We start from the raw sequence: 144,179 nt of genomic DNA, 5'->3' as shown, positions 1-144,179 counted from the left end.
AATGATGCTTTGTGAGTAATTAACCTAAATGTTAAGTGAAGGAAAGCTGTACTCAAGTAATTAATCTTGTTAAGTCATCTTAATCAATGTTGCACCTTACTTATTGTTTACACCAGAATTTGAAAGAAGAGTCGCTGGGACTTGAAAGCTCCCGAGATCATGTCATCAAGGAATCAGTTGCGTGTACATTGGAACTAGCTGATTCGGATGCAGCGCTGGAATCGGCTTTCTTCAGATAGCGCCAGCAGGCAACGACAGAGGCTACGATCGGCGCTGGGACGAAACATGCCGGACTCTACAAAAAGGGAAAGATTAGAGTCCAAGTTATCTTAAATTAGGAATGTTTTCTCTAGGGTCAAAAATTATAATGAGTCGTGCTTGGACAGGATTCATGTTTAGACTCCGGGTATAAATATCAAACCCCGGCTATTGTAAAAAACAACGAATCAATCAAATACAAGTCAATTACTTTTTTCGGCTCTGGCCACCCCTTAGGAGTAGGAGTAGAGTAGATCTCGGTGAGTTCTTCAGCAAGTACAGCTGCATCGATTCGGGCGACCTCCATTGCTTGTTGTAAGTACCGTCATGGCTTATACATCTGTTCGTACGACTGCATCGATCCGGTCGACCTCCACTGCGACTCTGGTATAAGTTAGTTATCGATTCTTGTCTAGTTCAAGTATGGTTGCATCGATCCGGTCGACCCCCACTGCATGAACTAGATCAAGGCAAGTTATTGGCTCTACCTTAGAATAACAGTCTTTGGTAGATTCATTAAGTTACCGATATTTGAAAGGTCCAAATATGGCTAGAGGGAGGGGTGAATAGCCTATTTAAAAATCTACAAATCAACTAGAGCAATTTGATTAGTATGACAAATGGTGTAATGCAAACTTGCTCTAGCTCTACAAGGGTTGCAAGCCATCTATCCAACAATTCTAGTTGCAATGATTACTTAGGCACACAAACTTGCTATGTAATTACTCACTAAGTGCTCTCAATCTTGCTACTCTAAAGAGCTCAACTAGATGAATGTACATAATAAAGCAAGCTCTCAATTCTAATTACACTAAAGAGCTTGTATCAACTAGTTTGCAAGAATGTAAATAAGTGAGTAGGGTGATTATACCGACATGTAGGGGATGAACCAATCACAAGATGAATATATAGCCAATCACCAGGAGAATGCCAAAGACAAGAGACAATTGGTTTTCTCCTGAGGTTCACGTGCTTGCCAACACGCTACGTTCCCGTTGTGTCGACCAACACTTGGTGGTTCGGCGGCTAAGAGGTGTTTCACAAACCTCGTCCACACGATAGGACACCGCAAGAACCGACCCACAAGTGAGGTAACTCAATGACACAAGCAATTTACTAGAGTTACCTTTCGACGCTCCGTCGGGGAAGGTACAACTCCCCTCACAATCACCGGAGACGGCCACGAACAATCACTAACTCGTGCCGATCCTCCACCACTGCACCGAGCCGTCTAGGTGGTGGCAACCACCAAGAGTAACAAGCGAAATCCGCAGCGCAACACGAATACCAAGCGCCTCTAGATGCAATCACTCAAGCAATGCACTTGGATTCTCTTCCAATCTCACAAAGATGATGAATCAATGATGGAGATGAGTGGGAGGACTTTTGGCTAAGCTCACAAGGTTGCTATGTCAATGAAAATGTGCAAGAGTTGGAGCTACAACCGGCCATGGGGCTTAAATAGAAGCCCCCATGGAATAGAGCTGTTATATCCCTTCACTAGGCAAAACGCGCTCTGACCGGACGCTCCGGTCATACTGACCGGACCCTGGACTCAGCGTCCAGTCCACTGATTTAGGCCACGTGTCACTAGCTTCAAATGCTGTTCGTCAGATTTCAATGGCTATGAAGCTGACCGGACGCTTCGGCAAAACTGACCGGACGCTGAAGCCCCAGCGTTCGGTCGTTTCCAGTAAGCTCCCCGAGGCGTATTTCTTTGATCGGACGCATCCAGTCCACCTTGATCGAACACAGACCAGCGTCCGGTGCAATACCCTAGGTACTGTGCAGATCTGTCTGTTCGACCAGACGTAGCCTTTTAGCATCCGGTCGCTGAGTGACCCAGCGTCCGGTTAGTAGACCGACGCCAGCATCATTTCGACCAACTCCATTTCAACTCTAACTTCTTCACCCTTGCTCAAATGTGCCAACCACCAAGTGTATCACCTTGTGCACAAGTGTTAGCATATTTTCACAAATGTTTTCAAGGGTGTTAGCACTCCACTAGATCCTAAATGCATATGCAATGAATTAGAACATCTAGTGGCACTTTGATAACCGCATTTCGATACGAGTTTCACTCCCCTTAATAGTATGGCTATCTATCCTAAATATGATCACACTCACTAAGTGTCTTGATCACTAAAACAAAATGGCTCCTACATTTTATACCTTTGCCTTGAGCCTTTTGTTTTTCTCTTTCTTCTTTTCCAAGTTTAAGCATTTGACCATCACCATGCCATCACCATTGTCATGATCATTGCCATTGCTTCATCACTTGGAGTAGTGCTACCTATCTCATAATCATCTTGATAAACTAGGTTAGCACTTAGGGTTTCATCAATTAACCAAAACCAAACTAGAGCTTTCAATCTCCCCCTTTTTGGTAATTGATGACAACCCTTATACAAAGATATGAATTAAAGTTCAATTGAATCCATGTTGCTTGCCCAAGCATATTTACCATGTGTAAAGGATATGGGCAAGTTTCATGAACTCCATATGATAGCAATTGCTCCCCCTACATATGTGCTAAGAGTTTGGATTGAAGCTTGCACATATGCTTAGATAGGAGATATAGGAGTCAATTTCTACCAAATGATGCTAAGGTATAAGAGATGGATCTTTGAAGCGTGATACCAATCGGAGTGTACCAATATACCATCCTTAGCACCATTAGTAACTAGACATATACAAGAACTAGAATACCCTGTGAGATCAACATTACATGCAAAGGTCTAGTTTCCATAGAATGAACATAAGTCTAGTTACTTAGCCTATGCATGCTAGTTTTTCATTTCAACATTCAAACCTACAACTAGCATACACCACACAAGCATGGATATTTGAAATTAGAACTTATGCCATGCAAGCAAACATATGTAATGCTCATTCAAATGCACCATACAAGTTTATGAGCTTGCTCCCCCTATTTGTATGCTCAAAATTTTAATTGATCCCCTTCTTTTGTCATATATTATCTCTCCCCCTTTGTTTCACTATCTTTGTACATTATTTCTCCCCCTTTGTCATTAATGACCACAAAGGCTTAAAGTATAGATAGGGTAGGATTATTAATGTCAACAATTTGCACAAAAGGTGGCCTCAAATTATAGATATGTTGGGGTGAAACCATGTGAAATGAGGATCATTTTCCCAATTTGGTTCAATCTAGATTGCTTGCAAAAGATATTTAACTCGGTTTGATCCAAGGACAAGCTTCTTCACACCTCCAAATAAGGGTTATCTTGTACCATGTTGAGTTAAACACTTATAGCTCATTTTCTAAATCAAACACTAGGTTTCCAAGCCCACAAACATGTCATATGCTACTAATCATGTCCTTAGCAAGGATGTATGCCATGCCAATCAACTTTTACCTTGGATTGCTCGAAGGAGAGGCATGTCATATAATGGGGGTGCATCAACACATATTGGAGAAGTCAAGTATGTTCAATTCATTCCTTAGCTTGCAAAACCTCTTCTCATCAAGTGGCTTGGTGAATATGTCGCAAGTTGATCTTCGGTGCCCACACTCTCTATGCAAATGTCCCCTTTTTATTGGTGATCTCTTATGAAATGATGGTGGACATCAATATGCTTTGTTCTTGAGTGTTGAACCGGGTTGTTGGTGAGCTTTACGGCACTTTCATTGTCACATAGCAATGGCACTTGCTTGAACTTGATTCCAAAGTCACTCAAAGTAGCCTTCATCCAAAGTAATTGAGCACAACAACTACCAGCCAAAATGTACTCCGCTTCGGCAGTTGAAAGTGCTACACTATTTTGCTTCTTTGATGACCAAGATACAAGTGATCTTCCCAATAGTTGACATGTGCCTGATGTGCTTTTTCTCTCAACTTTGCATCCCGCATAATCGGAATCTGAATATCCAATCAACTCAAATCTTGCTCCTTTGGGATACCATAATCCAACATGTTGTGTATGCTTCAAGTACCTCAATATTCTCTTAGTTGCCTTCAAATGACTTTCTCTTGGTGAGGCTTGAAATCTAGCACACATGCATACACTAAACATTACATCCGGTCTTGATGCAGTCACATAGAGTAGGCTTCCAATCATAGACCGATACATTTTTTGATCCACCATGTTGCCATTAGCATCACTATCTAAGCTTCCACTTGTCCACATTGGTGTGCTAATAGCTTTACTCTCATCCATTTCAAACTTCTTGAGCATGTCCTTGATATACTTGCCTTGACTCACAAATGTGCCATTCTTCATTTGCTTGATTTGAAGACCAAGGAAGTAACTAAGCTCTCCAATCATGGACATCTCAAACTCACTTGCCATCTTCTTACCAAACTCCTCACAAAATTCTTGATTTGTTGATCCAAAGATGATATCATCAACATAGATTTGCATTACAAACAAGTCATTTCCAAGCCTCTTGGTGAAGAGAGTGGTGTCAACCTTTCCCATCTTGAATCCCTTAGAGAGTATGAAATCCCTCAATCTCTCATACCATGCTCTAGGTGCTTGCTTCAATCCATACAAAGCCTTTCTCAACTTGTAGACATGATTGGGTTTCTTCTCATCTTCAAAACCGGGAGGTTGCTCAACATACACAAGCTCATTGATGTACCCATTTAGAAATGCACTTTTCACATCCATTTGGTACAACTTGATGTTGTGGGCACAAGCATAAGCTAGCAAGATCCTAATTGCTTCCAATCTTGCAACCGGGGCATATGTTTCTCCAAAGTGAAGACCTTCAACTTGAGTGTAACCTTGAGCCACTAATCTTGCTTTGTTCCTTATTACTATCCCATCTTGATCTTGCTTGTTCCGAAAGACCCACTTAGTTCCAATCACATTATGATTCTTAGGCCTCTCAACTAAATCCCATACTTGGTTTCTTGTAAAGTTGTTTAGCTCTTCATGCATAGTATTGATCCAATCAACATCCCTCAAAGCTTCATCTATCTTCTTAGGTTCAATGGATGACACAAATGAGAAGTGCTCACAAAATGAAGCCAATCTTGATCTTGTTTGCACACCTCTTGAAATATCCCCAATGATAGTGTCCAATGGATGATCTCTTGCAACATTGGTTGGTTGAAGCACTTGCACTTGATTGCTAGCATTTGATTGATCACTAGGTTGAGATGATGAACTAGCCATTTGTTGATCTTGCACATTGCCATCACTAGTGCTTGCTTGGATTTGATCATGAGAACCACTAGCTTGCATATTTGAGTTAGAGAGCACTTGATTCTTGTCATCTTCAATATCAATCACCTCTCTAGGCCTTAACTCACCAATGTCCATGTTCTTCATTGCATTGACCAATTGAGTGCCTCTTACATCATCTAGATTCTCATCTTCCTCTTGGGAACCATTTGTTTCATCAAATTCCACATCATGAACCTCCTCAAGAGTACCACTAGCCAAATTCCAAACTCTATAAGCCTTGCTAGTAGTGGAGTAACCAAGCAAGAAACCTTCATCACATTTCTTTTCAAATTTGCTTAATCTAGTGCCTTTCTTCAATATATAGCATTTACAACCAAAAACCCGAAAGTATGCTATGTTGGGCTTTCTTCCATTCAATAGCTCATAAGATGTCTTCTCCATCATGGGATGACAATAGAGTTGGTTGCTATAGTAGCAAGCCGTGTTGATTGCTTCGGCCCAAAATGAATGACTCACATTGTACTCACTCAACATTGATCTTGCCATATCAATCAAGGTTCTATTCTTTCTTTCAACTAGCCCATTTGATTGAGGAGTATACTTGGCCGAGAATTGATGTCTAATTCCAAATTCATCACATAACTCATCAATTCTAGTGTTCTTGAATTCACTACCATTGTCACTTCTAACTTTCTTGATGGTTGTTTCAAACTCATTGTGAATGCCCTTGACAAATGATTTGAATATTGTAAACACATCACTCTTGTCACCAAGAAAGAACACCCATGTGTATCTAGTGAAATCATCCACAATCACAAATCCATATTTGTTTCCACCAATGCTAGTGTATGTGGTTGGTCCAAACAAGTCCATATGCATCAACTCAAATGCCTTGGATGTGCTCATCATGCTCTTCTTGGGATGTGTATTACCAACTTGTTTTCCGGCTTGACATGCACTACATAGCTTATCCTTTTCAAATGTGACATCTTTCAAGCCTCTAACTAAATCATGCTTAATCAACTTGTTCAATTGTTTCATTCCAACATGACCAAGCCTTCTATGCCATAACCAATCCATGCTAGACTTAGTGATCAAACATGTTGACAATTGAGCTTCTCTAGCATTGAAATCAACTAAGTATAGATTCTCATATCTAAATCTTTTGAATATCAAGTTAGAGCCATCTACACTTATGATCTCTACATCATCCACTCCAAATATACACTTGAAACCAAGATCACACAATTGAGCTATCGACAATAAGTTGAAGTTCAAGCTCTCTACTAGTAGCACATTGGAAATGCTCAAGTCATTGGATATTGCAATCTTACCAAGCCCTTTGACCTTGCCTTTGCCATTGTCACCAAATGTGATACTATCAATCCCATTGCTCTTGCTTTCATTGATTGAATTGAACATTCTTGAATCACCGGTCATGTGTTGTGTGCACCCACTATCAAGCACCCAATGCCTTCCTCCGGCTTTATAATTTACCTACAAAAGAAGATCAATTCTTTTCAGGTACCCAAACTTGCTTGGGTCCTTGTAGGTTAGTCACCAAGGTCTTTGGTACCCAAATAGCCTTCTTCTTTGGGCCCACAATTGGTGTACCAATGAACTTAGCCTTCATACCATTGGCACCCTTATAAAGCATGTAACAAGAATCAAATTTGATTGATACATTAGGTAGCTTGTTCTTGTTAGTCTTGCAACTTTGCTCTATATGGCCAACTTTCTTGCATCTATTGCAAAACCGACCATTGCCCTTCACAAAGCTAGCTTTGGGAGTGACAAAGGCCGCCTTGCCTTTCTTGGGGGTATAGCCTAATCCCTCTTTGTTGAGAGAAAACCTTTGGCTAGCCAAGCACTTTAGCAAGCGGGCATCTCCACCATAGGCATTGCCTAAGGCACGAGTGAGCTCATTCACCTCCTTCTTGAGGGTTTCATTTTCCACCATTAGTGATGTATCATTCATAGGTGGAGTGGTAATGGTTTTGCTACAAGAAGTGTTAGTAGGAGCAACAATAATGGGTTCATGAAAAGATTCATCAATAAAATCACATGTTAGTCCCACATCATATGTTACTATCACTTGCTCCTTCTTGGCCTCCTCCTTCTTGACTTGCTCCATGAGAGAGGAGTGAGCTTTTTCAAGCTTAGAGTTAGTTTTGCCAAGCTTCTCATGGGCTTCCATTAGCCTCTCATGAGTGGCATTTAGCTCATCAAAGGATTGCTCAAGAGATTTTAATTTCTTGCACAAATCTTTGCACTCTTTCTCTTCATCTCATTGCAAGCATGCACTTGCTCACACATGTCCAAGAGCTCCTCCTTGGTGTACTCCTCATCATCATCATCACTCCTACAAGCATCACTTTCACATTCATCATCATCACTCACATCATATTTTACCTTGGTAGGTTTTGCCATGAGGCACGTCGATGGAGTGTCGAAGATGGAGGGCTTGTTGTTGATGGCGATGCTTGCTAGTGCTCTCTTGATAGATTTCTTGTCATCATCACTAGAGCTATCACTATCCGAAGAGCCATCGCTATCCCATGTGACCACATAGCCTCCACTCTTCTTCTTTTGGAAGGTCATTCTCTTCTCCTTCTTCTCCTTCTTTTCTTTCTTATCCTCCTTGTGCTTCTTCTTCTCATCCTCATCATTGTCACTATTGTATGGACAATTTGCTACTACATGATCGGGGCTTTTGCAATTGTAGCATCTTCTCACATACTCTTTCTTCTTGGTGTGATCTCTTCTCTTTCTTGCACCATAGCCCTTCTTCTTCATGAATTTTCCCATCTTGCGCACAAAGAGAGCCATAGCTTCATCATCAATATCACTAAGATCATCATCATCACTTGATTCTTTCTTGGACTTGCCCTTGTTCTTTGATGATGATGAGCTAGCCTTGAATGCTATGCTTTTCTTCTTCTTGTCTTCTTCTTCCTTCTTGTCATCCTTGTCATCCCCCTCCCTTTCCACACTGTATGTCTCTTGTGTCATGACATCACCTAGTACTTGGTTGGGGGTAATATCCTTCAATCCTCCTCTTATGATGAGCAATCTCAACATCTCAAATCTTGGAGGTAGGCACATTAAGAACCAATGAGAGACATCATCATCCTTGATCTTTTCTCCCAAAGCCTTCAAGTCATTGACAATTACTTGCAATCGATGGAACATCTTCGGAATGCTCTCATCTTCCTTCATCTTGAAGCTTGTCAACTTGTCCTTGAGGATGTACAACTTGGCACTCTTCACCGCCGGTGTGCCCTCATATGTTTCCTCCAATCTCTTCCACACCTCATTAGCTCTTTCACAATCCTTGATTTGCTCAAACACCTTGGAATCAATGGCATTGTATATGGTGTTGAGAGCCATTGTATTGCATTGCTTGTTGATCTTATCATGGTTAGTTGGATCATCGGGATCAATGATAGCATAGTCATTTTTGGTCACTTCCCATACTTGATCATTGATTGAACCAAGATACATCCTCATCTTTCTCTTCTAATAATCATAGCATGTGCCATCAAAGAATGGTGGTTTGCCCCCCACATGGTTGAACACAACTTGAGCCATAATTTGACACTGAGGTTGTTAAGCCTTCAATCAAACGGTGACCATGGCTCCGATACTACTTGAAAGGTCCTAATATGGCTAGAGGGGGGGTGAATAGCCTATTTAAAAATCTACAAATCAACTAGAGCAATGTGATTAGTATGACAAATGGCGTAATGCAAACTTGCTCTAGCTCTACAAGGGTTGCAAGCCACCTATCCAACAATTCTAGTTGCAATGATTACTTAGGCACACAAACTTGCTATGTAATTACTCACTAAGCGCTCTCAATCTTGCTACTCTAAAGAGCTCAACTAGATGAATGTAAATAATAAAGCAAGCTTTCAATTCTAATTACACTAAAGAGCTTGTATCAACTAGTTTGCAAGAATGTAAATAAGTGAGTAGGGTGATTATACCGACGTGTAGGGGATGAACCAATCACAAGATGAATATATAGCCAATCACCGGGAGAATGCCAAAGACAAGAGACAATAGGTTTTCTCCCGAGGTTCACGTGCTTGCCAACACGCTACGTCCCCGTTGTGTCGACCAACACTTGGTGGTTCGACGGCTAAGAGGTGTTTCACAAACCTCATCCACACGATAGGACACCGCAAGAACCAACCCACAAGTGAGGTAACTCAATGACACGAGCAATTTACTAAAGTTACCTTTCGGTGCTCCGCTGGGGAAGGTACAACTCCCCTCACAATCACCGGAGACGGCCACGAACAATCACCAACTCGTGCCAATCCTCCACCGCTGCACCGAGCCATCTAGGTGGTGGCTACCACCAATAGTAACAAGCAAAATCCGCTGTGCAACACAAATACCAAGTGCCTCTAGATGCAATCACTCAAGCAATGCACTTGGATTCTCTCCCAATCTCACAAAGATGATGAATCAATGATGGAGATGAGTGGGAGGACTTTTGGCTAAGCTCACAAGGTTGCTATGTCAATGAAAATGTGCAAGAGTTGGAGCTACAACCGACCATGGGGCTTAAATAGAAGCCCCCATGGAATAGAGCCGTTATACCCCTTCACTGGGCAAAACGCGCTCTGATCGGACGCTCCAGTCATACTGACCGGACCCGGGACTTAGCGTCCGGTCCACTGATTTATGCCACGTGTCCCTAGCTTCAAATGTTGTTCGTCAGATTTCAACGGCTACGAAGCTGACTGGATGCTCCGACAAAACTGACCGGACACTGAAGCCCCAGCGTTCGGTCGTTTCCAGTAAGCTCCCCGAGGCATATTTCTTTGACCGGACGCGTCTGGTCCACCTTGACCGGACACAGACCAACGTCCGGTGCAATACCCTAGGTACTGTGCAGATCTATCAGTTTGACCAGATGCAACCTTTCAGTGTCCGGTCGCTGAGTGACCCAGTGTCTGGTCAGTAGACCGACGCCAGCATCATTTCGACCAACTCCATTTCAACTCTAACTTCTTCACCCTTGCTCAAATGTGCCAACCACCAAGTGTATCACCTTGTGCACAAGTGTTAGCATATTTTCACAAATGTTTTCAAGGGTGTTAGCACTCCACTAGATCCTAAATGCATATGCAATGAATTAGAACATCTAGTGGCACTTTGATAACCGCATTTCGATACGAGTTTCACTCCCCTTAATAGTACGACTATCTATCCTAAATGTGATCACACTCACTAAGTGTCTTGATCACTAAAACAAAATAGCTCCTACATTTTATACCTTTGCCTTGAGCCTTTTGTTTTTCTCTTTCTTCTTTTCTAAGTTTAAGCATTTGACCATCACCATGCCATCACCATTGTCATGATCTTTGCCATTGCTTCATCACTTGGAGTAGTGCTACCTATCTCATAATCATCTTGATAAACTAGGTTAACACTTAGGGTTTCATCAGTTAACCAAAACCAAACTAGAGCTTTCAATATTGCTTATTGCCTTCATTGTTTATCTAATTATAGCAATATCACTCTACCCGATTGAGATTGATTTGGATCATCCTTATATCTTATTTAACCCATCGTTTGCTAATCTAGAACTGACCTAATCTACACCCTAAATGATGTGTTATGTTTTTATCAGCTGTTTTATATCAATCTTAATCGTGCATAGCGTGCGGTTAAGACATGTTGCGTCTCGAGTAGATCTATTGGCTAGTGAAAACCGTTCCATGGCCCGTTATCTTGGCCTGTGTGATTCTGCCTCACACCCCACTATTAGCACCGTAGAGTGGGGATCGTTATTTAGTAGATCTATTCCTGATAAGGCATGACCCTAACTGTGCGCTATGCCTGAATTGGCTGTTTTAGTCGATATCAAATGCTTTCACAAACAGTTCGCATCACGAGACCATTGAAGTAAAGATAGGTTGAAAGATGTGTTAGCCCCATGATCTTATTATTGTATTACGGCCTGCATGATTCTGCCTCATGCCCCACTAATATTAGTAATGAGTTAGGGTCGTCGAGTCTATTGTTGTTTCTACAGCCTGCATGATTTTGCCTCATGCCCCACTGGTTATGGTGATAGATGAGATCTAACATGTCCATTAGGCTTATCTTTATTAAATGGTTAAATGGTGTTGAGTTGTTTCTTTATATAAAAGGGGTTCGATTACTTATAATCATTGGCTTAGTATAAACCGATCATTGTCAGCATCTTATTGCCATTGATTAATATTTGCTCAAATAAGGATATCTATCTTGTATGATAACCGATTCCTCTTATACAACCCAATGAGCTTTAATCGATTTATTCTTATGAATATGCTGGAATCGACTATTTAGTTGATCTCCTCTCATATCGGCTCTTATAGCCGCACATTTGGGACTGTCTGGCAACACCGGCAAGTTCCACCCTTAATTACTGATGAACTTTCTCTCCTTGTCAATTACAGGGTCAAATTGACTGGCACATCTCGGGAGGATTGCACAGGATCAACCATCCGTGCGATGAAGCTAGGCGGATCTGCTCCATCGAGCGGACCCTTCCGGCTTGCTGCATGTGTCCTCGGCACGGTACAAAAATTCTATGTTGACACATGTTTCTGGCACGCTCGGTGGGACCCCACAATCGTCATGATGGCTCACAACAACGATGACATCCTTATGGTGCATTATGAAGATCTACCTGATAGAGACAAAGATGTCATCGGCAAAGCTACAGGAATTTCAGAAGAAGTGTTTGTTGTCCTACACCAAAACACGTGACAACATAATTGTTTAGAAATTTCCACTACCAAGAGTTCTACTACACGGATACATAGATACAGTCGAAGCTAAAGACAGGTGTTTCTTTACGGAAGTCATAGACAAATCTGTTCATGATGGCATATCAAGCCATAATGAAGCCTTCGTGGACGCATTTCACAATGCCATGAAAGAGGCGATTCATGGGATTCCAGTTGGTCAGGTTGGATCGACTTGTTACAACATTCTAGATCTGTCAACCTAAGGGACTAATCAAGTCGGTACCAGCCATCAAGAAGCAGCACCAGCTGGTAATGGTGATGTCCAGACAGTTCAGGGTTCATCTGAACAAACTCAAGGAACTACTGCAAATCAGACATAGTATAATCCTGGACCGTTAGTACAGCATGTGCAACAGCCGGTGGGGCAAAGTTAGAACCATGTGATCAATTTTGGCACATCAGGCCACATACCGTCGTCGGCTCAGAAAATAGCACCATCAATTCAAAGGATCCGTAGAGATATAGATCTTTATATCTATAATCAGAGACTTCAAGCAGCAAGTCAGCAGAGGACTCAACAGATCGAGATTCCACAAGGGTATCACTATGGCATAGATTATAACACCCTTCACATGATGCCAAATCTAGAATATCAGGGCACACGGGATTTCAATCCACAGATGGGTCAACAAGTACAAAGAAATCAAAATCCGCAAGCTGACGAGTTGCTGCTGAAGGTGACCAAGATGATGAAGAATCAGTTCGGCCTGAAGCCAAAAGGGCTAACCTTTTCGTACAAACGCCCATATCTAGAATGGTATGATTTGGTCGCTCTTCCCATAAATTATAGGCTCCCAGAATTCGCTAAGTTCACTGGCCAAGACAGTATAAGCACGATAGAACATGTCAGTCGGTATCTTACACAATTGGGCGAAGCATCAGTTGAGGATGCCCATCGAGTTTGTTTCTTCTCTCTGTCCTTATCAGGGCCAGCCTTCACTTGGTTTTCGTCATTGCTAGTCAATTCCATTACCAATTAGGCTGGCCTGGAGAAGAAGTTTCATACATATTTTTACACTAGGACTGGAGAAAAGAAGATTACCGATCTGACAACTATGAGACAGAAGATTAATGAATCGGCCACTGAATTTCTTTAGGGGTTCTGAGAAACTAGGAACTTGTGCTTCTCCTTAAACTTGGCTAAGGATTAATTAGATGCTTTAGCTGTTCAAGGAATGCTGCCGATGTGGAAAGAAAAGCTACTAGGACAAGAATTTGACAACTTGGGTCAATTGGCTCAATGAGTAGCAGCGCTCAATAGCCAATTCTAGAGTATACATAGAGATACCCGATTCTAGAAGAGTACCACAGTAGCCGAAGCTTATGATCCATACTCAGTCGATGATGACTATGAGGATGAAGAAGAAGAGGTTGCTGCAGCTGAGTGGAATTGGGGCAAGAAGATAGTAATGGTGCCAAATCCTTGGGGAAGAGGAATTGAAGAGAGCTATGACTTTGATGTCACCAAATCAGACAAGCTCTTTGATTTCTTACTTGAGAAAGGGCAGATCAAGTTGCCCGATGGTCATGTCATGTTGCCCCATGATCAGTTGAAGAACAAGAAGTTCTGCAAGTTTCATAATGCTACTTCTCATTCCACTAATGAATACAGAATCTTCAGGCAGCATATATAGAGAGCTATTCAGCAGGGGAGGCTCAAAAATTATACGCCTCGGAAAATGAAAGTTGATGATAATACTTTCCCAGGAGATCAAAACATAGTTGATGCTGGGCTATTCAAAGGAAAAACTAAGGTCCTAACATCAACCAAATCAAAAGAAGCTGGAACAGTCGATCCCAAGATGCAAATATCAGCTGACGAGTACAGAGAGATTAGAAGACGTCGTGCCGAGCAAAAGAGCCGATATGAGCAGGGGAAGACATAAAAAATAGAGACAACAAAGCCGCGGGTCACATCTTAGATTCTGTTGAATAAATGGCAGCGACAGAAGGAAAAGGATTATCAGCATTGGTTGAAAGATCAAGCGTACCAGCATCAACTCGAAGAAGAGAGGTATGAAAGGAAACAAGACGAATTACATTGGAATTGTCCTTTCTTCAGACATTGCTGGAATGAAGGTTTGAAGTTGCCTACCAAACATGACTGTCCAAAATGCAGCAATCAATATCGAGAGTATAGGTAGTCTCAAACCAACTGCTGGTCTATCCGTACTCAAGATGCATGTCATCATAATAGCATGGATCGGCGCCTAAAAAATAAAAGTGTTCATGATCAGCTTGGAAAAAGAGTTGTTGATCAAGACTGGGCTGATCATGAAGAGGAAGGCAACGAAAGAAAGTATGCTTGGCAGGCAAGAAGGCCAATGGTGTCCAGGAGGATTAACAAGAAGCCAGAAGAGAAGGGTGCAATGCCTAAGGAATAAAGAGATGGAACAGGCTCAGGCATCCGGTAAAACTCAAGTGTGGCGTACCAAGCAAATCGCCGATAGGAAGCAACCATCAGCTAATATCCAAATAGCTTTCCTGTTACCATTAGAATTCAGAGTCAATGGTGAAAGCCAACAGCCGATCCAAGTTGTCGGCTTTAAAATTTTGTATTAATGGATAATCCAATAGATGGTACAGATGGCAAACTAGGACATGGCTTCACGTCGGCCGATGAATTAGAAGAAGTAGATATTGGTCCTGGAGATAGACCTAGGCCGACGTACATAAGTGCTAAGTTGAATTCGGAGTATAAGCGGGAATTAATTGATTTATTAAAAGAATTTAAAGACTGCTTTGCTTGGGAATACTATGAGATGCCTGGTTTAGACCGGTCAATTGTCAAACATCGGTTGCCAATCAAACCTGGATATCGGCCGTTTAAACAAGCTCTGAGGAGATTCAACCTGAACGTGCTTGATGATATCAAAAAGGAGACTGAAAGGTTACTGGAAGCAAAATTTATCCGACCGTGCCGATATGCAGAGTGGATATCGAATGTTGTCCCTGTATATAAGAAGAATGAAAAATTGAGGGTTTGCATTGATTTCAGGGATCTAAACAAAGCCACACCTATGGGTGGTTATCCAATGGCGATAGCTGATATGTTAGTAGATGCAGCAGCCGGGCACAAGGTTATTAGCTTCATGGACGATAATGCAGGATACAATCAAATTTTCATGGCTAAGGAAGACATAGCGAAGACCGCTTTCAGGTGCCCCAGCGCAATCGGTCTATTCGAGTGGGTTGTGATGACCTTTGGTCTAAAGAATGCCGATGCAACTTATCAAAGGGCGATGAATTATATTTTCCATAAGTTGATCAGCAGGATTGTTGAGATCTACATCGATGATGTGATGATAAAATCCAAAGGGTACAAAGAACACCTGGCTGACTTGCGTGAGACTCTGGAATGCATGAGGAAGCATGGTTTGAAAATGAATCCTAATAAGTGTGCTTTTGGAGTATCAGCCGAATAATTTTTAGGATTCATGGTCCACAAGAGAGGGATCGAAGTTGGTCAGAAAAGTGTGAAGGCAATTGATGAAGCAGATCCCCTGACTACCAAAACAGAGTTGCAGTCTCTACTTGGTAAGATGAATTTCATTAGAAGGTTCATTTCAAATTTGTCGGAAAGGATCCTGCCGCTTTCTCCTTTGTTGAAGTTGAAAAATGATCAAGAATTCAAGTGGGGTGACACACAACAAAGGGCGTTTGAAGAGATAAAAGAATATATAAAGTGTCCACCTGTGCTGGTCCCTCCTCAGCAAGGTAAGACATTTAAGCTGTACATATCGGCTGATGACAAGACAATTGGATTAGCCCTGATGCAAGAATTTGAAGGAAAAGAGAGTTGTTTTCTATCTGAGTAGAAGACTACTGGACCTAGAAATGAGATATTCTCCCACCGAAAAATTATGCTTGTGTTTATATTTCTCTTGCACTAAATTGCGACACTACTTATTATCGGTCGAGTGTACAGTTATTTCCAAGGCTGATGTGGTTAAGCACATGCTATCGATGCCAATACTGAATGGAAGAGTTGGAAAGTGGATTCTTGCTTTATCAGAATTCGACTTGAAGTACGAATCGGCTAAAGCAGTCAAAGGACAAGTAATGGCCGATTTTATCACCCAGCATCACAAGCCAAGCATTAGTTATGTAGAGCCGATGCCTTGGACGCTGTTCTTTGATGGGTCATCATGCAAGCAGGGTGGTGGCATCGGTATTGTTATTATTTCGCCTCGGGGGGTAAGTTTTGAGTTTTCTCTTCTAACTGAGCCAATGGTTACTAACAATCAAGTGGGGTACGAAGCTATTCTCAAGGGACTTCAACTTCTTCATGAAGTAAAGGCCAAAGCAATTGAAGTATTTGGAGATTCACAGTTAATTATTAATCAATTGATCGGCCTATATGAGTGCAAAGAAGAGACGTTGAAAGGATACTATGATGAGTGCCAAAAGTTACTCAAGGGATTTCTTCATATCTCTTTCCAATATATTCCAAGAGCACAAAACCAAGAAGCTAACCGTCTAGCTCAAAGTGCATCAGGGTATCGAGTGTTTCAAGAAGTCTTGAGTAGTGGAACCTCAAGTGATGATTGGAGAGTTGAAATAGCCGATTACCTTAGAGATCCATCTCAGAAAGTTACCAGAAAGCTAAGGTATAAATCGACTAAATATGTTTTGTTAGATGACCAGTTATATTATAAAACAGTCGATGGGGTGTTGCTCAAATGCTTAAACCAAGAAGAAGCTAAGGTGTTGATGGGTGAGGTACATGAAGGGATATGTGGAGCTCATCAATCGGCTTATAAGATGAAATGGATTATCCACAGAGCTAGATATTTTTGGCCAACAACATTGGAAGATTATTTTGAATATTACAAGGGGTGCTAGGACTGTCAACATTTTGGTAATGTCTAGAGATCGCCTGCATCGGCCATGAATCCAATAATCAAGCCATGGCCATTTCGAAGTTGGGGAATTGATTTAATTGGCTAGATTTTTCCGCCTTCAAGCAAAGGAAATAAGTTCATATTAGTAGCAACAGATTACTTCACAAATGGGTTGAGGCAATTCCTTTGAAGACTGTAATCTCAAAGAACATGATTGATTTTGTCAGGGAACACATTGTGTATCATTTTGGGATTCCTCAAACCATAACTACAGATCAAGGGACAATGTTCACATCAGAAGAGTTCGAGGATTTTGCTACCAATATGGGAATCAAGCTATTAAATTCCTCTCCTTACTATGCTCAGGCTAATGGCCAGGCAGAGGCATCCAACCAGATCATGATTAAGCTGATCAAGAAATAGATTGAGGAATAGCCAAGGAAGTGGCATTCGACGCTAAATGAGGCGCTATGGGCATATAGGATGGCCTGCCATGGATCAATTAAAACATCGCCCTACGAACTTGTGTATGGCCATAATGCAATTCTTCCTTAGGAAGTTCGGACTAGATCAAGGTGTGTCACACTGCAGAATGATTTGTCAGCCAAAGTCTACAAGAATCTTATGATAGGCAATTTGGAGGACTTGAGTTGCCTTTGGCTGCGCGCTCTTGAAAGTATCGAAGCCAATAAACTGAGGGTTGCGAAATATTATAATAAAAAGGTCAAGTTTAAGCAATTCTCTGAAGGAGACTTGGTCAGGAAAGCGAAATTGCCGATCGGGTCAAAGGACAGTGAATTCGGTAAATGGTCACCTAACTGGGAAGGACCTTATCGGATCAAACGTTGTGCGCCTAGTAATGCTTATATCTTGGAAACACTAAAAGGAGAGGAAGAATTTGGCCAAGCAATCAACGGAAATATTTAAAGAAATATTATCCTAGCGTTTGGATCAATACTTAATAAACGATCTGTTCAGTCAATAGCTTTAATAGCCGATATTGGAAAGATATCGTCTCCAGTGCAAAAAATGAACCCAAAGGAGTAAAAGCCGATACGATGTGTATCGCCTATAGAAGCAAAGCAAACATGAATAAAGTGAAGGGTATGAAGCACGAAACAAAGGGAAATCACTCAAGGCAAGGAAGTTGTTTGCTAAACGTCACCTATTACAAGCTATGGGCCGGAAAACACTTTGCCTACTATATCATTGGCCAGGGTATTAAAAGCTACAGAGTTGGCGGTGCTCATAAAATCCTCAACCAAGCGCTCATACTCCCTAGGGTGCGTTGTGTCCAGAAAACCATGGGGAAGAAGCCGAAGATTTTGGCCCGAACGGGCTTGTCCAGCAGCCAACGCCATGGCAGCACCATGATGAATGCCATGAAGGGCAACCTCCCTAACACGATTTGGGATGTCATGTAAGCAAACCAGCGCCCCTGACATTGACAAATCCCGCCGCATGATCCGCGATTGATCGAAGACTCTCCAACTGAGCAGTTAGATCTAAAATATTCAAGGAAAGAGTGATCAGAAATCTTGAGGGCAAAATCAAGGAAAAAATAGAGAAATAATGGCAGACATCTCACCCATGATTCTAGCTTCAGCCCTGGCCAACCTTTCTCTCACCAGACCGACCTCGGGGGGTGATCGGTCTTCAATCATGGCCAAAGCTAATTCCGCTAGGGAAAGGCAGTTGGCTAGATGCTGGTTGGTCCGATCGATGGAGGCTAGCAGATCGTCATTACCGATCTATCGCCTCAAGTGACGAGGAAACTGGCGGTGAATTGGTGCAGAAGATGACCCCAAGGGCTAGGCGGAGTCAGCCCTTTGATTGAGAGCGATGGGAGTACCCCAAGATGCATCCTCTTGACGACGAAGATGTTGGCGTGATGATGTAGATCCATTGAGGGCTTCTTCAGCAGACCTCTTATTGTTCTCCATGACCTCAAACCTACGGAAAGGCAGGAAATATACTGAAGATGAAGGAGTATTGAGACGAAGAGGGTTGTTTTTTTTATCCACAACCGTAGCCCGTATATATAGCCCGGGAAAGCGAGAAGATAGATTTCGATGGAAGTGTGGAATTGAAATCAGAAATAGAAATGGATTAACGCTCTGGAAATTCACAGGACGGATGACGAAGAGATAACAGACTCGAATTTTTTGCTTCCCCATATTACAAAGTATCGTGGGATGGATACATTGACTAGAGATTAACCCGCCAAGACTTCTTTAGATTGAAGGGAGTCCGAATCTCCATAAGGCCGAAACTCATTGTGAACCAAGTTACATTGGCCCATCGATAAAATTGTACCAGAGAAGAAGAAAGGTCGCTCGCCTAACATATGCCTAGTAGATTTCTTGGTAAATTGAGAAACTATGGGAAAGAAGCCTAAGGCTTTCCCGGTGGGTGTTTGGAGGAGCAACAAAGGGAAGATGTCCATACATTCTAGCCCTCACAAACACTAGAACAGCTTTGTGAGCATGGAGAGAAGACTCAGACGATATCACAAGAGTTCTCCTAACCTCAATGGCTGGTCTTCTTGCTCAACGAGGCGCTAGAATAAGTGACACAATCAGCCTATGCACAAGAATTTTTCTAGCCACTTGAGATCTTCATAAGATAGACGATGGAGGGTCCAGCGGAGTTGGGAGCACTCGAGGAGGCAGATAGAAGAGAAATATGGCTGAATTGTCGAGTTGCTCTCGCCAGGGTTGGATAGACATTTTATAGCCGGCCTGGAAGGATGAGTCAAAGTGCTCGTGAAGCAGTGATGCTCTCGTAAAAGTTTTGAGGCATGGGCTCATGAGCTGGTATAGATGGCGATAGACAGTAGACCCTAGATCAAGATTCTTGTCCCATGATTGCGGACCTATCGGGGACACAGACGTGATCATTTTGGAATAAAATTTCTTTTATCCCAAAATTGGGGGGCGTGTGTTTACACCAGAATTTGGAAGAAGAGTCGTAGGGACTTGAAAGCTCCCAAGATCATGTCATTAAGGAATCAGTTGCATGCAGATCGGAACCAACTGATTTAGATGCAGCACTGGAATCGGCTTTCTTCAGATAGCGCCAGTAGGCAACGACAGAGGCTACGATCGGCGCTGGGACGAGACATGCCGGACTCTACAAAAAGGGAAAGATTAGAGTCCAAGTTATCTTAAATTAGGAATGTTTTCTCTAGTATCAAAAATTGTAATGAGTCATGCTTGGACAGGATTCATGTTTAGACTCCGAGTATAAATATCAAACCCCGGCTATTGTAAAAAACAACGAATCAATCAAATACAAGTTAATTACTTTTTTTGGCTCTGGCCACCCCTTAGGAGTAGGAGTAGAGTAGATCTCGGTGAGTTCTTCAGCAAGTACGGTTGTATCGATCCGGTCGACCTCCACTGCTTGTTGTAAGTACCGTCATGGCTTATACATCTGTTCATATGGCTGCATCGATCCGGTCGACCTCCACTGCGACTCTGGTATAAGTTAGTTATCGATTCTTGTCTAGTTCAAGTATGGTTGCATCGATCCGGTCGACCCCCACTGCATGAACTAGATCAAGGTCAAGTTATCGGCTCTACCTTAGAATGACAGTCTTTGGTAGATTCATTAAGTTACCGATATTGCTTATTGCCTTCATTATTTATCTAATTACAGCAATATCACTCTGCCCGATTGAGATTGATTTGGATCAGCCTTATATCTTATTTAACCCATCATTTACTAATCTAGAACTGACCTAATCTACACCCTAAACGATGAGTTATGTTTTTATCGGCTGTTTTATATCAATCTTAATCGTGCATAGCGTGCGGTTAAGGCATGCTGTGTCTCGAGTAGATCTATTGGCTAGTGAAAACCGTTCTATGGCCCGTTATCATGGCCTATGTGATTCTGCCTCACACCCCACTATTAGCACCGTAGAGTGGGGATCATTATTTAGTAGATCTATTCCTGATAAGGCATGACCCTAACTGTGCGTTATGCCTGAATCAGTTGTTTTAGCCGATATCGAATGCTTTCACAAACATTTCACATCACGAGACCATTGAAGTAAAGATAGGTTGAAAGATGTATTAGCCCCATGATCTTATTATTGTATTATGGCCTGCATGATTCTGCCTCATGCCCCACTGATATTATTAATGAGTTAGGGTCATCGAGTCTATTGTTGTTTCTATGGCCTGCATGATTCTGCCACATGCCCCACTGGTTATGGTGATAGATGAGATCTAACATGTCCATTAGGCTTATCTTTATTAAATGGTTAAATGGTGTTGAGTTGTTTCTTTATATAAAAGGGGTTCGGTTACTTGTAATCATTGGCTCAGTATAAACCGATCATTGTCAGGATCTTATTGCCATTGATTAATATTTGCTCAAATAATGATATCTATATTGTATGATAACCGATTCCTCTTATACAACCCAATGAGCTTTAATCGATTTATTCTTATGAATATGCTGGAATTGACTATTTAGTCGATCTCCTCTCATATCGGCTCTCATAGCCGCACAATCAGGACTGTCTAGCAACATCGGCAAGTTCCGCCCTTAATTACTGATGAACTTTCTCTCCTTGTCAATTATAGGGTCAAATTGATTGGCACGTCTCGGGAGGATTGTGCAGGATCGACCATCCCTGCACTGAAGCTAGGTGGATCTGCTCCATCGAGCAGACCCTTCCAGCTTGCTGTGTGTGTCCTTGGCATGGGACGAAAATTCTGTGTCGACACTTATGTTGTGTTAGCACATCATCATTCTAAAGCATGCATATTTACTTTCATTTAGTGAACGAGAGTGGTGATCCTAGTGTTGAGCAAAGCCCAGAGGAGGGTTTTCACTCTGTGGAGGTTGGGTCTGAGGGCTATGGTATTTCTAGAGTAACTAACAACCCCGACACCATAGGAAAGCCCTAGAGCATACAACCACTTCCTTGTGTTTTACAAATATTATTCACTTAAGTCTTATGCTTGGTGCATTGAGTACTATATCAGTTGATTGAAAACCAATTGCTGCATTACCTGCCTTGATATTCTAATACCATTCCTTGTACCCTTTTAGTCACATAAGTTCGTTATGCTTAGCCTTGCTTAGTGATAAGGGTTGAGTGGTGATTTCATCATCCACAATGGTTCCTTACTTAGGAAATGTCCTAAGAGTTTAATAATGAATAATGTTTAACCGGAGACCGGACGAGACATGGGTTGTGTGTCTAGTGGTTAAGCCGATAGGTTTACCTGGTCATGCTTGTTCTGTTTGTGTCGATTGAGGACCGTACCGTTGTAGACCTGTTGTAAGTTGAGACCTTGTAGTACTGGCCACATACTCTGGTAAGCCTAATACCTTGGCTATTCCACTATGTGAAAGGCCAACCACGCACTGGGAGTGGAGAGATGGCGAGAGTAGCGTGTACACATCCTATGAATCCGCTAGGAGTGGTGCAGGGAGGTGGAGTACTATGCTCTCGGGTAGCGTCAACCCATTCATGTTTTGGGGGACCCGAGTGAGGGTTGATATATGTAGGTTCAGGACCGGTCCTAGACCTGCATATATCATGTGGTAAGGAAACCCCAGCTGGGCCAAATCGATTCGAATCGTCGTTGCTTCGCGGAGAAGAAGACTCAATTCTCTGCTCTACATCGTAGTTAATAGCTAAAACTTTAGTGAATTGGTTATGAGATGTGATGATTAAAGAAGTGATTGATTTAGATTAGATGCAAATGAGAGACTTATAATTATTCAACTTGAGCTAAAACATTGAAAGTAAGGATCAATTATTAGTAACCTTTTCTGCAAAAGTTAATCTTGATTCTTGCTACAAACTTACCTTGATTCCTCGTAAGCCTGCATATCCTTGGAGTCTTTCCCTTTTGTCGGTTAAGTCTTGTTGAGTACCTTTATACTCAGGGTTTTTTAAACCCTTGTTGCAGGTGAGCCTCATGAGCAGTTAGGCTTTTGCACCTGCTGCATGACGTTGCTGGAGGAGGAGTCCTAGCAGTAGAGCAGTTGTTGTGCACCCTTGGGCAGGGTGAACTTCTTTTGATTGTAGTATAAGTGGTACCTGTTTTGCTCCCCCACTGCCTGGATGGCTAAAACTTATAGTTTGTAATAACTAAATAAATGGCTTGTAAAACTTATGGTTTGTAAGACTTCCGCTACTTACTTTGATGTAATATATTTGTATATTTGTACAACTATTGTAATACTGCAATGCTTCCTGTGATGTATCCTGCTCGAAAAGGTAAACATGGATGATTCGGGGTTCCCTGAGGACACCCAACAGACTACCGAGTTGTTTGGCTCCCATGTGTAGCAGTCAGAAGTCTGAAGCACAATGATAGGCACATGTGGGCCATATAACTTGGGCGGTTCTGCCACATGTTGTCATTGTTATGGACGTTGTTAATGTTGTTGTTGTAGTGGTTGGATGTGGTCTATTGATATTTTTATGCTCATCTGCAAGCGCATAGAATATCGATGTAGCACTTTACCCTGAAGTATTCCAATTTCGTATTTATATCATCGGGGAAAATAGATGTATGGCTAAGAGATGATTGATCGGTATGATTTCTAATGACTAAGTTACAAACAATCTTTCAACTCTAGATAGGGGTCATGATAATAAACAAAGATAGTGTGATACAAGAGACAAGAAGAACGCTATAAGATAAACATTATAATGACTAAGTTACAAACAATCTTTTGACTCTAGATAGGGGTGATGATAATAAACAAAGGTAGTGTGATACAAGAGACATGAAGAAAGCTATAAGATAAATGCAAAGCTAATGGGAGGACAAGGAGTGTAACACCGCGTCCAAGATCTCCTTATATAGCCAGCTCCGCATGTGGAATGGGCCTACATATGTGTAACACCTCTCTTACACTTCCGTCCTCACTTTGTGTAAATGGGTTAACCTAGAGGTGATACATTTGGAACGATAAAGATTATAAGCTAGCCCTCACCCTCCTAAACTTCCAAGATGGTATCCCACCACCAACATCTCCTCATGTGCGGTGTGCCACATAGGCCAACAACATAACAACTATAGGCTTCTAACGAGCTGGGGTGTTACAACGAGTGAGTACAAGAACCCTGAGTTAATTCTACTATGAAGCACAACTCTAGTTAAGACTATAGCAATATAACTAAGCCAAGGAATAGCAAGTAGGAATGGATAACACTTCGGGGTACGGTCCAAACACCAACAAAAATGGATGAGAAGGGTTGATAGAGATATACTACAATTGAAACCTATGCTTTAAGAACTAGCCTGAACATGTGGAATACATAGGACGGATAGGATTGTCACCACCTGCCAACTACCACAATCTATTTGTGGGTTCCGTTGGTATTTCTTAACGCATACAGAAGTAATCCGCAAGCGCATGGAATTACCGTTGTAGCATTTCATCTAGAAGTTTCAGGGTATCGTATTTCCATAAGAAACAGAGGTGTAAGAGTCTCTTAAGCTAGTTCACCTAATGATAACAAGAAGAAAGATAGTTTGGGTAGCAAGGTTTTCTAAGGATATAGATCCTAAGTTAAGATAGCTTTGCCACTATAGACTTGCTTCGGGCACCGGAGCGCACCTGGTCTGCCAGGCGATACCAGCCTATAGCTCTACGTCGTACCCAGACATGGGGGATTATGGGGGGCGGACATAGCTATCACCACCTGCCGCCTACCCCTCAACCGTGGAGTACGAGGCAAATGAAGGTAGCCTCTAGCCTAGACACCACATGTTGGGGACCAATACTAGGGTACCCGAAGAGGAGGAACTAATGGTCATCAACATTGATTCATCCGAGTAGTCAAGAGCGCAACTACAGCTCCAATCGACCCCTAGGTGCATAGGCTCCACCTCGCCCGACCTCTAGGTCGGGGGCCCTGCCTCACCCGACCTCTAGGTTAGGGGCTCTGCCTTGCTCAGCCTCTAGGTCGGGGGCTCCAGTCTCGCTCGACCCCTCAGGCATGGCTCCTGACAGAAGCCCGTACCACCACCAACCACTACGTGCTAGAAAGTACAACCCAAGGTCAATCTTCTGGCATCGTGCAGGGAGCGGGCACATCTCAACATGACCCATGCTCGCGACATGTCACTCTAGGGAACTCACATCACCAACAGTGACAGGACACATGGTTACTATGCTGCCTACTCAATGTATGGCCGCTAACTAGCACGCTGGTTCACCACGTCGCCCTGCCGAGATGGAATGGGACATCATGACCTGCTGACAACGCCGAGGCATGGCATCAGCGGTGAACAGGCGCCCAGGCGTGGAGCCATCCCTATCACCATCTGTAGTGTCAGCGGGACCCACATAAAGGAGAAGAAAGGCCCACGCGATCCTAGGAAGCCTTCCTCTCCTTGGCGCTTCTCCCTCTTTCTCTCTGTGTAACCTGCTCTTCCCCTTCAGTCTATAAAAGAGGAAGCAGGATGCCCTAGGAGGGGGGACGGTCGGTTCACCACTCTACATGGCTGTAGACATCAAAACACATGCCCTAACACTCCTTAGGAGCACACACACATCAGAGACTTGGGACCTGTCCCTCTCTCGCTCGTTGGTAACCCCTACTACAAACTTTCAGTGCTAGTGAACATAAGCAGTAGCGAACGAATTGGATGTAGGGACTTTTCTGCCCGAACCTAGTATAAACCTCATGTCCTCTAAGCACACCATCCGAGCCAGATGTGTAATACTAGAAATTTACTAGTTGATAACTCAAAACACTGACAGTTGGTGTGCCAGGTAGGGGCTTTTTGCGCATCTGGATGTCCACGTCAGGCCTCGGATGGCTAGTCACAGCATCAGCTGGGTCCTGGGCACACATGTGCACTTCGGGAACCTAGACTTCATCATCACGATGGAGGGAGAGTTGGTGCAGGTTCCCGTCATCGTCCAACCTCTCCACTTCGCCAGCCTCGATGCGATCGCAGAGGCGCTTGAAGAGCTACAGCTACATGCACCGGAGGCCCGTGCCCCCGAGAGTGACTAGCTCCTCGGCTTCGATTATGGGAGGCTAGAGCACCAGCTCGGCACCTTCCTAGGACCCCGACTATCCTAGGAGGACCTATGCCACCTCACCTTCTCATTCGCCAATGTTGTGACACAGCTTGCTAGAGGAGAGCTGCTCTCCCCAGAATACCTCATCCGAAGTGCCCCAACAGCGCTCACGTCTGGTCTCCGCAACGCCATAGAGATCGTTGGCCACCTTGTCGCGCAATGCATGCCTCCATCCCCCGCGAATGACGAGTTCATGGGGATGACCGAATATGTCACAGAATCTTTCCACGACCTCCTCACAGGAGAATCGGGGTCGCCCTCTGACTCTGACTCCAGTAGGGATAGCCATCACCCTTCTCATGAATGTTTCATGGCAGGTACCCCTGAGGGATACATTGAAAGCATCCATGAGGGAGAGGCTACCCCAATGAATGACCTCAATAACGAGGTTGAGGGGGATGCAGGGGCCCCACCTTGCCTATAGGTAGAGCAGCTGAAGGCCCGACACCAAGAGATCGAGGAAGCATGACTCTAGCTCGAGCAGGAATGTGCGAAGCTCGAGAGAGAGATCGGGCCCACGACGTGAACTGGAGGATCATCAAGGACGATGAAGCCCTCCCACACTTCACCCAAGCAAGCTAGAACATCGCTGCTACGGTGGCCTAGCTTCGGGGGCTTCCAAGGCCCGCGACACCCGAGGATCGTCAGGGCCAATCGCGAGATTCACATGTTACTCGAGCATGCGGTGGTGCAGCAGGCCGAGAGATCGCTATCCCGATGATGTGAGCTCGACGCCAGCTAGCACACTCCCTCAGAGTGACCCGATAAGGACATGTTAGTCCACCAGACGCAGCAAGGCGGTAGGCCGCGTACCACAATCCTAGTGCATGAGCATCTCGGCCTCCACCATGACGCGCGTGATACCCTCGACGCTCATAGGCGTACCCACGGTGATGCAAGGGAGGAGGCTAGCCGTGGCTACCACCCTCATCATGGCGGACGCTACGACAATGGTGAGGACTGAAGCCCAAGCCCTAACTTGCTGGGACCTCAGGCCTTTGGCTGACACATCCTCAACACCATCTTCCCACCGCGGTACCGACCACCGACCAACATCTCGAAATACTCTAGGGAAATGAACCCTGGACTGTGGCTCGGGGATTATTGGCTTGCTTGCCAAGCCGGTGGAGCGGATAGTGACGATTTCATTATCCGCAACCTTCCATTGTTCCTGGCTGATTCAGCGCAAACGTGGTTGGAATACCTTCCGCCCAACCGAATCCAAAGTTGGGCGGACCTAAAAGAGATCTTTGTGGGAAACTTCCAGGGCACATACGCATGTTCTAGGGAACCCATAGGATCTCAAAAACTACCGACAGAAGTCTAGGGGAAACTCTTCGTGGGTACATCCGGTGATTCTCATGGTAGTGCAATGAGCTGCCCAACGTCGCTCGACACCGCTGTCATAGGAGCTTTCTTGTCTAAAACCACCTATGAGTCCCTAGTTCACAAGCTAGGATGCAAGGGCCCATGAACCACCAAGGAGCTCCTTGACATCGCCACCAGCCATGCCTCGGGCGAGGAGGCGAACGGGGCAATTTTTGAGCACCTCAAAGGCAAGGCAAAGCGGGACGAGGATGCCGGCGAAGGCGCCTCCAACCGTCCCAACAAGAAGAAGAACAAGCAGTGACATGAGGGCTCGCTCATGGCCACCGCCGACCGCAAGGGGGGTCGAAAGCCAACTAAGGGTACCCCAGACCACTTCGAGAAGCTGCTCGAAGGGCCATGTCCAAACCATGTGAAAGTGCATCTAGCCCTTTAGTGGGTTCTGGATGATTGAATGACAATGTGATTAAAGGTCTAACCAATTTGCTAAGTGTGGACAGGTAATAGGTTATCTCACAGGTACTTAATGAAAGCCAAAATAATGTGTTGTTGTATAAACAATCTAGTTCAAGCACAAGACAACAATGCAAATGGAATTCATGCAAAGGCTTATTTATTGTGGGATTTCCATGTACTATGTGAAAGCAAGCCCTGTAAAAATTAGTTGATGAGACATGAGGGATTGCATATGGAATGGTCTTATATTTGAAGCTTGCTAAATTAAAATGAAAAAGATAACAATACAAATGAATGGATGATTCAACACAAGATGTGACTTGATGGCTTGAGATGGTGAAGATAGCAAGGAAAGGCTTCGAGGTACTAAGCAAGGGTGAAGGGCAAGCGATGGCTTGGCGGCCAAAGAACCTAGCTAGGGTGAAGAAGAAAGTACTTGCATTTAGTTGAGGTACTAATCAAGCTATGATGGTCATATTGATGTGGAGGATCAAATCTATATTGGACAAAGTGTTGGAAGTGACTTGATGCATTTGGAGTTACTCATATTTGATGAATGGAATCAAGTCACATGCTCAAGATGGCTATGCTCAAGTGAAAAAGATCAAAGTTAACATGTTGGCACCCTCACTTGATGAAGATTGGAATACACGGCTTCGGTTGAAAGAGATCAACTCAAAAGGTTTAAATTTGTTATACTCTTTAAATTTGAGTTAATAGGAATGCGGTACTATTAAGAGGGATGCATCATGTTGATAGATAATGTTTCATTAGTGCTCAAGCCAACCCATGTGAGTTTTGAGTGTTTGAGAGACAAAAGAGCTAACCCATTTTTGCTGGTCTGGCAATACCGGACGTGTCTGGTATTTGCCCAGCAATGGAAACGTTGTTGTTCTCTGGTTGGTTCGTCGGGAGTTTCAGCAATGGTCGGGAGTTTTCGACGTCTCGCGCTTAACTGACTTGGAGGGTTCACTATCCCGGTCATACCGGACATGTCCGGTATTCATACCTAGTATGGACGGCCAGAGGCCAACGGCTATTTTTCAAATACCTTGAGGGTCGGGAGTTCCGACGTGAGTTGGGAGTTCCAACGGTCGGGAGTTCCGGCATGTGTCAGGAGTTCCAACACCTCACATACTTTAACTCAGTTACTGTAGTTTTCAAATGTGCTTGAGGGTCGGGAGTTCCGACGCCTCACAACGTCACTGTAACTCAGTTACCGTTGGCGCAGTGTAAGTCATACCGGACATGTCCGGTATGGCAATGGCTATAAAACGGCTAGTTTTCCAAGGGGGCTATAAATACCCCCAAGCCTCCACCTTTGGAGGCTGCTAATTCTACTGATTGCAATACACATTTTTGAGCCTTGCCAACTCTCCCAAACCTTCTCTTAGTGAGTGTGTGATCCAAATCGCAAAATCCATTTGTGGGTTAAGAGAGAATTTGAAAAAGAGAGCAAGCCAGCACTTGAGCACTTGTGCACATTGTCTATTTCATGATTTGCATTAGTTACTCTTGGACTCTTCAGTCCTAGACGGCTAGGCGTCGTCGGAGAGCACCCGAGAGATTATGGTGTGCCTCGGAAAGTTTGTAATGGTCGATTGCGCCTCCTCGGAATCAACTAGTGGAAGGAGGAAAAGGAGTTGGAAAAGACTCCAACTAGAGTGACCTTCGTGGTACCCTCTAGGGCTGACCTTCGCTGGGTCACCCGCAGCCCCCTCAACGGAGAGTAGGATTCGAACGAGTCCGAACTTCGGTAAAACAAATATCGTGTCTCAATTCGCATTTCATTTGATATTTGTGTTGCTCTAGCTCTTGTGTAGGTTCTCTGTGTATCTTGTCATCTCTATTAGGTACCTATAGTTTGGTTGGTAGATAGAAATCGAAAGGAGCAAGTTTGGGGCTGTTCCACTGAAACCGTGTATACCGGACACGTCCGGTATCCATACCAGACACGTCCGGTATTGGTTCCTATGCCAGGGTGTTCTTCAGAACACATGTGTACCAGACATGTCCGGTATTGGTTCCTGTGCCAGGGTGTTCTTCAGAACACATGTGTACTAGACACGTCCGGTATTGGTTCCTATGCCAGGGTGTTCTTCAGAACACATGTGTACCGGACACGTCCGGTATACCTACCGAACACGTCCGATATTAGAGCTCAGTGCTGAATTTATTTGATCTCTGTTCTAACTTTGTGTTGCAAGGTTGTAGCTTCTAGATATATTCTTTATACCTTGTTTACTCTGTGGCTAACTTGTGAGGGGTGGTATTACTCTTAATTTGGAGTTTCCATTTTGGAAACTCTCTGTACTAATCGTTTCCGTATTTAAAGGTGTTAATTTTTAGAAACACCTATTCACCCCCCTCTAGGCGGCATCCTAGGTCCTTTCAATTGGTATCAGAGCGAGGTTCTCACCTAAAACTTCACCGCCGTGAGAAAAGGATGTTGACGCCTATCGAGTTGGAGCCGGAGCTTCTCCAAAATGATGGTTCAAACTTTCTACCTTGGTCAATTCATGTACTCAATGCTTTTAGGGATATTAGTCCTCTTGTTGAGCATATTGTGGATGCAAGCATACCTCTTCCTATAGTTGATTGGAGCAACTATAAAAATTTGTCAAAAGAGGAAGAGATATGCGTGCAACTCAATGCTTAAGCTATTAATGTCATGTTGAGTACATTGAGTGTAGAGGTTCAAGATGAGGCAATCTTCAATGGACAACCACCTCCAGAGAGTGCTCATCTCATTTGGACTAGGCTTGTTGAGTTATATGGAAAATCCAAATGTGATGATGCACTTGAGATCGAGTCAATGGAAAATTTGTCCATTGTGTCTTCATACAGCGAAGAAGCCTCACAAGACCTCAAGAGCGCCGAGCCAGAGGAAGAAGTGCAAGCAGCGCATAACCTGCTGTCTGCCTACACATAACGGACATGTCCGATATGGCCGTGGTAGCAGGACAGCAGGCTGTCTGTGATGATGAGGCTCAAGCCCAGTGGTGACCAAGTGATGAGTCAACCTTAGTATCTCATGATACTCATCACTTGTGTCTCTTGGCCAAGAAAAGCAAGAAGAAGAGTAACAAGAAAGATCAAGAAAAGGAGAAAGCACAAGTAGATGATCAAGATGAGAGTGATGTTGAAGTTGAAGACAACTACAACCTTAATCATCTCAACCACAAAGACAAGTTCATCATCATGAAGATAGTTGAAAAGAATGATGAGCTTGAAGAAGAGATTGAGAAGCAAGAGCAATCACTTCAAAAGCAAGAATTGTTTCTCATCTCCAAGATGAAAGAACTAAAGGCTCTAAGTGAAAGGTATGAAAATTTGTCAATTGAGCATGCCTTAGTTACTAACTCCTCTTCTAGTGTTTCACAACTAGAGAAGGAAAACTTTGAGCTCAAGGCAAGGCTAGATGAACTATCAAGCAAGTATGATGTGCTACAAGCAAACTATGTTCGTCTCAAGTGCTCACATGAGGAAGTAGTAGAATCAAGCATTATGCTTGAGGTGGCTCATGAGGTTGTGATCACATCGGTAAAATTTTCTCAACCTCTCACACATTCACTCACTAGTACACCATCTCAATCAAATATTTCTTGTACTAATGAGTGTGCTCCTCAAGCAAGCCAATCTTCGATTGAGCTAAATCTCATAGAAAACATAGAGCTCAAAGAAGAGGTGGATAGATTAAAGAAAGATGTGATTTGGTTGAAGGGTAAGGAGAAAGCACAACCTTCTCATGATAACCGTGATAACATGGTGAAGAAGCTTGAGAAGGGTTCAAACCTTACTTCCTCCAAAGCCCAACAAAAGAACCACATTTCAAGCAAGGCCAACACAACCAAGAGCAAGAAACATGGAAAAAGGATGTGCTATGGTTGTGGCTTATATGGACATGAGTGGGCAATGTGTCCACATAAGAGTTGGGCCGACAAGTGTGAAGCGGCCAAACAAAAGGCCTCAAGCAAGTTGGCCAACCAAAAGAAAAGTGATGTACAAAGCGCTTGTCTCATGAGCAAGAAATTGGGGCATCCTACCAAGAAATGCCCAATGTACAAAGAGGCAAGAAAGGAAGCCCAAGTTGCAACAAGAAGATGCTATGGATGCAATGAGATGGGCCACAAGGTTGATAGATGTCCATACAAGCAAAGCAAGCATAGAGCAAACAAAGGCCGCATATGCTATGCTTGTAGAAGAAAGGGGCATCTAAGCTATGAATGCCCAAATGGTAACGCTCCTAAGCCAAACACATTTGTTTATAATGATATGCTTAGGAAGACCACAAATGGAGTTAGCACTAGCAAGGTGATGTGTTCACCACAAACTAGTGCTAAAGCCATTTGGGTGCCTAAGCAATTGTTGACTAACTCAAAAGGACCCAATAAGAGTTGCGTACCAAAGTGTGCTTAGGTTAATGATGTAGGTACTTGGTGATGAGATGATGGCCTCGGGGTGGTTGAGCAAGTAAATTGAAAATATTCACTCAATCTATCAACTAATTCTTATCATAATCTCTTATATGGTTGACCCAAAGATAATTTAATGAATATATCATTTACTTCATCTTCACCATTGGTAACAAGTACCTAAACCCTATAGGATAGCCACTTTGTTTGTTTTGTACTCAATGACTCACAAATAGGCATATCTGTGAAAAATTGAAATTGGCTAATTAGTTTTACTTGATAATTATCATGTTTGTCATATGGTGCTTTTAATAGCCCTCTAGTAGAGCAATTCATTTGTTGAGATGCAGGTATACAATAAATAATAGAGCTAAACGAAGAATCACAAGCAGCGGATTATTTGTTTCTGTCTTGCACCTACCGGACGTGTCCGGTATTGCAGGAACCAGAACACTAATTGGATTGCAACTAAGTCTTTGATCCATATATTTTCATATATCCTTAATTTACTCAAAAGCTTGTGGTTTATCAAATCTTAATGGATTGTGAGCATCTCTTGAACTCAAATTTAAATATGGCAAATTATTTGGTTGTGATTCAAAATAGAAAATTGACGCCCAAATTCTTAATAGAATGAAGTGCTAGATAAAAGTCATTCAAATTACTTAAAGCACTTATTTAGGGGGAGCTCAGTTTCTATTTTGCACCTTGTGGACTAACAAATTTATCTCGCATTCTTTGTAGTCCTTTGGATGAAAAATTGATTTCGTATCTAGCATGATTATTTGGCAATTAAGGTCAACATAAAGATTATCATGCTATGTATCTTCTTAGTGGTATTCTTGTGGGGTCAAGGCAAAGGTATGTATTTACATATATGCATTGTAAGTGCATCTAAGGCCCTTTATATGTTAGAATGTGCATTTGTGTGACATAGGAGAGATGTTTTTCAAAACCCATAACTAGCATGTGTAGGTGGTGTGAATTTGAAAAACTATTTGAATCTTGGTCTTTGTGACCTAGCCTTGTCATGTGATAATTATAGTTCACCTTGATTGTTTGATTGGCTAATTACACATGACATGGCTTTCTTAAGTCCACAATCTACTATGTCTCACAATATCTCTCTCAAGTAATCAAAATCTATATATGCCAAATATTTGAAAAAGAGAAGTGATACTCATGGCATTTGGATAAGAAAAGTAATTACACCATATTTGGATCAAGGACATATATGTTTTTGGATCAAGAAATGATAGAGAAGGGGATTGGAATTAAGTGAATGAAATTTGGAACAAAAACAGCCAGCCCATAAATACCAGGACATGTCCGGTATGCACGGTATGAGCGAGGTTATAAAACAGCCGGTTCCCCTTCGGCCCTGGTCCTCTATCTCTCTTTTCTCTCCTCCAAGCCGATGCAGCCACCGCTGTTCCACCAAATTGGTGATCGAGTGATTCCACCGAGAAAAAGAAGAGATGGAGATTGGATCGGAGGAGATTTGCATCAAGATCGAAGGCTCCGGGACTTGGTTTTCCAATCGCATCTTCATTCACTCTCTCAAGGTACCCTAATCCCGGACCTCTTCTGATCTAAGCGGTTAGGGCATGTTTTTTGAAATCCCTTTGGTAGAGATGCTACATTACCTGTCTAGAAGCAATGCCCAAAGTTTGGATTGAATTGAAGATGAGATTGAGCGTGAGCCCCTGGTTAGGGTTGCTGTGTACATATACTGGACGTGTCTGGTATGAGCTAGCAGTGCAGGTTCAACTGCAGCCTCAACTCAATACTCATTGATTATTATCCTTTTATGTATGATTGTTTGTCTAAATTAATTTTGCAAACCTTGACCATGGTTGGGATAAGTGATTGCGAGATTTTGGATAAATAATTGTATATATATGGATGATGATATAAGAAATATTGTTTGGGCATGTATCTAAGATTCTTTGCAAATCTTTTTGGATACAGGGCAGCAACCATGAGTGGAAGATAGGAGCCCAGATCCAAGCATAGGCATGATCCAGCACTAGAGAAATACAAGAAGGCAAGGCAGGACATGCATCCTAGATACAGTCAGCAGGAGCAGAGCAGCAGCAGGGGACTCTCTAGAGCTACTAGGGGTGCTCCACAATACAGAGAGGGAGACAACAGTTCTTCCTCTGACATAGATATAGAGGAGTATAGAGTGGAGCCCAGTACCAGAAAGAGGAAGAGCACTGACAGAGGTTCAGATGGTGGGAACTCAGATGATGAGCACTGAGATTGAGGAGGAGCAGGCAGTACCTCCAGCTTAGCACCAGCTAGGCCAGGGTATGCACTATGGATTACTTGAGACACATCCACCTAGTGTACCCTCTTATGTGTCTAGAGTTGACTATCGAGGGAAAGGCATGACCAGAAGAGCTAGAGATGAGAGGAGAATTGATCCAAGGGGCTTGCCTAGGATTCAGTTTGATCATCGATTTCAGACAGCCTTTCATGTAGACTTCTACACTAGTGTGATCCTCACCAGGAACACAGTGATTGTCAGGTCTCAGTGGATTGACTGGTAGTATGTCAGAGAGTTGCAGAAGGCCTCCATTGATCACGCTATTGCCATTTGCCAGCATACAGGGGTTTATGAGATTATGGAGTTCCAGTATTACTGGAACACAGAGGTGGTAGCTCAATTCTATGCCACCCTGTATGTTGAGGAGGATGAGAGGTGCATGCACTGGATGCTTGAGAGCCAGTGGTAAAGTGTGGATTATGATGCTTTCGCCGCCCTGCTTGGTTTTTCATAGGAGGATCTTCAGAGAGACAAGATCCATATAGAGCAGGTACTCCCTCTAGAGCAGCTGACCTACATGTACCCACCAGGGGGTGAGAGAGGAGCAGTGGGGAAGGTTCTAGGTCTTCACCCTACTTATAGATACCTAGACAGGATGTTCAGGAAGACCATTGATTACAAGGGTGGAGACAAGGGAAACATTGTAGATTATTCTAGGAACCTGCTCCATAGGATGGCACCTGATGCATGACCTTTCAGCGTCTTTGACTTCATATGGTGCGAGATCAGGAGCAGTTGGCGAGAGGCCCCTCAAGGGCTGTAGTTTTGCTCCCTACATTACGCACATGATTGAGCGGGTCATAGGGCATACCTTTGAGTTTGACAAGGTACATAAGGCCCTGAAGATTGTTGCAGACTTGCATGAGATTAGGGTACTTCTAGCAGGTCTAGGAGGAGTAGCAGCAGCACCAGAGGCAGATGCACCTGCAGGTGGTGCAGTAGCAGGAGGAGCTTCCCCTCTACCACATGCTCCTTCATGTTGCCGCAGTCCTCCTTCTCCTATTCATAAGATATTCAGTGCTATCTTTGGGATGTGCAAGGACATCCAGACCTGTCAGCAGAAGGAGAGGGAGGCTAGGAGGAAGGACACTTGGATTTTGAAGTAGTTTGCTTCTAGACTTGAGCTTGATCCTCCTAGGTCTCCACTATCAAATGAGGGAGCCAGTGAGCCTGAGACTGAGGAGCAGCAGTAGGCCAGGTACGACATAGAGCTTGTTGAGTTTCTTCAGCGACAGGAGCAGTAGCAGCAGCAGGCACCACCACTATAGGCTCAGGTGCCTACTCACTCTTAGCCACATCCCAGTGCTACAGACGAGTATGCTTCTGACTGGTGGACTGACCTCATAGGTGGTTTTAGCTACTATGGGTCTGGTGGCTTTGACTCATCTGGTGCGGGTGGTTCTCGTCCAGCCAGTGCTCCACGCTCAAATGATGAGGATGTTGGAGGAGATGAAGATGATGGTGAGTGATCATAGCTTTTAGAGACAACTTGCAGCCTATTTTGTGCCCAGTATGTCATTGTTGGACCTTTGTGGTGATAGATGACAAAGGGGGAGAGTGACTGATTAAAGCTTTAGGATATTTGTTTCATTTGCTTATCTTTGTATCTGAAGATATGTACTATAGGCCGTAGTTTTTGAGCTTCATTGATGTATCTTGAGTTTGAGATAGATTGTATCATCTGAGAGATGAGACTTACTTTTGCTTTATCTATGTATCTCTTGAGACATGATCTTTATTTATATATTAGTGGCTTGTGGACTTGAGAAAATGTGTATTGAGTGTTATGTGTGACATACATGTGTTTTATTTATTTTCATAAGGACTATGCATGCTAGAATGAAAATATTTGATGTGATGCCTTTATATTTATTTTTGTGTGATATATCTTGTCATATGCATCACGGTTTTACTTTGTTACACACACATGCACCCCACGGATGCAATGATTTAGGGGGAGTCTCCTATATGTTTTAGTATGTGCAATTGACATTTGAGGTCATTTTATGAATTCTAATCACAAGCACATATTAAGGGGGAGCCTCTCATAAATCATTGAACCCAAAAGTTTAAATGTTTATTTTCTTTTGTAAGCTTTAATCAAGTTGTCATCAATCACCAAAAAGGGAGAGATTGAAAGTGCATCTAGCCCTTTAGTGGGTTTTGGATGATTGAATGACAACGTGATTAAAGGTCTAACCCATTTGCTAAGTGTGGACAGGTAATAGGTTATCTCACAGGTACTTAATGAAAGCCAAAATGATGTGTTGTTGTATAAACAATCTAGTTCAAGCACAAGACAACAATGCAAATGGAATCCATGCAAAGGCTTATTTATTGTGGGATTTCCATGTACTATGTGAAAGCAAGCTCGGTAAAATTAGTTGATGAGACATGAGGGATTGCATATGGAATGTACTTATATTTGAAGCTTGCTAAATTAAAATAAAAAAGATAACAATACAAATGAATGGATGATTCAACACAAGATGTGACTTGATGGCTTGAGATGGTGAAGATAGCAAGGAAAGGCTTTGAGGTACTAAGCAAGGGTGAAGGGCAAGCGACGGCTTGGTGGCCAAAGAACCTAGCTAGGGTGAAGAAGAAAGTACTTGCATTTAGTTGAGGCCAACCCATGTGAGTTTTGAGTGTTTGAGAGACAAAAGAGCTAACCCATTTTTGCTGGTCTGTCAATACCGGACGTGTCCGGTATTTGCCCAGCAATGGAAAAGTTGTTGTTCTCGGGTTGGTTCGTCGGGACTTCCAACATGAGTCGGGAGTTCCGGCAATGGTCGGGAGTTCCAATGTCTCACGCTTAACTGACTTGGAGGGTTCACTATCTTGGTCATACCGGACGTGTCCGGTATTCATACCGGTATGGACAGCCAGAGGCCAATGGCTATTTTTCAAATACCTTGAGGGTCGGGAGTTCCGACGTGAGATGGGAGTTCCGACGGTCGGGAGTTCCAGCATGCGTCGGGAGTTCCAAGACCTCACATACTTTAACTTAGTTACTGTAGTTTTCAAATGTGTTGAGGGTCAGGAGTTCCGACGGTCAGGAGTTCTGACACCTCACAATGTCACTGTAACTCAGTTACCGTTGGCGTAGTGTAAGTCATACCGGACGTGTTCGGTATGGCAACAACTATAAAATGGCTAGTTTTCCCAAGGGGGCTATAAATACCCCCAAGCCTCCACCTTCGCCCATAGCCCCCTCAACGGAGAGTAGGATTTGAACGAGTCCGAACTTTAGTAAAACAAATATCGTGTCTTAATTCGCATTTCATTTGATATTTGTGTTGCTCTAGCTCTTGTGTAGGTTCTCTGTGTATCTTGTTATCTCTATTAGGTACTTGCAGTTTGGTTGGAAGATAGAAATCGAAAGGAGCAAGTTTGGGGCTGTTCCACTGAAACCATGTATACCGGACACGTCTGGTATTGGTTCCTATGCTAGGGTGTTCTTCAGAACACATGTGTACCAGACACATCCAGTATTGGTTCCTATGCCAAGGTGTTCTTCGTAACACGTGTGTACCAGACACGTTCGGTATACCTACCAGACACATCCGGTATTAGAGCTCAGTGCTGAATTTATTTGATCTCTGTTCTAACTTTGTGTTGCAGGGTTGTAGCTTCTAGATATATTCTTTATACCTTGTTTACTCTGTGGCTAACTTATGAGGGGTGGTATTACTCTTAATTTGGAGTTTCCATTTTGGAAACTCTCTTTACTAATCGTTTCCGCATTTAAAGGTGTTAATTTTCAGAAACACCTATTCACCCCCCTCTAAGAGGCATCCTAGGTCCTTTCACCATGCCTTCCTCGTCAAGCACCTATACAAGGACTTCATCCTCATGAAGCGGTTCTTGTCTAGAGGCTCCAATAAAGGGGACCATAGGAAGGAGCCTAGGCCGCTCGCAGACGACACCAAGGGGAAGGACGGTGGATTTTCGATGTTGGATGGCTGCCTCATGATCTTCGGAGGGTCGATGGCCATGACTCCAAGCGCCGCCAGAAGCTTGCATGCCGCGAGGTCTATACGGCCGAGCCAGCCATGCCTACCTTCCTCTGATGGTTGGAGTCCACCATAACCTTTGATCCGATCGACCACCCAAAAAATGTCCTATAGCTAGGAAGATATCCGCTTATGGTCGACCCAATCATCGGCACGAAGCAGCTCACCAAGGTGCTGATGGATGGAGGCAGTGGCCTCAACATCATGTACGCTGAAATGCTTGACGCCATGGGCATCAACTGAGCATGCATCCGGTCGACCGGGGCACCTAGGATCTTCAATCGGTTGAACAAGTTTGGCAGACGATGGGTCGCAGAGCTTCCCGCGGTGCTCCGGAGCCTAAGGATGACCCCCAACTAGGCCATCGGCTACACACCATTCTTCATGGTCTATGGTTCTAAGGCTATCCTACCGACCAACCTCGACTATAGAGCACCAAGGGTAAGGGCGTACGACGAACAGGGAGCCGAGGTGTCCCTCGAGGATGCCATGGACTAGCTAGATGAAGCACGTGATGTTGCCCTCCTCTGCTCGACCAAGTACAAGCAAGCATTACACTAGTACCACAGCTGTCGAGTGTAGGGTCAGGCCTGGAACATCGAACAGCTACGTCGCTTTTATCCTTAATATATGCACACTTTCTCTTATCAGTTTCACTATTGACTCCTCGATCTTTAGTGACACCTGACCCCAGCAATGGTTGGGGGTCGGGCCTCACTCGGGGGCTAATAAGAGCATATCCATCCGATAGACATTCTCTATGCTCGACCCTTTCTCATGTTAAGACCCAGAAGCGAGGGTCACAGAAACAAACGCTGAATAAAACTGGTCGGACTATAAGAAACCTACGCCCTAGCGGCTACGTCATTTTTTGCTCACCAGCGTGATCAGAGTTTTTTTGCACCCTGAGTGTGGGGGTATTAACCCCTATACCCTTACGGCTAAGCTTGGGCCGGCCCAGATCAGTGGGTCCGGTCCACCAAAAGACAACGCGTGGCCCGGCCAACCTGTTCGGAGTCCCGCGCAAGGAGTCAAGACAGATTTGGCGATCAAGCAAGATCTTGGTCGGTTAGAATTGGAATCCTTATCCGGCCACCTATGGCAATTGTAATTGACTAGGATTAGTTTCCAGATCTGTAACCCTGCCCCCCGGACTATATAAGGTGGGCCGGGGACCCCTCTAAAAAACATCTCTCATTGACATACAGCATTACAATCAGACGCAGGACGTAGGTATTACGCCTTCTCGGTGGCCGAACCTGGATAAAACCTCGTGTCTATCTTGCGTCACTGTCTTGTTTGTGGCTTGCGCATCTATCTGCCGACAATCTACTACCTTGGGCATACCCCTAGGTAGACTGCCAACCATATTTCGTCGATAGTGACGCGCCAGGTAGGGGGTGTGCGTACTGCTCTCTAAGCGAACAAGATGGTCATCACCTCCGGCTCCATGGCTACGCCGAACGGCCTCACGTTCATCGTTGGCCAGATCACCTGGACCACCGGCTTCGACGACTTCATCGCCATGACCACAGAGGAGGCGCGGATTCAATCTGCGCCGACCACCACTTCACCTGCATCGACTATGGCTCTGACCACGGCGTGTCTGGCTCTGACCACAGTACATCTGGCTCCGACCACGGTACATCTGGCTCTGACCACGCCCGCATCGTCTTCAGCCATGCCGACAACCCATCATCCGCTTCCTCGCTACAAAGGGAAGCAGATCGACAACACCGACCTGCTCAACTCCATCGATCGGGTCGGCACCAAACTTGCTGAAACCCTAGCTCTGGTAAGTTCAATTCAAAGTCAACCTAACGAGTAGGTAACCTCTACCCACAACAGATCTACCCGACCAGCTCAGGCTAGTCGTCCTACATGACTTGGTACAGATCTCATGGTCACATCTACTCCTGAAGGGCGTTCCACTCATCACCGGCCAGCCCCCGCGACAGGCCTCTGGCTTTCCGAGTACAAAGCCTCGACGGAGAACTACCAGGCCCAGCCCTACGGCCTGCGAAACGCTGCCTCCAACTACGCGTATAATGTACAATGCTGCTCGGATCTGTGTTTTGTACATCGACCTCGGCCGAATCCATGCAACTTCGTCAACATGGTCCGAATTGAAGACTATCAAGAAGGATCCGTCCACATAGTCCAAGAGGGTGACTCCACCTCCTCGTCTAACATCGCATCTAATGCCTCTGTCCACACCGAGCTCCAGTATCACGAGGATGAAGGCGTCGAATACGATCTGGATATCCCAGACCACGCCCCAGGGTTCCCACAATTCCTGCCTTTCCTACCAAGGTGAGGGGATTTGATCAATGTTGTCAGCAATGACGAACCACCAACAGTTGGCAAAACAGAACAAGAAAGGATTGCACGCGAGGCACGCAATATTGACCGGTTTAATCGCTGGCAAATCGAAGCTGAAGCAGAAGAGGAGGCACGATGCATAAGGGTCCAGCCACGCGACCTCAACAATGCTTTCGACAGGGTGGGGGACAAACAGGTCTTCCGGACTCCAAGCACCAACGTAGCCGTCGCCATGGTGACAATGCAACGGCTACCCAACACCCCAGAAACCTAGGCAGTTCGCGATGATATACAAGCTTATCTGATGGCTGCTATGGCTCAGACCGTAGAGATGGTGAATCAAGCCCGGGCTCCATCCGTTTCAGTCGAATCAAGCCACAGTCGCCAATACTCAAGTCGCTCATAGCCACCCAACCAACGTGGCTCACGCAACAACAACCCATCAGACAACCATGATGGCGGAGACGGTGGTCATGATGGTGGTCGGGATGACAACCGCCGTCGGGAGGACAATCGCCGCGACGTTCGGGATGACAACTGCTGAGATAACCGTGATAATCGCCGCGGTAACCACGGTCGCAGGGCTAATCAGGACGGCAACCGGGATCGCCATGATGGCAATAACGATCTCCGCCGCTACCTTGGGGAACGCGATCTACGCGATCGCATCAACCAGAGAGCCAACGATCGAGCGTCCCACAAAAGTTATCGCCGTATGGAATATGACACCGCCCACGGCCCGCCGGGTTTGAAGCAGTTTACTCCGCACGTTCGCCAAGTCATATGGCCCAAGAACTTCAAGCTCGAGAAACTTCAGAAGTACGACGGCAAGGAGAACCCCAAACTATGGGTCATGCTCTACGAAACTGCGTGCAGATCAGCCATGGCTGACGAGCACGTCATGTCTAACTACTTCCCAGTCACTGTTGGCCATGCAGGTCACCAATGGCTGGTCAGCTTGCCGGCGAACTACTTTGATTCTTGGCAAGAGCTCAAGCAGGCTTTCATTGACAACTTCATTGCAACTTGCGAGCAACCGGGAAACAAATACGATCTACAACGGATTCAAGATCAGAAAGATGAGCCACTACGCGAGTACGTCCGGCATTTCTCAGAGATGTGCATCAAGGTCCCGTCAATCTCCGACAACGAGGCAATCGAGGCTTTCATCACTGGCCTCCGCTTCCATGATGCCCTAAGGGACAAGCTCCTGCGCAAGAGACCTAAATCGGTCACAGCGCTCCTGGCCACCGCTAAGAAATATGCGGACGCCGACGATGCTAAAAAGATAATTATTGAAGAAGCAGCAAGGGTTCCACACTCCGACCACCCCCCACACCGCGACGACTACCGCGGCAACCGTGGTCGGAACAACAATTTTGACCGCCGCAACCAGCGCAATGACTCCCGCGACCACCGCGACCAACGTAATCAGCGGCGTAACCGCTGTGACGATTACAGGGGCAAGCATGCTCGGGAAGACGACGGCGAGGTCAACACCATCAAAAAGGGTGGTAGACGTCGTAACTACGAAGACGACTATGCCAAAGCATTGAAAGGGCCCTGCCAGCTCCATCCTAAGTCAAACCATACCATGGAGAATTGCCGCATTCTCAAGTCTATCTACACGCGTCAACAGGCTCTGGATACATCCGACAAGCCTAACGACGCGGGGGAACAGCGCAACGAGGACAACAACAATGAAGACGCAGATCCTCGTCACAAGTATGTCAAGCCAACTGATCGCGTGCACACCATCATCGGAGGCAAAGTGTCCATCGAGACCAAACGAGAACGCAAGCTGCTCGCCCGCGCTTGTTTGAACGTGGCCAACACCGACAACCTCCTCACCGATCCATGGCTCCCTCCGTGGTCTCACCGTGAGATCTCCTTTAGCAGAAAGGACCAATGGGCTGCAATACCTAAGCCAGGACGTTTTCCCCTGGTCCTCGATCCTTATATCAACAAGGTTCAGTTCGATAGGGTACTGATCGACGGCGGCAGCTCCATCGATATACTATTCAAGAATAGTCTGCCCGCCTTGAAGATAACCCAGGCAGACCTCAAGCTATATGAGGCACAGTTCTGGGGTGTTCTCCCCAGACAGAGCTCTACACCTCTCGAGCAGATCACGCTACCTGTGTAGTTTGGGACCCCGGACCACTTCCGCACTGACTACGTCAACTTCGTGGTCACTGACTTCGATGACACCTACCATGCTATTCTTGGTCGACCGTCGCTCACCAAGTTCATGGCCATACCTCATTACAGGTATCTGGTGCTCAAGATGCCTACCGAGAAAGGAGTTCTAACCCTCAGGGGCAACGTATACGCAGCTTATACCTACGAGGACGACAGCTTCAAAATAGCAGAGGCCCACGACCTCTCTATTCGCATGGCCGAGACCATTCTCGACGCTAAGAAGACCTCAGCTGACCACCTGGAGATCCTAGAGCTCGAGGCTCCATGCAAGAACATCAAGTCCAAGGAGCACAAGGTGATCCAGCTGGTCAATGGCGATCCCAGCAAAACGGCCCTTATCGGGGCCAACCTGGATCCCAAATAGGAAGACGCGCTCGTTAGGTTCTTGAGGAGCAACGTGGATGTGTTCGCATGGAAACCTACCGACATGCCCGGTGTACCTCGGAACTTGATCGAGCACTCCTTGAATGTCAACAGCAAGGCCAAACCTATCAAGCAGAAGCTACGACGGTTCGCTCACGACAAGAAGGAGGCGATTAGGGTAGAAGTTACATGGCTTTTGGCAGCTGGATTTATCAAAGAAGTGTATCATCCGGAGTGGTTAGCCAACCCGGTTCTTGTACGCAAAAAGAATAATGAATGGAGAATGTGCGTTGATTACACTGATCTCAACAAACACTGCCCTAAGGACCCCTTCGGCTTACCTCGCATATATGAGGTCGTAGATTCAACCGCCGGTTGTGAGCTGCTTTCCTTTCTCGATTGCTACTCTGGTTATCACCAGATCGCTCTCAAAAAGGACGATCAGATCGAGACATCTTTCATCACGCCTTTCGGCGCCTACTGCTACATGACTATGTCGTTCGAGCTCAAGAACGCCGGGGCTACCTACCAACGCGCCATACAGGCCTGCCTCACAGACGAGATAAAAGACGACCTTGTAGAGGCTTATGTTGATGATATAGTTGTCAAAACCAAGGAAGCACATACCCTTGTTGACAACCTGGAACGCACCTTCGCAGCCCTCAATACATTCTAATGGAAATTAAACTCAAAGAAGTGCATCTTTGGTGTTCCTTCTGGTATACTACTTGGCAACGTCGTTAGTTACGACGGCATACGCCCTAACCCAGAGAAAGTCAAAGCTGTCTTAGACATGAAGCCCCCCAAAAAGGTGAAGGATGTCCAGAAGCTTACCGGATGCATGGCTGCTCTCAGCCGTTTCATATCAAGATTAGGAGAAAAAGGACTACCGTTTTTTAAACTGCTCAAAGCATCCGAGAAGTTTGAGTGGTCGGAGGAAGCAGACGCTGCCTTCACGCAGCTAAAACAATACCTTACATTACCTCCGATTCTCACTGCTCCCAGAGAAGATGAAACTCTCCTACTTTACATTGCGGCAACCAATCGGGTGGTCTCCACTACCATGGTGGTCGAGCGCGACGAGCCAGGCCACGCCTACAAGGTACAGCGACCAATTTATTTCATCAGTGAGGTACTCAATGAATCCAAGACCAGGTACCCACAGATTCAGAAACTGCTCTACGCCATACTGATAACATCCCGAAAGTTGAGACATTACTTCGACGGATATCGTGTGGTGGTCATGATCGAGTACCCTTTGGGGGACATCATTCGCAATAAGGATGCAAACGGGCGCATCGTCAAATGGGCAATGGAGCTATGCCCTTTCTCCTTGGAATTTGCAAGCCGTACTACAATCAAGTCTCAGGCACTTGTCAATTTTATCGTCGAGTGGACAGACTTAAGCACGCCTGCCTCTCAGGGGCCCAATGAGTATTGGAAGATGTACTTCGATGGCTCTCTCAACATCGATGGCGCAGGAGCAGGAGTTCTTTTCATGTCACCATCCAAGGAGCAGCTCCAGTACGTCCTCAGGATTTATTTCCCAGCATCTAATAACGCCGCTGAATATGAAGCATGCCTACATGGTTTGCGCATTGCGGTCGAGCTAGGTGTTAAACATCTCTATGTCTACGGAGACTTGGCTCTAGTCATCAACCAACTCAACAAGGACTGGGACACGACCAGCGAAAAGATGGATGCATACTGCAAATCGATAAGAAAGCTAGAAGGCAGGTTCTATGGCATCAAGTACGCACATGTGGTCTGGGACAAAAATCAAGCAGCAGTTGCACTGTCAAAGTTAGGATCATCCCGAGCCAAAGTCCCACATGGCATATTCGTCCAAGACCTGCTCACGCCTTCCATCGAAGAGGAAGATTCCACGGTCGACAAGCCTCTAGACCAGCAATTGGTGGCTATGGTTCCAGCATCGAGTACCACCGAGCCATCTCCGACCACTCATGAGCCCGACTGGAGAATACCTTTCATCAAGTACCTAACAGATGGCAGCGGTTACACTGATCGGATAGAAAATGAGCGCCTGAAGCGTCGCAGTAAGCAGTATCTGCTCGTCGATGGCAAGTTATGGCGCAAAAACACAAAGGAGGAAATCTTGATGAAGTGTATAACCCAGGAGGAAGGCGAACATCTCCTGGACCAAATCCACTCTGGCTCCTGCAGCAACCATGTGGCCTCAAGAACACTAGTCGGTAAGGCTTTCCGAGCAGGGTTGTATTGGCCGTCAGCAGTAGCCAACGTAGAGAAGCTAGTCCGCCACTGTGAGGGTTGTCAGTTCTTCGCCAAGAGAATCCACATACCAGCACATGAGATCTAGACAATACCAGCTTCTTGGCCCTTCGCATGCTGGGGACTGGACATGATCGGGCCCTTCAAACTGGCTCCTGGGAAATTTACATGCGTCTTTGTGCTGATCGACAAATTTTCTAAGTGGATAGAATACATGCCTTTGGTACAGGCATCCTCAGAAAAGGCTGTCACGTTTCTCGACCAGGTCATCCACCGTTTTGGCATACCCAACAGCATCATCACTGATCTGGGTACTTAGTTCACCGGGAACACTTTTTGGGACTTCTGCGATGAAAGGAGCATAGTAGTAAAATACGTCTCGGTGGCGCACCCTAGAGCTAATGGACAAGTCGACTGGGAAAACGGCATGATCTTGGACGCATTGAAGAAGAGGATGTACAGAGAAAATGACAAAGCCCTCGGAAGATGGCTCAAAGAGTTACTAGCCGTGGTCTGGGGCCTCAGAACTCAGCCTAGTCGTAACACCGGCGTCTCACCATACTTTATGGTTTACGGCGCTGAGGCAGTCCTTTCAGTAGATATAGCTTTCAGATCAGCACGGGTTGAGAACTTTGATGAAGGCAGGGTCAACGAAGTGTGGGAGCTAGAAGTAAATAGTGCAGAAGAGAAGCGGCTTGATTCTTGCGTACGTACAGCCAAATATCTTATTGTTTTGCGCAGGTACTACAACAAGAACGTTAAAGAGCGGTTCTTCATGGTCGGTGACCTGGTCCTGAAGTGGAAGACGAATCAGGTTGGTGTCCATAAACTTGCAACTCCATGGGAAGGGCCCTTCATGATCAAGGAAGTCACACGACCAATGTCTTACAGGTTAGCTCACCTGGACGGTATGGACGTACCCAATTCTTGGCACATCGACAAGCTTAGGTGTTTCTATGCTTAACTACTAAGATATGTACTCCTCTTGTACTTTCGATTTCATTCAATAAAGCTATTATGATTTCTCCGACCACTCTGATGTGTCACTTCAAATGTTGCGGTTATTTTAACTTAGCTAGACGAAGCCAACCACCGTTCCTTCTCGGGTTTTTAGAGCAGGCCCTGTCTCCGGTTCCTCCCAACACGTGCATGAGATCCGCTCTCTATGCTACGGGTGATCGGTAGGTCCCCCTGGTTTGACTTGTCTGCGTCTACGTGTGCACAGGTCACGCACCTCACACTCCGACCACATAGCAAATCGGGGCCATACAAACTTTCCAGGATGACGTGTCAAGTAAACTGGTACAACTAAACATAACGCTAACATGTTCTCACTTAGTTACACAAAAAGGAATTTTAAGCTTAAATACGTTTTATACAAATCAAACAAGCTTATGATGATATACAGTTACGTTATTACAAGCTTGCCTGAAGAGGTCCAAGTTTACAATAACACAACTACGTCCTTCTTCTACAGCTCTAGCCTACTCTATTGGTTGGTCGAGACACGCGACACCCGCTGCTCGCTGCTTCCGATATCCTGCTCGAGTCTCGGGGACTCTTGTACTAGTCGAGCTAAAGGGGATGGCCCTGCCGATGCCTGGCTAGTCGAGACTGCAGGCTTCATCGGTTGGCTTGCAACTGATGGCGTTTCCAGCTGACTTATCGATGGCGTACCCTGTATAGGTGCTGTCCCACCTCCACACAGGTTAATGTTGCCAATTATCTTTGACGACAGGTCCAGCTGAGTCATCCGAAGCTCCTCAACCTTGTCTGGGTCTACCTCCTTCGGGTACCCAGCCTCCAGGCGCTTGAGGTCGATCAGGGGGTAGTGGGCGCGCACCATGCTTAGCACATGTGCACCCGTGTACTCACCCACCTCCTTCACGAACTCTTGGAACCATCCCCATGCCTTTCGACATCTCTCAACCAATCCGAGCTGCGGTGTCCTTGGCACTTCCTCTGTAAGCGCTGGGTCGATAAGGTCCAGGACGGGCAAAATGCCAGTTGCCACCTCCTGGCACCGGTTCTTCCATGTGTCTCGATCCTCGGTGATCTCTAGACATCGCGCCTTCTAGCCGTCACGATCTTTCATCACGGCTTCCAGATGTTTCTTGGCATTTACTTTCAAAACTGCCAACCGCACAAGACATTAAAATGTCACACCAAGACAAGATAAGGCGGGCAACAGAATGAGCAAGGTGGTCTGGAACACTTACTTTTTAGTTCCTCCTTCATCTTAGTTGAGCGGTCCCGGAGTTGAGACTGGTCGCGCGCCAGTTTCTCGTTGTCCTCCTTCAGGCGACCACACTCTGTGGCCACACGGCTTTTCTCCTCTTAGAGACGGACTACTTCAGCTTCTAAGCCTACACTACAGCTGTCACTACCAACAATGCAACAACACGGGTCATGCACTTGCTGTGATAAAATGACAACTTACTTGTCTTTTCCTGCTCTTTGTTACTGAGCTGGACGACCAGGTTCTAGTTTTGTGCTTCTTGCTCCATCCTCTCCTGGTCGGTGGCTTCAAGTTGGTGGTGCAAGCGTTCCACCTCGGCCGCCAGTTCCCTATTGCTTGCCATGATCCCCTCGATCTGGTCGAAGCACTTTTTCGGTACTTTGCGGTCTTCATCAAGTCCTGCATATAAACAAGCTAAGTCAGACAGTTCGACTGAATAGCAGGATCAAGTGGTCAAGCCAAGCATACCTAGACTTCCATCACCAGATGTTTTGCCGCTCGTTCAACTTTTAGGGTCTCTTCGACCTCTGGGATTTCCTCATGCATAACCCACTGGTCGTTCTGCCAGCGCGACACATATACATGTTGTCGTTTGTCTTGGGGACGACCTAGGACCTCTTCTACTTCGTCCTCTTTGGCCTCTTGTTCAGGAAGCAGCGCTGGTCTGGAGTTTATAGTCTCTACGACCACTATGGCTTTCCCACGAGCCGTGGCATCGGCAAGCGTGTTCTGTGCCACCTTCGGCTGCTGCTCTTCGGCTTGGTCTAGTTCCCTTGGCACCAAAGTACCCCCCTCAGCAGGGTTAGTGCTCGGAGCACTTGTACTTGGCTCGGCTCTCTTCTCGACTAGCTGCTCGAGGACTGTCGTCTGGCCGCTCGTCTGCTGAGGTTCCGGTGGATTTTCTTCTCCAGGTTCCTCCACAGCAGGCTGCTAGGCAGTTCTTTCTGCCATTGCTGGCGAAGAGATGCCGCACCCGGCTAGCTAGTCGGGATTTTCGGTGGACGCCAACCTAATATATTAGAGATAAGTTCAGAAGACAATAGTATTCAATACAAATTGTAAGCTTACATTAAGGTTACAAATACTTACAGCTTGGAAGCATGAAATGACATGGTGAAGGAGCGTCTCTTCGACCGTGCTTGCTCCACGTGCTCGGCGGGTTCCACCGGGTCTTTTTCCATGACTAGTACCGGCGCCGGGGCTTGGTGCTCGACCCCTTTGCCGCTTGTCCTCTGTGTTGTAGTGGTCGGTGATGCGATCCCTGCTAGCACAGAGGAGCCACCCTGCTCTATCGACTCTAGTTGTCTCCTCCTCTTTCGAGGGATGAGTCGAAAGATGTCTGCATCCTCTGTTTCATCATCTGATAGTGGGAAGATGGCCCTACAACATTTGTTGGCCATCGGTCACTTGCCAGCAGCCCTAGCCGTTACCTCCTCCCCAACCCCGAGTACTGCCTAGTCGACGTCTTCGGCCCTGGCACTGGTCTAGGCGGTTGGGGCCGGCAACTTGCGGCCAATCCACACCAGGGTGTGGAGACGCGAACACTGCTGCCCTGTCACGACCATTACTCTAGGAAACATAAAGGTGACAACACAGTCAATATTTGTTACAACATAACTCTACAGGTACAAGGAAGCATAATTTACCTTTGGGGGAGGTCGGGCCAGCTTGAAGGCATGCTCGATGTCGCTTAACCTAACATAATTGGGATCGGCTAAATTGAATAGCTCCCCAATCTTGGCCTTGACTTCGATCTTGTCAAGCGCCTCTTTTTTGGTCCTCGTTGGATCTGCGCTCCCCTGGTATTCGTAGCCAGGATGTACCCTCCTCTAGTAGGGCTGGATCCTTTGGCTGATAAAGTTCCCGACCACGCTTGGACCATCCAGCTTCCCCCACGGGATCATCCTAAGCAGTTCTGCGATCTGTTCCAAGTGCTCGGGCTTCTCTGACCAGCTGTTCTTCTTCTCCGGAATCAACCCCACGTCGCACAGGGTGATCGTGTTTGGCTCTTCGCGGATGTAGAACCACTTCTTGTACCATTCGTCCAGCGATGTGTTCCAAGGGCAGTGCAAGTACTAGGCCTTCATTCTGTCACGCAGGTTGAGGTATACGCCTCCGGCTATCTTCGAGCCGCCACTTCCTTTCTTCCGTAGATAGAACAGATGGCGAAAGAGGTCGAAATGGGGCTGGAAGCCACCATATGCTTCGCAAAGATGGATGAAGGTGGAGACAAGAAGAATCGAGTTGGGATGTAGATTGCAAATCCCAATCTCGTAATACAAACAGAGCCCCTGAAGGAAAGGGTGCACTGGAACCCCAAAACCCCGCTTGAAGAAAAATCCTCGAAAACCACAATCTCACCTGGTTGTGGATCAGGGTAGCTTTCTCCTTCCGGCGCGCGCCATCCCACGAGTGCCTTGTTGTGGAGCACTCCCATGGTGATGAGGTCTTCGATGGTCTGCTCGTTGCTCCTTGACTTCCACCACTCCTTCGCCATGACTCTGGTTTTCTTCTAGGCGTCTCTCTTCGCCATTAATCTGTCCTTGCTAAAGGGGTGGATGCGGTGGAGGGGGGATTGGTGATGATTTCGGAGGTATAGGGTTCGGCAAGAGGAAGAAGAAGGCTGCGGCGGCGAATGATAATGGGGATCGGTAAAAAGTAACTTACTAGTTCTATATTATAAATAACCAAGAGCTCCGTCGTTTCGTCCGTCCGAGATTCTCGGGAGACGTGCGCACGTGCCGCAGACGGTTGTTTTCACAACCTCGAGATCTACGCCAATAAACACGCCCCTTTGATACCAATGTACGCTCCTCTTCGTTGCTAGTGTGAGAGGGCCCACACTGACGCACCTCCTTACAGGTGCCAAGCAACTATTTGCCAGAAAGGGCAAGAAGATAGTGTGACGTGCTATACCCGTCTGCTTTTTTGACCAGACATGTTAGATTGGACTTGACAGAGTAAGGAGATAAATAAATGCACCAAATAATAGTACAAGCGGTGTTCGTTTCTTCGCTGCATGTCTTGTGCTCAAGGATGGACCAGACCATTGCCGTGCTCGGGGACTGCTCCGACCACTACAATGCTTGGGGATTGCCCAGACCACTGCCGTGCTCGGGGATTGCTCTGACCACTGCCGTGCTCGGGGACTGCTCCGACCACTGCCATGCTCGGGGACTGCTCCGACCACTACCATGCTCGGGGACTGCTACGGGATTAACTGTGCTCAGGGACTGTCCTGACCACTGCTCGGGGATCGTTCTCCTCGGCTATATGTGATTTGTACTCACATATAGTTGAGAGACATTTATTTAGACCTTGCTATAAGGCTCATACTTTGCCTTCCAGCAAGCTCGGGGACTACATCGGTACGATGCACCTGCCGGTGCATCTCGTATCGCCTGTACAACGGTTGGATTCTTAACTTCAGTGGAAATTATTTTTAGACCCTGGCACCACGTGCCTACATCACCTAGTACTAGGCTCAGGGACTAAGTGGGCACACTTCACCTTGCGGCGAATGTGTTTATTTAATCAACCCCTATGCTTTGACTGATTGTAAGGATTACTATCGTGCTCGGGAACTGTCCCGACCACTGCTCGGAGATCATTTTCCTCGGCTACATATGATTTGTACTCGCATACAGTTGAGAGACATTTATTTAGACCTTGCTATCAGGCTCATACTTCGCCTTCCAGCAAGCCCGGGACTACATCGGTACGATGCACCTGCCGGTGCATCTCGTATCGCCTGTACGACGATTGATTTCTCAATTTAACTGGGAATTCTTTTTAGATCCTGGCACCATGTGCCTACGTCACCTACTACCAGGCTCGGAGACTAAGTGGGCACACTTCACCTTATGGTGAATGTGTTTATTTTTCAACCCCTACGCCTATGATGATCAAGGATGCTACGTTTCAAGATTCACTTACATTTCTTTTCAGAAATACAAGTGGGCACACTTCACAGGACGGGAAACTTTTTCTTTTTTCTTAAGAGCACCATACATTATTCAAACAACCTACTTCTCTGGTGACAACGATGGTCAGAGATGTCAAGACTCAAGCCTCACTATTCGGAGAAGGTTAAAATGGCGTGTTGCAGCATAATACATAGTGCTCGGGGACTAGCTGTGGGGGTATTAACCCCTATACCCTTACGGCTAAGCTTGGGCCGGCCCGGATCAGTGGGTTCGGTCCACCAAAAGACGACGCGTGGCCTGGCCAACCTGTTCGGAGTCCCGCGCAAGGAGTCAAGACAGATTTGGCGATCAAGTAAGATCTTGGTCGGTTAGAATAGGAATCCTTATCCGGCCACCTATGGCAATTGTAATTGACTAGGATTAGTTTCCAGATCTGTAACCCTGCCCCCGGACTATATAAGGCGGGCAGGGGACCCCTCTAAAAAACATCTCTCATTGACATACAGCAATACAATCAGACGCAGGACATAGGTATTATGCCTTCTCAGCGGCCAAACCTGGATAAAACCTCGTGTCTGTCTTGCGTCACCGTCTTGTTTGTGGCTTGCGCATCTGTCTGCCGACAATCTACTACCTTGGGCATACCCCTAGGTAGACTGCCGACCATATTTCATTGAAACTAAGCTTTTTAGCCTTAACTACGGAAAGAGTCGATACATGTTTAAGAGTATATCCACCTGGCAAACATTCTATGTGCCTGACCCTCTCTCACATCGAGACCTAGAAGCAAGGGTTGCAGAAACGAACGTTGAGTAAAACTGGTCGGACTGCAAGAAACCTATGCCCCAGTGGCTATGGCATTTTTGCTCACCAGCGTGATCAGAGTTTGTTCACCCGCACCCCGAGCTTTATAGCCTTAACGACAGAAAGGGTCAGAACGCATTAACCTTTTTTATACAAAAAGGGGGAGAAGTGCTAAAAATCTGTTTAGCCATAACAAAATTTAAAAGCTTGTCCACTTATTACGAGTTCGCCGCCTAACTAATTTCTTGGGGGGGATGATCCCATCCTCTATCTCCGAAGGTAAGTCCTATGTCAGTGGGTCACCCAAGTCGATCGGATGGCTCGGCCTGCTGTCGAGAGACGGGTAAGGAGCAGTAGGATTCCCTATGCGGGTTATGCCGACTCCGTCATGAATGACGGACCCGGATTCCACTCGACCATATCCGGTAAGAGCTCCCCGAACCCGTCACTTGAGCTATCAAGGTAAGTCATGTGCCAGCGGGTCACCCAAGTCGATCGGACGGCTCGGGCCGCTGCTGAGAGACGGGTCACCCTTAAATTACGCACGTTTCCTCTTATTAGTTTCGCTATCGACTCCTCGATCTTTAAGTGACACCCGACCCCAGCAACAGCAAGGGGTCGGACCTCACTTGGGGGCTGGTAAGAGTGTCTATTCAATAGACATTCTCTATGTCCGACCCTTTATCATGTTAAAAAATGTAAAGGCAAGGTTTGTGTAAACAAATGCTGAGTAAAACTGGTCGGACCGCAAGAAACCTACGCCCCTAGCGGCTACGACGTTTTTGCTCACCAGCATGATTAGAGTTAGTTGCTCGCACCCCAAGCTTTAGTCTCTGCCTTCCTAGGAAGGGTTTGGAGGGGCCCACCGGTGGAATCTCCATTGAGAAGAGGGCAGCAGGTCACCCAAGTCGACCAGATGGCTTGGGCCACTGCCGAGAGATGGGTAAGGAGCAGCAGGATGCCCATGTAGGTTGTGCCGACTCCATCATGAACGACAGACCCGGATTCCACTCAAACATATCCGGTAAGAGCTCCCCAAACCCGTCACTCGAGCCATCGAGGTAACTTTACCAACCCCCACTTTACTTTTCTAGTGCATGAGCAATCATTCATCCATTCTCATACATCCAAGCATCGCATATGCAATTATCGCATCACAACGCTTTGCATCGTGACACGAAGTGACAGTCGTCTCATTCAATATGAGCGACAACCGACCGGGGTTCGGTGGCCAGCCCACGAAGGGCTCGAGGCCGCCTCAGGTCAAACAGAGCTAGGGGAGAAAATGCAGATGAGCCCCAACGGCCTTTGCTTGACCCACTTAGAAGGGGATAGGGTCATCTTGACCTTCTCGTTCGATCCTCACCTCGATCCATGCCCACAGAATCTCCATCGAGGAGAGGCCAGCGAGCCACCTGAATCGGTCTCCGGAACGACTCGGGCATCTACCAGGGAGGCAGGTTAAGGAGCAGTGGAATGCCACATGAGGGCTATGCCGACCCCGTTATGAATGACGGACCCATATTCCACTTGGACATGCCTGTTAGCGAGCTCACCAAGCACATCACTCGAGCCATCGAGGCAAGTGATGTTAGCTCAACCCCTCTGGTTGCGAAAACCACGGATAGGGTGACGATCACAAAGACAAGCCGACCCTCGATCGGACCCCCGCTACACGCGAGGGCTCAAGGAAAGTGGACTCGCAAGGAGACTAAATGTGCGGTCATAGAATGATGGCTTGGATCCTAGGGAGGGGATACGTACGAAAACTAAGAATAACATTTCTAAAACAAAAGACGCTTTCTCCTACTAGTTTCATTATCGTCTCCTCGATCTTAAGTGAAACCCGACACCGGCAACGACAAGGGGTCGGGTCTCACTCGGGGGCTGATAAGGCCATATATATACCCTTTCGAAACAGTCACCGTGCCCTGACCCTTTCTCACGTTAAAAAACTAGAGGCAAGGTTTTGCGGAAACGAACGCCGAGAAAAACTGGTCGGACTGCAAGAAACCTACGCCCCAGCGGCTATGGCACTCTTGCTTACCAGTGTGACCAAAGTTTTTTGCCCACACCTCGAGCTCTATGGTCTTAACAACAGGAAGGGTTAGAACACATTAACCCCTTTTTACACATAAAAGGGGAGAAAGAACAAATTTGTTCAAACGAAATAACAAGCTTGTTTAAATGAAACACAAGGGTCAAAACTTGTCCGCTTATTACAAAAATGACCACCCTACCTATTTAACTAACTAGCCCCTCTGAGGTAGAACTATGCCTTCTATCCTATCTGCCAGGTCCTGCGAAAGGGGAGCCACCGCCGTTTCCATCTCCTCCAGCTCGTGGACTGCATAACTGGGCGTGTAGCCATGGCTCATCGCCTCCAAATCGATGATGTCCCCATAATGAGAACGAGCAATTGTGAAGGACTAATTGACCCCAGCACGAAGGGCATTCCTCTTGAGCTGGCACACACGATCCACGAGCAAGCTGGTCCCCTCTGACCGCACCACCTTAAGGTCATCGTAGACCACTCCGAGGGCATCGCTCAGGATACCAAGCTCGTCACTCTCCACCCAAAGATTTCTCCTCACCTCAGCGAGATCCACAGCTAGCCTGATAGAAATGCTCTCGGCCTCCAGCTTCCGGGTCATCTCCATTTTGATCTTGGCCTGGAGGAAGTCGACCTTCTACTGCGTGTCGTCGCACTCTTGGCAAGCCTGGTCACGCTCTCGGAAAGCCTGGTCGCGCTCCTCATGAGCTGCGCCATGTTCTGAGTAGAGCCTCTCTGTGGTTTAGATCAGCTCATCCTGCTCCTTGCGCAGTCGAGCGACCGTCATGGCATCCAGGCTCACCCTTTTCTCTAGGGCTATGAGCTTCTCTTCAGCCCCCAGCTTTAGATCCCTTTCTTTCTCAACCTCGCCCAAAAGGTCAAGGATTCGCTGGTCGGTTTTAGCGTCCTTTTAGAGCAACTCATCCTGCTCCTTCCTAACCCTGACGGCTTCTTTGTCATCCTTCCACGACCTCGTCGACAGGGCCTTGAACGCCTTCTTGGCCTCATCAGCATCCCGACGGGCCTCGGCCACTCACGATAGAAGATTAGCCACCTCCTCGGTGAGGGGAGTCAGCTCAACCACCTTCTACTAGGCAGCAATGAGCTAAGCTATCACCTCCCCGCATAGCCACACCTCCTCGATGAGGCAGTCCTAGGCTTCCTTCTATTGATGAAGGAACCAAGATTTCCCCCGGCTGCGAGCTATAAGGGACTGCAGGGAGATGATGGTTAGGATACAAAAAGTATATAGAGGAAGAAAAGGGCAAGAAGCAGGACCAAGCAATACCTGGTCAGAGGGAACAACAACATCATGCAATGCGCCCGTGGCATGGTCCAAGGCCTCGAGCACTGATGCGATCCCTACGTCAAGGCTCTCCCACGTCATCAAGGGTCAAAAGCGTCGACGCCGAATCCTATGGATCCATCCACTAGAGCAAGGGCTCGCATCATGTGGGCAAGCTGCTGCCCACTGACATCAGGGTCAGGGATGACTCCTCGCTGGCCCCAAGTGCCGCCGACCCCTCTTGCCATGACGTTCCCGCCAGGACGCCCCCTCCGGTGATGAAAGGGGGTCAGCGGTGCGGACGCAAAACCTCTCTCCAAACACATGACTCCTAGGGATCCCTCAGCTGCGTCCCCCTCTGTTCGGCCCTCGCCAGGCATTGTTGCTTGGGCTACCGATGGCACGGGTCGCTCTGATGCCTCAAGCGATGTTGCGGTTGCACCCGACTGTGACCCATCTATCATGACCGCCGCCACCTCCACCTGCATATGTGGGGTCACAACTAGCTACATCATGCCCGCCACGGTCAGTGCCATGAGCACGGTCAGTAGCCCCGTCTGTGCCACCGTCGGCAGCGGTATCATGGCTGTCACCAGCTGCTCCGCGACCTCCGAAGGTGCCCTTGAATGCCTGTGTCTACCCATCCTATCGAGGGCACAGGCGCCACCATGGGTGGGGCCTGACCGGCCAGCGATGCGGTAACACTGGCACCGCTGCCACCCGAAACGGGTGTGACACCAGCCGACGGCTGCCGCCCCAATTAGAGGGCGATGCTCTTCTTCAGCGCCAGCGCCAAAGGATTCAGCTGCCTGCCAATGCTGCAAGGGACAAAAAACATAAGTCACGATGAAATGTGACTAAAATAGGAAAAAACAGAGGAATTGATAACTTACCTCAGCGCCGTCAGGTGGCAGATGCATTTGGGGGGATGAACCCCCGACCCTTGCTCCGCCTCATCAGAATGAGGCCGTTTCGAGCCCGCCCCCTGCTCCTGTGTAGAGGGGCTCACCCCTGGCAGCTCCTAGGGCACATTGGTGGAACGCCCCGCTCCCCTTGGCTCTTGGGGCATGACGGCGGAGACACCCGCCTCCACTGGCACCTCGGGCATGACGGCAGAGCCGCCCACCTCTGTTAGCTCCTAGGGTAGGCCGATGGTACGTCCTACCTCCATCTATTCTTAGGGGGCATCGTCAAAATGGCCCGCCTCCACCAGATCCCTGGATGTACCTTCCCCTCTAAGAAATGAGAAGGGTCCCGACATATGCAAGGATGAATCGATGCTTGTCAGCGCATCCTTGTTCTCTAGGTTGTCCCACTCGATATCGTCGGCTACTGTTTCTTCTTCCTCCATCACCTCATCGTCACCATTGTCATTGTCATCATCATTGTCAGTGTCCTCCCCTCTTTCCCACGCCCATAGCTTCCACTGCTTCTTCCTCTTCTTGTCCTCATTCGCCTTCCTCAGTTGCTCGCCCTCGGCGCGATTCATCACCCTCATGTCCAAATCCCTCAGCAGTGGCACCGGGTGATCCATGAGGATGAGGTCCCTTGGCTGGTCCTGCCCCTCTCAAAGTTAGTCTCATGGGGTCGGAAAATCAATTGAAAAGAAGGCAAGAGAAAGGGAAACTTACGAAGACAACGTAGCCTAGCTCCGGACGCATCAAAGGAAGCCCCAGCACTGGGTAGACGAAGTCAAGCACGGCACCCGTGTCATCCCGCAAAGGCTCCATCACCTCCTTGATGCATTGCGCGATCTTGAAGTTGGGGACCGTTCCCTCGACGAGCGCCATTCCATCGAACGACGCCTCGGGCGCCAACACGTATAGCGGGAGCATGCGCGTCATCAACGGCACCACCCACCTCGCGTGGTAAGCCCCGATGATGCTCGACCCTTTTAGGCCGTTCTTCTTCAGGATGTGGATGGCGGTGATGTGGTCTTGGATCTTCTTCTTGTCCTTCTCCAAGACACCCCACTTCTTCCATTGCTCCGGGGCCTCTTTGATCAGTGCGTCATTCTTGAGTGAGAATTCTGGTAGAGGGCCTGCGGCGTCATTCTTGAGGTAGAACCACTGCGAGTGCCACCCCTTGTTGGATGTCGAGAGCTGCATGGATGGGTACTCGCCGACCCGATTGTTTCCGAAGTTGGATGTCGGTGCACCCCATTGGCATGTGCAGCTACTGCCTGTCCACCCTTCTTCCTCTTCTTCTGGAGGTTAACGGCGAAGAAATACCTCCACAAGTCAAAGTAGGGGCTGATCTCCAAGAATACTTTGCATAGCGCGACGAACGCCGCCATGTGCTAAATCCCGTTGGGATTGAGATGCTGTAGCTCAATCTTGTAGAAGTGCAGCAGCCCCTGGAGGAATTTGTGGGCGAGGGGTCACGAGCCCATGCTCGTGGAAGTGGGCGAACGACACCATGTAGCCATCGAGCTGGTGATGGCGAATCCTCATTGCCAGGCAACAACCACTCCTCGGCCGAGGTCCACATGTGGAGAAGACCACGATGGACAAGGCCCTCCATGCGCTAGAAGGTGATGTCAGAACGGCACCATGGATCCATTGGAGGTGGGGCGGATGGATACGAGCTCAATGACGATGGAGATGTGGAGGCAGGAAACCAAAGCGTTGGCAGCGGTGGCATGGCTATGGAGGTAAGGATGTAGGCGTGCGTATGAAACATGGAGGGCTAACCCTTTGGTTTTATAGGGGCGACGGGTGCGAGGAAACCAACCACCCACCTAGATCTCCGCGCCTGCCATGACCTATCACCATGTCTTGTCACGGGGCATGCGCACGCCTATGGTTGTCCCCTCAAAAAACACGCCGAATGTTTTGCCTCCCCGAATGGGCCACAACCCATCACAGGTATGAGGGATACGGAGCTGAAAACGCTCCTACGGCCCATCTAGGCCTAGGAGTTCGAAGGTTGGCCCATCAATGGGTTCGACAGCCACTTCGGGCACCTTTAGAGTGAGGGGTGGAAAGGGATGGGCTCGCTAGTGGCTAGTACCCAGGCACACAAGCACCGTGGGCATCCCTAGCCCATGTTCGAGTCTCGGCCGGATACTGATCCATGGTTTTTCCTCGAAGAAAGGCAGAGAGCCCTCAGGATCGGTCGAACGGACCTGAGAACTATATGGATTGACCGCTGAGAATTTGGAGTTGGCCACCAGCTGACCCAAGCTGGACCCCCAGCGAATGGGATGTCGGTGCCCTACTCGGACTAGCCAGTTAATAGCTCACCGAGGACCATGATTCGTCCATAGAGGAAAATCATGGCATGGCTCAGCCCCTCCATTTTTATCGGAAAAAAGCGCTTGAGGGAAGACGATCACAAAGACGAGCCGACCCTCGACCTGGACCCCTGCTATGCACGACCATAGAACGATAGACCCTTGTGGGGGTTGGAATCAGTAAAGGTCTTTTTTGACCCACCAAATCTCATGGCTATACCCCCGAGGGGTCCGATCATGAAGAAAGGGAATCACCGTTCCTAGGACACGCTGTGGGCGACAAAAGAAGGCCACGGCCCTCAGAGTCCTCTCATTTGAAAAAGCCTCCGAAGGAGTATTCTACTCCACCACAGGCTCGGGGTGACTATCGGGGACCAATACTAGGGTACCCGAAGAGGAGCTAATGGTCATCAACATTGATTCATCCGAGCAGTCAAGAGTGCGGCTATAGCTCCAACCGACCCCTAGGTGCGCGGGCTTCGCCTCGCCCAACCTCTGGGGGCGGGCTCCACCTTGCCTGACCTCTGGGTCGAGGGCCCCACCTCACCTAACCTCTAGGTCGGTGGCTCCGCCTTGCCCGGCCTCTAGGTCAGGGGCTCTGTCTCGCCCGACCCCTTAGGCATGGCTCCTGACGGAAGCTTGTACCGTCGCCAACCACTATGGGCCAGAAAAGTACAACCCAAGGTCAAACTTCTAGCATCATGCAGGGAGCGAGCACATCTCAACATGACCCATATTGGCGACATATCACTCTAGGGAACTCACATCACCAATAGTGATGGACGTGTGGTCACTATACTGCCTACTCCCTGTACGACCGCTGACCTAGCATGCTGGTTCGCCGCGTCGCCCGTCGAGACTGGAATGGGATGTCATGACCCACTGACAACGATGGGGTATGGCATCAGCGGTGAATAGGTGCTCGGCGTGGAGCCAGTCCTTGCCACCATCTACAGTGTCGGCGGGACCGGCATAAAGGAGAAGAAAGGCCCGGCGGTCCTAGAAGCCTTCCTCTCCTTGGCTCTTCTCTCCCTCTCTCTGTGTAACCTGCTCTTCCACTTCATCTATAAAAGGGGAAGCATGATGCCCCAGGAGAGGGATGGTGGTTCACCACTCTATACGGTTGTAGACATCAAAACACACGCCCTAACACACCTTAGGAGCACACGCACATCAGAGACTTGGGACATGTCCCTCTCTCGCTCATTTGTAACCCCTACTATAAACTTTTAGTGCTAGTAACACGAGCAGCAGCGACGAACTGGACGTAGAGACTTTCTGCCCGAACCAGTATAAATCCTCGTGTCCTCTAAGCACACCATCCGAGCCAGACGCGCAATACTAGAAATTTACTAGTTGGTAACTCGAAACACAAACACCACGTCTACGCTATCGACTACTACTCTAGCATCGATCAGGGTTATCCGTCTTTATCAGGGCCCTTTACTAGAGTATTCATCACACGGATAGACGACGAACCCGTAAGTAAGTAATGAACAAGACTAACTTAAAGTAGAACTCACCATCGAAGATAAACACGAACCTTATACTCCAAGTAGTATTCGGATTGTTGAGGTACAAGTGGATAGGAGCTGATGATCCCCGGTATTCCTTCCACTAAGTGTACTAGGGGCCCCAAGTACACAAGAGGAGGTAGCCGACAACTCTAGTACTTCTCCACTCTTACTCACTCACTCCCTACACTAGAACTAGCTAAATAGCTAAGATAGGAATGGAGCTCTTCTCTTCTTGTCACATTGTGCTCTCTTGTGTTTGATGCCCTCAAATGAGGAGAGCGAGCCTCCTTTTATAGGTGGGGAGGAGGGAATGTCCATGGAATATGCTTGATCCCTACATGGAAAGCACCAAACCGACCTCCATGTACGTTGAACCTAGACAAAACCTCAGCACCGTCATTGGGCATGGCGGTAAGTGTCAACTGACTGAAGTTGGGGCCAAACAGGCCAGGTGGGGGTGTAGTCGCACCATGGCTGAGCCCGAACGTGCCCATCTTCGGTGGGTCGCCTCTTGTGAGCATTGTGACTTGGCCCATGGTGGTTTTGCGTGAGGTTGAGGTGATTTGCTTCAGTTATGGGCTTGTTCTCCTCATCTTTGGGCCCCTGGTTCTGCATAGTAGTGGGCCTTGTCTTCTTGGGTTGCATAGGATGGCATTTACTCTTTGTTCCTTTGCGCATTCTTTAGCCTTTTATGTGCATTTCCACAAATGCCCTCCTGTAAATGGTAAATCACCAAAACTCGTGGAATTTGTTAGTTGTAAGCCCTAGTTCTAAGTTTTGGTGTTTGTTTGTATGGATTTTATAAAAAGGTTGGTGGTTGGAAATATGAGTTAAGGACCACCAATAGCTATCCACAAACACAAGTAAGCTATAGTCTAAACACCATGTTTACACCACAGACTTACTACTCTAATTAATCCTGGCCACGACGAATTGATCAGAGCAGTCTACAAAGAGCAGTGAACCTGTGCTATGAGATAACCACTTATGCTAAACAAGGCAATTAATCAAAACACTATGTTCTAACTAGAGATCAAGACTACTACTATAAGTAAGACAGACTTGAATGAAGTACTTAAGTAAAGTAAAAAGCAATATATTTAATAAAGTAAAGCCTTACAAAAGAAAAAAGGTACATGAGCTATATCAGACTCCAAAGACTACTTCTGGATTCTTAGTAGAGATTGACTCGTCTCTAACTCCCACTACTTGCCTAACTACTAGCTTCTTCTTGCTTCCTTCAGATGATCTTGTGATGAGATATCTTATAAATGGCGCCGACACTTGTATATTATAGTACAAATGAGTAGGGGGAATTTGTAAAGGAGTGGAGAGGCGGTGGCACCCCTGGTGGGTTCGCTCGAACCACCTAGGGGACAGGCGACCCTTAGGATCCACCGACCTTCGATCCAACCCTCCAGGATGATCCTCAGTGGTGGTTGGCAGGTATATCCTAGGTAGCTAACTGCCTTTGCTTGGTCCAAACATGAATTGGTGGGGCCTCCAATCTAAGTGAAGCTCCACCTTAATTAGCTCTTGGATCAAATCGACGTGAAACTAGCGTGTAGGATTGCTCCTTCATGGTTGTTAGCTTATGGTAGGATTGGTGACGTGGAGGAGCCCTGGCCAGTTCAGGCGACCCATGGTGGGGTCAGGACCAGGTAGGCCCTGGTGCTCCAGCTTCGTCCCTCGTGTTCTAGGTGATTGATCTTTGATGTTTTCACAAGTTTGTCCCTGCACAAATATAAATATAAATACAAGTGGAACTATATTATTTGAAAAACCAGAATCTACTTTAATGTTGATTTCACCCTTTTTTGACCAAGTTGGCAGGGGAGCCTCCTACCTTTTTTTTCTTTTGTGTTAACAAAGAACCAATATGTACAAAAGTATAATAAAGAAGTACAAGGAAACTAGGCCCAAAAAAGAAAAGAAAAAAAAAAGAAATTAGCTATAGCTATCTCTCCAAAGGCTGAGGAGGACTTATCTAGATTGCTTGGCTTTGGTGCACACCAAACCAAGTTCTTGTAAACCAACTTCTCTAAATTGTGTCTTCCAAACATTGAGATTAATTTGGCCACTGTCAATGATCACTCCATTTCTTGTAGACCAAATGACCCAGCATGCAGTAATGAAGATCTCTCTGAAAAGTGGGCTGCCAAAGGTTGTTCTAGCTTCAATAATCATGTATAAGGGCTGTGAATTCAAATTCCAAGTAATGGGGATTGTGTTCCAACATGATTGGCTAAAAAAGCACATTTAAAGAAAAGGTGAAAATTGGTTTCTTCACAACCTGAATTTCATAACACACAACAATAAATCGTCAAGGACCTTGTTTTTCCTTCTCAAAAGGTTCCTTGTATTGAGTTTATCTCTGATGAGAAGTTAGAAGAAAAACTTATTACTCAAGTTGCTTGAGGACAATAACCAAGGAAACAGAGGGGAGGCTTCAATAGTTCCAATCAGCACAGAGTAGGCTTTTCTGCTATTGTAATGAGTTGAGCCCTAGGAATAATTCTAAGCATTAGACACCCCTTCATCCCGCTGCCTTTCTTGGATGATGGACTGAACTTCCTCTAATTGGTTGGTAGCTTGAGGGGAGAGAGAAAGACTAAAAATTCTGCTGAGTTCCTGATCGAGGAAGAACTTAACAGAGCAATTAGGCTTTTTTATAAAGGAAAAGAGCGGGGGAAGGAGACTTTTAAAGGTATCCCAGCCCAAGGTTCTGACCAAACTAGAACATTGTTTTCATGTTGATTTCACCTTCACTTTGTTGACATGTTGATGGTTGGATTATTCATTTAGTGACCATCAACAAGCTCCTCCAAGCTTCCCTTTTTCTCGGCCCGAGCAAAGACGAAGATTTAGCAGCAGTGGATCAGAAATTACTACAATGTTAACTCCTCACAAGTATTTTGCATACAAATCAACACTATATCTTTCGAATTGAATAAGTTGGCATTTTATAATATTCACCGTATTACCTTAGTCATCATGGGGCTTATTGCTTTCACCTTGTCATCAGAGGTCGAAAGACAGAACAGTTAGATAGAGTGCTCGTTTTTTCCATCCTTCATTTGGTATGATCTTCCGAAGGTTTTATGAATTTTTCAAAATTCAGTTCCACGAATGATACTCCCAGTTCTCTCAATGGAGTATGTATCCTCACCAAAGGCTATTATGCTCGATGTCAATATTCTATTCTAAAGCATATGTGGGGTTTATAGGTACATGATGATTGTAAGACATACTTGTATTACATATATTGCCAAGTCAAACACTTAGATCCATCAAAGAAACATGTTATACACTTAGATTAAGATGTGCTATGTGGAACATGATGAAAGACTTTGTACTCCGTTTGATGAATCTCTCTCTCATCTATTTATTTGAGAACATGGCTATCTTTTCCTTTGTTTTTCTCTTTTTTCTCATTTCTTTTTTTTCTGTCCTTTCTTTTCTCTCATATCTTTCCTTTTTTTCTTTTTGCATAGCTCATGTCTCTTTTTGCAAGATTGCTAGAGAGGGATGAATCAAATTTTGTAGCATGGAGTATTTTCATTTGGTTGCAACAGAAATGACAGACATGCTTTTGCGTACTTTCAATATAAAAGCAACATATTCATGTGGTGTGTACGTCTCATCTTTTCTTAGCCAACTGATTTTAACCGAATATTATATAAAAAGCTACTAAATTTAAAATATTAAATAGGTATTGTGATATTAATCATATAATATATTTTTTATAGTAAACTTTACTTGAGATACGAATGTTAAAATTATTTTCTATGAATCTAATTAAAATTTGAAATTGATTGTCCGTGCACTTTTTTCTTAAAGCGGCCGTTCCCTCCCCCGGTTCGGATTGTCCGAGAAGGTAAGTCAACCGGTAGCTTGCCTCCTGTCTGATGCCATTCATTTGCTATCCAACGGTTGATTTTTTTTTAGTGGAATAAAGAGGCGCGATACGGGATGGCGCACGGAATTTGGGCGGGACTGGGCACCGCCGCGCCGCCGCGGTCGAGTGTCCGCGCCGCCGCTGCCCCAGCCGCGACTGCGTCCGCGGGGTCTGCAGCTGAGCTTCGCCCGCATCCGCGCGGTCTGCTGCTCAGCTTCGCCTGCATCCGCGCCGCCGCCTTCCGAGCTCCGCCGCGCGACTGCTGCCCAGCTCCTCTTGCGTCTGCGGTCTCCGCCACCGCCGCCCCAGCTCCGCCCACATCTCCCGCCGCCTACCTAGCTTAGCGATTGGACGAGGAACGGAGGGCATTGGGCATGGGCTAAGTAAGACAATCTGAGCCGTCCCCTCCCCAGTCGCAGCAAGTCAAGTCAACGGTTCACACGGGCATTATTGGAAGAGTTACAGTTGCTTCTGCGGATGCGCTTCTCCCATCCTCCCCAAAAACCTACAGCCATTCGTCTCCCACACCCACTCATCTCCAGGTTGTGTCCGATCACCAGTGAGAGGAGCTCTCCCGCTTATTGTCTCAGAAACAGACATCATTGCTTCAGGTATTCTCCAGCCTGTTGCTGATGCAGAATCTATGTTCTTTGGGGCGTGATTTTTCCCTCTTTTTTTTTACCCAATTGACATTTCATCTGGATTTCTGTCATTAAATTGCTGCTTTACAAATGACTGAGGAACTATCTGTTTAGATTCGCTACCTTTGTATTGTGTAGGCTTAGCATATTTATGTTCTTCCCAAGTCCAAACAATCACGATTATCTGTAATTTTCTCCACAAATTCTTAAATTTTATGAACCCTAAATTTCGTGGATTTCACTTATTTATCAATATCTAGTTCTGTATGTCAATGGCTTGCAATGTATCCATAGGCTTAATGAAAGGGGCATAATCTATCAATCAAAGAGAGTTGCAGGTTGACCATAGGCTTGCAATGTTTATAATGTTATGTTTTGTGCAGCCCCGCATGATTTATCGTCTCATATGAAGGTTATTTTTGTATAGTTGGGGAATGAAGGGAGATTCCAGCAGGGAAAGTAGCTTAAACGACAACTCACAAATATCAAGTGCATTTCCAAGGGAGCCAAAGCTAGAATTCCTAAAGAACATCACAAAAGACTTCTCAAGTGAACGAGAGGTTGGACATGGTGCGTTTGGAGTGGTTTATAAGGTATAATTTCTGTCTCATATTTTAATTCTTTTGAAGTGAACTATAACTAGTAAAAAAGTTGAAACCATATACTAACATGGAACCAAAACAGGGCATACTTCAGAGTGGACAACTGGTTGCTGTGAAGAAGCTTGTGCGAACATCCGGAGTTCATGATAGACGGTTTCAGAATGAGGCAGGCAATCTCCAGATTCTGGAGCACAGAAATATAGTCAGGTTACTTGGTTCTTGTTACCAAGTAGAAAAGAAATTGGTGGAGAGAAATGGCAGACATTTTCTCTCAGAATGTTCCAGAAAAATTCCTCTGCTATGAATATTTGTCTAATGGAAGCCTTGACAAATACATTTATGGTATGGTAATCCCTGGTTGCATAATTGTTTCCTTATTTTTGTTTTTTGACTGTCTAAATACAGAATCCTAATGGTCTTGGTCTACGATAGAAAGTTAACATGATGATGGCTATTTTATATATACCCAGGAATGATACAGGGCACATAAAACATTTTGCCATTTTCTGTAACACAGAAGATGCAAAGATATCATTGAGAAGCTCTTTTCTACGAAGTATTTCAATTCCTTCTTACTTTTGTTATTCTTCAGATGAATCTTCTGGACTTGATTGGCCCATGCGCTTCAAAATAATCTTGGGGATATGCAATGGGTTGCATTTTCTGCATGAGGAGCGAAGTGAAGCCATAGTTCACTTGAACCTTAAACCTAGCAACATAATGTTGAGCGATGACATGGTGCCAAAAATTGCAGATTTTGGACTTTCAAGGTTGTTTGGTGAAGAACAAACCAGAATTCTCACCCAAAATGTTGTGGGATGGATGTAAGAACTTACTAGTTTCTGTATCTTTCCATTCTTCAAAGTTGCAGTAGTATTTTTTGTGTGATAGAATATAATTTGATGCTAATGTGACCCAGAGGATACATTGCCCCGGAATACCATTACAGAGGAGAAATATCAGTGAAGTCAGACATATTCAGTTTGGGTGTTCTTATTCTCGAAATAGTGACAGGACTGAAGAGGGACCTCAATATTCAAGACATTTCTTCTAAGTTACTAACTGATAATGTAAGTAATGCTGTAATAGTATGAACAATTTAGTCTCTGTTGGTGATGTTTTTCTGCTTTACTTTACAATTTCATTATCTAATTTTTCTAATTCGCACAGGTATCTAAAAATTGGACAAAAATGTCGCATATAGAATCAAAGTATCCATCACTGGAAGAACAACACATGCTACACGTAAAAAGATGCATTGAACTTGGTTTAAACTGCGTGGAGACGGATCCAAAGAAAAGGCCTACTGTAGGATCAATAATTGGTAAACTCGAAGGTAAATGAACTGGTTCATAACCATTCATTCATTTCAGGATTTAAGGATTTAATCTAGAGGCTTTGTCGAAACATAGTGATAATTCCACTGCTGTCGTAATCTCTACCTCTAGAGTAAAATATGCATTCTCTTGTTTAAAATGGAATATGTTCAAGCAGAAATCAGTCATGAAGCTCGCATACACAAATTCATGGAGAAGAAGCTGCAACTGATAACTGAATTCCCAAGGGAACCAAAGCTACACTTTGTAGAGGAAATCACAGGGAACTTTGCCAATGACCGTGAAATTGGTAAAGGTTCTTTTGGGGTAGTTTATAAGGTATATTTTATTTTCCATCACCATCAATTTGAGAAAAAAATATGGGAGAAGCTATCTGAATATTCTTCTGTACTAATGATATTAATTAATCAGGGAATGCTTCAAAATGGAGAAGTTGTTGCGGTAAAAAGGCTTTTGGTAGTTCCAGAAATCAATCTGGATAAGCAATTTACAAATGAAGTATTTAGTCTGATTGATCTCAATCATAGAAATATAGTGAAGCTAATCGGGTATTGTTATGAAATACATAAGAAACTGGTGGAATCCCATGGAAGATATGTTTTTGCAGACACACAAGAAAGGATACTCTGCTATGAGTATTTGCCTAGGGGAAGCCTTGACAAGTATCTTTACGGTATTCTACTTTATCTCATTCTCTCTCTGATTTTAGTGGAATATTGGCTTCTGTTGTATCAAACACGAATTAACAGTCATAGGCAGCTTTATTTAACAAGTTGTTCAGACACCTGGGAAAAAATATCCTTCTGCTCCTTACATTTAGATGACAACAATCAGTTAAATTTAAGCTTAAGGTGTGCCCACTAGATATTTACTGAACCGATCACAAAGTATAGTGCAATTTAGTATGAGACTATAAAGGTATTTGTCCACATTACATATTAGATTTCCTTAAATATGTCCATATATCTTGGGGATGGATCCAAACTTATAGTAGTAACTTTGCATTCAAAGTGTTTTAGTTTGCTAGTAATAATGCAAAATTATGAGTTACAACTTTCTCTAGGTGTTGACTTACTGATTTGTCTATTTCTACAGGTGCATCTCATGAGCTTAACTGGAGCATCAGCTTCAAAATAATACAGGGGATTTGTCAGGGTTTACAGTTCTTACATGAATTGCAAAGACCCATAATTCACATGGATCTCAAACCTGGAAATATATTGTTGGATGATAATTTAATGCCCAAAATTGCTGATTTTGGTTTGTCAAGGCTCTTTGGTGAAGAGCAAACACGTACACTCACTTTAAATGTTGTGGGACCAAGGTAAGCTTGACGAAAATTTGTGAATAATTCTCTGTTTGTTCATGATCAACCAGATTATACTGCATGTACCGCTTCCAATGACTTTCATGTAATGCAGAGGATACCTGGCTCCAGAGTATTACTACAGAGGTGAAGTCTCAGCCAAATCAGATATATATAGTCTGGGTATCCTTATAATCGAGATAGTAACAGGGTTAAAAGTCGATTCTAACACTGAAGACTTGTCATCTAAGAACCTTATCGACAATGTAAGTCTAACATATTTTGATTTTTTTATCCTTAACCTTAAGAATGTTGTTCGGACAAATAGAGGTAGTGAACCGTACTTTGAATGGTGTAACTGATGCTCTTTAATGAAACTTTGCAATTACAGGTACAAAAAACTTGGACAAAAATGCCGCAGATAGCTTCTAAGTACCCAACGGTGGAAGCGAGCAGCCTCCAACAAGTTAAAAGGTGCATTGATGTTGGGCTAAATTGTGTCAGCGAAAATCCAAAAGAAAGGCCTTCCATAGGGAAAATTATGGAGCAACTTAGTGGAAATGGCTTTCCATCCATCAGCTAGATCTTGATACTTGAACTGAAAAAAATTCCTAGGAAGCAACAGTGAAGGGGACCAGATAGAAAAGACTTCATGTCTACACTCCCTCTCTCAGTTCAGGCCTATGATCAGTTTCAGCAACTCATTTTCATTCTGGATGACACTCAACTTCTTCAAGGCAAGGATCAATGGTCTTACATCTGGGGTTCCACTGAGTTTGCATCAAACAAAGCTTATCTGCATCTGATGGGCACCAGGCAAATATCACCGGTTTATACATGGCTTTGAAATTCCTATTGCCAGCCAAAGCAGAAAGTTTTCTTTTGGCTAGTTTTAAAAGATAGACTTAGTACCCAAACTTCTGAAAAGGAAAACTATGGTGTTGGAAAATTACAACTGTGTGCTTTGTCATTTGGACACTGAAGAGTCTTTGCATCACTTGTTCCTGCATTGCCCTTTTGCTATGTCGTGCTGGAATGTGTTGGGTTTGGCACATTTAATACAAGGGGACATTCTGGACACGATCTCCTTGTTCAAGACTCAAATTCAGAGGCCAATATTTATGGAGATAATAGTAGCAATGTTCTGGGCAATTTGGTCTACTAGAAATGATGTCATTTTCTTTTTTTTTTGGGAACGAAATGATGTCATTTTCAGAAATCTCCAGCAATCAGTGATCTCTTGCAAAGTCACCTTTAGACAAGAATTAGCTTGAGTTAAGCTTAGAGCTAAGGAGGAGTACAAACAACTGATAGACCTATGGCTAGACAGCTTTGTGTAATTGAGATAGTAACAGGGTTAAAAGTCTGGGTATCCTTATAATTCAGATAGTAATAACAGGGTTAAAAGTTGATTCTAACACTGAAGCTTTATCGTCTAAGAACCTTATCGACAGTGTAAGCCCAACATATTTTGAATTTTTATCCTTTAGAATGTTGCTCTGACAAATAGAGGTACTGAACCGTACTTTGAATAGTGTAATTTATGCTCTTTAATGAAACTTTGCAATTACAGGTACAAAAAACCTGGACAAAAACACCACAGATAGCTTCGAAGTACCCAACGTTGGAAGCAAGCAGCCTCCAACAAGTTAAAAGTTGCATTGATGTCGGTCTAAATTTTGTCGGCGAAAATCCAAAAGAAAGGCCTTCCATAGGGCAAATTATCAAGCAGCTTTCCATCTAGCAGCTAGATGCCTAGATCTTGATGCTTGAACTGAAACAAATTCCTAGGAAGCAATAGTGGAGGGGAGCAAATAGAAAAGGCTCTGCAAGTCTCAAATATTACAGGCATCCAATGCTTTACAAATTATTACACGTAGCAACTAATCCTCTCTTGTGCGCTTTCTTTTGAAGAGTCCGCGTGGAGATAGGAAATGAACAGCTTTTGCTGCTACCGCTCAGTGGTTGGAACTTGGAAGCGAAGAGTAAAAAATTCTGAACGTGTAAATAGAAGGAGCAGATGTCATCCCGAATTTGTTCTTGGTACCAAAATAGCGGTCGACAGGGTAAATCAGTGTAAATTTCTTGTGACATAGTACAGGCTGAGAGACGACTTCCGTTCTGGCTAGATGTGTACCTGTTGAAAGATCAGTTGTATGCATTTAGTCATCAATCAACGGCAAAATATGTAGTACTATTAGTATATAAATGGACCTGTTTAGAAAGAGTCGACCAATCAAGGAAAGAACAGTTAGCTCCATTGGCTACTACGCTAATAATTTAATATAAATAGATAATGGTCCGCTCTCATCCAACACACAAACGGATGCGATTACGACCACTGACAACATGCATGGGTTTTAGTTTTGGAATTACTCGGCAATTTCTGCAACATTACAAGAGTGGTTCTCTGTCACAGTAGGTGGCACCGCGTAAGGCCATTGACGACGACTGCAGCGTGGGGTCGAGTCAAGTCAACGTCTCATGGCGCCTCTCAGACACGACGTACACGATGGATGCTTTGGTCCGGAGCTTGTCATTGCCTACTTTATCCGACTCCTCTTACTGTCCCAAACATCGACCAGGCAGCAGATCCGCGCTCTCCCACTCCAGTGTCCATCCCCTCCCTCCTCCACCCACCAATCTCTGGAGCTTTACCACTACGGGCTCCGGCGGCTCGGCCTACAGGAGACCAGCAAGTGCGACGGCCCCGCGCTCAGCCGACCGCAGCTTCATCCAAGGTGAGCACACCCCGTTAATCTTATCTCCTCCAAATTGGTGTGAGTTGCTTGATTTGTTTGGGTAGAAACTTTCTGCCAATTTCAGTTTTTGCCTTCGGGTTAAATACATCAGATTGCGAAGCTTAGTAAGTTTTCTTTTTTTTTTTCTTTCTTGTATGTACAACTTGCTATATGTTTGACATGCGTTGGGCTCGGACATACAGTAAGCTAGCAAGGTACACAGAAATCAACTAATTACATGTTTTGTTTTACTTTGTTAGTGAGATAGCTAATGTATGTGGCAATGGACATTTTAAGGTACGGTGCTCCATTATGTTTTGGAATCCCTGCTTCCGCTCCAACTATTAATTTTTTTTGATAACTTGCCTCATGTGAATTAATGTTGAGCCTTGGTGCTTCTAAAAAAGAATTAATGTGGAGCCTCTTTTGGGTCCTCCATTATGTAATAGTAAGATTACTATTAACTCAGTGGATGGAAACATATTATTTACATCCAGGTACAAGAAATATATCTTTTGATATGATAGATAGCTTGTGAAAGAATATCTTACATGCTAATCCATGCTCTGATAATTGTGTGGAGTCCAAAATGTAACAAAATATTAAAATTTAGTTCTAAATTTTGAATTGGTATATGCATTTTTATATACATGCATGTTTTTAATGGAGACTTCAGTCAGTTTAGATGCCAAATCCTAGTTGGACTAGGTAGAAGATATTCGATACTCTGTACATTATCTTCTGTGCTATGCATACAAAATTGTGTTTTGTACATATACTTCTACTTTGGATTTTTGAAAATTTTAACTTCGTTGCATATACCATGAAATAAATGGCTCAGCATTTTGCATGCATGTTGAGGACTGCCTTATATTGAATTTAGAGAGTGATGTGGCCTCTACATTAGTGGAGAGTGAGAATGGTGGATTTGGAGAATAGAAAAGATGGAGTGGATTAGAGTTTATTGGAGCCTGGTTTTTTGGTTTATTTTATAAATTTTGTAACAGTGAACCATGTAGAGAGCCTCTTGGAGATGCTTTTAGGAAAGAATTACATCTGTGCTCTTTAAAAGAAAGGAATAGCATCTGCACTAAAATTTATTTTTTACCCTATGCATTAATTGGAACGCGACAAAACATATTGTACATTGTTCAAAACAAGCCATTAGTAATCAATGGGGGCTGTTATCTATTATTGAATCTATAATCTATTAAGAACGGTTGATATTGTGTGCTTTTTGTTAACATGTGCGGACAGGTCTGAAACATCTAAGTAAAATAGATTGCGTACATTATCTTGAACTAATCAAGCTCCATGCTTTGATTGTGCAGAACTGAACTAATGGCAGAAGCACTGCTAACTGCTCTCTCGAAAATTGGTACCGTTTTAGGAGATGAAGTCATCAAATTCGTCATCGCTGAAGCATCTAAAAAGGCAACTAATCTGAGGGAGCTACCAGAAAATATAAGGCACATTGAGAGAGAATTGAATATGATGAGAAATGTAATACAAGATTTGGATACCACAAATCTCAGCATCAATGTGGTCAAGGGATGGATTGGGGAGCTGAGAAAGGTGGCCTTCCATGTGGAAGATGTAATGGATAAATACTCATATCACGCTTTTAAGCTGCAGGAAGAAGGATCGCTGATGTGGTTCATCAAAGGAGCACAAAATGCCAAAATTTTCAGTGATATTGCTGATGAGGTGGTTCGTATAAAGGGTGAGATTGAGCAAGTAAAACAACTGCAGAAGGACTATTTCCCTGCTCTCCAAGTTCCAGCAAGCCCTGTAATTGTTCGACATGGATCCCAAACCTTCTTGCCAGAGCTTATTCAAGATGAAGATCTCGTGGGGATTGCATTGAATCAGGCAAAGTTGATTGGATGGCTTCATAGCAATGAGCCAAACAACAAAGTGATAACGGTGTCGGGTATGGGTGGATTGGGAAAGACCACTCTGGTCATGAATGTTTATGAGCGTATGAAGAGCGAGTTCCCTGTCAATGCCCGGATCACTGTGTCACAGACCTACACAATAGTTGGTTTGCTGAGCGAACTACTCAGAGATATTGGGAAGGACACATATAAGCCATCAGATAGCATCGAAAGTATGGATGCCTACAAGCTGAGAGAAGAAATTAAGAATGTCCTAGGTACCAGAAAATGTTTGTTTGTCTTGGATGATGTTTGGAACATGGAAGTGTACCATCAAATGATGGAAGACATTTTCAATACTCTTCGAGCAAGCTGTGTCATCATCACAACACGGAGAGAAGACGTTGCATCTCTTGCATCTTCAGGATGCCATCTTCAGCTCCAGCCTTTGGGACGTTCCCATGCACTCGACCTCTTCTGTAGAAGAGCCTTTAAAAACACGGCTGAGTGTCCCCAAGAGCTTGAGGATGTGGCTGCTTCCATAGTAGAAAGGTGTAAGGGCTTGCCATTGGCACTTATATCTATGGGCAGGCTCATGTCCTCCAAGAAACCAACTAAACATGCCTGGAATCAAATGTACAATCAGTTCCGGGTTGAGCTAGCTAAACCAGACAATGTGCAGGCAATTTTGAAGCTTAGCTACAATGATTTACCAGGGAACCTCAGAAATTGTTTCCTGTACTGCAGCCTATTTCCAGAAGATTGCATCATGTCGAGAGAGAGCCTTGTCAGGCAGTGGGTTGCTGAAGGATTTGCAGTGACCAACGAAAACAACACACTGGAGGATGTGGCTGAACTAATTCTGGTGGAGCTCATTACTAGGAATTTGCTGCAAGTTGAAGAGTATGATGAGCTTGGTAGGGTGAACACATGTAAGATGCATGACATTGTGCGTGACCTGGCTCTTTCAATAGCTAGAGATGAAAAGTTTGGCTCTGCAAGCGATCAGGCTGAAGTGATAAATATGGACCGGGAAGTGCGCCAACTATCATTGTGTGGATGGAATGGAAGTGATGCACCAAGAGTGAAATTTCCACACCTTCGCACTGTATTTTCACTTGATGGTGTTACATCCGCTCACATGCTAGCCTCAATCTTTTCTGAGTCAAGCTACCTTACTGTTCTTGAGCTACAAGATTCTGAGATAACCGAAGTGCCACAATCTATAGGGAATCTGTTTAATCTACGTTACATTGGCTTGCGGCGCACAGGAGTCAAGTCGCTCCCAGAGTGTATTGAGAAGCTATCCAACCTACAGACACTGGACATCAAGCAAACAAAAATAGAGAAGCTACCAAGAGGCATAGTCAAGGTCAAGAAGCTGCGGCATCTGTTAGCTGACAGAGTGGTGGATGAGAAGCAGAAAGATTTCCGGTACTTCACAGGGGTACAGCCACCCAAGGACCTCTCTAACTTGGTGGAACTTCAGACTCTGGAGACTGTGGAAGCAACAAATGACTTGGCAGGCCAACTGGACAACCTCAGAAAACTAAAAAGCGTGTGGGTTTGCAAAGTTACTGCCATCCATTCTGCAGATCTTTTTCCTGCAGTATCTAAGCTGCCACTTCTTGCCTGTTTGCTTCTTAATGCAAGTGATGAGGACCAGACACTGCACTTGGAAACTCTCAACCCACAGTCCAAGCAGTTCCACAGGTTGATCGTCAGGGGCCGCTGGGCTGCCGGAACACTGCAGTGCCCAATATTTCAAGGCCATGGGAAAAACCTCAAGTATCTAGCTCTAAGCTGGTCTGGTCTTCAGGAAGACCCGCTACTGCTTATTGCTCCACATGTACCAAACCTCACCTATCTGAGTCTTAACAGGGTGAGCAGCACAGAGACAATGGTTATTTCTGAAGGGTCCTTTCCACAGCTAAAGACACTAATACTGAAGAACATGCTCAATGTCAAGCAGTTGACAGTTGGGAAGGATGCTCTTCCAAATATTGAAGGTTTATATATTGTGGCGCTGCCGAAACTGAATAAGGTTCCTCAAGGATTTGAATCCCTTGTGTCTTTAAGGAAGCTGTGGTTACTGTCTCTGCATAAGGATTTCAAAATCCTGTGGGAGCGAAGTAGAATGCGCCAGAAGATGCCAGAAGTGGTGGAGGTTCGCGTCGAGTGATCGCCTGCTTCTTCATACCGCAATACTTCTGATTATTTATGCATATAGTCCTTTGTGTTTGATTCTTCCAGTAGATCTGCAATTCTGAATGCTTTTGTGCTTGTGTTTTTACTTTCAATGAGTCCGGAAGAAACAGATCTCCTCACTAAGAATGTGCCTGATAGTTGTGTGTATGCCATGTTATTGTGGTTTCTTTGTAGTTTGATTTTCCTTTTTTATGTACGAACCTTGTCATTGAACTGGATTTGACAATAACGTTTTTTCTGTCACCATCTTGCTGCCATGTTCAGTTCTGAAGTAATAAGGTCTCATGATTTTTATTTCCTATATGACATCTGACTATCTTAGGCAAGCCAGATTTCTTCATAGTGAACGGGTGACGATTCAAGAACAGACCTATTATTGGGGTTCTCATAATAAGGCTTGTTTCTCCGAGGCCACTGGGCCGTAGTGCCCAAGATTTCATGGCCTTGGGAAACATCTCAAATACGGGCTTGGTACCGCCCGGACGTCTGGACGCCTGTGCTTGCAGTCCTTTTCTCACGTAGTTTCGTGTGCCCACATGAGGTCCGCGCCGCCCCAAACCTCACCAGCATCGATAAGAGCGGGAGAAGGCGGCGGATGCCCAGCTGGCGCCGAGAGGAGGAGACACCGAGGCGAGGCAACAAAAGACGAAGAGAGAGATGCAACACCCGATCTACTCTTAAAACATTTACATGCAACACTTGCAACATACGTTTGAAGCCAGATAAAATACTTGAAACATGCATCTGAAAAACTTGCAAAAACACATGAAAAACAATTGAAACCATTGCAAAAACATACGAAACATCTAGGTAAAACACTTATAAAACATATTTCAAAACATATGCAACATCCAGACAAACACACTTGCAACATACGCCAAAAAAACAGATGAAACATTGGAAATAAAAGCTTGCAACATATGGGCACAACCATTGCAACATATGTAATATCTCGATCTACTTTTGCAATAGAGCACCTGAGTAGCATCCAGCAGGCCTAGGTTCGACTCTCCGTGGGAGCCAATTAAACAAGTCAAGAATAAAAAAACATAAAAATATAGGTTAGGGTTTGCCCTACTGACTTCGGTCGAAACATAATATCTGAAACACTTGAAACAGACTCTTGCAACATGCACTTTCAAGATGCTACGGAGTGGTGCAGAGGTCGCCGGTGTAGACCTCGTCGGCGGCACGGACATCAACAGAGACCGCGGGAGACGCGAGTCCGGGGGGCGGCACACCGGCGAGGGCAGGTCCGACCCGCGAGCAGGGGCGCACAGCGCGCAGAGCAAGTGGCAACCCACTCCGACTGCTTGTGCAACACGTGCCAAACCTCACCTTCCTAATCCTAAACAAAGTCAGCAATGCAGACTCACGACCTTCACACTTGCACGATATTTCCCTGTTTATCTTTTTATATATATATTATTATTTTGTCTTTTTATATATATTATTATTTTGTAATCTTCTATTAAATATTCCGGCTACCTGATGAACTCAAATGAAAATAATTTTAACTACAAAGTTTTAAATCTTATCAAACATTATAACTTTGGTATAAGATGTGCCTCCATATGAGATTGTTTGAAAATTTCAAAAATTAATCTCAAAACTATAAATATAAAATGTATATTTAAGACTCTAAAAGACTTGAATAAACTACTTATCTACAACAAACTTGTAGATTGGGTCCGCCCGATTAACAATGTAAACATTCAAGGTGGTTTCATAATTCTAAATTTTGAATTTTAAAATCTAAAAACTTAAAACACATATTTGGGACTCTAAACAACTTCAAATAAAAATCTTTTCAACTAGTAAATTGTATATTGTATTGACAATACATCTTTAGTGTAGAGCATGTCAACATCAGAGATTATTTGAAATTTTTAATTTTCAAATATCAAAATCCATGGACTTAAAACAATATTTTGGAAAACTATAAAGTTTCAAATCAAAATCTTCTCAAATTCAAACTTGTAGGTTGTGTCAAGAGTTACAACTTTTTTGATATAAGGTTCGTCCTCATTTGATTTCATATGAAAAAGTTATAGTTTATTCTTGATGCAACTATTTGAGAGATGGATCTCTTAAGACCTGTTAATAGCGATTTTTAGAGATGGACATCTTAAAGATACCCACGTCTTTTAACCAATTTACAAAGGTGGACGACCTAAAGCAACCGTCTTATTGTAAATTACTAATGATTAACAGAGGCAAACGCCTTAGGATGCTCGCCTTTATAAATGATTAACAGAGACAGGTGTTTACCTGGAGGCCGCTTGACCGTTTATAGGGGCAGTCCCTAGATATGCTTGCATCGGTTAATCAGAAAGGTTGTCTTTTAAAATCATTTTGCTAGTAGTGAAGATTTGTTGTAACAAACAAAGCAATAGTTAGTTATGATTGACAAATTCATCCACAAATATCAAATCATGGACTACGGGCGTTTTGGATCTATTAGTCCCTGGACTAAACTTTAGTCCCTATCCTATTTGGATGGAGTGGCTAATGGCCATTGAAGCTACTATACAAAGACCAAAATGCCCCTAATTCACACAATGTTCTCGAGGGAGTCCAACTCCTCCTTCGCCACCGCTGGACCTGGAGCGTGGGCTCGCTCTTGCCCATGGCAACGCATCGACCTCCACGGTGCCGGGGAACACTGGGAGGGGAGCCCCGCACACGCTTGTTGTAGCCCGCATCGCCGAGGGCAGCCACGCTGCGTGCACACGGGCAGGCCGCTACGCCCTGGCCTGCGAGTGCATTAATGAGGGGCAGGGGTGTCTTTTTTGCTGGTTTAGTCCCTTTTAATCACCCCAAAAGACTAATGGACTAATTGGTGTAGTCACACTATTTGAGTCTTTAGGGGCTAAAAGCGACTAAATGGGGTCACCCCATCCAAACAGGCCCTACGTATCCATACATGGCAATTGTATGTTTGTCATATAATGTAGTTCCCCTAGACATATATATTAAATCAGAGCTTATTTGATACCATATGAAGTAGTCTTACTGGATTTTTATTGTTACCATGAAGTTAGGCATGATGTTAGAGATACATTAATTTCCTTGGCATTAGTGGTGCAAGTATGTGTTCGACGGTAGCATAGACGCCTATACTGAAAGAAACTAGGTAGTAATAGTACTTGCAAGACTGCTTATATAGTTATAATTTTAGATGTGTCATGTCTGGTAAATTTGGCTAACACATGCGCGAGCTATTGCACACAAGCTCATAACATGATATTTATTAAGATTTCCCCAAGGATTTTGTCGAAATGGCCGAGGCGAGAGGGCTTGTTCTTCTTTAGTTTTTGTTTTCCGGGTGAGTGAAGCTGTTTTGTAACTAGATGATCTTGAGCAACAAAAGCTTGTGAACGCTCCACTTGAGAAATGCAGTTTATTCCTCTTTGACTTGGCTTTTGACTCGATCTGACCTATTTATCAACTGTATTTTGACATTTAAGGCTATGTTCGCTTGAGCTTATCAGACAGCCAGAAAACAATGTTTTTTTCTCACAACAAATCAATCATACAAATGAGTCGGAGCCAAAATAAGTCTTATTGAACAGAGCCTAAGCACATTTCCAGTAGCCATGTTAGATTGAGAGAGTGACCATAGTTTGAAACTGTGTCCAATACAGTCATGGTCCGAAACTGTCCAGAACGAACATGGAAGTGTGCATAGTTGTTTGTTTCCAATTCGAAAAGGGTCACCAAGTCAATGTCGCCGAGTTCCATAATTGAATCGTGAGCTTTTGACTAAAGTCCTGTTTGGTAGGGCTTCTTCATTGACTTCAGTAGCTATTTGGAGCTGTTTTTTGCCAAACAGGGTAAAATGAAATGGTTCTTTTGGAAGGCCTAAAAACATGCTCTCACACAGCTTTGGAGTGGGAAGAAGAAAAAAAAATGATGGTTTCACCTAACTTTACTAGTGAACTAGAGCCTTGCTAAACGGTGCCTAATTAAGCACCACAAAAGTGGATTCGGTTAAGTTCTCATCAGCGTTCCATTCATCCGCGCTCTCATGTCAAGTCAAGATGCGTAGGCCACATCCGTGTGTGAACGGCACTAGCGTAGCGGCCATAGAGATTCTTTTCCTCGATCAGTGGTGGGGCTCCCACTTTCCTCGTTGTTCCCGCGGCTGCATCGAATTAAGGCCATGTTGAGTTTCACCAAAATCCAAACTTTGTCACTATGCAAAAAGAAGATTTTCTATCACATCAAACTTACAGAACATGCATGGAGTATTAAATGTTGACGAAATCAAAAACTAATTGCACAGTTTGGTTGTACTTTGCGAGACGAACGTTTTGAGCCTAATTAGTCAACGATTAGACAATTATTATCAAATACAAACAAAATGCTACATTACGCTACAGTGACCTCTCTTTCCGGGGGCGCCAACTTTGGCCAGCAACTAAACGCGGCCTAAAGTTTGCAGTAGTAGTGCAGATTGCAGAGAATCTCGGTGCTTTCTCCTCTTTTCCCTGTTCCCACTCAAAAAGTTTGAAGCGACGCAGGGCAGAGCGCGCGCCCTTCTCAACCTGTTATGTTCACACGCCCAAGGTAATTAGGTCTTATTTAGTTTCAAAAAGTTTTTCAAAAAAGTATTACAGTGGTCATCACATTGAATCTTGCGATACATGTATGGAACATTAAATATAGACGAAAAAAACTAATTACACAGTTTGGTTGGAAATCGCGAGACGAACGTTTTGAGCATAATTAGTCCATAATTGAATATTAATTGCCAAATAAAAACGAAAATGCTATAGTAGCCAAATTCTCAAATTTTATCCAACTAAACAAGGCCTTAGTGGATCATATCCGTTGCAACTTGCACGGTCATTTCCAAGTATAAACTTTAGATTTAGTTAATAAAATAGTGTCACTTACTCCTTCCTTATGTAATATTGTGCATTCTAAAAATTTTAAGACAACTTAAGGAAACTCTCAAATGATGTATATACTCATGGATTATTCTAGTTAAGGAGTTTCTCCTCAAATTATGATTTTCTTTTTAACAATTTTTTTGCCAAATCTAGACATAATCATTGCATAGAATGTAGTATATTTTAGTATAAATTTTAAAAGTCATAATGCACTATAGTTCAACGGAGGAAGTATGTCCTATTATAAGATAGAAAAATGAGATAAGACGTCAAGCGAATCTGAGCTATTGATTTTTCTAAATCGAAAGATTTTACAAGATAAAATACAACATTTAGGAATTATCTGTTCGCTCCTTAACGTGCCATCAACAAATGTTTTTTTGAAAAACAAAAAAGAAAATGTTACATATGTATGATGCACCTAATATAATCGCTACAGCAAATAATCATGTTTGGGCCAAGGAAAGTCATATATAATTGAATGAAGTATACATGTTTCACATTTACATATGCCACGTTAAAAATAAAGAAATTTCATCCAACATGCTCATTGAGATCCATCACATATGTGATGTCATAATAAAAAAAACCTTTGTGAAAACCTCAAGAATGGATGCAGCAGATTGTTAGACGGTCATCATGGAGGTTTTTGCGTTCGGCTCTTCTTTCTTTTATTTGTGGGGTCACTCTTAACCTCCCACCCTCGCTAGGGATGCGCGGTTAGAGGTCAAGGGTTTCTCACCAGTGGAAAGACGGACAAATATAAGAAGGCGCAGACACATGGGCGAAGGGGTCCTGTAAGGGATACAAAGGATAAATGCGGATTAATAGATCATTTAATCGCCCAAAAAAACCTTGTCTCTTACATGGGCGCCCTGGGATATTTATAGACCATACCCGGGGCCATGGTGAAATTACACTAGGGTTGGTGCAAGATAGCTTGTCACAATCACGGGGATGGCACGCGGTGCGAGGCATAGGCGGGGTGCGCAGCACGAGGCGGGTCTGGCGTGAGGCGTAGGGGCGCGTGGCGTGAAGCGGGTCTGGCGCGAGGTGCAAGGGCGTGCGGCACGAGCGGTTCCGTCCCGGTGGAAGTGTCCAGATTTTTTTAATATATGATGGGCCGGATAGACCTGATCCTCAGACTCAGTGAAGGCGCGCGTCCGGACAGATGGACCCTTGCTAGATAGTATTACCGTAATAGGAAAGAACCACCGGAGGCCCGAGAGTCTTGCTAGTGGCAAAGGGCTAGCGCTAGCTCCCCGCGCACGCACCCCCGCTAGGCCAGGCGGCGGCCGGGTGGCCGGAGGCCCCGCACGCGCCTGTGCCCCCGCACGCTTGTCGGCTAGGTCAGGTAGCGGCCGGGAGGTCAGGCTGCGGCTACTAGGGTTCTGCTCCGAGCGGTGGTGTTCGACCACGAGGAATGTAGGATAGAGGCGGGGGAGCAGGGGAGGCCGCTCCGGCATGGAGCATGTTCGGTGCTTTCTAGTGACAGGGGCGTCTCCCTCAACTCCGCGTGCTCGGTGCTATCTAGATCCGAGTGTCTCGACCCCGCTCTTGCACACCGGCTAGGCCAAGGGGCAACCGGGTGGTCGGGGTAGCAGCCAGAGGCCCGCACGTGCCCGTGCCCGTGCCCCTGCGCGCTCGCCGGCTAGGGCAGGTGGTGGCTGGGTGGCTGGGGCTATGGCCGAAGCCACGTGCGCCTCTCCTAGATCCTAGTGTCTGGCCCCGTACACGCATGTCGGATAGGCCAGGCGGTCGGAGGCCCGCGCATGCACGTGCCCCCGTGCGGTGGCCGGCTAGGCCAGGCAGCGGCGGGGTGGACGGTGCTGCAGCCGAAGTCGCATGCACTCGTGCGTGTCTGGGTCTGTGCCCGTGCTCGCTGACCGGTCGGCGGCCTAAACGTCGACGGCCAGTCCAAGCAGTTCCACACATTGATCGTTAGGGGCCGCTGGGCTGCCGGAACACTGCAACTGCAGTGCCCAATATTTCAAGGCCATGGGAAAAACCTCAGGTATCTAGCTCTAAGCTGGTCTGGTCTTCAGGAAGACCCGCTACTGCTTATTGCTGCACATGCATGTGCCAAACCTCAGCTATCTGAGCCTTAATAGGGTGAGCAGCACAGAGACAATGGTTATTTCTGAAGGGTCCTTTCCACAACTAAAGGCACTAATACTGAAGAACATGCTCAATGTCAACCAGTTGACAGTTGGGAAGGATGCTCTTCCAAATATTGAAGGTTTATATATTGTGGCGCTGCCGAAACTGAATAAGTTTCCTGAAGGATTTGAATCCCTTGTGTCTTTAAGGAAGCTGTGGTTACTGTCTCTGCATAAGGATTTCAAAATCCTGTGGGAGTTAAGTAGAATGAGCCAGAAGATGCCACAAGTGGTGGAGGTTCGCGTCGAGTGATCGCCTGCTTCTTCATACAACAATACTTCTGATTATTTATGCATATAGTCCTTTGTCTTTGATTCTTCTAGTAGACCTGCAATTCTAAATGCTTTTGTGGCTTGTGTTTTTCCTTCCAATAAGTTCAGAAGAAACAGACCTCCTCACCAAGAATGTGCCTGATAGTTTAGGGTCTTGTTTGAGGGTCCTGCTAGAGATTTCTCGTATGAAAGGCCATGCATGGTTGGAAACTGTCTAATGTAGTCATGATTTGAAACTGTCCCGGGCGAACACGGAAAGCGTGCATAATTGTTTGTTTCAAATTCGAAAAAAAGCAGGGGTCGTCAAAAGAGTGTCTGCGAGTTCCATAATCTAATCGTCAGCTTTCGACTAATTAATCACCAAGGAAAGTGGATTCGGTTAGGTCCTCATCAGCGTTCCACTGATCCGCGCGCTCATGCCAAGTCAAGTTGCGTAGGCCACACCCTTCAAAAAAAAAAAAAGATGCGTCCCGTGTGAACGGCACTAGCGGCTCCCACTTCCCTCGTAAGTCCCGCGGCTGCAAGAAATTCCAATTTGCAGTGGTTGCAGTCAAAAAATTTGAAGCAACGCAGGGCAGAAACCTGTTTTGTTCTGCTAACCTCGCCCAAGCTAGCTAAACTAGGGGATCACATCCGCTGCGCGGACATTTCGACTTTCGAGGTATAAACTTTATTTAACAAATCGTGTCACCTATGTATGATCATATGTCACTATTAAGTACTCATGTTACACATCTATAAACGTTACAACAAATAATCAAGTTTAGGTCTAAAATATAATATATTAATCAAGTATACAGGTTTCACATTAATTTACATATGCCATGTTATTACTAAGAAAAAAGAAGTTTCATCCAATATGCACATTCAGATCCATCATCACATATGTGATATGTCACATTCAAAGGAAAAAAAACTCTTACATCAACTAGGCACATTGCGATCCACCACATATATCACATTCCAATAAAAAAATTACACCAACTGTGCACGTCCACCATGTATGTATACATACATTCATATGCATACTTTTTTGTGACATTTGATTGCCCTATCTTATAGACATGCACTCAATCTATATTTCTCTAAACTAGGGTCCCAAAATTTTAAGCTATGATTATAGACATGCACCCAATCTATATTTATATTCTTTTCATCTAGAAAAAAATTATATAGTACCAAGAAAACATCTTAAATTTGATCAAAATCTATATAATAAAAGTTATTAATGTTTATGATACCAAAAAGTATGTCAGTAGATTATCCATTAAATCTATTTTAATTTCTAGTAATATATATTTGCTATCATAAATAATATATTATTCTTTAAAAGATAATTAAGATTTAGGTAATTCCGTGAAACTAAAATTACATTAGTACTCGCTTTGATATTATTATTAGAGCATCTTCAAGAGTGTCTTTCTAAAAATTTACTCTCTGAATCATCATATGGAGAGTCATTTGAGTAAAAATCATTTTCTATATCTTAGTATCTTCCAACATCTTTTATATATCTTGTGCGCACTCTAGGCAACCATCCTCGTTATCCACTTGGGATAGAGAGAAATACGAAATAGAAGATGTCTCTATTTGGTGATCCAATTGAAGATGCTGTTGGAGGGAATTTTTTCCTATAAATTAGGAAGGATATATAGAGTCTCTTGGAGTTGCTCTTAGCACTTACTATGATGAAAACGAAAGTAGTATTACATTACTCGCTTTGATATTATTCTTTACAAATTTAATTAAGTATCTTCCATCCTCTCACATTCCGGCAAATCCATCACAACCGGACCGGCCGATTTGCGCTCTCTCTCTCTCTCTCTCTCTCTCTCTCTCAAACTTCGTCCCTCACCTTCACTTCACGCGTGCAGGTGACCCGGCGCATGCACCGCAATTATTGTACCTGCTTCTTGGGTCGGCATCAGCTTTTGCTGAACCAGCACATGCACCGCATTGGAGACTTGGAGTCAACTAGCAGGTCTCCTCCCTTGGGCCAGATGCTGAGGTCCAACAACCAACATACTTCTTCTCGCATTAATCTTGAATCTTGATAATCTACTCCTACCTCACTGGTTGCTGCCCTCTCCTTTCCTTTCCTCTGCTCACCATCGCTTCAAGGAGGGTGGCCATTGCAAGATTGCTTCAGGTTAGTGACCCTGATTCTGCTATATATTTAATTCTGAAAAGGTTTTAGGGAAGTTTATACATGTGGATTTTCATCACATACTACTAGTTGTTGCCTTGTTGGTCCTCAGATACTCTTGTGTGCTCATCGTTTCTAAGGAGGTTGATTGGTGTTGTAGCAAACAGCAAGGTGACAAAAAACCAGTAAAACCTTTTCGTGATACTATATTCTCTCTGTTAGTCATGTTTTTTTTTTCTTACCAGGAGTCATGTTAAATAGTCCGTGACCCTTTTGTTGGTACTCTGCTATTTTTGTAATTTTGTCTCTCATATTTTGGAATAGTAGAGAGACGGATTCTTTCAGTTCTCCTCTCCTCTCCTCTAGTATTCTTGTAATATCTTAGCTTATGCTTAAACTTACTCCTGTCAGCCAGCACACCCCCCACAACAGTAGTCTTTAATTCCAGTCTAATTGAAGAAGTATTCTAAAGCCATGTTTTTTCTTTCTTATACTACGTATATATTTCGGTTCTCGAAGAAAAGCTTTTCTTATACTACGTATATATTTCGGTTCTAAAGCCAGTAGTATGTTTACGAAATACTCCTTTTCATACTGTGAAACTAGTCCTTCCTATGTTTCAGATGAAATTCCCGTTCAAGATCTGTGTTTATGAAAAGTCTTCCTTGATAACATGCTCGTGGAATATTTCGTTGCTGTCCGACCTCTGCTCTCAACCAATCCGCTGTCCAAATCGTATAGCAAGTTGGTGCCACTGAATTCCATAGTGACCAATATGACATTAGCTTCCCTAAAACCTTTCAGAATTTCTTCTGAAATAGTACTTGAAATGCCAGCCTTTTTGCAGTAGAAGACAATTGCTTTACTACCAGGCTACATGAACTCTTCTTATTGCAGCATGAATTTTTTTCTATATTTCAAATGTTTTGATGGTCCATTGTCCATCCAAAGATGACACTTTTTTTCTTGAACATGCAGGAGAACTACATATCATTGCATTAAGAAGAAAAAAAGTGGACCCTTAAAAAACACCACACACCCACAAAAGGAAACTACAAAATCCAAAGATCTGGAATTGTGTAAATATTGAACCTTCATCCTTTGAAAAGTTCCTCTAGGTGACTGCATGAAATTCCTTTTGTTTGGTTGTCTTTCAAATTGGGCATATGACGCTCAAGATAATTCCTGCCCATTCCCATATTATCATAATTTGAGTAGTTGCCAGATTGATTCTTTATTTACCACCATACTTCTCTGAAATCCTTGGATGTGAAACTGACATGGTGGGTTTGTTGGTCTGGTCCCACATAGCAGAGTACAACAGATGCTGCTTAAGGGTTTCGAAACTCTGACTGGAAGATAATGAATTTTGTCCATGTTTTGTTAAATACATAAAATGAGAATAATATGTGAGTGTCAGTATTTTATTTTTACACCTAATGTTTATATGAGTAGATTCAGCAAAAAAGTTCATAAGGTAGGTTAGTGTGAGGATGTATATTTAATTGTTCATTAGTTGCTCATTATCTTAAGTTAGTTTTTTAAAGTGACACTAAATGTAACAGATATATGAATTATGAATAATGAACGATACAATACAAGGGAGGTGCCAACAGATTTCCCATGGAAACTAATAGAAGACATTACAAATGGTTTTGCACTAGAGCAAAAGATTGGTAGTGGTGGATATGGGGTGGTTTACAAGGTATGGTTAATGACTTTTGCTTCATCTTTTCAGTTTCATCCTTCAATAATCAAATGCCTATAATCAAATATGTGAAACAGGGAGTACATCCAAATGGACAAGAGGTAGCTGTAAAAAAGCTTTACAACATGCCAGGATTAGATGAGGATCAGTTTCAAAATGAACTTCGAATCCTTACTAGAATTTGCCATCCAAACATCGTCCAGCTCGTTGGGAAAAGCTACATAGAGCAAGATAGATGTGTCGAACACCAAGGCAGACTAGTGTTTGCTACAAAGATAGAGAGGGCAATATGCTTGGAGTTTTTGCCTAAAGGAAGCCTTGAGAAGCATCTCTCTGGTATGAGGTAGTTTTGTTTAGTATGCTAGTTAGTGTTGATCTCTAAAAAAATGCTAGTTACATTTGATTGAATAATTCTGTAAACATGTGTCATTTATTTTCTTCTACAGATGAATGGTCTGGACTTTGTTGGCATAGTCGCTACAAAATAATAAAGGGGATTTGTGACGGTTTGCAATACCTTCATGGAGAAAGAATTTTCCATCTTGACCTCAAACCTTCAAATATATTGCTTGACAAGGATATGGTGCCAAAAATTGCAGACTTTGGCCTATCAAGGCTCTTTAGTGGAACTCGTCAATCGCATACTACAAAAAACCTTCTAGGGACTCTGTGAGTTAAATGACCCATTCCTTGTATATCTGTTGGTTTTCGTTTTCTTTTTTTAAAATAGTGGCATGTTTGCATTGCGCTTAAACATGTGATATTTATGATATAGAGAGTGCCTTTATGGTTTCGATTTAGTGAAAATCAACCACTCAGTTGAATCATTAAACCCCTCCATATATAAGCTTTGGTTCTCATAAAAATTGTAAGGCATCCCATAATAAGGTTGTTTAGAAGCCGATTCACTAGTAGATGCATCAACATAATCGACTTTCTTACCCTCTAGTCTATCAAAATGAGACATGATCATATTAACAACAGTTATAAGGTTGTTCCCAATCACAGTTTTATGATCATGTAATATCTTAGCATAATCAGCATTAGTATGGGAGAAATCATCAACTTCTTTGTGGATCTTTACCTCAGGTGCATCAGATGTAGAGGTAGAAGGCTTAACGAAGATGGCCTCACGATATTGAGTAATATTCACCCCCCCCCCCCCCCCCCCCCCCGATCTTTGGAGTAGCTCACAAGGAACACTTCTAGATTGGCTGAAAGCTTGGCTTGTACCTTTTTTTTTGGCAAAGATCATCGGGAAGCTCATCGATCGAGGATCGAGTGATGATGTGCAATCACCCACCGTCTTCTTGCAGTCATTCTAAGACATGTTGCTCGTCCTCTTCCTCTTCTTCTTCTTCTTCTTCTTCTTCTTCTTCTTCTTCTTCTTCTTCTTCTTCCTCTTCCTTCTCTTCCTCTTCTTCCTCGTCCACTTCCTCTTCCCCCTCTTCCTCTTCTTCCTCAACATTGATGATGGAGTCTATTATACTTGTCCATTTTTTTTGTAAACAGTTTCCTTTCCTCTAGAGGCAGCAACATTGATGGTGATAGGAAATTGCATGAATTAGCAATCATGGTTGAATTTTAGTCAAGACGACATTTTTTAACTTGATTGCAATTTTACTTTTAATGGGATCTTTTCTGTAATAAACATTGGAAATAGTAAGTTACTTTTTGGTCTTTTCTATGTAATGTTTTCTGTTTTTCTTATTGTATATTAGGAAGGAGATTATCTTGGGCCATCTTTTCTATAAAATAAATTATTTAGGTTTACATCACTGTTACTTACGCGATGCTTCAAATATATTTCAGCGGATACGCCCCACCAGAGTATGTAGATATGGGAAAAATCACAAAGAAGTTTGATGTATTTAGTTTGGGGGTCATAATCATAAAAATATTGACAGGATCCGATGGCTACTCCACATATTCTGATATGTGCTCTTCCCAAGACTTCATTGATTTGGTATGGGAAGTTTTTTTTTCTTATGAGGACTATAATGTCCATTTTCTTGTAGTTTTGGCTCGAAACGTTTTCATAGTGAGGTACGGCGTTTACTGATTCACTTCAGTTGCAGGTTCAACGAAACTGGAGGAACATGTTACTGATGGCAGCATGGAAAGATGCATCGTATCTGGATGCTTATTGCAACCAAGTGAAGACTTGCACTGAGATCGCAGTGAAGTGTGTGGAATCCAACAGCCACAAAAGGCCCAGTATAGAGGATGTCATCTCTATGTTGAACCAAACAGAAGAAACTATTGATAAGCTGTACAGGCAGCTATTTGTTGTCCAACCTCTCAATCTCTGCTTCCCCTTCGAGCCAGATAAGCTGATTCCATGCCCAGTGCAGCTAACCAACAACGCAGATCATCATATTACCTACAGGATTCAGCCAAATACCCCAGATATCTTCGTCGGTTCACTCAATGGCACTGTACCTGCAAGATCCACTCAGACTTACATTCTGACGATGCAAAAGCAACAGAAACCACCCCCAAACCTGAGCACAATTCACATCCAGAGCGTTGCAGCCAACTTGGACTTATCGTGGGACATTGACTACATGTTTCACAAAGCAGAAGCAGTTCATGATGTGTTGAAACAGGTGAAGATAACGAGCCTTCGTGAGTGTGCAAGCCAGCTAGCATTCAAGGTGCGTTCTGTAAATTTGCTGCTCAAGGGTTTTTTGCGTACCATTACAATTTTCGAACTTTGGAGAAACATCTAATTTCTCAAAAAAAAAAACTTTGGAGAAACACCACTACTATTCGTCTATTTTGAAACATACCATTACAATTCTTCGTTTCCCACAAGAATGCCACAGAATACGTATAGAGACGACTTGAGCCTAACTGCAGGCATATACGAATACGTATACTTCATTACAGCCCCTTTTCTTGTTACCGACGCGTGAGCTCCACATGTCATCTTCTTCTTCCTCTTCTCATCTCTCCTTGGTGAGCAGCATCTGTCGCCGTCCATGGCGAGCGGCAGCAGCTAGCACGCGGACGAGCAGCAGCAGCAGCACGCCGGCTGGGAGCCACGAGCTCGCCATTGACGGGGCCACGAGCTCCACGCTGGCTGGGAGCGCCTGGGCCGCGAGCTCCGTGTGCCGCCCAAGCTGCGAGCTCCGCGCCCCGTCCAGGCCACAAGCTCCGCGCCGGCCACGTGCGTCCCACCGCCGTCCGCTCGCCGCGTGCTGCTGCTGCTCGCTCGCGTGCTAGCTGCTGCTGCTTGTGGGAAACAGGGGAGATCGCGGCGTGCTGCTGCTGCTCGTGGCCCGGATGGCGCACGGAGCTCGTGGCTTGGGCAGTGCGCGGAGCTCGCGGCCCAGGCGCTCCTAACCGGGGTGCTGCTGCTGCTCCTCTGCCGCGTGCTAGCTGTTGCTGCTCGAAGATGACCTGTGGGGCCTGTGCGTCGGTGACAAGGAGAGGGGCTGTAATAAAGTATACGTATTCGTTTACGCCTGCAGCTATAGGCCCAAGTCGTCTCTATACGTCTGTGGCATTCTTGTGGGAAATAAAGAATTATAATGGTATGTTTCAAAATAGGCGAAAAGTAATGGTGCTTCTCTAAAATTCGAAAATTATAATGGTATGAAAAAACCAAAAAAAAAAAAACAATGGCACTATTTCATGTGATATTATGCCCCTGTGACAAAAGCTAAACCATAGAACTTATGACACCCGCAATGACTGACTCATAAGCTAGCTCTAAGCATTTATTTTTATATTTTAATAGAAGATAGAAAAAGTTAGCTCTTCATTAAGAGCTAGGCTCATACACACATTCCAAAAATATATGATTGTGCCGTGGGGCTATCCATATTATGAGTTATATGCTAAAAATCAACACTATTGAAAAGGTTGACTTAGAGCTAGTAACCAGCTTATACCATTACGGGTGCCCTTATCTCTCCCATCCTAACAAATGGATCAAGATCACGTCATTTTTTTTTCTAAAGTGAATTTTATTTGTAATATACTTTTTCTCTGTTTAATTTGTCCTTTGGCATCATTGTGCAACTGCTTGATTTCGTGGCGTTGTTACACCAATACAGCCCAGAATTGAGGTATATACATAATTTTATTTTTTCTTATTTTGCTCATAGTAATATGTGATGCTTAAATCTTTTGGCGCTAACTAGCGTTTGTTTGATTTGATCAGGTATCATCCCTCAATCGTACTTATCGCATAGACATCCATCCATTGGAGCCATGGTGCGTGCAAAGATTTACTCTCTTGAAATGATACGGATTAGCATTGATTATTCGTTCATCGAGTTCTTTAACGCAACTGTTTTTGGCTCTCACAGAACTTCTTATGCGGTACACGCAGGGTTCTAATAATATCTGGTGAGGGTGAGGCACGTGGTATTGAAATTTGGAACTGCAGGACCAGGGTAAGTGCTGCACAGACACTAGCTAGTCGCTACTACATCCGTCCCAGCAATGATATAAATTCTACTGACCAGCTATGTTTAGTTTAACTAAATTTATGGAAAATAGTATCAACGTTCATTACTTCAAACAGATACTATAAAAATGTATTTCCATGGTACCTTGGGGAAATATTCGATGCAAACCACCTTCTCCGTGGAATCATGAAAACCCTTTACAAAAATATACTTAGAACTATTAAAAAAATAGAAACAATGTCCATTCGTAGTGCATTTATATATGTATGTTGTCACCAAATTTAAGGTTTAAATTCATTTTATAAAAATTCATAAGAAAATAGCAAATTCCGGATACATATGCAATAAATGCATTATACTATAAGTCTAGAATTGCATCCATGGTAGGACGGAGTGAGTGCTTAGTAGTTGAGTGTATAGAGGCATATATGTAATTAAGATATGTGGGTTATCTATTTTTTTGAGTTAAATGCATTGTCGGTGCAGAAAGTGATCAACACGTAAATATTTATAGTTTTGCCGTATGTTGTGATCGGAGGTGACCTATCACTCAATGACACAGAGTTTATACTGGTTCAGGCAACGTGCCCTACGTCCAGTTTGAGTCGGTCGGTGACTTTATTCCTGAGCCCAGGTGCTCGAAGTTTGCAGTGGGGTTACAAACAAGAAGAAGAAAGATGGAGGGTACAAGAGGTCCGGTCGGACTCTGGTCAGAGGGGCCAAGAGTGAAGAGAGCTCCGCTATGTGCTATGTGTTCAAGCGTGTGCTCGAGTTTTAAACCTGGTGGTTCTGTTGTTGTGTATTAGTGAACTTGATCGATCTGAATCCACTGAGTCATGTTGGAGAGAGCGCATCCCCTTTTATAGATGAAGGGGATGGCCTTACAAGTGAGAGGGAGAGAGTACGTATGCTACTAAGTCTTGTTGCCCATGTCGGTGGGTACAAGATGATGGTAGGCGCCCACAATACTGTTTAACGTCAGATGCACGTGGGAGGTTGTGTCGTCTTCTTCTGGTATGACAGATGTCGGTGTCTGCCTCACTGTTGATACCCAGAGGCATGCAGAGTGTTTTACCATGTTCGTCTGGTACGGTAAATACCGGCGCCCACAACACTGTTGATGCCCTAGAGGCATGTGGGGGGAGCCTTACCGTGTTTGTCCGGTATATGAGTTGATGGCGCCCACAACACTGTAAGGGAAATGTCGGCGCCTACAACACTGCTTGAGTTCTGTCATGCCAGGGAGGTCGCAGGGTACTGTCCCGTAGGTGTACAAGGTACGGTCCTCGGTATTGCGGTTGACTTAAGTGCCCTGCCTTGCTTTCTCCGTCTGTTTCCTGGTCCTTACCGAGCGGGCGTCCTGGGTCGGTTGGTCCCAGTCAGCTCTGATTGCGCCAGTCAGAGAGGAGTTGTAAGCAGGGGTTCGAGGCATCCCCGGTCAGAGAAGTGGGTCGGAGTTGGAAGTGGTGTTTGGCCAGGCCTTCCGGTCGGAGAGGCCGTCCGGAGGCGGGCTAGAGACCGAAGTGAGCGCTCCAGTCGGAGAGATGGGCCGGAGTCGGTAGCGGGCGCCGTTCCTCCTCGGCCAGGCCTTCTGATCAGAAATTGGATCGCCCTTCTGGCCTACCGTTTAGGTATTTGGGTCGGCCCAAGAGTTGCGCGTTGGTTTCGCAATGTTGTCTGCTGGGCTGAACCTTTGTTGGGAAGCCGGTCCATGAGGGACCCTAGGTTTATGAACCCGACAGGAGCCCCCGAGCCCCCAAGCCCCCGGGTGATTCGGGTAGAATCGTCTCGAGGATTTTTGTCTTAACGGCGGGTGCGCGCAAGCGCACCCGCGGGTGTAGCCCCCGAGCCCCCAGGCGATTCGGGCAGAATCGACTGGGGGTTTTTCATGTTGCCAGCGGGGTAGGTTTCATTTCGTCCGTGGGTGCGCGCGAGCACACCCGCGGGTGTAGCCCCCGAGCCCCCGGGTGATTCGGGCAGGATCGTCTGGGTTTTTTTTGTCAGCGGGCATGTGTGCGCGTATTTTAGTTGAGACAGAGTCGTCAACCACGGGCTCGTGGATCCTATCGTCGGTGCAGCCCGCGCAGCCGAGGCAGTTAGTTTAGGGACCGGAAGAGACGGACTCATAGATCCTGGCATCGGTGCAGCCCGTGCAGTCGAGGCAGTTAGTTTAGGGACCGGGCGAGACAGACTCATGGATCCTAGCGTCGATGCAGCTCGCGCAGCCGAGGCAATTAGTTTAGGGATCGGGTTAGGCGGACTCGTGGATCCTGGCGTCGGTGCAGCCCACGCAGTCGACGCAATTAGTTTAGGGATCGGGTGAGGCGGAGCTCGAGATCCTAGCGTCGGTGCAGCCCGCGTAGCTGAGGTAGTTAGTTTAGGGATCGGGCAAGGTGGAGCTCGCGGATCCTGCCGTCGGTGCAGCCCGCATAGCCAAGGCAATTAGTTTAGGGAGCAGGCAAGACGGAGCTCGTGGATCTTGGCATCGGTGCAGCCCGCATAGCCGAGGCAGTTAGTTTAGGTGTCTTGAGCCCCTGAGCCCCATTGGGCTTTGGTAGAGGTCGGTTTGAGTTTTGTGCGTTACCCCATCCTCGGTTTCTCACAACCGGAGGGGCTGAGCTTTGTCGCTTGCCTCGATTGCTTGGGCTTGAGTGACGCTCTCGGTGAGCTCACTAACGGGTATGATCGAGTGGAATCTAGGTCCGTCATTCATGACGGGGTCAGCATAGCCCTCTTGTGACATTCCACTGCTCCTTGACCTGCAACCCGGTAGATGCCTGGGTCATTTTGGAGACCGATCCGGGTGACCCACTGGCCTCCCCTCGATGGAGATTCTATGGGTTTGGTAGAGGTTTAGGATCGAACGAGAACGTTGAGATGACCCTGTCTGCTTCAGGGCAGATTGGACGAGGGCCACACGGGGCTCATTTGTGTTTTCTCCCCTGGCTCTGTTAGACGCGATGTGGCCTCGAGCCCTTCATGACGCAACATGGAGCGTTGTGATGCATTTTAGCTGCATGTGTGATGCGTTAGTTCCCGAGTCCCTAGGCGATTTGGGCCTGAATAGTCTGGGGGCATGGGCATATGGAATGAATGCGTATATGGATGTATGAATGATTATATAAAGAAATAGTGGCATTTGGTAATGTTACCTTGATGACTCGAGTGACGGGGTTTGAAGAGCTTCAATCGGAAATGTCCGACCGGGATCCATGCTCATCGTTTGTGATGGAGTTGGCATGGCCTACACGGGGCGTCCCTTTGCTCCTTACCTGTCTCTTGGCATTCTCCTGAGCCGTTCGATCGACTTTACAAAGCCCAATGGTCTCTCCTGGCGGAGATCCCTTTGTTTGGGTTTTTCCAAGTCCCGTCTGGGAAGGCGGAGGGCCACCTGCGTGTGGTGGCGCTTTGGTTCTTGTGCCTGGCGTGCGGTAGTGGTGGGCCATACCCGGGCCACGTCCTGTCTGACCAGGTGTCGTTTCGTCGGTCAGTGCGTGTCCCATCGGTCAGGGCGCGTCCCATCGTTTCCCATCCGCATTGAATGGAGGAAGGGAGAGAGTTTTTCACTCTGATCCTTTGCCCTTTTTAGTTGCCACGTTTCCTCCTTAAATAGGGAAAGGGAGAGGGCAGCTCATCGTAGTCCTTTGGCTATTCTACAACTATTGCCTCTCCTCCTTCCTCCTCACCGAGAGTGACTGTATGCCGCGGCGGTTCCTAAGTGAAAGAGAGGGTAAGTGAGAGGGAGAACTCACAGATCCCTTCGTGAATCTGGAGCGCAATGTCGAGCTAGAGGCTGCCCGAGGCGGTGCTGGCCATCTTTGCCTGAGAAGGGGCGGCTTTCGCCGGAGGAGGTGGCGCACTGGATTCATTTATGAGGCCTTTTCGAGATGGAGCCGTGCGTGAACTCTTTTTGGTGGATCTCCACCAGGCGAGCCTTGTCGAAGGGGAAGTTGTGCAGGACTGTGCTGGTGGAGGGTTTCATGCTTGCGGCTGCTCAGGTTGGCCAGTTAATAAAGTTTGATGAGATATCTTCCAGCCACGGTGGCCATACCTCGGCGGGAAGCGTCCCTGCCCAGTAGCTGCCTCGACTACATGAGAAGGTCAGGAGCTCCATGCTCTTCTGCTGAGCATCTATGGTTGCGACGCCCTTGAGGTACCCATTGTGTTCGCCGAAGTCGAGCGAGCGGAACCGAGCGGGGTCCTTGAGGTACCCGTTGCGCTCGCCGAAGTCGAGGGAGCGGAACCAGGCGAGGCCCTTGCGGCGGTAGTTATGCCCGGTGGCATGTGTCGTGGCCTCTCCTTTGGCATCAGCTGATGCTACTGAGCGGCCACAGTAGTATTTAGAGTAGAAGTAGTCAGCAAATGTAATCGTTAAGTTTGCGGGGGAGCCCCCCGTGTGAACAGTTTTTGTATCAATGAATACATCAGTTCTGTTTTTGTGATAGAATCATTGTCCGTTCCTTGTTTTTTATCCTAGCATAGCTTTATTTTTATCCTTTCTTTTTCGCACCTACCCGTTCGTTCCATAGGTTGTAGCTTTTAAGAACCTAGGCATGGCCAGCGGGGCTCGGCTGCTCGTAACCGTAGGTCGTGGCGGGGTGCGTTCGGTTGGGAGTAAGAACAAAGTCACATAGGGTAATCAAAGGAATGGAATGCCCTTTTATTTGGGTAAAAAGTTTTTACCATGTGATAGTAAAAAAGAGAGGTAGTATTTAGTATTGTACCCTGATGGAGCCCCCAAGCGACCCGGGCTAAAAATGTTCAGGCTGGGGTGCTTTATAGGATCAAGTGTTTGACTAAAAAACGGCAAGACCAAATTTAGGGGAAAAATGACGTAGTTGTTCAATGTTCCAAGTGTTGGTGAGAACGTTGCCGTTGTTGTCCTCTAGTCGGTAGGCGCTCGATCAGATCACTTTAGTTACCGTATAGGGTCCTTCCCATGGTGGAGGGAGTTTATGTTTTTCCTTCGTTGATTGGGTCCTCTGGAGCACAAGATCACCGACTTCGAGGATCCTCCCCCTGATCTTCCTTTCGTGGTACCTGCAGAGAGTTTGTTGGTAGCGAGCGGAGCGGATGACGGTTGTCTCGCGGGCCTCCTCGAGCAGGTCGACTGCGTCTTGCTGAGCCTCCATGGCTCGGTCGCGGTTGAAAGCCTTCACTCTTGGGGCGCCATGGTCGAGGTCAGAGGGCAGCACTGCTTTAGCTCCGTAGGCTAGGAAGAAGGGTGTGAACCCTATGGATCGGTTCGGGGTCGTTCTCAGGCTCCAGAGGATTGCTAGGACCTCTGCAACCCATCGCCCGACGTACTTGTTGAGTCGGTCGAAGATGCATGGCTTAAGGACTTTGAGGACCATGCCATTGGCACGCTCGACCTGACCGTTACTACGTGGGTGTCCGACCGAGGCCCTATCGATTCTGATGCCGTATCCAACACTAAAGTCTAGGAACTTCTTCCCGGTGAAGTTAGTCCCATGGTCAGTGATGATGCAGTTAGGATTGCCGAACCGGTAGATGATGTCGAGGAAGAATTTGACCGCCTCTTTTGAGTGGGTGTTAGTGATGGGCTTGGCCTCTATCCACTTGGTGACCTTGTCGACTGCTACGAGTAGGTGAGTGAAGTCGCCCGGGCCCTTTTTGAGGGGGTCCTACCATGTCGAGGCGCTAGACCGTGAACGACCAGGTGATAGGGATGGTTTGAAGCTCTTGTGCCGACAAATGAGTTTGTCGAGCATAGAATTGGCATCCCTCACACCTACGGATGACCTCCTCTGCATCTCGTAGTGTGGTGGGCCAGTAAAAACCTTGGCAAAAGGTTTTTCTGACTAGCGACCTTGGGGCCGCGTGATGTCCGCAAATCTTGGCATGGACCTCGAGGAGGAGCTGCTTCCCCTAGTTGGTGGGGATGCACTTCATGAGCACCCCCGATGGACTCCATTTGTAGAGTTTGTCACTGAGCATGATAAAGGTCTTGGCGCATCGAGCGATCCATTGGGCCTCAGTCCTTTAGGGGCGGGAGAACCTCCTTGTGGAGGTAGGTGAGTATCGGTGCTCGCCAGTCGGTTTGATTGGGTGCCAATACAGCGATGTCAGCTAGTGACGTCGTCATAGAGGTACCGGGGTCAGAGCCCCTGTAAGGAAAATGGATCCTAGGCCCATTTACTTTGGATTTTGGTGTTTGATGATCAACACAACCAAATTGGACTAATAAATTTGCAAGTGATTGTTTTGTAGTTCAATAGGATGCAAGACGTGACTTGGACGAAGGCAACATGATGATCCAATGATCAACACCATAGGCAAGACCTTAGAAGCACAAGAGAAGACCCAAGATATCAAGCAAAGTCCAAGCAAGAAGATAGGAACCAAGCCATACGCAAGATCGCAAAGAAACGAGCTCACAGAAGTGACCGGACGCTAGAGGAAAGTGACTGGATGCTCCGATCAAGAGGCTCGGCAACAGGCGTGACCGGACGTTGGCGACAGATCAACCAGACGCAGGACAGTAGAGTCTGGTCGAGTACAGAGAGGTTCCAGAGCGGCGAAAATGCGACCGGACGCGTCCGGTGGCATGTATTTGGACGCTCGTAGCGTTCGATAGTGGATCGCGGCTCCAACGGTCGGGACGACCGGACGCGTCCGGTCAGGACATGATCAGCGTCCGGTCAGTAGCAGAAAAGCAAGATTTTGTCCCCAATGGCTACTTTCTCAGTGGGGCTTATAAATACAACCCCCAATCGCCCAAATGAGATGTGTGGAGTTGAGGAAACATATCTAGGGTGTTGATACACCATTTTAGTAATCTCCACATGCATAGTGCTTATTGTTTTATTAGGTGATTAGCATAGGTGCTTTGCAAAGTGCTTAGGTTGATTAGACCACCGCTTATGCGCTTGCTCTAGGTTTAGGCCTAGTGTTTAGTGAGGTTTGCATACCTCTTATCACTCGGTGCTTGCGTGCACCATTGTTGTACATCGGAGGGGCTTGTAGTCTTGCAAGATCACACCAACCTCTATTGTGGTATGGTCGCCACTGTGTACCGGAGGGAACAAGGCCCACGACATTTCGGCCGGAAGCTTGATAGTGAAGACGGCGGGGAGCATCCGGGAGAGGCTTGCCGGAAGGCACGTCGGAGACCCACTTGCGTGTGGGGAAGGCCCGAGGCTATCCATTGAGTTACCCGACCGGGAGCTTGGCCCTTGCAAGGGATTCCTTGCGAGGGGCTCCAATGAGGACTAGGGGAAGCTTGCATGCTTCTCGATACCTCACTAAAAATACTGGAGTCGCCGATGGGAGTTTGCATATCTCTTCCTTGCTCTTTAACTTCTGCATTTACATTGATTATATTACTCTGTTTGTGGTAGAGATAGCAACACACTAGCAAAACCGTAGTTGCACATTGAGATAATTTATCTTTTGCATTGGTTTTGCTAAGGTTAGAAAAAGAGGCCATAGTTTAGAATTAGAATTTTAAGTTGCCTAATTCACCCCCCCCTCTTAGGTGTCACGGTCCCCTTCAGCCCCCGAGCGCCGACTTGGCGTCGGGGTCAGAGCCCCCGGGCACTGGCTTCGTGTCGGGGTGTGTCTGGATCGGACCTTCCAGGACACGTGTGGACGACTCGTGGAAATCGTTGATGAAGATCCCGCTCAAAGATGGATCCCACCTGGCGGCCAATTTTGCGAGAAAATCGGCGGCATCATTGTCCTTTCGGGGGACATGATGCAGCTCGATCCCCTAGAATTTGTCCTCAAGCTTGCGCACCTCCTGGCAGTATGCTGTCATGAGGGGGCTCTTGCAGGAGGACTCCTTCATGACCTAGTCAACGACCAACTCCGAGTCGCCACGGACGTAGAGTCGCGTTGCACCGAGCTCGATGGTGATGCGCAACCCGTTGATGAGGGCCTCGTATTCCGCAGCGTTGTTTGAGGCTAAGAAATGGAGGCGGATGGCATAGCAGAGCCTACTCCTGTCTGGGGAGATCAAAACCACTCCAGCCCCTGAGCCAGGCACCATTACAGACCCGTCGAAGTACATTGTCCAGTACTCATGGGTGACGTCCGGGCTCAGTAGCTGCACCTCCGTCCATTCGGCGACAAAATCCACGAGAGCCTGAGATTTAATAGCAGTATGGGGGATATACCTGATGTCATGGCCCATGTGTTTGAGTGCCCACCTGGAGATCCGTCTCACGGCATCACGGTTGCAGATGATGTCCCCGAGCGGGTATGAAGTGACGACCGCAACTTCGTGGTCGGTGAAGTAGTGCAGGAGCTTCTGGGTCACCATCAGCACGGCGTATAGAAGTTTCTGCACCTGGGGGTACCGGACCTTAGGGTCGGTGGGTACCTCCCTAATGAAGTATACGGGCCGCTGGACCTTAAGGTGGTGTCCTGGCTCCTCCCTTTCGACGACCAGGGCAATGCTTACCACATGGTTGCTGGCCACGATGTAGAGGAGGAGGGGTTCTCCCTGTTCGGGAGTGACGAGGATTGGGGCAGACGTCAGGGACGCTTTGAGGCTCTCCAGAGCCTACTGAGCTTCCTCAGTCCAGACGAAGGCGTCTGTCTTTTTGAGGAGCTTGTAGAGTGGCATCCCCCGTTCGTCGAGCCGAGAGATGAACCGGCTCAGGGCGGCCAGACAACCAGTGAGCCTTTGTATGCCCTTGATGTTGCGTATGGGGCCCATGTTGGAAATGGCCGTGATCTTTTTGGGGTTGGCCTCGATGCCGTGCTCAGACATAATGTATCCTAGCAGCTTCCCCTTTGGAACCCCGAAAACACATTTCTCAGGATTCAATCTAATGTTGAACCTTCGGAGGTTCATAAACGTTGCGGCCAAGTTTGCGATCAGGTCGCAAGCTTGAGCTGTTTTGACCACTATGTCATCAACATAGACGGCGATTGTTGGTTTTGGCCGCTCGGCTTGATCAGGCTGATCGAACGGGCGATTTGTTTGGCGAAGCATTGCTGCATGCACCTTTGGTAGATGGCGCCAGCGTTCTTCAGGCCAAAAGTCATGGTTACATAGCAGTACGAACCATATGGGGGTGATGAACGAGGTTGCGAGCTGACCGGACTCTTTCATCGCGATCTGGTGATAGCCCGAGTAGGCATCCAGAAAGGAGAGGATCTCGCAACCCGAGGTGGAGTCAACTATCTGGTCTATGCACGGCAAAGGAAAGTGATCCTTTGTACACGCTTTGTTGAGGCCAGTATAATCAACGCACATTCTTCATTTCCTGGTCTTCTTTTTAACAAGAACGGGATTGGCAAACCAGATGGAGTGGAATACCTCTCCGATGAATCCGGCTACCAGGAGTTTGCTTAGCGGGCTTTGAGCCTGGGATGAGGTGCAGTGCGTGCTCAGTGATGTCCTGCAGTATGCCCGGCATGTCAGATGGCTTCCAAGTGAAGACATCACATTTGGTGTGCAGGAAGTCGACAAGCTCGCATTCTTATTTGGCCGGGAGCTAGGTCCCAATCCGCACCATCTTGGTTGGGTCTTGGTTTTTAGACTTCACTGACTGCCAAGGAGGTTGGTTTGTTGCAGTCTGGGGCTGCTAGGGTCGATGACTCCCTGAGCCACGGGAGCTCGAATGAGTTGATGACCGCAGTGGTGAGCTCAAAATACTCGCAGTCACATGTGAAGGCGTGCAAGAAGGCGCTGCTCACGATGATGACGTCGTTCGGTCCTGGCATCTTTAGCTTGAGGTAGGTGTAGTTGGGGATTGCCATGAATTTGGCAAAGCATGGCCGCCCCAAGATGGTGTGGTAGGACCCTAGGAAGTCCACCACTTCGAAGGTGAGGACCTCCGAGCGGAAGTTGGCTCGGTTACCAAACGTGATAGGCAGGTCGATCTACCCGAGTGGGTATGCCAGTGCTCCAAGGATCACCCCATGGAAGGGGGAGCCCGCTAGGCGGAGTTCTGACCGAGGGATGCACATGGTGTTGAGGGTGTCGACGTAGAGGATGTTGAGGTCGCTGCCTCTGTCCATCAGCACCTTGGTGAGGCGCTTCTTGCGGACGATGGGGTCGACGACGAGCGGGTAGCGTCCCGATCTAGCGACGTGGGAGGGATGGTCCCTCTGATCGAAGGTAATAGAAGATTCCGACCAGCTGAGGAAGGAGGGGACGTCCGTCTCGGTGGCGCATGCCTCCCTATAGCACATCTTGTGCTGGCGCTTGGACCAGATGGCGTCGGATCCACTGAAGATCATGATGCATTCCTCAGGGTCGGGGAAACCATCTCCGTCCTTGCCCGTCATGCCTCCTTTCTTGGTTGCCGCCTCTTTGCCGTCTCCTTCTTTCGGCCCGCCAGCCTAATGAAGGAAACGTTTGAGGAGCTCGCAGTCCTTGTAGAGGTGTTTGACGGGGTAGGCATGGTTGGTGCATGAGCTATCCATGAGCTTGTTGAAGTGGTCAGGCAGGTCCTGCTGGGGCTACTTGCCCATGCGATCAGCTACGGCGACCAACGCGCTGTTGTCCGGTCGGCGCCGATCCTTTTTGTTCTTCTTGCCCCTCTTTGTGGAGGGGCCCTCGTCTTGGTCCGCGCTTGGCCTTGCCTTTGTCCCGGCCTCTGTTGAAGACCGCTCCAACCACCTCCTCGCCGGAGGCGTGGTTAGTGGCAACATCGAGCAGGTCACGGGTGGTACAGGGCTTTAGGTAGCCAAGCTTGTGGATCAGAGACTCACAGGTCATCCCAGAGAGGAATCCGCTAATGACGTCCGCGTCGACGACATCAGGGAGAGAGTTGCATTGTTGGGAGAACCTACGGATGTAATCCCACAGGGACTCGCTAGGCTCCTGCTGGCAGCTCTTGAGGTCCCAGGAGTTTCCAAGGCGGACATACGTCCCCTAGAAATTTCTGACGAAGACCCTCTTGAGGTCCGCCCAGTCATGGACGCTATCGTGCAGGTGGAATTCGAGCCACGCCCAAACATGTCCCCCCAAGCAGATGGGGAGATATTGAATGATGAAAAGGTCATCATCCACCCCTCCGACTCGGTAGGTGAGCCGAAAATCTTTGAGCCAAATACCGGGGTTCGTCTCCTCGGTGTACTTGGTGATGTTGGTGGGCGGTCAGAAGCGCTGCTGGAACGGCGCTCTCTGGATACGCCGGCCAAAGGCCCATGGTCCCGGGCCCTCAGGGCTAGGACTCCGGTCGTCTGGCCGACGACCATGCCTGGGGCGTGTTTCACCGCTCCCATCGATGGTTCGGCTGAGACCCGTGTCGCCTGCCCTCACCGCCACCCGGTGGACGTCATCATCATGCCGGGCCTGATGCCGGTTGCTGATGACGCTGCGAGCATCTTGGTGCGAACCGGGCCATTTGCGTACTGGCGGTCGGTGCAAAGCAGGCCCCAGGTCGGACCACGACGCAGCCGCTGCCTCCCAAGCCGCACTTGGTGGCTATAGCGATGAGCGGATGGAGCAATCCATCAGGTGCATCCCCACTCCCCTAGTGGGGAGAGAGGGCGCATGTCGGAGTCACGATGCGGAGCTTTCCGCTTGTTGAACGGCAGTGGCTTCTACCAGCGCCTAGAGGTTCCGGTAGACCGCCCGCTCTTGGGGGTCGACGGGCTCGGGAACGCTGCGCAGAAGCATTGCCGCAGCGGTGATGTTCTGGCTAGCCCGAGCAAACTATGGAGGGTCATTCCCCTCATTTATGATGTCGCGCTGGACCTAGCGGGCGCGACCCCGAGCGCCGCTTGCTGGGTCACGCGCATGGGGCGTAGCGTGCTACACCGAGCGCGTCGGCACTGACGGCAGCTGGTTCTACCACCGTTGTTGTAGCTCCTGGGCGTGCCCTTGTGCAAGCGCAAGGGCCCCTACACGTGGGTCCAGAGGGGTGTGAGTCTGCTCAGACTCCGCAATGACCGGTGGCTGTCCCGGAGCATCCGCCATAGCGCACTCCTAGGACGGACAGTGGCTAGATGCCACATCGCCGATGCTGGAGCCGTCGCACTCAACCTCATCATCCAGGAGTTCGTGGAGAGTGGTGGGAGCATAGCTCGCCGTTCCAGATTTTGATGAGTATTTTCCATTATAAGAGAAACACCATATGTGGGAATTTTCACTCTCGGCCTACAGTTCTACCTCCGAGAAAAGGTCACACAGGTCAAGAAATTCAGCAATGATTGTAACAGTGATTGCACCTTGAATATCTGGAATCCAACTCAGTTCAGTCAAAGCATCACAAACTGTTCGTTGCTTTGCTCGCCTTGGTACCAGTTTCTTGAGCTAACATAACAAGTCTCTGAAGCCCTTACCAGACATACTATGACTAGATTTCAGCTCTAATAGCCTGATAACTTCTAATTTGCTCACCTTGCAACCCTTATATAATGGTGTTTTTCCATCCTTCCTCATTTTCTCTAACTTTTTCAATTGTTTTGGACTAAGGAATCCTGACTACACATCACATAGCATCTTAGAGAACCCATCGTCCACGGTGTCGTCAGCTAACATATTCCTAAGAACGTTATTATTAACCACATCTTCGCCAGGTATGCTCTCATCATTGCCACCTTGGTCATCCGCTACATTGTCACCCTCTTCATCATGCATATTCCATATCTCAAAACAGTGGCGGAGCTGGAGAAAATTCCAAGAGGGGTGCACTTGCCTTGTGGGTGCATAGACTTTTATTTTGAGGGTGCGAATATGGTGAAAATTTAGCTATAATCACTGTTTTTTTGTTTTTGCATGGGTGCGGCCGCACCCACTAATGACTATATACATCCGCCCATGTCTTATAATCTTCCACAAAACCTTGGGTAACCAGGTGACATCCTATCTTCTTAGGCTTGCGAAATTGCCTCAGATTCTTGTAGACCCTGCATGGGCAGCACACGTCCTTCATTCAGGGGATCACCTGTGACATAAGCTTTGGCGGCCTTGATAAATAAGTCGATGCCCATCACAAACTGCAGGTCCATAGGACCCAGACCGCATATCCATCCTTGATCCATCTGTTAGCAAAAAAAAAAGTACAGGGCACTGGATTTAGTTCAAGTTTCAAGTTTATGAATGCATGCCCTATGAATAATAAATGCTCACTAGGTAAATATAATGTCCAATAATAATAAATTTCCAAATCCTATACCAGATATAATTCAAACATGTCTAAATTAAATGTTTGGTAGGTAATAAATGCTATTCTGAAAATAAATACTTGGTAGGTAATGTAGCCTCAAATTAAATTATGTGTATCTCATGGGTTCATCAAGAACTGGTCACCCATATGACAAAAATCAAAACCAATATTCTAACAAAAGCAAACTACCTAGATACATATTAAGTGAGTACACAAAGGTACTAACATTGTATTGCCCGTTGCAAGTGGATTCACCAAAATTCAGATGCCTTCACGAAAAAAGCTCTGCAAATTTGATAACGATCAAGAGCATGAGAATCAAAGACAATATGACCAACAAGACCAGCTACAAATTCAAAGGACTACTAGTTTACCACCTTACAACAAAGGGATCATGTCAATCCTTCAAAACCAACCCCCTCCATTAGCAATTTGGTGAGAAATGGCCGCAAAAGAGGAAAGCGAAAAGACGCCTCCTTCCATGAATGTGCTCGGGTTGGGCGGGAGGAGGAAGAAGGGGCTTGGGTTGGGGTTTTTGCATTGTATCAGTAACAATGTCGGGTTAAGCAAAAATCCGGTAGTGATACTGACACATCACTGTCGGTTTCTTTTAATAACCGGCTGATGATCCAATATCACCGGCGGTTCATAATTTCAACCGGCAGTGATGGGACCTTCCTGCCACGTGTACACAATCCTAATCATTTTTCGGATAGTCCATACAGCATTGCTGGCATGTCTCGGACCTGGCAGTTGGATACACCTACCCATACATGCATGAGTTGTCCACCATTGGATATATACACCTACTGATACCGGAAGATGTGCTAAAAGTTATTTGCACTTATTGTATTTTTCTTGGATGCATGATTTATATACATGTGTTTGAGACCCTTACATGTGGTGTATCCAATTTGTGAACGATGTATATGTCATTCTAGAACAACAACATATATGAATTTATAAAGATCTAGAGTACACAAAAGATATATATGATAACAAAGACCTTACAATAAATTTACGTATACAATAATAAAGATCTTTTCAGAAAAGAGGTAAATGTTTTACCGACTAGGACAATGTTAGCATCAAAATCTATAAACAAATTATAATATAACCCCCTCACAATCATTCTTGTAACACCCGAGTGGGGGTGTCAAAAGTGTAGGAGCATGCTAGGGTGGAGAACCACTATGGCTGCGAGCCATGATGAGTCTATGCTGCCTTTGGCTCAATGCTGACCAACAGGCAAGGGTTTGGAGCTGTGATGAACCCATGCCTCTAGCAGTAGGCCATAGAATAACAACAAACTAAGGAATGGTTGCACTGCTGCCAACACACCTTGGCTTTGATGTGGCTTTATCTTTACAAACATTCTTATAGTACCTCTCATGCTTCATCTCGACTACAAAATGGAAGGTGTATATGGAGAGACTCCTCCCACAGAGAACACATATTGAGACTATATTCAAATGACTGGCACGCATGCAGGGGACCTAGCTCCTCAGTCCGTGGAGGTGTACGGCCGGTTTTATAACTAGAAGTAATGGTGGTAGATGGATCTAATGGTGGAGAAGCTCAACCAATTGATGGTTTGGTGGATCCAGCGGCAGGGAACATCGGGTCAACACCAAAGCTCGTTGCTTGACCCGGCAGTGATATATCACTACCGGTTCATAGCCTTTGCCAGCATTGATATGACACCTATCACTGTTGGTTTATGGCTTGAACTGGCGGTGATATGTCACTGCCGGATAGTGGTTTGAGCCAACTGTGATAGGTGCCTTCACTGCTTGGTGAATAGCTTCCCTAACTTTTCTGAATCCTAGGCTTATGAACCGGTAGTGTTAAGCAAACACTGCCGGTTCCAACATAACCGGCAGTGATTATGTGTTCTGGCCTCATGTAAATACCACCGGCTACTCGGAGTACTAAACCGAACAGCTTTTTCTGTCTACGTGCAGGCAAAGTTGGACCTGTCGAATAAGCTTCCACCAATAAAAGGTGTTTATTTTTACTTCTACTTCTAGCTGTTTCTTTTCCGACGCACTCACTTGCTAATAAATAGATTAATCACTACAATTTCAGGTGTGATTGAAGCCAAATTTATTGCACGCAAGCAATGGCTGGTGGCTGTAGATTGGGATGGTTACATTCATGTGTATTGCTACAAGGCAATGCAGCAACTAGCGCATTTCAAAGCACACCGATTGTTACCGTTACACTTACAGAGCTGGGCACTGGCAGTTCATCCAACTGAGCCATATGTGATGTCATTTTCTTTGTTTGAGAGTAATGTTAAGTTATGGAACTGGGAAAAGGGCTGGGAATGCACTCGAATATTTGAGTTTGTTGACAAAGTCTATGGAGTCACCTTAAATGTAACGGATACGGATACTTTTGCAGTTCATGGCGATGCTGGAATAAAGGTAGTATATCCAACAGACCAATACTTAAGTCAATCTGGTAGTATAGTCTATTGACGACCTATGGACCATACTTCTTCAGGTTTGTAGTCACCGGTCTGCTGGTTCTGCTGAATTCATATTGTCTGAATATAATGACCCAGTTATAAATTGCTTCGATTACTTTGCTAATGGTGGCCATCATTATCTGATTATCGGTGGCACTGATGGGATTGTCAAGGTGTGACGTCTTCTCAGTAACCATGACGTGCAACATATGCGATGAAGCATTCTCAATTATAATCTTTTTCTTTTGTTGAATCAGATTCGGGAATTGCACACAAAGAGTCTTGTTCAAACAGTTGAAGGCATACATCTTGATTCAGTCGACGTAATCTATTGCCATCACGAGCATCCAGTACTAGTTACAGGGTCAGCAGATGGAACTGTTTGTCTGTGGAACCCAACTACGCTCAGGTAAAAGCACTTTACACTTTACTGCTCGTAGGACAGCTTACACATGACAGGCTGGGTATATCAGCGTTCGCTGAAATATATTGTCAATGAGACCAGAGAAAATATATGTGCCTGTAAAATAAAGCGCAGCAATGCCACAGACAGATGTATAATTGCTTCTTTTCTATTGATCATCCTGTTGGAGTATAGTGATTGTGGAATGCCCAAGGACATGCATAAAACTTTACATTCATTGACATCAAAAGATTGTGATGTGTTGCTTTCTTAAAAGCAGAGGCAAAACATTTTTTTTTAAAAGATTGTGATGTACCGTATCACATTTCACATTCTTTATATAATGAAAACAGAGTTCTGGCTCTTTTTACTATTTGTATCACATTTACAGCCGTAGCATACATCTTGATCATTGTTACATTTTTTTATTTTGTGAATTACATTGATCATTGTTACATAACTTTCCCAAAAATGATAAAAAGGAATCAACTGACACAAATATATACTGTTTTTTACTACCATGTTTCTGCTAATTTACTATCATTGTTTGTCCACTTTCACTTAATACTATTTGAGTTGGAAAATGAGTTTTGTTGATTTCCACAAGGACAGTATGAGCCTAACTCAACTAGTTGGGTGGGAGGTGTGGTCGTGCACCCAACCACCGAGGTTCAAGTCCTATCTCGGCTTGAATTTGGGTGCCTATTTCTGCTTATTTCTCTTTTTAATAATAATGAAAAACCACCTACTTCCTCCTAGGTTGGATCTCTTTTTTTTAATCTTTTTAAATTATAATATGCACTACAGACGTTTCAATGATTGTCTCCTTATATAACAAATGCCTTGTGCTCTACCAGGCCTGAGAGAACGTTTAACTGTGGCCTCAGAAGAGTTAATGATGTACAAGTATGTATGGATAGCTCAAGAAGGTATGCTGGAAAACAATCCCCTGTTCTGTGGTTCAACTGTCATGAGCATTATAGACACAACCCATAAAGTATGGATGCTTAAATAAATTACTACCTTCATCCTAGAAAATTTAACGTTATAGTTTTGTCAAAGTCAAACTATCTTGTGTTTAACTAAGCTTGTAAAAAATAACAATTTTATATTACCAAATGAAGTATCATTAGATCCTTGGTTATGGTTATGGAAACCTCTTATCACTACCCTATGGCAATTACCTTCTCAACCTCTACCCCAAAAGGTCAAGTGTTCAGGTTTGAAAACTTTTGGCTGCAACAACCAGGCTTTCAAGATCTCCTTCAGAAGGAATGGACAAATGATCAACATCATGGTGATTGTACAAAAACCATCACTTCCAAATTCAAAGCCCTGAGAAAAGCTTTGAAAGCTTGGCTTTCAAATCTATCAAGCCTGAAAGCAAATATAGCTAATGTAAAGCTAGTTTCAGAGTTTCTGGAGACAATAGAAGATTTTAGGGACCTTAATCTGGAGGAATGGAACTTTAGAGATATATTTAGAACAAAACAATTTCACACTCTTGGAACAACAAAGAACATACTGGAGACAAAGGGGCTCCCTGAAATGGGTTAAGCTTGGTGATGCAGGCACAAAATTTTCCAAGCAAATGCAACAAATAGACATAGAAAAACTTCATTGCTAGATTGGCTTCTGACCCTAGCACCATTCTTCAACCCACTCAGAGAAGGAGCAACTTCTTTGGCAAGCTCTCAAATCAAGGCTTGGAACTTCTGAAATTAATGAGATGCAATTCAATTTGCAAGCTCTAATCCAACCCACTGATCATCTCCACTTTATAGAGGAAGAATTTACATAAGAAGAAATTGACAGTGTGGTCAAATCCTTACCTAATGATAACTCATTTGGCCCAGATGGTTTCGCAAATGAATTTCTAAAAAAATGTTGGCCCACCATTAATGCTGATTTCTATGATCTATGTAGGGCTTTTCATCAAAATAATCTCTGCCAACAAAGCATTAACTCCTCTTACATCACCTTGATCCCAAAGGTGGATACCCGCTTGACAGTTTCAGATTTCAAACCCATCTCCCTCCTAAACACTTCTATGAAATTGATTACAAAACTCCTGGCAAATAGGTTGCAAGGAATAATCAAGGGCCTTATCCATAAAAATCAATATGGCTTCATCAAAAGCAGGACAATCTAGGACTATCTTACATGATCTTTTGAGTATCTACATTTGTGTCACCACTCCAAAAAAGAGATGGTGATCCTCAAACTTGACTTTGGAAAGGCTTTCGACAAAATTGAATATCAAACAATCATAAATCTTCTGGAAGCCAGAGGCTTTGGTAGGGTCTGACTTGCCTGGATCAAAAATATTCTTTATTCTGGCACATCAAAGGTTCTCCTCAATGATGTACGTGGGAAAACTATCCATTGTAGAAGAGGTGTTAGACAACAGGGACCCTCTCTCCCCCCTACTTTTTGTTCTTGCATAGACCTACTGCAATCCCTCCTAAACAAAGCTACATAAATTGGCCTTTTAAAGCTACCCATCCCTCTCCTCTCTTCCCCACATTTTCCCATCATTCAATATGAAGATGACACTCTGATCATTTTGGAAGGAGAAACCAAGCAACTCTTCTTGGAATCTGCCCTATACATTTTTGCGGAATGAACTGGACTTAAGGTCAACTACAGAAAATCTAGGATGTTCCCAATCAACTTGACAGAAGAAAAATTAAATCACCTTGCAAGCACTTTTGCTTGTGAGATTGGGTCCTTGCCTTTTACTTACCTAGGCCTCCCCCTTGGCCTTACCAAACCCAGAGTTGAGGAATTTGTCCCTTTAGTAACCAAATGTGAGAGGAGACTGGCTAGCACTTCTGCTTTTGTCTCCCAGGCTGGAAGACTTGAAATCACTAATGCAGTCATATCTGCCCTCCCAACTTTCTACCTTTGCTCCCTCTGGAAAACACTGTTTATGGAGAGTTGCTGACTTGAACTAAAAAAAAGCACCAAAGGCAGCTTCGGACTTAGTTTGCTTACCCAAAAATGAAGGGGGGCTTGGAGTTCTGAATTTGAAAAAAAAAACACAATGAAACTCTGATGATGAAGAATTGGAACAAGTTCTTTAATAAGCAGGACATCCCTTGGGTCTCTATTGTCTAGGAAAAACATTATCCAAATGGAAAGCTTCCCAAGCATAAAAAAGGATCCTTTTGGTGGAGAGAAAATCTAAAACTCCTGGAATCATTTAAACCTTTAGCCATGAATCAAATCCAAAAAGGACAAACTTGCCTATTTTGGCAGGATAATACTGGACGCAACAATCCCTCAAAGATGAATTTCTAGAACTTTACTCCTTTGGTAAGACAAGAAACATCTCAGTGCATAGTTTGCTTACCCAAAAATGAAGGGGGGCTTGGAGTTCTGAATTTGAAAAAAAAAACACAATGAAGCTCTGATGATGAAGAATTGGAACAAGTTCTTTAATAAGCAGGACATCCCTTGGGTCTCTATTGTCTAGGAAAAACATTATCCAAATGGAAAGCTTCCCAAGCATAAAAAAGGATCCTTTTGATGGAGAGAAAATCTAAAACTTCTGGAATCCTTTAAACCTTTAGCCATGAATCAAATCCAAAAAGGACAAACTTGCCTATTTTGGCAGGATAATACTGGACGCAACAACCCCTCAAAGATGAATTTCTAGAACTTTACTCCTTTGGTAAGACAAGAAACATCTCAGTGCATAGCTTCTATGCCAAAGACCCCATAACAAGTGAATTCAACTTGCCCCTGTCTGCATAGGCATTACATGTGGGGACAAGACTTCTCATCAGCAAGAGCGTATGCAAATCTCATCGGGCACAGACAAATTCATGAAGGATTCATTTGGCTTTGGAGAAGCTTTGGCCAGCCTAAACACAAGGTTTTTTTTTTCTGGCTCCTCATTAGGGATAGATTGAGCACAAGAACTATCCTCAAAAGAAAAAACATGTAGTTGGAATCCTAAAATTGTGTGCTCTGTTAGGTCAATTCGGAGGAAACAATGTAACATTTGTTTCTAGAGTGCCCTTTTGCCAAAAGTTGCTGGAGACTGCTTAACATTAACTTCAGCCATGATTCAATATTCCCGGAAGCACTGCTACAAATCAAGGCACAATCACACCGACAAATTTTCATGTTAATAGCCATCCTAATGTGCTGGGCAATATGGACAGCGAGGGATGATCTCATCTTCAAAAACATACTGACAACAGTTAATGCAGCCAAGGAAACTTTCTTTAAGGAGTTAAAGCTACTGACGGCAAGAGGAAAAAACAAGGACTCAGGCATTTTTGGTCTATAGATTCAAAATTTGTTGTAATTTATCTTTTATCTCTTATTTTCTTTCAGTCTTTCTTTTTTCTATTTCGTGCTGTACTTTAAATCCAACTCTTATTTCTAATAAGCTTCCTGTAGGGGTGCAAACCCCTCCAGTTTCATAAAAACATATGTCTAAAAGCAGATCAGAGCCTCTGGAGGGAGGGCGAGTTAGCCAATCTATCTCATGTTGTTCTTTTATCCATTCCCCAACCAATCTACCACAACATCTTTAGTATATCAGAGACTTCGATCCTCGGTCCTGTGCCAGATCGCTCTCATTGCCGTCCTTCTGCTCTGCTAGCAATCACTGCCTTCAATGGGTGATTTCATCACCATCTCTGAGGGCCTCGACCACGTCTCTGTAGGGTATGATCGCCTTTCCATGCGGATCGGTCGTCTCTAAAAGAGGTTCTTCCAACTCGGCGATCTAATGAAGACTCGACCGCCACCATTATCAGCACCAACCATGGTGACGCGCTAGGTTGTTCCAACTCTGGCCTTGATGTACGGTCCACCAAAGTGCACGTCCTTCTCAGTCTTGACCGCAACGTCTACCACACTGCCATTGTCTTCTCCATCAGCAGCCTCGCCAACAGCCACTCTCCGTCTATTGTGGCGGCATCCGCATTGTCTTTGCAGCTCCCAGATGTGCCACCATCTCTGCCATCACGGCAACGTTTGTCAGCTGTGGACATGCCCGCCCCATCAGTATTGGCAACCTCTATATTACAATGGTCGGTTATAACAGGCAACATTATGCCCACTTTTTTTTTTGAAAGGTTAGCAGGGGAGGCCCCTACCTAATAATTTTTATACAAATATACTAGTGTAAAGTATATATGCAAAACTTTAAATAACATGTAGTACACTAGTACTTTATAAAACAAATTTAGTTATATTTTTATAAAAGTCAAATTAACATATTCACCAATATATATTTTTTTGAGCGTATTCACCAATATATATTAATGTACTACTACATAGTTTATTTATTAAACATATGCTGATTGCATGCAACCTGAAATGGCATTTTTTTTACTAGAGAGGGATTGTTATCAGCTAGGTTTGTTATGTGACGATATAAGCCAAGTGGTTGTATAGAATCGAATTGCACAAATTAAGTATGCACTTTTTGTCTTGACAGCATGTTGGCTATGATAACGAGTGCCAACTGCACTTTTTCAAGCTTTCTTCAATATTGACATAATCTTAGTTGTCATGGTCTCCTGAGTTGTTTAAGATCCAACTTCATATCAAGCTTAACAAGCTGAGACGGAGTCGAAAGTCACTCAAAATCAACTCATTTTTATTTTACAAGAAAAATGAGTTCAATCGGAGCATTTTTGGAACGAGCCACCGAGCCAGCTCAACGAGCTTTTTGTCTGGCTTTAACCACTATGCTCACGCCTCTTTATTTAGATTGTGCTCTTTGATCACATGTAAAACTTCTAATCGGCAACATCTTAATCAGTTACAAGGTAGTGATTGCACACAGGAACGGATTGGCAATGATAGAAATCGACCAAAATGATCTAGTTGTTGTGGACACTGGCAGCAGCAGTGAAGAAAATGGTTTAGTTGGCTCAAGAAAAAGAAAACTATCGGAGCCAGACCAGCCGGAGATAGAAAATGAAGAAAATGATTTTGTTGTCGATGTTATGGACACTGGTAATGGTGCAGAGCAGACGCAGGGCAATGGGTCAACGGATGAAGAGGTAGCTGCATGCACACATGTCAACACATCTTTTTCATGTGGGTGCATGATACTGTATATGTTTCTGATGTCCTGTATCCTTACCGATCTTTTTTTTTGTCCCTTCTTGTAGATACATTCTGTCTCCAGTAACCTGCTCGACGTTTACCCTGGGAAGCTTCAGCTACCATTTAAGCCCAATAAGCTGACCTCTTGTTCAGTAAAGCTGAGAAACACGACGGATGACCACATTGCTGTCAGGCTTCTGACGAAGTGCCCGAAGAGATACATGGCAAAGATGCCACTTTGTTGCATTGTGCCGCCAAATTGCATGTACACATTCATAGTGACAGGTAGCGATCAGAAGAAGAGACCCCTGCTGAGCAGGGACGAGTTTCTCACCCTAGAAAGCACCATTTGCTTGAAAGAAGATATTGTTGGGCTGCAGAATGCTAATGTAGACTCAGCGGCCATGGAGTTTACCAACTTCTTTAAAGAAGCCAAAGAGATGGCAGCTGATAAGCAGGTGCATGAGCTAAAGTTAAGTGTTGTTTCTGACCCACTAAAAGAGACAACCTCTGTTCAGGTAAACACTTCCACTATTTATGTAGTACTTCCTCTGTCCCAAATTATAAGATGTTTTGGCATTTCTAGATTCATAATTTTTACTATGTATCTAGACATAATATATATCTACGTGTATAGCAAAAGCTATGAATCTAGAAAAGCCAAAACATCTTATAATTTGGAACGGAGGGAGTATATATATGTTAGACTTAAGCACCTAATACATGTATTCGTATTGTATTCCTTTTTATCTTTTAATGGTGGTGAACTGGTGATGTGGTAGCAGCAACAGCCAGAAGTTGAGGTAATTTGCCTCCATTTGTTTCAACCATTGCCTCTTTTGTTACAGCTGTTGACATTTTTCACCAATTAATGTTGCTCTGTGTTTCGGTTGAATCAGGTCGTATCCAATAGGAAGTTTTCACATGTGCTGTCTGTGGACGTGCATCCGACGGAACCATGGTTACCTCCTGTCTTACAACATAGCGACCGAGATGATTTATTAAGTCTTTTTCACTTAACATTTCCTTTGTGCGTGCAGGATTCTGACGACCAATCAAGCCGGAGAGGTTCGCATTTGGGACTACAAAGCGCAGGTAAGTAGTAGGTTGCTGCTCGATCTCATCTGCTCATCTCTACAATGGTGGCAAGTTCTGTTGCTTTGTAAATTTTCAATTGGTTACATTGAATATGCTCATTTATGTGCAGGCCATAGCTATATCCTTTGACTTCACACAGAAACAAGGTATCCTTTATGACATTACTATTTCCATTTATACTTTTTCTTTTTTTAAAAAAAAGAGAGAGAGAAGAAACATGATTCTCTCGTGAAATAAGAAAACATTTAAGTCCCGTTTACTCCATGACAAATAACACATATGCATAATATTATTTCATTGCAAATACAGTTTACTCTGCTAAATTCATTGTGGGAGAGGAATGGATTGTCGCTGGTGATGGCTACGGGACTATCTATGTATACAGTTACCAAACAGAGGAGGAAGTTACAAACATCGATGCTCACGATAGTGACATCACGTCTTTGGCTGTGCATCCCACTGATCCTCTTGTGCTCTCATCATCTGAGGATCGCCTGATAAAGCTCTGGGACTGGAAGAAGAACTGGGAGTGTACTCGAACATTTGAGGGACACTCCGACAGAGTAACACTTGTAAATTTTAACCCAATAGGCACCAGCAGTTTTGTATCTGCTTCCTTGGATCACACCATCAAGGTTTGACTTCGATTTTGATCTTATCTACAAAAAAGGTTTTCCTGCATAATCAGTGCCTATGCACAAAACAAATATTACTAATTCAATCCTTGGAGAGTTCAACAGATTGTTCTATGCTTTGCTTTGCAGGTTTGGAACATTTCTTCTCTTGAGAGCATCATTACGACGCTGTCTGATCACCCGGATGGCCTGGTTTGTATTCACAGTTACAGAAGTGATATGAAGCAGTATTTGATTGCTGGATCTTGTGATGGGACTGCACAAGTATATCATCTTTACTGAAGAATACACTCACTGTGTTGTTTAGCATAAAAAGTACTACAGTACTTCATTGACATCATCTTCGCTAATTAGATCTGGGACATGGAGACGAGAAGACTTGTTCAGACACTCAAAGGGCATGCACGTCATATTAGTTGTGTCTACCATCACCCAGAACTTCCAGTAGTAATCACAGGTTCACATGATGGGACTGTTCGTTTATGGAACTCCACTACCTACAGGTACATTGAAATACTTGTTTTTCTGTCATTTTATTGGAGGGTTCTAGGAAGACGCTTCAGCAATACTTCCGCTGTGTACATGTTGTTTAGGTGTTTAGTTCATAATATGTAGATCTAAGTAGTTAGTGAAAGGTTGGAAGTTTTTTCTTACAGTTTTAGTAGTTTCACTTGTGAGATGCAGGCGACAGACCAAAGAACATGCAAAAATTAACTTCTTATGATAGATATATTGATAGAAAGTAAAATATTATGTGTTATCTAGATAAATAAAATTTCGTAAACCATGGATCTTAATATGGTGCATATAGTTGGTATTAACCTTGGTGTAGTTGGTATTAACAATCCCAAAGTTGCAAGTTAATTTTTGTAGTTTTCATAACAGCTATCTTTTTAATCTTGCAGGCTCGAAAGTATAGTTGGTATTAACCTTGGTGTAGTTCATGCTCTTGGATATATCAAAGACTTAAGAAGGTAATGGATTGTTTTAGTTTCTTTTATATTACTATATATCACCAATTGAATATAAAAATATAATTTAATGCTTTCTACATTTATGCATTGCTTCAACAACTTCATATTGTAGTATGCTTGACACCTCATTAAAATCAATACATATATTTGTAACATTTTGATAGAAACATTCGCAAGGTATGAATGGCTAGGATTACAATCATTAATTAATATGCTTTGATGTATCATTTTTTCAAAGAGAGTATCTATAAACTAAAACTTTCAATCATATTTTCGAAGGAACCATGAAATGATAATGTTCTAACCCACAACACTCCTTCAGTTAAAACCGGCCACTGAACTAATAAACAAGAAAAATTGTCAATTTTTTTGCAAAGTTGTATGTTTGTACTCCTTTTTATTAGACAAATTTGGCGAAGATTCTAATGTGAAATCATATGTGCGCCCAGTTAAAGTCCTAGACTCTATAGTAGCACTGACCTTCCTAGGAATTTTAATTCCATGTTGGATGCATTTGTATGCATATAGCATTCTTTGTGTTAAAGCATCTGACTTATTTTTTTTCTAAGAAAATAAAAAAATAATATTTGAATATTAAATTGACTTGTTTTTAGCTAGAAACTATCCAAGAAGAATGAACTATTTGCACCAAAAGTTTAGGTTCTAAAAAGAGGTTGAGATAGCCATTGCAAAACGGTTGCCAACACATAGCCTTAGCCTGTTAATCTATTTTTGTGTAACACCATACATCTAAAGTTTGCTCTGAGGCTAACCCTGCATATGTATAGCATTCCTCTTATAGTGTCATCCTAACTTCATATAAAAGTATTAATTTTTGAATACAGTACATTTGTAACGACATCGATCATAAACCAGCTAGTACCTATTTAGACAACCAAATTACCACTATTCATCTCACCATACTAGAACATTTGTGCGATACATGCCAAGACTAGAGCATTTTTTTTCTCGAACAGCGCAGGAGAACTGCGCGTCATTTCATTAAGGTAGAGAAAAAAATTACAAAGGTCCAAGTGACCCACCACACACACCCCACTCCCCAGAACTAGGTTACAGACTCGCCACACAAAAAGGAAAAAAGGACGACCAAACTTCTCCAAGCATTAAGCTCCAGAAGGCATCAACCTGAAAACCAGCTCCTGGAGTTTGGAGGCCTCGGCCGAGCACCAGAGCCCACCCTCCGAGCTAATAGTCCTAAGGACTTCCTGAACACTTGGCCTCTTTTTATCAAAGACACAAGAATTGCGATGCTTCCAAATCTCCCAAGCCACCAAAATTATCAAGGAGTTGAGGCCTTTACACAAATCCTTAGGGACAGCCGCAGTTGTTCTCTTCCACCACCCTAAGAAATAAACCACAGTAGGCTGTGGTGCCAACAGTAGCATTCCCAACTGATGCAAAACCAGGGCCCAAATTTGCCAGGCAAAAACACAGCCCACTAGCAAATGGTTTATTGTTTCATCCTCTTGATCACATAATGGGCAAGCCTCAGGATGGGGCAGATTCCTCCTTGCAAGTCTATCGGCTGTCCAGACCCGGTTGTGAAATACCAACCAGATGAAGAACTTGCAGCACGGAGGAGCCCAAGTTTTCCAGATCCTTCTCCAAGACCCAAACTTGATGGTTCCCTCAAAGAAGGCTGCATAAGCGGATTTACTGGTGTAGGAACCATCCTGAGTTAATTTCCATCTATATTGATCTGGAATCTCCGGATGCAAAATAAATCCATCCACAATGTCCCAAATACGAAGGTACTCAAGCATGACCACAACTGTACGTGCTCCTTTAATATCCTGAACCCAACTATTATGATGCAAGGCTTGCGCCACCGTCCTTCTCTTGGCTGTTCGATTTGGGACTGCCTTGAACAGGTTAGGAGCTATTTTAGCCATGGTATGCCCCCCCAGCCATTTATCTTTCCAGAACAATATCTCCTCTCCATTTCCTACTATGGCATCGACTGCAACATTGAAGAGAGCCTCGGCTTTATGAGGAACAGAGATAGGAAGGCCGGCCCAAGGCCTTTCAGCATCTGTCTTTTGCGCCCATAGCCACCGAATCTTCAGTGCACATCCCAGAAGTTCAAGATTATGAATCCCAAGACCTCCATACTCAAGTGGTCTTTGCACCTTTTCCCAAGCTACTAGTCAATTGCCACCATTGGCCTGCTGGTGACCCTTCCAAAGGAAGGCTCGCCGTTTTTTGTCAATAGCCTTAATCACACATTTTGGAAGGTCCAGGGTAGTTAAAAGGTATATTGGGACAGCAGTCAGCACAACCTTCACCATGACTAGCCGCCCAGCTCTGTTCATAAGAGAAGCCTTCCATCCAGGGAGATAATCTGCCACTTTATCCACTAAAGGTAACAGCACCTCTTTAGTTGGTTTTCCAATTGAGAGCGAGAGACCAAGATACATGCAGGGAAAAAACTTTATAGAACATGAGAGGATGTCTGCCGTGAGAGCCAATTCCTCATCAGTACAGTGAATAGGGGAAACTGAGCTCTTAGCTAGATTAGTTCTAAGCCCAGAAGCATGTCCAAACAGATCTAGGAGGTGCTTGATGGTGATCAGATCCAAAATATATGGTCTCAGGAAAATTACCGCGTCGTCAGCATAAAAGGAGACCCGATGCCTGGCTTGCTGAATGGCCAGAGGCTGCAACAAACCCATCGAAGTAGCGTGATTGACCAAAGAATTTAGGACATCCATAACTAGGATAAACAACATTGGTGACAGTGGGTCACCCTGTCTGAGCCCACGGTGATGGAAAATAGAGTCTCCAGGCTCTCCATTAACCAAGACATGTGTCAAAGAAGTGGACAAGATCAGACAAATGAGGTCCCGCCATCGCTGACCAAACCCCACCTTGCACATGACCTCCAAGAGAAACGACCAAGACACAGAATCAAAAGCCTTGGAGATGTCCAGTTTAAGGAGGATATGCGCCTCTTTCTTCTTATGCAGGGTTTTAACCATCTGTTGGACCAGCATGAAATTGTCATGGATTTTCCTTCCTCTCACAAAAGCGCTCTGATTTGCAGAGATCAAGGAAGGCAGCATAGGGGCTAGCCGATTAGCCAAGATCTTCGTCACCAACTTGGCAAAGCTATGAATCAGGCTTATAGGTCGAAAATCCTTCACTTCCACTGCATCCACTTTCTTTGGTAGCAGGATTATAAAGGCTGTGTTCAAGAGCCGAAATTTGAAGACATGGCCTTGCTGGATGGCCTCCAACGCCCTCATCACATCACCTTTAATAATGCTCCAGCAGGATTTATAAAACCTTCCTGTGAATCCATCCGGCCCTGGGGCCTTATCCAAGGGCATATCCTTTATGGTAGCCCACACTTCCTCCTCAGAGAAAGAAGCATCCAGCTCAGATAAATTATGATGTTGAATGTTCAAAATATCTAGATCAAGAGTGAAATCTCTTTCTTCAGCTGTTCCAAGAATGCTCTCATAGAAATCGTCCACTGCTTTCTGTTTCTCATCTTGTGTGACAACCACCTGATTACCAACTTGCAATTTTGAGATGAAGTTCTTCTTCTTCCTGTATCTAGCTTGTTGGTGGAAGAAAGCAGTATTGGCGTCACCTTCCCGGAGATAAAGAAATCTAGAACGTAGCCGTGCAATAGTTCGCTCAAGGGAAGCCAGACAGAGACAATGAAGTTTGAGTTTCTTTCTGAGCCATTCCTCACGATCAGAGAGTGCCCTTGAATCTCTTTCAATTTTCAAACGGTGAAGTATTTCCTTGGCCAATTCTAATTGGGCTTTAATATTCCCTACTTTCTGTTGTCCCCATTTTTGCAGCCCCTTACTGAGCCGCTGCAATTTAAGGAAGATGCACTCCATAGCACAAGTAGACTGCACTGCAGCCTCCCAATTCTGTTTAACAGCATCAAGAAAGCCAGGCAATTTGGTCCAGAAGCTTTCAAAATGGAATCTTCGCTTGCCAGATGTACACACCTTCAAACCAAGGATAAGTGGGCAGTGGTCTGAAACCCCGGCTGCTGTGCTTTGGAGTACAGCATTAGGAAAAATATTTTCCCAATCACCACAACAAAAAGCCCGATCCAGCCTCACCAAAGTAGGCGATCTCCTCTCATTGGACCAAGTATATTTACGACCCAAGAGCGGAATCTCCTTGAGATCATTGTCATCTAGAAAACGCCTGAATCTTCCCATCATAGCTCTATCTAAATTTGCATTATTCTTGTCAGCAGCCTGATAAATCAAATTGAAATCTCCGCCTAAGAGCCAAGGACCATTGCAAAGAGCCCTGATATTCCTTAATTCTTGCAAGAACAACACTTTCTCATCATCCCCTTGTGTCCCATAGACGCCAGTGAACCACCAATTGCGACCCTCTTGCTCCACAAACAGAATAGAAGCTGAATAAGCGTCAATTCTTGATGCAACTGCCTGGCAAGAACACCCCTTCCAAGCAATCAGAACCCCTCCTCTAGTCCCATTGGCCAGGAGTGCAATGAAATTATCGTACGCAGAGCCACAAACCGAAAGGAGAAGATGTTGGGACATGTTAGCGACCTTGGTTTCTTGTAAACAGATGATGTCAGCATTACTGGATATAACAACATCTCTGACATAATTCCGACGATCCCTGTTATTAAGACCTCGGACATTCCAAACTAGAATGGTAGAAGGATTCATTTGAGCAAAGAAATAAGACGACCATAACAAAGAGTCTAACCTTACAACATTGTAAGGACATCTTCAGCCCGCACCTGCTCACCCTCTCCCACTTCCCAGCCAAAAATAGCAGCTAAAGCACAGACGTGGGAATCAGAGAGTAATGGCCCGAAGAGCTTACTATAAATGTCTTGAGCTTCTGGCTGAATGATCTCCCTTTCTTCAAAGCCAAGCTGCCGCATCACCCTCATCTGAGCCACTGAAAGCACCGGTCCCGGCGAGCATGGAGCGGCACCAGCGACCCGCCTGCTGCGCTGCGGTAGAGACCCCGGAGGAGCAGCCTTTTTTCGCCACTTCTGGATTACAGGCAGAGGGACGAGCCTGTCCACCGACTTACGCACCTTGTCGAGATTCTGGAGCCGGGACTTCGCCCCTGAACCCAGGGAAGGAGCATCCGCAACGGCCGGGGAAGCTGGGGTAGGGGATGTAACACGGCGCCGCCGCCTGGAGTAAACTCGGACATGCGCCCCCAGCATGTAGAGGTTGAGCAGGCGGCGGGGCAGAAGACTAGAGCATTAATAGTCTAGTCTACATACACAGTATGTTTGTTAGTTGTTTAACTTTTAATTGGTTCTAAGATTGTTTGGAACTTGTAATACCGTCGTATACTCCAATTTATCATGAATATTTGGCTAGCATAATGTTCATCTAATGAAGCATATATTAACTGTGTGTAGGATTGCGATCGGTTGTCGCAAAGGAATAGCCATCATGGGAGTGAACTACAGTTAAGACCATTATGTGCGCAGAACACGACAGAGATAATAACTATTGTGACGCAAACACTATTAGTTTTATTAGTGTTTGTTGCGAGAAAATACTCATGGCGTGACAATAAATGTATAACATAATTTTATTTGAGTGGACATAATTTTATTTGAGTGGTGGATGTGGTCTTCATCTTTCTTTTGATTTTTTGTGTGGTTAAAGAGGGTATCGATCTCTGTTGTTATAGTAAGTAGAGTTTTTTCCCCGCCACGCATTATGCACATTGAACCAGCAAAAACCTGGCCAAGAAAACTATGTGCCTTGTCCTCGAACTAGATTCTAGACATTTGAGCTGGCTGTGAACAGCTATGTCTGAATTGGAGCTGGCCGCATGGCCGCTCAATGATCACTCGATAGTGGAAAAAAGTAAAAACAATATAAGACGACATCGCCATGTCTAAATTGAAGCTGACTGCATGCCCGCTCGATGAGCACTCGAAAAACTAGAAAATAATATAAGTCGACAAAAAGAGGTTTGAAATCAATTCTTGGAAAACACGGTTTTATACCACCATATAACATGTTACTTCACAATTAAATAAAATCAACAATGTAGACATGTTACAAATGCTTGGAGACGGCAAAGCTTGATCCTAGCTCTTCCACCTCATCTTGTCTTATTTTTTTTTGATAAAGAAGAATTTCATTATTGTTTTTAAAAATATTACATCGAGATGACACAAAACCTTGAAAAAAAAAGTTGGTAGCCCAGCTTTCCTTAAAGGTTTGTGCTAGTGAGAAATTCCTTGCTCTAAGCCTCACAGAAGCTGGCAAGGTTAGGCTGGCTTTGCTGGTAACTTAAGAGCATCTCCAAGAGTACCAAATTTATTCCCAAACCATTAAGTTTTCTAAGTCACCAAAAAATTTTCGGAGCACCAACCAGTAAAGAATAGTTTCTCCAACAGTTTACAAAAAATCACTCCTTAAAAATATAAAAAAACTTGGTCCCTCACAAAACTTCCACTGCGACGGCAGGTTTTATTTTGCGTGAGATCGCGCGTGCCGCCATTACACACCACCTCCCCGGCTGCCGCTCGACACAGGATCACCTTCGCGTGCCCTTTGAGCGTGCCAGTAAATCCCGGATTGGGAGAGTGTTTTGGGTACTCTTGAAGATGCTCTTAGAACCCAATAGTCTCTCTCTCCATTAGTGGTTGCCGAGAAGATACAAAATATTAATAAGGAAATTGAAAAGGTGGAAAAACAGCCAAAACAGAAAAACGATCTACAGTATGAGTATCGTGCAAGTAGAGTACTCTGGTGAAAGAGTAAAATTCACCGTCGGTCCTTAAGCTTGGCCGACGATGTCATCCTAGTCCTTGAACTTTCAAAGTGATATATGTGGATCCCTAAACTTGGCCAACGGTGTCATTCCAGTCCATTAACTTCTATGGTGATCATCGTCGGTCCCTAAACTTGGCTAGTGGTGTCATTAGAGACCCTAAACTTGGTTTTGAATCTCATCCGAGTCCAAATGGGGCTAACCCACTCTATACGCTGATGTGGCATGCTGACTTTTCTAGAAAACAATTATAACTTTTCATATGAACTCGGGTGAAGACAAATTTTATATAAAAATTGCAGCTCTCCACGAGATCTACAACTTTGTAACTGAAATGTTTTTGAATTGAAATTGTTTAGGGTCTCAAAATATTGTTGTAATTTCACAGATTTTGAAATTGAAATTTAAAATTATCAAACAATCTCAAATGTTGACATGGTCTATATGAAAATTATAGTTTTGAATATGATTTACAACTTTGTGGTTGAAAAGTTTTCATTTAAAGTCGTCTAGTGTCCTAAATATGTGTTCTAAGTTTATAGATTTTGAAACAAAAAAAACTTGGAACACATATTTGAGACACTAAACGACTTCTAAAAAAATCCTTTCAACTACAAAGTTGTAGATCGTATTGAGAACTATAACTTTCAAATAGACCATATCAACATCCGAGATTATTTAATAATTTTAAATTTTAAAATAGTTGCCTGTAAAGAAAATTAAACGACTGCTATCTACTTGACAAGTGACTAGTTTATAGATTCTTTGTACTTAATATATTTTCTCAGTCTATTGCATGAAATTCAAGAAACACTTCAATCTATCAAAGATAGATCTAATCTCGAGAAAATATGAGAACTGGGTTAGGAATTATATTATAATTTTTAGTTGTTCTGTCCAAAACTCCAAATCTCTCCTAGTAACTCTTGGATTCCTCCTTTCTCTCCTGAACTGCTTCGTATTTTCAGGGTCCTCAGGGCAAGGAGACTGGAAGAGTAATGTCAAGCAACAATGAGATATTAATGGAGGATGAAGTGAATCACGGGGGAGGTCTTACTTCCTATCACAGGATTGCGACCTCAAGAAAGGATGTAGCCATTAGCTGGTTTGACCAGTTTAGCCTTTTTGGACGTGAGTCACAAATGAATGAACTTCGTAACTATCAGACCACAGCACGTTTCAATGATTGGCAAGTGATGTCTGTGTGTGGGGTAGCAGGTGTTGGGAAATCAGTTCTAGTCAGAAATTTGTATTATGAAAGAATGCTTCAAAAAGACCCAATATTTAACAAGTATGGTTGGGTTCTGGTATCCCATCCATTCAATCTGAGGGACTTCTCTCGGAGCTTACTTTTGGATTTTCATTCAGAACCTATTGAAACCTTGGGAATCGAAGACCCTATTCAGGAATGCCATAAGCTTCTAAAAGAACATCCGTGTCTTGTTGTTATTGATGATGTACAGTCTACAGAAGAATGGGATTTAATACAACCTTCCCTGGTATCTAGACATTCCAAGAGTGTTATCGTTGTCATCACAACCGAAGAAAGCATTGCCACATATTGTGCAGACAATGAAGAGGTTGTGTTTAACGTGAAGGGCCTAGAAGCTCAAGCATCCTTGGATCTCTTCAGAAAAGAGGTATTCTTAATCATAAGAAACATTCATGTTTTCTAGATACTTGAATCTATTGTCCTGCATGAGTCTTACCACAAACATAGCATCTCATTCGCAACTACCAGTTGTTTCTCATTCACCCACAGTTACGGACATTAAGAAATAAGGAGTGATTACAATCTCATCCATATCATGTTGGTCGATACTCAATAATCTTTTATTCACGGCTGCATCCTAGATAGATGGTTTGCCATTTTACAGGAGTTTGAATGTTGTTTGCAAAAATAGTAAAAAAATTAAACTTAGTCCACGCAATGCTGAGGAATGCAGATGGTTTTTTCTATCATATTGCCAACAATTCCAAACATGTTTCACCCAACAGTTCCAAGTAATCTATCTAGTGGAAGTATGAAACTGCAATTAGTTTGCCCAGAAGTATAGCATGTAGGAGAGCAGTGACGGCCCTAGGGGAGGGGCACGGGGTGCGACGACCGAGGGCCTAGGCGAAGGAGGGGCCCAAGCCTAGGTATACAATCCCCCAAACCCTATAGTCCAAAATCCATTAGCAAACGTCGGCCTTTCTATTCTTTGCAGCTTCCCCACGTGGCCACGCGAGCAGCCGAGAAACCGTGACGTACGTCCGCGAGACCGTGACTCGGAGAGGAAGAGTCGTGCCGCAATGGAGACACAGACACGGTGGTGGGCCGGCGGCAACCAGGCTCAACAACATCGACTTCTTGCAGTTTTGCGATCCTGATCAGTCGATCAGTTCATTAGAGTCCAGACCCTTGGTATTTTTTCCTTGTTCGTTTTTAATCCAAATTAATTATTTTTATTGAATTTTAGCCGATTAGTTCATCAAAGTCCAGGCCCTAGGTATTTTTTCCTTGTTTGTTTTTTATTCTAAATTAATTATTTGTATTGTATTTCAGACTTCTAGTACTCTGACGAGGTGTTAGAATTTTAGAATGTTATCTAAGAAACAATTGTCGGGGGCTGAGAAAAGAAAACGAAAAAGACAAGAAAATCAATTTGTTCAATCACAAAAAGGTGTTATACATAAGTTTTTTTTTTGCTTCTAGCAGTGTTGTGCCTGTACATATCATTGGATTTGTTTTCGTTTTACAAGTAAAATTAGCGTCTATATATATTTTAAGATAAGATTGTATACATGATCTAGAGGGCCGTAGCGACGAGTTCGCAAGAGGGTCCTCAAAATCATAGGACCGGCACTGTAGGAGAGTAAATCAAAACAGGGTGCTCTATCTTTTTCTTAGGTTTATTGTCTGCCAAGGGATGATATGCTTTTGCACCATAAAGCTCATAAGTTTGTCTGAAATCTGCCACTTGTGTTTCAATTTTCTGCATCAATTTCTTTCCAACAATAATGTCTAACAAATAGATTGTTATTTGGAACTACTAATCTGGAGAGCACCTTTTACTGTACACCATACTACTAGTTGGTAGTGGAACACAAACTGTTCTGTTCATTGATTTCACAACACAATACAGAGCTCAGACAGACATTTAGGAGGTGAACCATGTATCTGTTCTCCAAAGTGTTAAGATTAGTTCTCCATTTCACAAGTTGTTACTTTACTTTACAAAGCTTTGTTTTCCTTAACATGGAATTCATGTATGGTTTTTAGGAAGGACATCATGATGTAAAGGATTATGTATACTCTTAACCATGCTCCTGCATGGGATATTGACATGTGCTTCTCAATTAATCAAGCATTTATAATCCAGTGCACTTATTCAAATAATTTTGAGAAACTAATAGGCGTGTCATCATCCTGTGTGGCCAAATTATTTTACTAATAATCAACCCAATGGTACACATGTATATGTGGGGCCAAATTATTTTTACTATGATTGATCACATAGCTACAAAACATTTATGTTGGCCGTGTCATGCATATAATATTTTTTAGGATTCTTATAGTCTTTAGATAATTCTATGTTTCCTCAGTTGACCATTTTATTTTTGTTTCGTGTTCCATTGGCCTTTCTAATGTATCAAGCGCAATTCATCATGAAAATTCATTTTATATGACACAAATAATACCTAATGTATTTTGTGTTTACCAAAATGACTAAGATCATTCAAATTTCTTTACAACAGGTACAAAATAAAAACCTGGCATCACCTCTAAAGAATTCAGATGACAAAGAGCTAGAACAACCTATTGTGAAGTGTGGTAGACTTCCTAAAGTAATAGTTGCTGTAGCCAAGTTTTTGGCACCCAAGACAGTCACATGTATGGAGAGCACTAGAACGCTTAATCGCAGATTTATGCACGAGCTAGAGAGCAACCCTGAGTTTCATGGTCTGAGAGATCTGTTTGGTTGGATGCATTCCTACTTCCGTACATGCCCAGATTTCCTAAGGCCATGTAATATTCCCTGGGTCCCAAATCATTCGGCGGAGGCGTTTGGTGATGCTATGGGTTGCTGAGGGCTACTTCAGGGACACTAAAGACACTACTGCAGAGGAGAAAGGGGAGATCCTCTTCTCAATGCTCGTCAACCTGAGCATGATCCAGCCACCAATGTGCAAAGACATCACACACATGAGAACGATCCGATGCCAAGTCAGTGCTTTCTTCCACGAATACATCATCTCACGTCCAGACGAAGAGAATATTATATTTGCACTGGAGGTCTTTGCACTGAAGGGGCGTTGCCTTCCAACCACCCGGCGCACAGGGCGCCACCTTGTAATAGAGAGCAGCTGGGACAGAGACAGGATTGTGTTTGAAAGCATTGATTTTTCACGTCTACGGTCATTAACAGTGTTTGGGGAGTGGGAATCATTCTTCATCTCTAAAAGTATGAAGGTGCTTCGAGTGCTCGATCTGGAGAATGCAACAGGTGTGACAGATAAAGATCTGAAGCTAATGGTGAAGCTTCTTCCTCGTCTCAAGTTTCTATCTCTGCGAGGAAGCAGTGGGATCCGCCATCTGCCGAGTTCATTGGGTGAGTTACGGCAGCTTGAGACTCTGGATGTCAGGCATACCTCCATAGTTACCTTGCCAGCATCTATCACCAAGTTAAAGAAACTGCAGTACATTCGTGCTGGCACAACTTTCCCAGCAGGGGAACCATCAACACCATGCAGATCTCATAAATTAGTTGGTGTTGAGGTGCCAGTAGGTATTGACAAGCTGACTGTTTTGCACACGCTTGGTGTTGTCAATGCTGGTCTTGCAGGGGGCAAAGACTCCCTCAAAGAGCTCAAGAAGATTACCCAATTGCGCAAGCTTGGAGTGTTCGGTGTCAAGAAGAAAAACTGCACGGAGCTCTGTGCTGCCATTGCAAGCCGTGTCCGTCTGGAATCCTTGTCAGTGTGGCTCAGCAAGGGCAATGAAGAATGTTTGGATGACATTTCCTTGCATCTGGAGAAGCCTCTAGAGAAAATTCAGCAGCAGCCCCAGGGGAAGGGTCTGGAGAAGCCTCAGCATAAGGCCCAGGAGAAGCCTCAGCAGAAGACTCAGGGGAAACCTCTAGGGAACCTTCAGAGCCTTAAGCTACGAGGTCTTGTAAAACAAGTGCCGTCATGGATCATAGATCTTCCGAAACTCACAAAGTTGGAAATGGAGATAACCATGTCAGAAGAAGTTGAAGTAGTTAATGTTCTTGGGGAAATAAAAGAATTATGTATTCTACGTCTTTGTGTCAAGCCTCTTCAAGATGCTGATGGCAAGCTTGATTTTTGTGTCTGGGTGAAAGGAATACAGCAGCGCTGCTATTTAAACTTCAAGATCCTCGAGATTACTTGCAGCTCAAAGTTAAATATATCCTTTGGATCAGAAGCAATGCAAAATCTTGAGCTGCTGACAGCTCGCTGCTGTAGTGGGTCAACATTGAAATTTATGGAGATAAAGAATCTCTCTAAACAAAAACTCAAGGAAGTCCGGCTTATCAGCTCCCATGACACTGCACTCAAGGATGACATTGAGAAGCAACTAGAGGAGCATCCAAGGAATCCTCCTTTGAAGCTGGAGGAACTGGAAGGACGCTGAGCTCACAGTGATCAATGTGTCGTCCCAGGCATCTACAGAACTCTGTTCACTTATTTTTCTTTGTTTTCCCTGCCAATTGATCCAGTACTGCAATACATCCTTCATGCCAGTGGAAACTGAAACATCTGCTTCCTTCAAGGTGTAAAGATAATTGACACTTATCCTATGTGTAACTTCGCTAGGAGAAGACATATTCAGTTCAGTTCATTTACTCTGTACTCGAAACGTTAAGCTTGAGCTTATGTATCTTCATAAAGAATGCTCTCTTGTTTGTGTGCATGTTTATGGATTTGACTTTTACGTTGGTGTTGTAATCGTTTTGTTATTTTGTGTAATGATAATACCAACTGAATCCTGATTTTTCTCTTTGCTCCTTTTGTAATGTTCTTTAGATGGCTTTATTGTTCTTATTAGTCGCAAATTTTCATCTAAATATAATATTGTTTGTGAATGGAATACAGCAGCGCTGTTATTTAAACCTCAAGATCCTCGAGATTACTTGCAGCTCAAAGTTAAATATATCCTTTGTTTCAGAAGCAATGCAAAATCTTGAGCTGCTGACAGCTCGCTGCTGTAGTGGGTCAACATTGAAATTTATGGAGATAAAGAATCTCTCTAAACAAAAACTCAAGGAAGTCCGGCTTATCAGTTCCCATGACACTGCACTCAAGGATGACATTGAGAAGCAACTAGAGGAGCATCCAAGGAATCCTCCTTTGAAGCTGGAGGAACTGGAAGGACGCTGAGCTCACAGTGATCAATGTGTCGTCTCAGGCATCTACAGAACTCTGTTCACTTATTTTTCTTTGTTTTCCCTGCCAATTGATCCAGTACTGCAATACATCCTTCATGCCAGTGGAAACTGAAACATCTGCTTCCTTCAAGGTGTCAAGATAATTGGCACTTATCCTATGTGTAACATCCGAAACGTTGAGCTTGAGCTTATGTATCTTCATAAAGAATGCTCTCTTGTTTGTGTGCATGTTTATGGATTTGACTTTTACGTTGGTGTTGTAATCGTTTTGTAATTTTGTGTAACGATAATGCTCCTTTTGTAATGTTCTTTAGATGGCTTTATTGTTCTTATTAGTCGCAAATTTTCATCTAAATATAATGTTGTTTGTGAATGGAATACAGCAGCGCTGTTATTTAAACCTCATGATCCTCGAGATTACTTGCAGCTCAAAGTTAAATATATCCTTGGGATCAGAAGCAATGCAAAATCTTGAGCTGCTGACAGCTCGCTGCTGTAGTGGGTCTACATTGAACTTTATGGAGATAAAGAATCTCTCTAAACAAAAACTCAAGGAAGTACGGCTTATTGGTTCCCATGACACTGCACTCAAGGATGACATGGAGAAGCAACTGAAGGAGCATCCTTTGAAGCTGGAGGAACTGGAAGGATGCTGAGCTCACAGTGATCAATGTGTCGCCCCAGGCATCTACAAAACTCTGTTCATTTATTTTTTCTTTCTTTTCCCTACAACTTGATTCAGTGATCCAGATCTGCAATACATCTGTCATGCCAGTGGAAACTGGAACATCTGCTTCCTTCAAGATATCAAGATAATTGGCACTTATCCTATGTGAAACGTCGCTAGGAGAAGACACATTCAGTTCAGTTCATTTACTTTGTACCCAAAACGTTGAGCTTGAGCTTATGTATCTTCATAAAGAATGCTCTCTTGTGTGCATGTTTACGGATTTGACTTAGTAATCGTTTTGTAATTTTGTGTAATGATAATACCAACTGTATCCTGAGTTTTCTCTTTGCTCCTTTTATAGTGTTCTGTACATGGCTTTATTGTTCTTTTAGTTGCAAATTTTCATCAAAATATATTATTGTCTGAGTATTTAGTATTGGTAGTAACTTTGCTGCTTAAGTCTAATGGTGGTTGACGTACTGTTGACAGTGAGCCCATCATGGTGTAACATAAAAGCATCAACACTGTAGTTTGTTTTTGTCATGAACTTTCTCAACTTGCCAGAATGATATGGATCCGTTTCTAATGCAAAAATGGAAGGTGGGAGGCGTGTTAATTGTTCGGATGCATTGTTATTTGTTCCAAGTGTGTGCTGTAGGAATAAAAGTTTTTCTTGTTTCGTTGGCCACCGATTTAGCATAACTGCTTGCTAGGATGCTACCGCTAGCCCGCTAATCTACAAGATCGATGACCGATCACACCTGGATCTGTACAACCTACATGTCGTGTACAGTCATAGTGTAATAATACACAGACCAATGCATGAGGGCACATGTCTATTTCGAGTGGGAAAGGAGAACTTGAGATGCTGTCTATGGCGCCACACATGACAACGGTGTTTACTATGTCAATTGGTGAGTTGTGCTCTGTCAGCGGAACAATAGCAGTACAGGTGAAGAGCTGTAGAGGTGCTATACGTCCACTGACAGGATGAGTAGACGAGTATTATCAGTTGGTCTGCAATTATGTATTCGAACGGCTCCATCTCCATATGATGTGAACCTAATTAAATGGTTGCAACTTGCAAGTTGTCGTGTCATCACTCACTGCATATGTACCAAGTCGAGTCAATAATTTTCGATTTGGAACCAACTACCAGCCTGTTCGTTTCGGCTGGATTGGCTTATAAGCCATGACTGAAAGTATTGCTAGCTGGTTTGGTGTGAGAGAAAAATACTGTTCAAGCCATGGATTATAAGCCAAATACGAGCAATCCAGCCGAAACGAACAGGCTATACGTTTGTTGCTTTGTCCGAGGGTATTCATTGCAGGAGAGAAACAAAAGAGAGATGCCATGGGACATGATCAACATGAGGCTTGTGGTGGAAAGAGGTTCACATCATGGACCAAGGGAGTTGGGGATGGGGTTAGAGCTTCCAAGGTTTTTTTTTGTTTTTGAAAAGTTTAAATTTGGAACGACAGTTGGGTCGTTCCAAGTTCATACCCCACATTGTTGTAAACTTTAAGCATTGATATCGCATGGTGACCAGTCTCCATGTGACAACTCTAGCCTAGGGCATTTGTCGAGCATGTTGTGGACTAGGGCATTTTGTCGAGCACATGTGGGCTGGGGAATTTTTTCGAGCACGACGTGGGCAAGGTCTTGCCCACCATTGCCACTCCCCCCATGCCTACGTGTGCTAGCTGTGTTCTAGGCCACTAGAGAGCTCCTTGCACGCTTGCTGGTTGAGCACAGCACATGGTCTCGTCTGAGTGCAGGTCATGGAGGTGGAGAGGGATGTCTGGAAATCCAAATTATCTGAATCTGTATCTGCTAAAACTTATATTGTGAATATTTGAATTTATATTTTCTTCTAAGATAGATACTAAATAGATGTATCTCCGAATCGGGTTTTTATTATTTTTCTCTGTCCTATTCTTCATTCATATTTGGAAAATGGATGGATTCCGCACTACGGGAAACACGTGATTTGCCGAGTGCAAAAATCTTTGCCGAGTGCCAAATTTCGGGCACTCGGCAAAGACCTGCTTTGCCGAGCGCCGCACTCGGCAAAATATGACACTCGGCAAAGAGGCCTTTGCCGAGTGCCTGGCACTCGGCAAAGGCTGTCTTTGCCGAGTGCCTGGCACTCAGCAAAGGCAGACACTCGGCAAAGATTGGTAGGGGCTTAACGGCATCCAGCGGCGTCCTCTTTGCCGAGTGCCCCCCGTTTGGCACTCGGCAAAATAATTTATTTTTTTGGTTTTTTGCCACCAATTTTTTTGAAGCTTTAGTACACTACCACAAACAACATGTTTAAATTTGGGACATTTTCATTGCCTTTTGGCATATTTCTATAGTTTATTTTGTTTTGTTGAATTTTTCCAGAAAATGTAAGTTTGAACTGCAGGTGCATCGAATAATGGATTACATTCGTTCAAAAAATGTTATCCTTGTTTCTTAGTGTAAATTTAGGCTAAATCCAGGAACTGTCTCGAAATTTCGATCAACGTGCTCACGGGGCAACGCCGCCAACTTACGTGGGAGTGGTTTTTTAATTGTATAAAATGCGAACGAATTCCGAAAATCATGAAAACTGTCGAGTTGTCGCAGTATCGTATGCGTATGCCGTGGAAAAAATTTGAAAAAGTTTCGAGCACGTTGTCACATACGATGCTCACAAACCAGGACATCTCCACATGACCAATGATATATATCTGTATTATAGTTTAATAATCTATCAATGATGCACAAGTAATAAAAGACCACCTAACCTCCCTTTTTTTTCTTGATATGATTAAAAAGATTCGGATCGAAACACTAGGAAATCTTGTCTTCACCTTTTGTCTTTTTACCTGCCTTTAGTGGAAACAATCTTTTTATATATTAATTGATATTAGAGTTAAATGCACCAGGAGTACATGAACTTGTCATGGTGTACCACTTAGGTCTATAAACTCTTAAAATGTATTTATAGGTCACCTAACTTGTCAAATGGTGCACCGCATGTCCATTGCTTCGTCAGCGTTTTCTTGCTAACGTGGCATGTCAACGTGGCATGGTTTTTTTTTGCATCTAACCCCTGACAGCTAGGAACAAAGCGTGCGTTGTCACCATGGCCGCGCCACCGTAGAAACCGGCGGCTAGCGCCGCCCATAGGCTTGTTGAAGTGCCTCCTGGCCACGCTCGCCGAGGCCGCAGTCGAAGCGCCTCCTGCCGCGGCCCTGGAGCTCACCCCCGCGGCTGCCGGCGCCGCGCCGACTTTTGGGTCAAGGTGCGCGTGGCAGTTCTCGCAGTGATACTTGCCGCCGTGGCCGCCGCCGACGTCGCGCCGCGCCAACAAGCGGTGCGGCCACGCCCTGGTGCCCCCCACCTGATCGTGATCGTGGTCTCTCCCTCGCTCCTTCACGCTGCCCCTGCCGCTTGCAGTTTGTAGTCACAAGTAGGAGAGTAGTTACTATATACACATACGTAGCTGGTGTTGCAGTCTAAATATCTAATAGCTGTCGTTACCATGTTTTGCATTGCTGCGTTGTTGTTACAGTACAATCTTAGAACGGCTCTGCATTGCTTCATGTTTTGCAATTTGCATTCCATTCCTCTGACGAAACTGAAGCAACATCAAAGTAATAATCCTAGTAACACATGGTTTGAGGTACGGAAAATGTTCTTTGCGTGGCCACAGTACATACAGTTGCAAATTACAATACACTCTGCACAGCACACAATCGGACGCAGAGGCAGAGGATAAACATTTCCCTTGAGCAAACAATGCCCACCACAAGTCCACACAGCAAAGCAACAGCCAAAATGACTGACGAAGGCATGCAGGAGTATGTATGTAACTACTATCTACACGAGAACAATGAACAAGCCGAGGAATTTGGTGGCCGGAGTAGTCCCTTTGGACCAGTTTTTGGCCGCCATGTCCTCGTACTTGAGGATCGCCTCGCGCCACCCGCGCCTCCACCGACATGCGCTTCTCTTCCGCCTCCTTGTGGACGGCTGCCACCTGGTTCCTCATCTTCTCCGCATACTCCGCCTTCTTCTTCTCCAGCTTCGCCTGCGACCATCGCCAACCCATGGTCAGCTTCGCTCAGCAGTTGATACATGGTCATCATCAACAATAGAAGCAGCGCCCCCAGAGTGCCGTGTGCGGCCGCCGCACTTGCGCGCTTCGTCGAGCGGCGTAGTGCCCCATGCCTCCTCTGCACACCGTCCGCCATACTAGCTCTACACCACTCGTGCCCTCGCGGAACGCACGGCTTGCGCTCGCCCTCGCCGTCACGGCTTCCAGGCCGTGCGCAGGCCCCGCCCTCCCAAAGCAGGAGGACGACGATGCGGCCATGACGTCCTCAGTCTCCTTGGCCTCTTCCGCCTGGTCTCTCTTGGCGGCCGCCACATCTATTGTGCACGTCGCGTGTGGAAGGAGGAGCAGGAGCTGCGGTGGTTCCTGCCAGTGGAGGCGCGGTAGGAAGCGGCGGCGGTTGCAAGCGTGGTATGAGCATGAGTGGCGGCGGCAGGACCGGTAGGAGCGCAGGAGTGGTGTGTGCAATGGTGGAGTGTGTTATCCTCGCGGTCGTGCACATGCTCGTCACGTTGTGCCAACGCGCGTTCTGTTCCTGGCTGCAAGGGGTACCATGCCAAGTTGACATGCAAGTAAGCAAGAAAACACTGACGGAGCTTTATGGACCCACGGTGCACCATTTAACAAGTTATGTGATCCATAAATACATTTTAAAAGTCCATGAACCTAAGTGGTACACCATGACAAGTTCATGGCCCCTGGTACATTTAACTCTTAATATTGTAAAAGCAGGCATTATTAAGAAATAGTTTACGTAGGTGGCTCGCCATCACGCGCGCACATGTTCAGACTCTGAAGTCTTCCAGTCAATGAATGAAATTAGGAAGGGAGTTCAGGGGCGACCTCCTTGCTTAGCACTAGCAGTATCCAGTTCCAATCCATGCCCTTCCTAACCAGTTTATTCAGGCGGTAGCAGGTTGTGTGTACGCTGCTGTCAGTGTTATTTTTTTTTCTCAGTTTTCTTCTCCTGCTGTATCGATTTTCCTACTGAACTCGAGCGGATATCGATTTTTCCCAGGAACTCTATTTTTTTGCTTTGGTGCATCCCTGGTACACGTTGTGTACTTGTCTACTTGAGCAGATTCAGACTTGCAGTGTAGTCCGTTTGTGGTTTCTACATTCTACTCCCCGATTCTGTGAATTAATGTTCCCTAACGGCGAAAGTCCGTTGAAATTAGTCTGCGCTGTGAATCTGGATCGTCAAGGTTGTTTTGACCTTTGTCGATTGTGTTGCTTCCCCTCCGTCTTCCCTGAATCGATCTGCCGAGCTGCAGAGGAATTCCTCTCGCCTTCCTATAACCTAATTTCCTCGCTCCGTTGACTCTGCTCAACTCGTCTGGACATTGATTCAGTTCAGCTTGAGGGCTCACTTGCTGTCTTCTCTTTGTTCGTCATTTCTGATTGAACATTCTTCGCAGTTCAGATGTGTCCTGTTCCACCGGCGAGTTGACCGACCCATTGCCTTATTGCTGGGGATACTGGTAAGTCACTCAGCTTGGATCTAAACAAGCGATTGTAGCAGGATACTCATTGTTGCTTACAGTCAGGATGAGCATTCAGGCCTTGTGATTTCGCATCATTTTTGTGCATGAGAAAACTGAAGAGGAGAAGATTGTTCAGTCCAGAGTGTTGAGATGTTCTTTCTTTCATTTAGCATCAACTGCCATTCTCGACATTGTGATTGTTTCCTATTAATCTGCCCCTTTTCCTTGTTCATTCACAAGATTATGTAATCTCTATACTTACTCTGCCTGTGCCATTGTGATTGCATAATTATATTCATTGTGGTTCGTGTTCGAAGCGCGCATTTACATGTAACTAGGTACAAAATTGAATGGATTATGAAGCTACTAGTAGTATGTACGATGTCCTGGAGCGCTTGCTACGTGATGAAAGCGCAGAGCCAAGAGAACTTCCACTGTCACTTCTAAGAGCCATCACAAACGATTTCTATGATGCTCGGAAAATTGGTGAAGATGGATATTTTGAGCTCTACTGTAACACCCTAAAATTTCTTTTTTTTGAAATAGATATAAATTGATTTAATTTTGTATTTTGTGCTCATGAAAACATAGGTAAATAATAATTTTTTATTAAATTAAAATTTATCATAAGGCTTAGCAACGTTTTTGTGTATACATGCAGGTGCATTGGAATTATTGGAATGTGTGACTTTGTATAAAATTCAAATTTTAAAAGAATTTAAATTTGAATTGAATTTGGTTTTGAAAATGTGTTAAAGAAAAAAAAAAGAATTTCACTTCTCTCTCTCACTCTCTCTGGTTTTTGGCCTGCTCCCTCTCTCCTCCGCAGCCCAGTGTGCAAGCCGGCCTTTTTCCTCTCCCAGCAGCTCACCCCAAGTCGAGGCCCGCGCAGTATTCCCCTCTCTCCCCTCTCCTCCTTCGCCTTGCGCGGCCCAACCAGGCCCAAGCCACGCGCACCAGCCCAGTTGCCCCGCACCACGTCGCCCGCTCCCCTTCTCCTCTCCTCCCTCACTGACGCCGCGACCCGCGCTCTCTCTCTCTCTCGCTGACCACCGGGGCCCACTCATCAATGCGTTCTCCTTCCTCAGCCGTCGTCTTCCTCTCGTACACGCACGGGACTGCGCTGCCACCGATTCCGCAGCCGCCACGAGTCCACCTTGCCGTGCGCTCCACGCCACAGCCGCCTCATAAAAGCAGAGCCCCATGTTCGCCGCCTCCTACCGTGCCCTATCGCAAGCTGCTGCCTCGCCTCAAGCCGCGCCACCGCTGCGAAACCCTAGCCACCGTCCGCCGCTGCCGCCGCCGAGAACCGCACCGCCTCTGTCCTCTCCACGCCGCCGAGGATTGCTGTGGTGAGTTCGCATTGTTTTCCTCTTTCTCCCCGTTCTATTCTCGCAAGGAACCATGGCCCCTAGGCCGTATTCCAGGCTTCACCGACGAGCTTCGCCGCCGGCGATGGCAACCACCGCGCCGGATTCCCCGTTCCGGTGGCCGCACTCTCTCTTTCCCTCCCTCCTCTAATCCACACCATCCACTCACGATCCGACGACCCAGATTCACCGTACCTGTTCGGCCAGTCACTTTTGCAAAAGAGCCCAGCCCTTTTCTAGTATAGAACCCGCAGTCCAAAGCGTATTCACATAATACGTTTTCCTTCAGAAAGCGTAGTTTCTTTCGGTTAGCTGCAGAATACATTTTCTCTTTCTGAAAAGAGTAAATTTCCTCTGTTAGATTCAAAATACGCTTTTTCTTTTGAAAGCGTAGTTTTTTCGGTAAGATCCAGAATACGCTTTCATCTATTTACAGTTTTGTCACTATTTTCTTTAGGCCATAACTTCTCCGTTTTGACCTGTTCAAGTTGCGTTAGATTCATAATTGCGAAGTCTACATGTTTATCTTACTGTTAAATATAATTTCAACTTTTAAAATCCGAGGTTAGATTAAAACTATTACTTTATTAAAGGAAATCTTGTTTAATTCTTAACTTTTTCGTTATAGCTCCGATTAGACCGCTTTTCGTGTCTGTGTGTTCGTAGCAATGCGTAGATTAGTTTTCAAACCTTTTTATTGTCTAGTGTGCTGTTCTAATTTAGCTCTATTATTTGCTTCGTGTATGATTGCATGGATGATGGTGTGGTGCTTTATGATCAGGTCCTGTCGGTGAGCTTTGCGTTGGTGATATAGAAGAAGTTGGTGATCCAAAAGAAGTCTTTTGAGGGTTACAATTTAGTAGAAGAAGCATCTGAGTTTAAGACAAGTATAGCATATGATCTTCCTTGTTGTTCTATACACCTTTAATCATTTAATTCATGTTGCATGTGTCTACCTTGACTACCACTAAGGATTTTCTAGTACTTTGTTACCTTGTACCTTGATTTCTATGTGTTTATGCATTGGGCAGTATGATGCTAGTGCTCAAACTACAGCCATGATCTTGTAACTTGACTAATTGTATATGAAATAAACACTAAAAGATGCTTTTTAGCAACATGGAATAAGGGGGCTAGAGCATTGGGCTATTTTTATGGTGCTCTAGATTCCTCTCCCTAAGGACTTATATGTAAGCGAACATCCAGGACTTACAGTACAGTTGTGAGGGCTACATGGCTCTAGCTTTAGCTTAGTATGAGGACCTTTTCTAGCTTGTTAGAGGTTACCTTTATGGCATACGAATGGCTTACCGAATCAGGTATAGGACAGCCTCTACTCTTATGTGTATAGCCGTGATGGAATTGTGCCATTTGATAGGGGGTTCCTGTATCTGTTTGCCGAGTGAATCTAGCGGCCCTAACTTGTTAGATGAACCTTTGAAAGCCTTAATAGTGAACCCTGCCGACCTTCCTATGTAGTGGGTCAAGAGGCTGATCACCTCGGGCGAAAAGGTAAATCACGACTCATAGTGAAAGTGTACAACCTCTGTAGAGTGTAAAACTGATATATTAGCCATGCTCACTGTCACGAGTGGCCTTGACCCTTACGGAATAGATGATGAACACTGATGATATTGATGATAAAGATGCTCACCAATGGTTACTGTTTATGCTATTCATTATTCATGTTTACCTGATCATGTGTTTACATGGGTTGTGATAAACTTGTTGCTACTCAATTGCTAAAATCATGACTCATTAAAAGCTAATCGCAGTTAAACCAGTGTCAACCTTTTGAGCCTCATGAACCCTATGTTATATTTGTTGAGTACGACATGTACTTACGCTTTCTTCATTTTTTCAACTACTTGGATAAAAATCCCGGATGGATACCAGATTGCTAGAGATTGGAGGAATTAGGCTTGTGATCAATCAGTCAGTTGTCCTTGTGGAATTGGAGTCTTCACCTGAAGATCGGAGTTGTCTTTCCGCTGCTTGCTATCTAAGGTTATATTCTTTATACTAAGTACATTATATATTGAGTATTGTCTATTGATATTATGCAGCACCCGGTTTTAAGAACAAAACTAGATACACACCATATGTGAGCCCAGGAAGTCAAATCTCATATATAGCTATAAATAAGGGTAATATCATAAGACAATGCTTATTACATAGTGTATTAGTATAAAGAATACAACCTCAGAGTATAGACAACGAAAAGACAACTCCGATCTTTAGGTGAAGACTCCAATTCCACAAGGACAACTGACTGGTTGATCACAAGCCAAACTCCTCCAAACTCTAGCAATCTGGTACCCATCTGAGATTTTTATCCAAATAATTGAAAAATAAAGCAAGCATAAGTACATGTCGTACTCAACAAATATATCATGGGGTTCATGAGGCTCAAAAGGCTAACACTGGTTTAACTTCGATTAGCTTTTAATGAGTCATGATTTTAGCAATTGGGTGGCAACAAATTTATCTACAAGCCCACATAAACACATGATCAGGTAAACATGAATAATGAATAGCATAAACAGTAATCATTAGTGGGCATCTTTATCATCAGTATCATCAATGTTCATCATCTATTTCATAAGGGTCCAAGGCCACTCATGACCATGAGCACGGCTGATATACTAGTTGAAAGCTCTAGTTTGGTTTTGGTGAATTGATGAAACCCTAAGTGCTAACCTAGTTTATCTAAGTGATTATGAGATAGGTAGCACTACTCCAAGTGGTGAAGCAAATAAAGATCATGACATGATGATGGTGTTGCCATGGTGATGATCAAGTGCTTAGACTTTGAAAAGAAGTAAAAGAAAACAAAAGGCTCAAGGCAAAGGTATAAGTGGAAGGAGCCTTTTCGTTTTGGTGATCAAGACACTTAGCAAGTGTGATCACATTTAGGTTTGATAGCCGTACTATTAAGAGAGGTGAAACTCATATCGAAATGCAGTTATCAAAGTGCCACTAGATGCTCTAACTCATTGCATATGCATTTAGGATCTAGTGGAGTGCTAACATCCTTGAAAATGTTTGTGAAAATATACTAACACATGTGCACAAGGTGATACACTTGGTGGTTGGCACATTTGAGCAAGGGTGAAGAAGATAGAGTTGAAAAGGAGTTAGTCACGTTGGTCACAGAGTGATCGGACGCGTCCGATATGGCGACCGAACACATACGGTATGTGGCTCGGTACTAAATTGTAGAGATCGACTGGACATGTTCGGTGGCCACACCCGGTGCGTCCAGTGTGAATCAGTGAAGTCGATGTTTAGTGTAACAGTTGATCGGACGCTGGGAGCGTCTGGTCCGGAGTGACCAGACGCGTCCGGTCGGGCATGGGAGCTTACTGGACTCGACCGGACGCTGAGGCTCAGCGTTCGGTCAATTTCTAACAGCACATTCGGTCGGCCTTGGGAACTCTCTGGACTCGACCGGACACTGCGGCTCTATGTCTGGTCGTTTCTAACTCAACGTTCGGTCATTTATAATAGAGCGTCCGGTCGCATGGGACTCATGGCAGCAATGGCTACATCAGTTTGAATTGGACACATGGCGATCAGGTAGCGACCGGACGGTCCGGTATACACGAATGGTGCGTCTAGTGCACACCACCTGTGCGTTCGGTCGATGCGCAGTCAGCCCAATAATTGAGCCAACAACTCTATTGATTGGGGGTGTCTATAAATATCGTTTGGCCATCTCAAGCTCACTCTCTTGGCCATTTGCATTGACATAGCAACCTTGTGAGCTTAGGCAAAGCCCTCCCACTCATCTCCATCATAGATTCATCATCTTTGTGAGATTGGGAGTTGTTTACACCAAAATTTGGAAGGAGAGTCACAGGGACCCAGAAGCTCCCAGGATCGTATCATCAAGGGATCAGTTGCGGGCGGATCAGAAATAGCTGATTCAGATGCAAAATCTAGGAATCGGCTTTCTTTGGACTGCGCCAGCAGATAACGACAGAGGCTACGCTCGACGCTAGGAAGAAAACGTGTCGAACTCTACAAAAAGGGAAAGATTAGAGTCTAAGTTATCTTAAATTAGGAATGTTTTCATTTTATACCAAAGTTTGTAACAAATCGTGCTCGAGTAGGATTCATATTTAGGCTCCGGGTATAAATACCAAACCCCAACTATTGTAAGAAGGAACCAATCAATCAAATACAAGTCAATTACTTTTTTCAGCTCTGGCCACCCCTTAGGAGTAGGAGTAGAGTAGATCTCGGTGAGTTCTTCGGCAAGTACGGCTGCATCGATCCGGTCGACCTCCACTGCTTGTTGTAAGTACCGTCATGGTTTATACCTCTGTTCGTATGGCTGCATCGATCCGATCGACCCCCACTGCGGCTCTGGTATAAGCTAGTTATCGACTCTTGTCTAATTCAAGTATGGCCTATGTGATTCTGCCTCACACCCCACTGCTTGATTTGGATCAACGTCAAGTTATTGGCTCCATCTTAGAGTGGCAGTCTTTGGTAGATTCATTAAGTTACCGATATTGCTTATTGCTTTTATTGTTTATCTAATTAAAGCAATATCACTCTGCCCGATTGAGATTGATCTGGATCGGCTTTATATCTTGTTTAACTCATCGTTTACTAATCTAGAACTGATCTAATCTGCATCTTAAGCGATGAGTTATGTTTTTATCGGTTGTTTTGCGTCAATCTTAATGGTGCATAGCGTGCGGTTAAGGCATGTTCGATCTTGAGTAGATCTATCAGTTAGCGAGAGCTATTTCATGGCCCATCATCATGGCCTGTGGGATTCTGCCTCTCACCCCACTATTGGCATCGTGGAGTGGGGATCGTTGGTTGGTAGACCCGTTCCTGAGAAGACAAGACCTTAACTATGCGCTATGCCTGAATCGGCTGTTTAGCTGATATCGAATGCTTTCACGAACAGTTCACATCACGAGATTGTTGAAGTAGGAATAAGTTGAAAGATGTGTTAGCCCCATGATCTTGTTATTGTATTACGACCTACATGATTCTGCCTCATGCCCCACTGATATTAGTAACGAGTTAGGGTCATCGAGTCTATTGTTGTTTCCACGGCCTGCATGATTCTGCCTCATGCCCACTGGTCATGGTGATAGATGAGATCTAACATGTTCATTAGATTTATCTTTATTAAACGATTAAGTGATGTTGAATTATTTCTTTATATAAAAAAGAGTTCGGTTACTCGTAATCATTGGCTCAGTATGGACAGATCATCATTGATATCTTATTGCCATTGATTAATATCCATTTAAATGATGTTTATCCTGAATGATAACCGATTCGCTTCACACGACCACATGAGCTCTAACTGACTTATTCTCATGAATATACTGGAATCGGCTATTTAGCCGATTTCCTTTCATATCGGCTCTCATAGCCGTACATTCGGAACTGTCTCGCAACACCGGCAAGTTCCGCCCTTAACTACTGATGAACTTTCTCTCCGTGTCAATTGCAGGGTCAAATTGACTGGCACACCTCGGGAGGATTGCGTAGGATTGACCACCCCTGCGCTAAAGCTAGGCGGATCTGCTCCATCGAGCGGACCCTTCTGGCTTGCTGCGTGTGTCCTCGGCATGGGATGAAATTCTATGTCGACACACATTTCTGGCATGCCCGGTGGGACACCACAATCGTCATGGCGGTTCACAACAATGACGGCATCCTTATGGTACATTATGAAGACCTGTCTGATGAAGATATGGATACCATCAACAAAGCTATGGAAGAATTTCAGAAGAAGTGTTTGTTGTCCTACACCAAAACATGTGACAGCACAATTATTCAGAAATTTCCACTACCAAGAGTTCTACTACATGGGCAGACAGATATGGTCGAAGCTAAAGACAGGCGTTTCTTTACGGAAGCCATAGACAAGTCTGTTCGTGATGCCATATCAAGCCGCAATGAAGCTTTCGTTGATGCATTTCACAACGCCATGAAAGAGGCGATTCATGGAATTTCAGTTGGTCAGGTTGGATCGACTTGTTATAATATTCCAGATCCGTTGACCCAAGGGACTAATCAAGTCGGTACCAGTTATGAAGAAGCAGCACCAACTGATAATGGTGGCATCCAGACACTTCAAGGTTCATCTGAACAAACTCCGGGTACTGCTAGAAATTAGATACAGTACAATCCTGGACCATCAGTACAACATGTGCAGCAGCCAGCGGGGCAAAGTCAAAACCAGATGATCAATTTTGGCACATCAGGCCACATACCGTCGTCGGCTCAGAAGATAGCACCATCAATTCAAAGGATCCGTAGAGATATAGATCCTTATATCTATAATCAGAGACTTCAAGCAGCAAGCCAACAAAGGACCCAACAGATTGAGATTCCACAAGGCTATCACTATGGCATGGATTATAACACCCTCCACATGATACCAAATCCAGGATATCAAGACACGTGGGATTTCAATCCACAGATGGGTCAGCAAGTACCGAGAAATCCAAATCCGTAGGCTAACGAGTTGCTGCTCAAGGTGACCGAGATGATGAAGAATCAGTTCGGTCTGAAGCCAAAAGGAATGACTTTTTCGTACAAACGCCCATATCTAGAATGGTATGATTTGGTCGCTCTTCCTGCAAATTACAGGCTCCCAGAGTTCGCCAAGTTCACTAGTCAAGACGGTACAAGCACAATAGAACATGTCAATCGGTATCTTACACAATTGGGCGAAGCGTCAGTTGAGGATGCCCATCGAGTTCATTTCTTCTCCTTGTCCTTGTCATGGCCGGCCTTCACTTGGTTCTTGTCATTACCAGTCAACTCCATTGCCAATTGGGCCGACCTGGAGAAGAAGTTTCATACATATTTTTACACTGGGACTGGAGAGAAGAAAATAACCAATTTGACAACCATGAGACAAAGGACTAATGAATCGGGCACTGAATTTCTTTAGAGATTCCGAGAGACTAAGAATTTGTGTTTCTCGTTGAGCTTGGCTGATGATCAACTAGCTGCTTTAGTCATCCAAGGAATGCTGCCGATGTGGAAAGAGAAATTGCTAGGACAGGAATTTGACAACTTGGGTCAATTGGCTCAACGAGTGGCAGCACTTAATAGCCAATTCCAGAGCATACGCAGAGATACCCGATTCTAGAAGAGTACCTCAGTGGCCAAAGCTCACGATCCATATTCAGTCGATGACGGCTATGAAGATGAAGAAGAAGAGGTTGTTGTAGCTGAATGGAATTGGGGCAAGAAGACAGTGATGGTGCCAAATCCTTGGGGAAGAGGAGTTGAGGAGAGTTATGACTTTGATGTTACCAAATCGGACAAGCTCTTTGATTTCTTGCTTGAGAAGGGGCATATCAAGTTGCCCGATGGTCATGTCATGTTGCCCCCTGATCAGTTGAAGAACAAGAAGTTCTGCAAATTCCATAACGCTACTTCTCATTCCACTAATGAATGCAAAATCTTCAGGCAGCATATACAAAGAGCTATTCAGCAAGGGAGGCTCAAATTTGATACACCTTAGAAGATGAAAGTCG

The 144,179-nt window shown here is 44.7% G+C and overlaps 2 protein-coding genes and 2 pseudogenes across 16 annotated transcripts; all 4 read left to right on the top strand.

Moving 5' to 3' along the window:
• Positions 1-64,817: 64,817 nt before the first annotated feature.
• On the top strand, positions 64,818-70,132 carry LOC136486645 (uncharacterized; annotated as a pseudogene).
• A 1,010-nt stretch (positions 70,133-71,142) lies between these two features.
• LOC136486642 (disease resistance protein RPM1-like) lies at positions 71,143-75,746 on the top strand. Of its 2 annotated transcripts, none has more exons than XM_066483600.1 (2): positions 71,143-71,415; positions 72,747-75,746. In XM_066483600.1, exons 1-2 carry the CDS (start codon positions 71,159-71,161, stop codon positions 75,472-75,474), a joined length of 2,985 nt encoding a protein of 994 aa, XP_066339697.1. In that variant the 5' UTR covers positions 71,143-71,158; the 3' UTR covers positions 75,475-75,746. The 2 variants fall into 2 exon arrangements, with proteins under 2 accessions (XP_066339697.1, XP_066339698.1); XM_066483601.1 differs by lacking the exon at positions 71,143-71,415 and adding an exon at positions 71,581-71,630.
• An 8,964-nt stretch (positions 75,747-84,710) lies between these two features.
• LOC136486640 (uncharacterized) lies at positions 84,711-123,747 on the top strand. 14 transcript variants are annotated; one of them, XM_066483591.1, is made up of 28 exons: positions 84,711-84,838; positions 84,952-84,979; positions 85,089-85,147; positions 85,955-86,094; positions 86,542-86,681; positions 86,762-87,020; positions 87,131-87,353; positions 88,497-88,650; positions 88,757-89,341; positions 90,749-90,760; positions 90,856-90,908; positions 91,027-91,090; positions 106,164-106,203; positions 106,288-106,628; positions 106,708-106,845; positions 106,930-107,081; positions 107,933-108,004; positions 112,864-113,107; positions 113,219-113,671; positions 113,936-113,956; positions 114,053-114,114; positions 114,194-114,248; positions 114,361-114,397; positions 114,561-114,886; positions 115,016-115,150; positions 115,241-115,389; positions 115,792-115,860; positions 121,271-121,471. In XM_066483591.1, the coding sequence occupies exons 5-28, from the start codon at positions 86,553-86,555 to the stop codon at positions 121,323-121,325; spliced, it is 3,828 nt and encodes a 1,275-aa protein (XP_066339688.1). In that variant the 5' UTR covers positions 84,711-84,838; positions 84,952-84,979; positions 85,089-85,147; positions 85,955-86,094; positions 86,542-86,552; the 3' UTR covers positions 121,326-121,471. The 14 variants fall into 14 exon arrangements, with proteins under 14 accessions (XP_066339688.1, XP_066339689.1, XP_066339693.1 ...); XM_066483592.1 differs by lacking the exon at positions 85,089-85,147; XM_066483590.1 differs by lacking the exon at positions 84,711-84,838 and having other exon boundaries at positions 84,874-84,979.
• On the top strand, positions 123,643-128,697 carry LOC136486643 (disease resistance protein Pik-2-like; annotated as a pseudogene).
• The last annotated feature ends 15,482 nt before the right edge of the window (positions 128,698-144,179 follow it).

Source organism: Miscanthus floridulus, chromosome 10 (assembly GCF_019320115.1).
Source record: "Miscanthus floridulus cultivar M001 chromosome 10, ASM1932011v1, whole genome shotgun sequence".
Lineage (NCBI taxonomy): Eukaryota > Viridiplantae > Streptophyta > Magnoliopsida > Poales > Poaceae > Miscanthus > Miscanthus floridulus.
The sequence above is the reverse complement of the archived record's forward strand: the minus strand, read 5'-3'. Positions and strand labels throughout refer to the sequence as shown.

What these genes read in the sequence shown, in the direction of transcription:
- LOC136486642 (XM_066483600.1), top strand. Translation starts at nt 71,159, where the DNA reads ATGGCGCCTCTCAGACACGACGTACACGATGGATGCTTTGGTCCGGAG. An exon ending in CGACCGCAGCTTCATCCAAG is followed by an intron (nt 71,416 to 72,746) that starts GTGAGCACACCC and finishes TTGATTGTGCAG; the next exon opens with AACTGAACTAATGGCAGAAG.
- LOC136486640 (XM_066483596.1), top strand. Translation starts at nt 86,553, where the DNA reads ATGAATAATGAACGATACAATACAAGGGAGGTGCCAACAGATTTCCCA. An exon ending in ATGGCGATGCTGGAATAAAG is followed by an intron (nt 106,629 to 106,707) that starts GTAGTATATCCA and finishes ATACTTCTTCAG; the next exon opens with GTTTGTAGTCACCGGTCTGC. An exon ending in ATGGGTCAACGGATGAAGAG is followed by an intron (nt 113,108 to 113,218) that starts GTAGCTGCATGC and finishes CCCTTCTTGTAG; the next exon opens with ATACATTCTGTCTCCAGTAA.